General features: G+C 24.5%; 2 protein-coding genes across 4 annotated transcripts; both read left to right on the top strand.

Annotated features, from left to right (window-relative positions):
• The first annotated feature begins 45,230 nt into the window (after positions 1–45,230).
• On the top strand, positions 45,231–75,091 carry LOC129611661 (putative uncharacterized protein DDB_G0277255). Of its 3 annotated transcripts, XM_055524914.1 has the most exons (4): positions 52,112–52,248; positions 52,317–53,900; positions 72,156–72,930; positions 74,960–75,086. In XM_055524914.1, the coding sequence occupies exons 1-4, from the start codon at positions 52,232–52,234 to the stop codon at positions 74,960–74,962; spliced, it is 2,379 nt and encodes a 792-aa protein (XP_055380889.1). In that variant the 5' UTR covers positions 52,112–52,231; the 3' UTR covers positions 74,963–75,086. The 3 variants fall into 3 exon arrangements, 2 of the variants coding, with proteins under 2 accessions (XP_055380888.1, XP_055380889.1); XM_055524913.1 differs by having other exon boundaries at positions 51,614–53,900; XR_008697182.1 differs by lacking the exons at positions 52,112–52,248; positions 52,317–53,900; positions 72,156–72,930 and adding an exon at positions 45,231–45,419 and having other exon boundaries at positions 74,960–75,091.
• Positions 75,092–75,275: 184 nt separating this feature from the next.
• On the top strand, positions 75,276–143,664 carry LOC129611991 (extracellular serine/threonine protein CG31145). Its single transcript, XM_055525430.1, has 10 exons — positions 75,276–75,577; positions 85,664–85,909; positions 113,189–113,313; positions 113,398–113,476; positions 117,160–117,252; positions 127,764–128,007; positions 129,248–129,328; positions 129,410–129,522; positions 141,700–141,840; positions 142,759–143,664. Exons 1-10 carry the CDS (start codon positions 75,276–75,278, stop codon positions 142,949–142,951), a joined length of 1,617 nt encoding a protein of 538 aa, XP_055381405.1. The 3' UTR covers positions 142,952–143,664.
• Positions 143,665–144,179: the final 515 nt, after the last annotated feature.

The raw sequence follows: 144,179 nt of genomic DNA, 5'->3' as shown, positions 1-144,179 counted from the left end.
TCAAATCAATAAAATTAAAGTCTGTCCATAAATTCACCTTCCCATATTGGAAGGTAAACTGAAATTCCTTAATTGAAGCCGATATATGGCACATCGCTGCTGCTATCCCGCACATACTTGCTAAAAAGTATTAAAATTTTTTATAAAAATGAGGAATAAGAGCACATACAACAAAATTGTTTTTTTTTTTTGTATCCATTATATTTAATTATACGTTTTAAATACGATGCTTTTCATATTATGTAATAAAATATAATGAATGAAAATTAACCAGATCCCAATCAATTTTTGCTTTTAATTCGTGTCCATTAAAAATGATAATTATCACTTTGTTGTTTTTTTTTTCGCTGTTTTCTTTTCTCTTTTTTTTTTTTTAATTCAAAAGTATTAAGCTTTGTGTACCACAATTGTATGTTACCTCCTTATCAAGAATCAAATATATACACAGTTAAAGCAACAAAAAAAAAAAGTATGAAAAGGATTGCGAAAAAAAAATATAAAATAAAAATTAAATATAAAAAAAAAAAAAATCCCCTATTGAACGATCAAATTACCAAACCACCGTACATAACACATGATAATGCAATCAATGGATTTTAAGTGGCGCATCAAATTAAGATAGGATAGATGCCATAACCAATTGATGATGATTTTAGCCATATTAAAATCTACGTATAAAATGTTTATCAGGGAAAAATTTAAAAAAAAAATATTGAAAAACAATTTAAAAAATTTAAAATTATAAAAAACTAAAATTATTGTATATAAAAGGGATATTTTTGTTTAAAAATGAAAAAAAAAAACAAAATTATAATTTTAAGCACATTTCTAAAAAATTTTGTAAAATTATGCTTATTAGTTTCACTTTATCGGTCAATCAATTCGCCAACGTCCTCGTTTGTTTGACCGTTTACGATATTTCTAGACTTTTCAAAATTATGGCTAAAAATTTATAGGTAAATAAATTTAACAAATATTTTTCTGGAGTCCCAATTTTCTGGAAATTAAGGCTTTCTGTGAAAAGTTCAATAGCGAATTTTTTGATAACTTACGATTTGTGTTTAACTCAAAATCGATAGTTAATTTGACAAGCAGAAGAAGTTTACAATCCTTATAGAAATAGTTTCTGAAAAATGTAAAAATTTTAAGTAGATTTTTTGAACTAACTACTAAAATCAAAAGGCCAAAATCTTAGAAAAACAATAAGATTTTTGAATTCATTTGTTTTCTACATTTTCATTCGGAACATAAAATTTCTTTCTATATCCTGCAGATACGTGAGTTGTCATGCGCTAGATCTCAATTTTCGAATATTTGAATTCCTGCTAAAAGTATGCAACATTTTATGGAAATTGACGAATTAAAATAATAAAACAAAGTTTCCATTATTTAACCTTTTCTCCGTACATGAGTGTAAAATTTTTACCTCAGCACCATTTAAGTGTAGATAAAAATTGTTGATGAACAACTGATGATCTTCAAGGAAAGCTTGTTATTGTTGTACATGTTATATATGTTATACAAAATGAGCAAAATACAAAATGGAAATGTGTCAATTTTCGGACGGATTTGAGGATGGTCAGTTTAACTTTTTGCCTTTTTCCGTTCATACAAATTGTACGACAAATGAAATTTCTGATGAAGAAAAATAACCTAATTTTTTGCTGCTTTCTTATGGTTTTTAGTAACTTTGTTTCTCGGCTTGTATTTCCTATTAAATTTATCGTAAATTCTTGTAAGTTTGCATTAGAATTTTTTTAAAAAATCTAAGAATAATATTGTTCTCATAAAAGCTACATAGGTTGTGGTAACAGTGGACGGGACAAATGTTAAATTGTTAAACAGAAATGTGTTGTTCTATTAAGCTCCGGACTTAATTGACTGAATTTTTTGTTGTATTTTTTTTTCTGAGTGAATGACCTTTTTTTTTTTTTGATAGTTTTAAGTTTTTTGAATATCAAAAAAATATTCAAATTAAAATTTAATTGAAAAACCAAAAATATTTTAAATGACTTCAATGGAAAAAGATTTTATTTTTGTTCAAAATCTCAATCTCAATTAATTTCAATATTCAAATTCAAAAACACTGATCTCTTTATATAGTAAAACCAAAAAAAATCACTAAGAAAAAATTTATTTAAATGTAAAAAAAATGTAGAAAAAAAATCGAAAAATTTTCCATTTTTTCTATGTTAAAGCAATTACGTATTTTTATTCTCTTATCTCTTTACTTTGATTATAAAAATATTTTTGCAAGTCTAAGTAACTTTTACAATAAATATGCCTGTTTTTTTTCATATTCCTTGTTTTTTTTTTTATTAAAAATAATTTTAAAACAAATTTGGGTGGACAATTTTTTTTTTACCATTTTGCAAACGACACAAAATTTTTAAATTGAATTTAAATTCGATTATTTGTACTTTTAAATCTACGTACGTACTTACAAATATACTATTAACTGCACAAGTATAACAAATCTCTACTATAATAATATTATTGAATATCTACGTTGAATGTAATTTACGTATATACATACATTTATATAGATAATAACAACAAGTACAATTTACAAATACAAAAAAAATTTTTTACATTTGCATATATTTTTGATTTTTTCGTTTTTTTTTTTTTTAATGTAAAACAGATTTTATAAGCCTTAAAATAGTGTATGGAACTTTATATATAGAAAAAGTAAAATTATACATAAGGACCCTTCAACTCTATGTACGAGTATGGCTTATACCTTTTATTATAAAAATAAAGAAAGTAAAAAGCAGGCAAATAGCAAGGATAATAATAAATGTGTGTAGTCTGATAAAAACTATTAAAAATGCATTAAACGCTTTATGTAACACATACACATACAGACATCCCTACATGCATATATATATATATGTAAACAGGAATGAGATATTCAAAGATTTAAAAAAGAAAAACAAACCGAAATAAATAAAACAAGAAAATTTTCATCCCAAGAATATTATTTTTTCAACAGATTTATTTTTGATTGACAAAATGTTACACCACACAATCACTGTATAAGAGAAAAATGAAAAGCCCATTGAATATTCAGAGAGGAGAAAAAGAAAATTTTTAAAAGAGAAGAATGGAAAAAAAATTGTAATAAAACGTAAATACCAATTACACACAAATTTTTTATATATTTGCATATTTTTATAATGATTTTCAATACTTTAGGCTTTCCAGAGTTTTACACCACCAGTCTGATTTTTTTTCCTTGATTTTTTTTTTCAGTGTTTTGTTAATTTTTTTTTTTTACGCAACTCAACGTTTTTGAATGAAAAGCTTTTTTCGTTTCTCATTTTGCTGTTATTGTTTTTTTTTTTTTTCTTTGGGAAAGAGAGACGTCAAAATCAAAATCAAAATAAAAACAGAAAGAAAAGAAAAAACAACACACAGGCAACAACAACAAAAAAAAATGAATTATAAATGAAGCGAATTGTTTTGTTCTGCCTTATTTCCTTGGTGTTTCTTGTTTTTTTGTTTTTTTTAATATTTTTCATCGGATGAAAATGATTTAGATAGAAAGAAGGCATCATCATCACCATCAACAGCAACATCATCATCATTATCATCGTCATCACACTATCATCATCGTCATAGAGTAGATATTTTTTTTTTGGTTGTTGTTGTTATTATTAATAATAACAGTGAAACGAAGACAAAATACTTAAATCTCTTGACTGACTGATTAAACATTTTAGACATCATTTCGAAATTTTTTGTATATATATACATTATGTGCTGGAGTATGGTTTGTATGTATAATAATAAAAGTAGATTTTAAATACTTATTTTATGAAAAGGAAGAAATTTATTTTTTTTTTTGTTTTCTGTATTGAAAATTTATTTTGTTAAAATAAGAAAGGAAGAAAAACAAATTGAAATAAAATTATTGTACGCTTTTATGTATGTATGTATATGTATGTAGTGAAAATTTCATAAATTTTAAAAGGAAAATCTGTTCAAATATAATACGTCGTGTGTAATGGCATTAGAAATTTGAATAATTTTATGAAAATTTTATAGAACTATAAAATGAAATTTTAAAACGAATTTTACGCTAAGAGAGAAATTTTATTATTCCGTTTTTCATCTTGAGAGTTAGTTTTCAATACATGCATATGTATGTATGTATAGGCAAATTAATAATTTAGTTTTTGATTAAAATAATTATCTAATATTATTATAGGTAGAAAATTCCTACTATAAAATAGATGGCGCGGCGCGTTGTTTATGAAATTAGGTAATTTTTTGATTGACAAATAAACGCTAGCAAAAAAAAATTTGCAGTTGAATGTCACAAAATAGTGGCGTATTTTAATCATAATGATTTCTTTAAGAGATTTTGTTTCTTTATAAGTTTTATTAAAAAAAGACCAAATTGTCATCAATATTTTACGGAAGCAAAATTATTTGTAGATTTATTGTTAAAATGTGAGAATACAGCAGGGCAATATGGTTAAAAATATCATACTACCAAACTCAATACACGTTAAGTACTTTAATACAAAAAGAAAATCTTAAAATACTTAACACGTCCTGGATCAATTCTTCACTTCAACATTATTTCAATTACATAATTATTAGTTTTCGTGAACTTGAGCTTAGAATTTATATGGAATTGAACTTAGAGACTATTAGGAGAAAAATTATTTCAACAATTCAATGCCTTTCTCTCCCTCTCTGAACAAAAGAGATTTATTTGCATTTTGTATTCTGTGAGTAAATAATTGTTACTATGCTTATAAAAATTTGTTTAAATCAAAGCTACTACCTAAAGCTACTTAAACCCGAACTTGCAAACTCCAAATTTGCAAAACGTTGGTTTGACCGGTCGTTACCAATGACAGAAGAAATTTGTTAAGCATATTTGAAAGAAAAATTCTATGTTATATAAGGAATATAAGGAAAATTTATGGACCCAAACACGATGATACTGGAAAAAACTACAGAAGATCAAACGTAGAACTATTTAATCTAATTAGGGGTGAAGGTATTGTACGCTTTGTCAAAAATCAAAGAATCAAGTGAGGCGGGTAAGTGTATAGAATGCCTGATGAAAGACTGCCAAATTCCATGATGAGGGCTACAGCTTTTGAACACGCACAGCATAATTATAGGCATATTATTCGGAGTGGTATTTTGTTTCCGTACAAGTGTATCTACACAAGAAAATATATTCATACTTATAGCACTATGTCTCTAAGTGCATTTTCTTGTTTGTAAAGCAATTTTTAACCAAATTCCAAAGTTTATACCAAACCATTAAACTGGAAACGTAAGAAACATCTGAAAATTCAACAAATATTTCAGTCATACTAAAAATTTCTCTTATATCTAGATTCAACTGTAATTAATTTAACAACATGTTCTCCTAAAATCATAGCGTTTTTTAGTGAATTTTACAAATTTTTTTTCTTGTTGCTTTTTTCTAAGCTTTTCTCTTGTTTGTTGTCTTTTTCTTGTGTATTTATTATTAATGTGAAATCTAATCAAATCGTTTTTAATAAAATATTAAATGAAATTTAATACGTATTCGATTAAAGACCGGAATTTCGGAGAAATATAAAATATCTTTTCCATTAAATAAAAATTTTGAAATAAGAAAAAATTTGAATGAAAGAGAAATGCAAAAATAAAACAAAAACTAAATTGTTGCTTAGAAAAAATATTCCGGATATGAGCAATCACAGCAATTTTTTTCTCATAATTTTATACAATTAATTATTTTTTTTTTTTCAAAATTCACGATGAATTTAATATTTAAGTGGTCACTTTAAATGAAATTATGAAAATTATTTAGAAAAAAAACACTTAATTTTCCTGTGCTACACAGAAATACAAGAGCAAAAATGGCACAACCTAAAAATTTTCAAATTTTCGGTAATTAATGCTTTTGTTATCGTGATTATTCAATTGCCATTTGGATGAAAAAAGAAAAATAAATGATTTTCTCTCAATTAATTAATTACTTACTTTTATTTCTGAAAATTTATTGGTCGAAAATTAATTTGATTATTTTTTATCTCTTATGATTTTGTAAGATCTTTTTTAATCTTGAGGTTCTCATTTTAAGCTTAGCACGATATTTTGAGCCAAAAATTAATATCAACGACCAAGTGACGTATTGAATCAATTTTAAACCCTGAGTTTACATTACGCTTTTACACATTTTCGTATGCACTCTTGGAATAGCAGACACCTGATGTTGGGTTCAATCCGATAAATCTGAAATTTGTTATGTAATTCGCCTAATAACAACTTCTCTCTTGAATTTAACCATTTCCAATTCATGTGTTTATTAATTGTTAATACTAATTTTAAGACTCAACATATTATTATAGTATAGCATAGCATGTTAAATTTAATTGCCGCTTAAATAAAAGACAATCGAATTTATAAATTTAGAAAGCACAGTTTCTGAGAATGAAAAATTTTAATTTAAAAAAAAAAAAAACAAATTGTTTTTTTCTCTAAAAGTAAAAATTCATTGAGTAAAATTTGTACAATAAAATACAAAATATAATCACCGTAAGGAGAAAAAATAGAAATCGTCCAAGAATAATGGCACAAAAATATATATACTTCCTTTTTTCCATTTTTTAACTCTTTTTCCCATACGGAAGTAAAAAAAAACAAAAAAAAGCTGTATTGTCTGCAAAGACTTACTATTTGTACACTCGTATACATTTTGTATATGAATGTTTTTTTTTGGTTGTTGTTCTTTTAAAAATGAAACTAATAAAAAAAAAAAGTAATACCCACAATAGTTTGGAACGAAACAAAATACTGCTGCTGCATCTTTGTCGTATAACGTTTAAATGCATACTATGTCATATACACTGCCACATATACTCGTATATAATATAGAAAGTACCGTTATATTGCATTTATTTATTTTTTTGTTTTGTGCAAGACAATATTTTCCGTGAAAATAAAATGGTACAAAAGTATGTCACACCAGGTGTTCTTTCTCGAACAAAAAAAAATACCGCACATTAGCAATAATAAATTTAATTTAAAAGAATTTCATATAATAAAAGAGCAGTGCCTGAATGTTTATACACAATATAAGAATTGCTATGTGCAAAATTTTAAGTAATTCTCTGTTGTTTGTCTTGTATACTATTATGTATACGACAAAGCAACAAAAAGAAAGTAAAAAATATTAAAAGAGATTCGCAAAAACTATAAAAGTAATTTTTGTTTTTTAATAAAATAGGAAATGAAAATGCTTTTCTTCTATATGAAAAATAACTGAAATTATATAGAGATTATATTGTTAGTGTTTTTTTCTCACTCTTAAGTAATTTTTATGTCCTATATAAATTAAAAACGTTTACATGCAATCATATATGCAATTTTCTCTTATTTTTTTTTTCTTCTTTAATTTTAGCTATGATAAATGAGAAATTATTCAAGTAATTTATCAGACGTTTCAATATCATAAATTACTGTGAATTATTATATACGATCATTGCTATTTCATTGCATTAAAGATGACGTTCATTCATATATACTGTTAACATACATAATATTTAATTAAATTAATAAAATTTTTTTATGTTTTATCAGCTTTCTTTCAAGGTGATCATAGTATTTCTGAGAAATTTTAGCACTCAAATTAAAAAAAACAAAAAAATTTAATTTTACGAATGTTCGTATATACATTTGTTATATACGTATAACAAAAATGCAATTGTATAAATAATTGCGGTAATTATTAAAGTAAATATCAAAAAATATACGATGATCTCTTCATCTTGCAATTATTGTTTACCGATATATGTATACGTTTAATTTTGATTAACGCACAGATAAAGTAAAGTTTGAGTATAATTGTTTGACAATTAATTTTTATTAACACAACCTGTAAATAAGAAACAGATATATGAGTAGCTACTTAAATATTTTTTGACTGCGTTTATGCCACAACTTAAATAAATTAAGTTTATTCAAATATATATTTGGTCCGTAGTAAGCGTCTAGTTGCCAATGCCTGATTTCTTCCAAAATATAGGAATTTTCGCAGACGGTCGAGCTGAGCTTATATATAAAATTTTAAGTAAATCGGTTGAATATTTTCTTCAAAATGTTCAAAAATGTAAAACAGGCCCGCTAAAAAGTTCAGTTCCCGAGGCCATGATATATACCAAAAGTTGGTCAATCTGTGCCATGGTGGAAATAAACTTACATATAAAATTTCATCAAAATCGGTTCAGCCGAACTTGAGATACACGCGTGCACACACAGACCGACAGACCGACGGACCGACAGGTTTCTAAAAATAGTTTATTTACACTTCCCTACTATGGAGAAGTGCATTCCCACGAAAACTCGATATGCAAAATTTGTTGCCATCATATAACCTACCTATTGTTTACACAATACGGTTGGTAATAAGTGTCGTTTGAAAGATATTATTTGACACTTCTTGCATAGATGTCACTTAACACGTTGATAACGTCAATATGCATTTACTCTGCAAAATTTTTTAAAATTAATTCCTGTTCTCTTTCAATTCTTAAACTTTTTTATAATTTAAAATTCCAATAAATTAGTATTGTCAATTTTTTGTCATTCTTAATTACTTTGAGTTAATGAAGAACAATTCACAATTGATTTGCATGCAATTAATTTTCATTTATGCACCAATGATTATTTCACGTTCAGAATCAATTCTATATTCTCATGAATTTCATTAACAATAGTTGCGTCTATCAAACAAATAATGCCATCATACTAAAAGCAAATTCTTACACATATTAAACTTGAACTTTATATCGATAAAGATCAAAGTAAAATTATATGTATTATTGTGAATTTCAAAAAAACAAAAAAGGAAAATATTCAAATTATTTTTTAACTATTCTATTACAAATCACTTAACATCTTTTATTTTATAAGATCCTACGCACCATATACAATTTTCTTACAAAATATACACAAAAACAACAAAAAAAAAGGCAAAAAAACAAATAATATGAAAATATATTTTAATTTTGAAAACATTTTAATAATGGGGATATGTCACAATCCTAAAAGATCCTCCATTTATTTGAAATTATGAGTTATTCAAATATAAAGTCACAATAATCTAATATTATTGTTTATTGTATAACTATTATAACAATGTACACATACAAATATATATGTACATATTATAATAATGTACGTTTATTTTTCATACCTTTGATATCCATGAATTCCTCTCTCTTTCTCTCTCTCTATATATATATATATATATCAATTGTATACATATTAAAATATTAAGTGTCTACTTGTATATTTTACTTTAACAAAAATTATTTTCAAGATATTATTTTGTATATTTTATCTTTATAATATTTTATTTTCTTAAGGTTTTCATATTGATCTTATACATAATAAATAATATATATATATAATAAATATAATATATACATATATATATAAAAAGTAAGCAAATATATAATATTTATTCTTTAGGTTTACCTTCTAAATCTAAATTAATATTGAAAGAGACGCTATGAATATTAAATGTATTTTTTTAAATCAAAAGATGAAGTCAGTTTAAGCTATGAGCTGAAATGTTCTTGACTCTCTTAAATCTTTTCTGTTTTTTGTTTTTTTTTTGTGAAAAAAACATTTATTTACGCAAATCTTTTTTATGTACATTATATCTTGTACATACATACATACATTTTTATAATATATTTGCATACATAACAATAAGAAACACCAACAAGAAAACAAGAAAACAAATAAAAGGAGCAGAACAAAAAAAAAAAAACACATTCTAAAGAAGTCCTGAAAATTTATCGTGAATCTAAATTGAATTCCATTGCCTTATTTGCATAAACATATGTTGTGCGATATTTTCATAATACCATCTTATTGAATTAGGAGTTCTTCTATAGCCCCACATACATCTACAAATATACACCGTGTGTCTATATATTTATTATTATTTGTTATCTACCTATACATATATATTGTATTATTATTATTATTATTATTGTATTATGAGTGTATACTAAAATATAATGTTTAGATTTATGTGCATGTACACTACATACAATATAATGTTTGTATATTAGTTTATGTATATTGGAAAATTATTTGCTGATTGAGGAGTTTTCTAGGAATTGTTAAAAAACTTTTGAATATAAATTCGCTTTTTGGAACCATTTTTCAAACTATATACGATATTCAATACAAAAAAAGCAGAATATTGTAAGAATAAATAATAATAATAATAAGAAATGTGAGAGGAGTTTACGACAACAAGATGAGCAGGAATATAGAAGGCATATACATACATACATAGAGAAAATGAAAGAGCATTATTATGCATAGGTTTTTTAAATCGAATTATTATTATTATTTTTTTTTTCAGTATTTTGTAAAAAGAAATATTTTGGTCATATTTTTTCCATTAAAATTGGCATTAAGGACGAATCATAATAATAAAAAAAAAAACAAGGAAAAATTATAATAATTCTTTGGAGGAAACACAGAAAAAAAAATAAAAATATTCAGGTTCGTGTTTGTTCTTCAATTTTTTTTGAATATTTAGGTTTTAAGTTCTAATTGTTTGAATAAAACAGTAAAACAAACACGAAAAAAAAAAAATTCTAATTTATTCATAAAATGTTTGTATTTTAATAGATTTTATTTGAAAATCTACATAAATATACGCAATGGTTAAAATGGATGGCTTTTAAATTTGAGTTTCTTTACATAATATTTTTTTTTTTTTTTTTTGTATACGAAAGTAGCATAAATAATTGAATTTGAATTGAAAAATTTGCTTTATATGTAAGTATGAATATGTGTAAGATGTTGGATTAAATATTGTAATTGAGTGCGAGAATAATACAAGAGAAATGATAATTTGAAATCCATATACATGACATGGGTTATTATCAGTGACGAATCTACCATATATGCAAAATAAGCATATGCAATGAGCGCCGAAAAACAAGGCCGCAATTATTATGTGCAATGGGCACTGTTTATTGCCTATTGTTCCCTGCTTTGAAAAAGTAGGGGTGGAGTTTTGAAATATTCCTATTATGTTACACGTTATGTAAGGATTCAAGCAGCCATGCAATTTTTAGTTTGATTACTTAATTGTATTTCGTAGGTTTATATTCAAGCGCACACACATGCAGTAGTATGATCGCATGCAATTAAGCAATCAAACATGTTGTAGATATGTTTATAAACTGATTGAAATTTAGTAATTTCAAATAGTTTAGTTGCTTAAGTGTTTGTGCCATAATTTTACAATGAAGCTAAAATTACAAAACAAAAAGTTGCATGTCTGTCTGAGTCCTATGACAGAGTTATAGATATTAAATTCGTTTGACATGAATTATCAACTAAAATTGTATGATTTTTTGAAATTTTCATCAAATTTTTGTTAAAACAAAACAATGCGCGGTTTGAAAAATGTTTAATATGTAAATTCTTTCTATCATCAAAATCATTTTCATTTACGTTCCATTACGCTAATTAACTCACTTGTATACACTAATTCAAAGTATTGTGCTATATTAAAATATGAGCAAAAAAAATTAAATCGAATATAATTAAATTATTTGTGAAGAAGTTTATTCCTGTTAATATTAGTTTGCATAAGGTATAGATTTATAGAACATTTTCTTTTGAACAGTTATTGAAGACAATTTTCTGCTTAAATTATTTTTGCTTTAACAGCAGAATTTAGATATGCAATTATTATTTGTTATTTCAGGACAAAAACAAAAAAATAAAAAGTGTTATATTATTATATCTGATGATTGAATCCTACATTAAATTTGGAAAAGCTTACACGGTTTCCGAGAAATACAGAACCGAAAATTAAAATTTTGGTAATTTTGAGTTTTTTTCGATCAAGAGGAATAAGGCAACAAATTGTTGGAACAAAATAAATCATTAATTTCCGGACATTATTAAAATTTTAGAATTTTGCAGTATACTACCGTAAAGAAACACGAGATATCAAAAAATTGCGATTTAAGAGAACGTTTAAATTTGAGAGTCGTTTTTCCATTTTAGTGTTTGTTTTATTTCCAAGTTTAATAAGCAATTAATTCGGTATTTTATTCTATTTGTGGAATTTTAAAAATATTTTATAATGGGTTGCGAAACAGTAAATTGTTAAAAAATAGGATTTTTAGAGCTCTGTAGGGCTATTCATTTTAAAAAGAAACTAATAATTGATAACAATTTCTTTCAATAGTGAAATTCTCATAAATATTCATTTTTATATTAATTTTGTATTAATATGCATTGAAATTTCGTATACACAGTCGAACGAAGAGACGAACAGAGTGAAATTCCTAAGCAATATTATTATTTTTATTTTATTTTCAACATAATGCTCAAATAACATTGCAAATATAATATGATTAAGTTCTAGAAAATAAAAGAAAATAATTGCAATTAAATAATTTAATTAAATATAAAAAATTTTGTTAAAAAATTTAAAAATATTAATTTTGTTATAAAATTATTCTGCTACAAACTTTCAATTGTATAAAAAATTTGCTATATTTTTTAATAAGTTTTTAGTCAAAAAGAAAAAGCACATTTCCCAAAATTAAATTTTTATTGACATTCATAATTGTTATTATCATATGCATATGTGTGTATGTATGTGCGTAGTACATATAGCAAATAATAATTGTGATAATTTTTAATATTATTTCGCCATTTCTGTTCTTTTTTTTTTATTATTTGAAAAATATTCTGAGAAAATATCGATTACAAACCCATAATTTTTTTTTTTGTTAATTTTTAAAAATATTTTTTTATATTTTTAATATTATGAATGAATATATTGAATGGAGAGCATATTTAGTATAACACATAATAACAATAATAATAATATTTAGTACACCACATTAAGTGTACACACACACACATTTTATGTATATATAAATTCATTTTAATGTGTTAAGTATGTCGAAGTAAATTTTATATTTTAAAAAATCAAATACTTTTACGCAAGTCTTAAGTATTATTATGGTATTTTTAAGAAAAGAAAAAGAAAACAAAAAAAATCTCAGGTATTTGTCCTTGATTTCCATTTGGTTTTTTCATTTTTTTTTTTTTTAACAAATGTGTTTGAATTACTTTTCGTTTGATTGTTAAGTATAGAGTGCTCATACCCGGCACATACCATAATAATATTTTGAGAACAAAAAAAAAAACAAAACGAGAAAAATATATGAGAAAAGTGGAAAACCTAAGAAAGAGAAAAAAAATAGTAGAAATAAAATAAAAATGAAATTTGTTTTTTTTTTCTCTTGTTTTTCTCATTTTTCTTATTTTTATGCTAATTCCGATCCTCATCTGGAAAATTTTGTTTCGTTTTTGGTTTTTTGTTTTCTGTGTTAAAGCGCCTTCTGTGTAAGTTACATTTTAATGGCTTTACAATACTAATACTTAAAAAAGAAGAAAAAAAATAGTCTGTTCTCTGTTGTATTATCCGTGCATATTTTGTAAAATGCTTTGAAATAACAATAAAGTTATGCAATAACATAAAAGCTTTTTGTATAAAATTTATTTTTATTTTGTTGCTTTTTGGTTTTTTTTTTTTTAATATTTTTATAAATGCTTAACTACATTATGTCTGTATGTATGTTGTAATGTGTAAGTATGTATGTATTTATAATAATATTTCTGAGAAAGAGAAAAATATAAAAAGAAACAGTGATTGTGAAATTTTTTTATTTTTTGCTTTTGGTTTCCTTGTTTCTCTTTTGTTTTTGCTGTTCTGCCACTGCTATAATGCTATTGTGTAAAAGAGAAGAAGAAGAAGAACAATTTTCATTTTCTTAAATAATAATTTTCAAATAATATTTTTTACTATAATACTAAAAATAGAATTTCGGTACAGAAGTACTTAAATTACAAATCTTTTTAAGTTTTTTTTTGATGTAACAAGTAAAAATTTAAAACAAAAAATTTTGTGTTTTTAATTAAATAAATTTTATTGTTGCTCTCTTTTTACTGACCACATACAATAAGGGTGATTATGTGATGGCAACAAATTCTGGATGTCAAATTTTCGGTATGAACGCATTTCTCCATAGTAGGGAAGCGTAAATGAATTATTTTTAGAGAGTTGGTCTGTCTGTCTGCGTGTGCACGCGTGTACCTCAAGTTTGACCGAACTGATTTTCATGGAATTTTATATGTAAATTTTTTTTTTGACTATGTCACGGATTGACCAACTTTTAGGTTATATCAGGCCTTGGGAACTGGACTTTTTTACGGGTCATTATTAGATTTTTGCCCATATAAAGAAAAATAATCAATTAATTTCCTTGAAATTTAATATTTAAATTTAGAGTGTTAAAGTAATGAACAAATAAATATGTGGGAACGATTGGGGTTCGGAAACCAAGATGGGAGCCGATTTTAAATTTTTTACCACATCTACAGAAAGGATTGAAAGTTGATATTTGAGCTCTCGTTGTTACCGAAACTGACTGGCGAGTATTTCAGCGAATTCGAGTAGCACAAAGTGAAACTCTACTAAGAGCCAAATTTACATTTTTCTAGGTACGTTAAGAATAAGCTTACTAATGCCCTAAAAATTGGAAAGAAGTATTTAACAGACATTTTGATTATATTCTGTAACACTTTCAATTAACTAGACAATACACATTGCGGTTGGTTATGTGCTGATCCAATCAGATTTTTTTTAATATGTTTCACTTTTTTCTCTCTTCATATTTAGAAATGTACATATTTATATAAAAATTCCCTTCATGTGGCGATTTGGTTGCCCATCGGCCTACGGTACTTCTATGGTGTTCTAAACAATTACTATTGGAATTATTGATAACAAAAAATTATTTTAAAAACAGAAAATTTTCATTTTGAGCAGCACTGATTTCATTTTATTCAAAAAGTTATTTGTGTGTGTCGGTGTGTGTTCTCTATTTAATAGAAAATACCAATATTTTTTCTTATTCTGTGCTCTATTGTTTCAATAAAAATAACGTTTTGTATGCGCTATTATATCTTTTTTATATCCTTGCCAGCTCGGAAGTAATATTATCATCATAATAGTAAGAATCGTTCTATTGTATATTTTCTATTTTCTCTTTTTTTTGCTCTGTTTTCTTTTTTTTTTTTTTGCTTTTCAATGACTTTTAATGATTTCCTCGCTTGCTATTAAATTTTTTTTTCTTCTAAAAAAATTTTTTTTTTTATTTTATTTTTATATTTCATTTTTAGCAGGTTCTTTTGAGTATTTCTTTTTTTTATGTTTTTAAACCTTTTATAGAATTTTTTTTTAACAATGTTGATGGTTTCAGTTTTCTTAGACAAAAGCAAAAAGAAAAGCACAAAAAAAAATCAGGATTTTTTTTTTTTTATTTAAAAATCTAATAAAACGATTTGCAAACATGTAGAATTTTTTTTTTCTATACAACCAGCACTTTTATCCTTATATAAAATGAATACCGTAGGTGTGATGGAATATCGTTTTAAGTATGTATGTATGTGTACATATATGTATGTTTTAAAATTAAATTTAATATTTTGATTTTTATAAAATCAGAAAGGGAGAAATATTAAAAATCAATAAAAAAATTATTATTATTCAAAGTAATTACAAAATGCTTATATAATTTGCATGAAAATTGCTTTTTGTATCTATTTCCACATATCTCTCATTGTATATCATCACATATTCATATATACATACAAGTCCGGTTCGATGCACCACCCGAATTTCAAGAAATGTGTTCTTCAGCTTTCACACCAACAATACACATTTAACATAGCACATAACAGTTGCACGTCCCTATTTTCCGGCGTTAATTGCATATGCTTATATTGCATATACGGTAGATCTAGCGCTACATACATATACATTTTCGGTTGATGAAATGGTCTAAATTTTTGGAAATTATATTTTTATATATAAAAATACAAAACAAAAAAAAATTAGAAAAAATTTCTGCAATTTTTTGTTCTGTCGAAATTTATATTTTAGTATTAAATTTGTTGGCTGTCATCAGTTTATCAATTTCATTGTAACATTGTTCTTATTGCTTCAGGGTTTTGATAAAAATTTTATAAATAAATTCACTTAAATTTCAAGGATATAAAATTATTTTCATTATCATTTTTAGTATAAATCCAATTTTTTTTAAATTTAAATAAGTTTTTCGGTAAATTCCAAAAGCAAGGCTACAAAAAGAATAAAGTGATTGTGCTTGATAAAACCCAGTAAAATTTTCAGTTATTTATTAAAGATTGATCTAATTCAAATTAATTTCTAGTTGATTTGAAACCAAGTTACATTAATTATATTGAATATTCCAGAAAACTGAAATAATTCAGACCATGCCTTTAATTCTTCCATGTTTACCTAATGTTAGTAAAATGTGGCCGATCAGCACATACGATTAAGATGGTATTGTTAAAAAATTTAAAATAAAATTTCTTCAGAACTTAAAAGTCCAAAAATACTTGTTTATATACGAACAATAAAGTAGATCTGACAATAATTGACGTCAGTCACAGATGTTTTCCATGTTATAAGATTTTCAGCGACACCTGTTGCCAATACTGTGCACAAATAATTGAATTTTAATGAAAAATTAAATAACTGAGTTTTCTTCTTACCAATTAAGTAGGGCAAAAATTACTTATAATGAAATCTAAAAAACATCTTTTTTTCTCGAGCATAAAAATCATAGAAATTACGAAAAATATCCGGAACTGCTTTCATTTTAATTACATTTGTAATAATTATTTCCTTTTTTCTTATTTTTATTTAAATATAAAAAATATATATCACTTAGGTGTAATCTTTATGAAGCCGAGTGCACAATTAAAACAACTTCATATCAAAATTTATCCGAAATTCAATCAAAATTTTCTCTTTTTCAAATTATTTAATAAACGTACATAAACAATTTTTTTTTTTGAATAATAAAATTAAAATTGTATAGCTGATAAAGTTAATTATGTTATCCCGTACACATAAGTTCAAAAATCTAATCAAAAATCATATTAGCATACAAATTATAAAACAATAAATAAATTAAAGCACAAAAACAGAATCATGATGTTTAAAATTAGAGCAGCCAATTCACAATATGCACTAGAAACATATTAACTCATATGTTGTGCCTATATGCTTGCCTAGATGTCAAATACAATATTTTCTTTGCAATCTGCAATTAAAATCTCTTTGTTATCTTTATCTGTTTTTTTTTGAAAGATTTAAAAGCGAATTTAAGTATAAACAATTTACGTTATTTTAAGCACACTTTTTAGTTAATGACCGGAAGAAATAGTGAAGCAATTTATATTTGGAACACTATATTGTATGAGCACATTGTATATAAAAGGGATTGATGCCAAAACAATATGAGATTCATTGCAATTCTTTTAATTTATACACAAAATTATTGTGATGCTATTTCGCTTTATACGATAAAAAAAAAAGAAACAATTTAAGTTGCTACATGCGGTGGTTACCGTTATGGTTTTAAGCAATTTTTATTAAATTTCAACTTGAACTTATAGCTTGTATGTTACTCGAATGTATAACAAAATATATACGTATTATGGTGTATAGGAACACCATGTGTGCGCACTCTATGCGAATAAAATCGTTCTTTCATTATCATTTTATTTCTTATTTGTAATTTTCTACTTAGATAAACATCTATATATAGGTGTAGTTGAATTCATACTATAATAGTATTTTAACCAAGAGCATATAAAGGTAAATTATACCGCAAAAATTAAAGGAAAAAAAAAATAGCAAAAAAAGAAAGTACCATAAAATGTGTGATTTTATCTTCAAGTTACGCGTTTGTATCTTATAAATAATAGCATAGAAATAGGTGGTAATTACATGCATATATATATATCTGTATGTAGTTAATTAAATAATTACTGCAAAGTACTATATTTAACTGTTGAACTTAAATATTATTATTAGTGTAATTAATTTAATATTTTAAAGAAAAAGATGGAGAGAAAAAGAAAAAAAAAATTACTGAAATTAAAAAATTATACAAAAAACTAAAATTGTACCACAGCTGTTATTAAAATTGCTACATAAGATTATTAAATTGAATTTTGCGAAATTTGAGAACTGTTCAATGTACTGAAATGAGAGACATCACGATTCGGAGAGAAAAAAATATTTTACCTTTAGTCAATAACATTTGGTAACATAGATTTGCAAATACTAAAAATTTTATGTAAATGACATTCAAAATACATGAGAGTTCTGATATAGTCAAAAAATATAATTTTAATTTTAAATGCCATAAATCGAATCGATTAATGTTCTCAATTCAAAAACACCTATGTTTGCAACCAGTAATGTTCGATTAGTGAATCGTAGCAATGGTTTTCTCAAATTACCAATCTGGAGTGCTGTATTTCTCTCTTAATGAAATCACAATATCCTCCAGCAGTTCAACATAATGTTTAGAATTCATTTTTGTGTTTCAATTCGGCACAAATAATCAAACTATTGCCTACAAAATAGATAAGTTTAATATAATAGACTAAATTTTTATCTGAAAATTTTGTTTGGCGCCACTAACACTTTAATGCAAACTTTAATTTTTCTTTTTCGGGGCAGAAGACAGGTCTGGTTTACATTATCGTTTTGTCCATGAACGAAGTGAATCATAATATTTCTTCAAAATGGACGCATTTCTTACAGCTGACAGAACTCTGCCAGGTTTTGTAACAACTTTTCATCAATCAGCAATTATCATTATTTTTTTTATTTATTTTCATCACCAATGTTAAGATCTTACTTTTAAAAATCTGAAAGTATTTGGCAAATCATATTAAGCAGCTGTGATAACAAATAACTTATTTTAAATAAATATCACAGTTTGTCTAGAATCTGATTTAAACGAGCCTTTGACTCTTTCAATTCACTGCGTTCTTCATCTGTTCTGGATTTTTATGAGTGATTGTTAAATTCTATAAGAATAATACTCAAATAGTGTTAACGAAATATCTTTCTATATTTTAATGCATACATAAAAAACTTTCATACAAAATACTCGAATTTACCTGGGAGTAGATGTTTTCAAGGGAGTGTTTAAGACGAGATCTTGGTAATCACAATAAATCTTTTTCAGTTGCAGTGTCTGTTTTCGGTTAGAGTTTTTTTTTATTAAGTTGTAATATATAAGGCTTTTTTATTCATATAATTGTTGACTTAAAGTTGGTAGCTGAGTGTCCAATCTGTTATTGTATTATTGAGTTAAAAGACTAATTAATATTAGAATTTCTAATTAAAATTCTGAGAGTAAATTTACCTTTCTGTTTGAATGTATATCTGTTGTTTGGTACACCACTGGCAGAGCGTGAGACCATAATTTTTTAATATGCCATTTTATAAATTAATCGGAAGTAAAAAATAATTATGCATTTTTAACAAATTCGTCGTAACACAATATAACAATTAAATGTTGTTCCATTAAATTATACCCATAATTTTTTAAAGAATTTTAGGAATTTTTTTTTATTTAAGGTTTCTTCAACTTAAATTTCCCAGAAAGAAATAATCAATTCAAAATAGAATTGAAAAATTATTCTTTATTATAATTGCGTTTACACGCTTTGTACCCTACGTGTTTATTTATGCAACATGATGTATGTACAATGAAAAACATATAAAAATACCTGGGATCTAAGTAGATTATACTATTTATTTTAAATTTATACCTTCGTACACCCATTAATGCATTAAATGTAAAAGTCAACGCATTATTTAAATTTAATTTTCTCACATATTGCAGTTCATTTGACTTGACGCATTGCAATTATTATAAGAGAATTCTTTAATTTTTACTTTTTACCGTTATTTTACCTTTATAATATTGAAATCTTAAGGTTTAAATGGCATTTGTAAAGAAAAACAAGAAAAAAAAATACAAAATATATTGAAGGTATAAAATAAAAGAAAAAATTTGTAAAAGGTAGATGGAATAAATTGCAATTTCTTTACACGTCAAAACCTTTTCTGTTTGTTTTTGTTTTCTTTTGTATGCACACGCAAAACAAAGATGTCTCAATATAATTATTATACAGTATAATAGCCAGCGACACCTTTAGTTTTCTTTTTCAATTTTCTTGTTTACACTTTTAAGTTTATTGTTAAGAGTAGAAGAAAATTAAAAAATGCTGGACGTTTGCCCAGTATGTTTTCTGTATTTGTTTTTGGCACAATACATTCATTCATTCGTCATTGAATAAATAGTGTAAGGAAAAGAAAAAGCAAAAAATAATAAAAAACAAAATAGATAATAAATGAAAAATTAAATAATTACTTCGAGCTACACAATAGCATAAGTACTCTGTTGCTGCTCGCAGATAAAACAAAGAAAATTAAGAAAATTTTATTATACGTAGAATTCTAAAAAAAAAAAATACCGAATTCAGTTAATTATTTGTGTCTTCTGCGGTAGGTTTCGTGGTAAGAGAAAAGAAAAAGGAAAAAAAAAACTTTGAATTAAAAAACTTTCGTAGTTAGCAATTTTAAAAACAAAATAATTTTAATATTATTGTACATTCCATATAAACAAACATACATTTCTACATACATAGCGTTATTTGTATAACAATTTAAATTTTAATAGTTATTTTCATTTGAAAACAAGAAAAATTGCATTAAATAGAAAGCGATACGCTGTGAAACAAAAAAATATTTTTGATTGTGTTCTCTACTGCTTTTTTGAAAAAAATTTCAGTGTTGTCGATTATATTTTTCGATATTGTGTGTTATTATTAGATATTACTTTTATTATTGTTATGTGGAAATGTCAAAATATTGTTCTGTTCTATAAAAAAGAATTATAAAGAATTTGTGAAAAAAAAAATTTATAACAGAGGAGGAAAACTTAAACGATTCTGTTAAGAAGCAAAAAAATATTAAAGTTACATTGACATTATTTTGGTATGTACATATGTTGTGTATTTTTGTTATCAAATCTTAATTATTATTGTGCTTGATTACTTCTTTAAAGAGTACATTTGTTATAAAAATTTTTTAGATTTTAAAAGTGTTTTATAAAATATCAGTATCAGCTTGTAGAGTTTTATAAATGTAGTTGAAGAAATATTTGACATCTATGTATATACTATAGTAATTAAGTACGAGTGTATATAGATCTAGGGTATAGATGGTATAGATTGTAATCGACTGATTATAATTACACTAAATCTACTTATTCAATTGAATTTTTGAGATATATTGTGCTTTTTTTTCTTAATACATGGCGCAATAAGTACAAGAATGTACGCAGTACAATTTACTTTAGATGTATTTACTCGAGTATAAATTTTTTAATACCGGAATTTTGAAAATTATTAATGTTCTTGTATTCTTATTCATATACTGACATTTTTCAAAAATTTAATCATCTTTATACCCTGCACCTTCGTGAAGGGTATATTAACTTTGGTATAAAGTTTGTAACTACTTGAAGGAGTCACCTGCAGTATGAACATATTATATATATATTCTTGCTCAGCGTAAAATTCTGCGTTGATTTAGACATGTAAGTCCGTCCATCCGATCGCATGATAACTAAAAAACGAATAATGCAATCGACTCCAAACTTTCACAAGTTGTTTCTTCTCTGCCAAGGACGAACCCTATTGTAATTGGACCAATTCGGACAACGGGTTCGGATAGCTGCCATACAACTCAAAGAATTTATTATAAATATATAAAAAACTAATAAAGATATTAATATAATAAATTTTGTACACGTGTGTCCAATTACATTTTACAAATGCGCTAAAAATTTTAATGGGATCCCTGGACCGGTTTGGGTGGCTGCCATACAACTCCAAAAGCAAATTTTAAATAGCTAGAAAAATAATAAAGTCACATTCATAGAACTTGGCTGACGAATAATAATTTACATTGATTGAAAATGCATAGCATAATTTTATAACTATAATTGAGTGGGTTACATTAAATTAATATTTAAGATTTCAAGATTTTCGGAAAATAATTGGTTTTCTATATCTATAAAATATGGCTTCATCTTCCAATATGTAAAGATTAAAACTGTTAGTCTTAAGTTAAAGTTATTTTACTTTGGAAGTATAACGAGTTAGGGGGTGAACAAAACGAAAATAACATTGATTAGTTTTCGCAAATAATGAGTGGCCATTTCCAAAAATAAATGTAGCAATTTGAGTCTATTAAACCAATAGAGACCGGTTAGTTTCTTTATTCCTTTAGAATTTCAGACTGTTCTTATAAAATTTAAAATTTTTGCACATATTGTCAAAAAAATTAAAATTATATTGAAATACAAACATTATTTTAAAATCATATTAGACTCAAAATTTAGCAGCATTTTCAACAAAAAACCTGAAAAGTTTTTATTTTTCATTTTCAAATAAAAAATTCTGTTCAAATCTTCATTCGTTTTGTAAAAAAAAAAAATGAAAAAACGTACGAGTTGGCATTAAGAGGAAATTGTTTTTCAAATTGTATTTCTAAAAATATTTTGTAGCATTTGTTACAAAAAAAAAAAAAAAATTCTTATAATAATGTAGAAACAAAGTCATAAAAACCATTCATACCATTCTTATAAGACAATCAAAATCATACTCTCGTATATAGAGAGTGTGTCTACACTCACACATACATTTTCTAATAATATAATATAATATGAGTAATCAAGAGACTCAACCGACAAAATCACTATAATAAATTCCTAAAGTGATTATTAACTTTCCAATCTTTATCTCAAAAATTTTATACTTACAAACTTTTTATATTTCTTATTAGTGTATGTGTGTACAAATGTAAACGCATATGTGTACTATGTGAAGTTCTTAAAGTTAAATTATTTTATATATAGATAAAATAACTAAAATGAAAAAAGAAAATAAAATTCCGACCATATAAAAAGTAATAACGTGAAAAACTTTGCGTGAGTTCAAACGTTTTTTTTTTATTCTTTTTGCTCTTTACTTCTTGCACAAAATTGGATAATCATATCATATAAAATCAAGACAATAACAATACTTAATGTTTATTTACTAACTATTTTTAAGTTGACGGAAATAATTAGTGTTTTTTTTTTTTTATTTTTTTGTTCAAATGTGAAAGAAAGTTTTGAAAATAAACACTTTCCTTTTTATTTTCATCATTGATTATGATAAATGTACGTGATAAGAAGGTGAAAAAAATCTGGTATTACATGACCCGTTAAAATCTTTTAATCGTATATTTATTACAAGGATTTAATGTTATACTACTCTTCTAGGAATATTCGTACAGTTTGGATTGTAGGTACATTCAAGTCTAGATGATTTTTTGGATTGTGATTCTTGTAAAAGTTGAAATTTATTCAATAAAGATTATTTTACTATTTATTGCATAATCAAAATTTATTTCATTTATTGAATTTTATTAAAAAATCGTCTATTAAGTTTTGAAGTAGAGACACAAGTAAATGAAAATATCAGCAGGGTCTACAGTTTCTGAATTTCCGAGTTGGATGTAACATTTTTTGATTTGAGTTCTGTGAACCCATATTCTACCAAAATATTGCAAATAACATATTGTTCGTATTATACCTGACTTAATATAATTATCTACCTGACTTAATCTAGAATTTGTTTATTTATTTACTTTTTTTTTTTTTTTTGTTATTAATTACAAACTAAAGTTATATCTGTTTTAAACCTTAAAACTGGTCAAATAATTAATTTAAAGAGCCAAGTAGCCGCGTTACCTTCGTCCGTGTTCAGTAGGCAGTCCTTGTTTGATTTGAATATCTGCATGCTTTCATGAACTTCTCTTCTGTGTTTTCCTTTTACCTCTTTTAATACCTTTAAGTTATCTTCCGTGATTGTGTGATCCGTTTCATAAATGTGTTTTACAACCATAAAATCGAAAGTTCTGTTAAATCCTACTCTTCTTGCACGTTTTATTTCACTTAAATGTTCCTTAAGTCTTGTTGTAATGGGTCTCTTCATTTGTCCTATGTAAAATTTATCGCAATTATTACAATTGATTTTGTACACACTGCATCTTTCATGTATCTTAAATTTATCCCTAGCCGAATCAACCTAGGAACAAGTTAAAAATAAATATCAACCTAGGAACAAGTTCCTAAGTTGATATTTACTATTGGTTTCCGATGTCCGAATATTGTGTTTCCTTAGTTGTTTATTTATCAAGTTTATACAGTGATGATCATAACTTAAAGATGTCCATGTTGTTCCTTGTTCTTCCAATATCCTGTTCTGTTTAAACAATGTCCTCATATTCACCTGCTCTATTTTTCGTTTTTTCTTCCTAATGAGTTTGTTAATACGTTCAGTAGAATAATCGTTCTTCACAGTCGTGTCCAAAATGAGGTTTACTTCTAATCTAAAGTCATATTTATCCATTGGTGTGGTTAGCATTCTATGGATCATAGAGTTGAACGCCGCCATTTTATGTTTCGTTGAATGGTACGAATACTTTGGAATGCGTCTTTGTGTTGTTGTTTTCTTCCTATATAACTTGAATGCAATTTTTTCTGATTTCCTTTTCACCAGTATGTCCAAAAAAGGTAACTCTTCCTTTTCCTCAATTTTGAATGTAAATTCAATGTTTCTATGTAATTTGTTGATGCATCTGTTTATATTCTCCAGTTCTTCCTTGTACACTATCGCGGAGACGTCATCAACATACCGCATCCATACTCTAGGCATCAGACGATCCTCCTCCATCCTTGTTTCCAATTTGGAAACAAGAACAACGACGTTGTTCTGTACATCTCGTTTCTGAATTCGAAATAATTTTCCTCCATACAAAGTCTTGCTAAACACTTACAAAAAAAAATTCGAAGAAAATGTATAGTTGACACTCTGGAATCTTAAATTTAAATTGTATATATAAAAAATTTCCATATTGTAGAATTTTTTTTATATTTACAGTGTAAACACCTGCTGCACGCCAACATTCTTACTATTGTATTTCGGTGTATCATCTTTTAACACTTTTAGTATGTAAATGGTACTTGCACTGTACCATAAACTCCTATAATGTACTTGAACTGCACCATAAGCTCCTAATGAGAATTGGAAAAAATCTGTTAAAGTAAAACAAGTTATTAATTTATTTTTGGGATTTTTTGCTCAAATCAAAGGAAATTTTGAAAGAAACTTCAAAAATTTTTTAAGAAAAATTTTAAATACATAATAATTTTTTGAAAATTGAAATTTTAAAAATATTTTTTCAAAATTTTTAAATAAATAAAATATTAATCAAAATAAGTTTACTGACAGCAGCTTTAGTGTGAACCCAATTTTACATAACATGTTAATCGAACAGTATAACATGTTATTCTCCTGTAGTCTGAATAGGCTATTATTGTGTTAGTGCTATTTGAAAATGTTAAATGTGCTGCTTTACAAAAATAATGTAGAATTTAAATTTTTTCAATTAAATTTTTTATAGCCTATTTTTGATCAATTTAAAGCATTTTTTTTAAAAAATGTAAGAGGTTTAGAAAATAATTTTTGTTTAAGTTTTATACATTTAAAGAAAATTGTGTACAGTTTGTAAAAAATTTCAACAAAACCAAAAAAATTGTGTGATAGAATGGAAAATATTATTTGCTTTTTTAATATTCATATGTTAAATTTTTTTTTCTGTGTACTAAATTGTGTATACTAATAAAGAAAAATACACAATATTAATAATAAATTAAGTTACGTTTAAATTTACGTGGCTATCAAAGACTGCACTTAGGCCAGATAGGCCTGTTGTAATACCGCTAGATCTCTATACCCTCATTCTCAGTTGAATCAGCAAGTCTTTTGTTAACCAGTTTAAATTTCTGGCATTTACATGCGCCAGATCAGTAATTCGCAAATACAAATGCGACAAGTTGGGTCTGAGTACAGAAGATGAGCCACTATCTGAAGCGTACCACCATTATACAGAGATAATATTACAGAGATCATAAGACGTCATGTAGAATTGGAAAAAGTTTTTTAAATTAACTTTGTGTTTATGTGCATATGGACTGCAATTAATATTTCTATAATCATTAATTGATTAATCAAGAAATTATTGTTTTAACAATCTCTCGACTTCAACTTTTGCTATTAAATTGACCTTCATGTGATCTCGTTAAAACTGTACAAAATTCTTTCAGTCCTATAATTAATAGTGACTCCGATCATATGAAAGCTTTGATGTCCCAAAATATGAATTAAATTCTTTTATACTTACTTTTCCTATATGCAACATCCCAAACAATTTCTATTATATTGCGTATAATTCCTAAAAATAAATTTCTCCATTTACGATAAAAAAGTAATATAAATAAATAAATAAATTTTAATACAAGCAAATTGGAAACTATTAATGTGTCACCACTATTAAATTATGAACAAAGAAAAAAAAAGCGACTTCTTCACTTAAAGGTCCCGTCCATTACATATTTACATTTAACATAAACACACACATGTACATAAATAGTATCAGTTATGATTTAAAATACTTAGTTCATTTACATTAATAGTTTAACATTAAAAAAATTTTCTAATCGGTGATTTTCTTTTAGTTTTCCATTGATTATTGTATGGTCAAGTCTATAATTATGTATAAGTAAAAAAAAATACAACAGGCATGAATTATTAATAATTGCTAAACCAACAATATTTTACTAAAAATCAATAAAAATTTTTACATACACACTCAATTTCATATATACAAACTTGTATCACCTACTTACACACATGTTTACATTGTATTCGTAAATTGTATAAAAGAAAACTAAACTACACCAATATTTTTTCGATGATTCTCTTTTTTATTTAAATATTTAACTAAAATTTTATTACTGTTATACATATATGAGCTCTTATTGTTATACATCAATTGTATAAAAATAAGCTAACAAAAATGTGATTTACTAATTTAATAGTAAATATCACAATTCACAATATTAATGTTGAAGTTCATTATGTCTTCTAAATGTTAAAAAATATTTTCACATTGTGTATAGATTTTGGAAATAGATAAAATTACATAAAACTTATTGTAGGCACACATTAGATTTTGAATTAGTAAAAGAAAAATTTTGTATATTAAAGAGAATAACAAGAGTTTAGGGGATAAAAATTAATAATTTGCAGTGATGATGTTGATCTATTTATTCATTGTATAATCATAATGCAGGGAGGGGGTTATAGTTAGAGAATACAATAAATGTTAATTTTCAATCCAAGTGGCTATTCTCTAATAAAGTCTATACATTTCGATTCTTTTCTCTTTCATACGATTCTCTATTGTTCCTTTTTAGTTTGTTATCTGAAATGTTCGAATAAATATTGGATATTTTTATTGACTCTAATTTATTGATTTGAAAAAATGTTGATTTAGCTTAATATAATTTGAAGATCAAATTTTTATTTATTTGTAATCGGTATGGATGGTTGTTGAACAGAAACGTGTTTTCATTAAGTAGAATTATAAATGTTTTTTCATTTTTGATTTTGGTGTTCACAAATGAATAATAAATTAAAAATGTTTGTAAAATTTTTCTGGAAAATTATAATAAGGGTCTTCAAAAAACAAGGTAAATTAGTTTATCTCCTAGTGGGGAGGGGTGGTTTGGCAGGTATCGGTGCATTTATCAAAATTTGGAACTGATATTGTTGTTAGGGTTGATATTTCTTCTTAGACTAAAATAAAGATTCGCTCGAGCATAATTAATTTTTAATATTTTACCTTTTAGTTTGATAATTCAAAACAGTTATCATTGCAATTTTTTACTATGCATTTAAATTTTGAACTAGATCGTTTATGTAAGAGAGTATTTTTCGATTTTATTTTTAGAGCAACATTCACCAACTACATGTTGCTCTCATGGCAAAGTATGTTTCTAATATATGTAAGAAATTTTACCCTTTTAACTTATACAAGTACTACTCTTTTGTGGAGTACTTTTCGTTAACAAAAATATTATTTTCTGTAGCATAAAATTTGTTCAGCATTATTTTTAACTCTCCCGAACCTATTTCAAATGATTGCAATAATTAAACACAAAAAATGTTTAACAGTGTAAAGATGGGAAAAAATTAAAACTTTTTAGAAGCAAATATGAGCCAGTTATCACGTGGTGCCCGCTAAAAACATGGTGTTTTCTCATATTTTCACAATTATTTTAAAAACAGAAAAAATGTAGAATAAGCCGCATTAATGATTCAATATAGCTAAGAGTTGACGTAACACAAAATTTGATCATTTGCAAATATAAACTAAAATATATATAAATTGTCTTGAAGATTGATATAAACAAATCTCAAATTTACAGAACCATAACAAGTAAATAATGGAATTACGAAACTTATACATAACCTACAAATAAAATTAATTTAAAATATTACTAAATTTGAGTAAACTAAATTCATAAATTAGAAATCAAAATCTTTAACTATTTTAATAAATTATTCATACCTATACACATATATATATATATATATCGCATATATATAGCACATATATCACACATATATCATTATGCCTACCTTATTATTATTACACAAAATTTATATTTACATATATGATTTGTAGTTTCATTTAACATTACAAATAATCGAATTTAATATTACACATTTATTTTGTCCTTATTTTCCCTATACACTATACACACATGCATGTTTATTAATACAATGTATACAAATAAAATTAAAAAGAAATTACAGTTAACACTTTAACATTAATGTTAGAAAAAAAAAACATTCTGTTCTATGATTACTAAGTAAATATTTAGTTTTTAAATTCTTTATTTTTAAATTAATCAAGAGAGAAGGAGAGAAAATAATGAAAAAAAATAGAGAAAATTTTATTATTATAGTGTTATATGATATCCGGTCCCTTAATTTTCATTATATCTTATAAAGTTCCCAACATAATACAATTTATTTTTATTCTTTTGAACATTTTATATAATATACTATCTAAATGTAAGGACTTTAGTATGTGGGCTAATAGCTTAATGAAAAAAAAAAAAATAGAGGAAAATATCATAAAAATATCCCTTTAACTAAATTATTATAATAAACTCACCATTATTATTATAAAATTGAATAATTCATCATTAGTGTAAATTTATTTATATTTATAAATAATATATATATATATATACACACATGCACGCATACACATAATATTTTGTGTATGCATATCTGTTATACGTAAATGTATAGAGTTTTGTATATATCATATTTAATGTCCCCAATATATCCTTTTTTTTTATTTTTCTTTTAATAACATTCTTAACTATAATTTAATATTATATAGGGAAATTTTCTCATATAAATTTTACGTGCGTGCATATTATATATGAACAAATAAAAAAAAAAGCAAAAAAAAATATTAGAAAAAAAAAATGAAAATCCTTTTTTGTTTGAAAACGACATTTTTAGGATAAATCCAATAAATAATTTTTTTTTTTCCTATTTTCTTCTGTCTACACCATTTTCATCATCATCTTGATCTTCTATTTAAAGAGGTCTTAATATATTATTATATGTATAGGTATATACGTACAATATAGGGTCCCTGATATTCAATAAATTTATACACTCTATATATAGGCCATACATTAATAAAATTTGTAAATATAGGCTGTGCATATTAAGCTAGAAAAAAAAAATTTGGAAATGTGACTGATTTTCATTTGTATTATTAATATATGCGTGTATATATTTTACGTTTCTTTAACTGTATAACTCATATTCATATAGACCCCTCCACCCCCATCTACTTGCTTAATATATTATATGAAAATCGTTAAATGCTTAATACGAAAATGAAAAAATTCAACAAGTATCCCTTTTTTTTTCTTTTAACTTGATATATGGCCATTAAATAGAATTTTGATTAAATATTTTTAAGGTTAACAAAAATTTTCAAAAAAAAAAAAAAATTTTTTTTTTTCTGTTCTATAAATGCAAATAGTTATATAGGAAAAGCAAAAAATAATCCACGAATATTATGTGTATTGCTTATAAGGACATAATAAAATCATAAAACAAACATCATAAAAAAGTCTTAAAAAATGTAAATGACCGACAAAATTTAATAATAATTTTTTGTTTTTTTTTTCTTGCTTTTGAGATGAATGATTGATTTTTTTTGTGTCCCTTATGGCCTAATCATTTAAGAATTGAAAAATTTCTTTTAGAACGGAATCAAATTTACAGTACAAATTTGTAGCTTAATATCTTTTCCGTTTTTCTTATTATTATTCTTATTTTCTACTTTTTTCTTGTTTCTTGTTGTTATTGTTGTTGTGTATATCATTTGGTAGTGAAAGAAAAAAAAAAAAGTTTTTTTTTTTCTGTTTCTTCTTCTGTTCTGTGTTCACTAATGCATTCCAGTAAGGTTAGCTTACAGGATTACAAGACAAATCAAGAAAAATTAACGATAATTTTTTATGAAAAAGTAAAATATATAGAAAAAGAAAAATAGAAAAAAAAAAATGTAGAAAAGAAAAACAAATTGTTACTTTATATTTCATTTATAATTTCACGTGCGGCTTCTTGTGATTGGGTCTATATAATATTTTCGATAAAATGAAATATTAGAATTGAATTGAAAGAAAAAGAAAATTTATCATTTTGTGATTTGTGTGCGTTTTTGTGTGTGTGTATAAAATTTTTTACGTAAATTAATATTTATAGACACCATAAAACGTGAAATTTATGATGTGGGAGTTAAGTGAATTTTATTTCTTTTTCTCATAATCAAGAGGCACAAAAAAAATATGATTTCACTAAGAAAATTTAGAAAAGGGAGTAGGGATATTCAAGATTGAAAATTAAGTTATAATAATTATTCATGATTGTAATAAAAACGGAGAGTTGTGAAGCTTAATAATAATAAAGCAAAAAAATTACATCTTGATTGAAAGCGACATCTACAAACTCTTACGAAAAATTATTGAAATTCGAATCAAAACAAATGATTTGAAATGCGGAAGTGAAATTTCAATTTACAATATTTTTCAAAAATTTTTCAAAAATTGCATACATTTAGGACGAACTTAAAAAAAAATTAAAAGAATAATAAAAATGGTCGGATTCGACGATTAATTAAGTGAGTAAACATAAATAATTATATTTTCAAATGCCAATAAATTTGGAAACGGTTGCAGTTTCGGTAATATAAGACGCAAAAAATTAAAATTTTAAGAATTTCGAAGGATGAAAAAAATTTTCTGCTAACGAAATAAATTATATTATTTCAATGTTGAAAAACTTCATACATTTAATTGTAGTGTAAAGAAAAAATGTAAAATAAATGTTTGACCACGCTATTACACGGTACGGAAAATGTCAGTCAAATATTTACCGCGTTTGTCGAATACGAAAAATGTTTGTTGTTTCAGTATAATAAATATTTCAAAAATGGCGTTTTTAGAACTGGAAGCTATGGGAGATATATAGGAAAACAATTTCTATAAAAATCAATTTCTATAGTAAGGATTTATTTATGTATAAAGTTGCAACTTTTTTATTTTTAACTGTGTTGAGACGCTGTGAGAGTCCAGTGTTGCAGAGACGAAGGGTGAAGGAAGACCAGAATGAAAGTAATATTATAAGCAGTATTTTTTCCAAACTACTTATTTCTTAAAATTACTAAAAGATTAAAATTGAAATATAAGAAATTAAAATAAAATTTGAGGGGCTACCGAAATTAAAAATTCCTATTTTCTTAAGAAAATATTTATAGGCAGCACAAGCTGCATACATTACGATAAATTGCTTAGAATGTTAATTTTAAGTGAACTTTTTTGAAAAAATACGGGTGACTAGCGGCTAGTTCGAAACGTTTAAAATCTCCCAAGGTAAAAAAACATCACTTTTCTTTCATTAGGCTTATTCAATTCAAGTAACTTTTACTTAATACTCACTGAATTGTAAATCAATAACATATTTTCAGACAACCGAAAAAAATCATGTTAGAAATCATCAAATTCCACATTATTGTTTTAGAAGATCAATAAATATTTTTTCCTCTTTCAAAAACTAAGTACATACATCCTCAAAACTTAACCTTTTTGTATTTTGCTTATTTTGTAATTGTACTGTTCATTCTCACTTAATATACTTACATTTATTATAAATATTTTTTATTAAAGCGTGAAATTTATTCTCAAAATTTCTTACCCTACCCATAATTCATAAAATGTACGGGTTTGACCTTAAACAAGAAAAACAAAAAAACAAGAAATCACAAAACATAAACATAAACGTACACATGTATGTATGATTATTTATAAATGTTACATGAGAGATTTATTAGATTTAATGGGATTGGATTTTTCTTTCTTTCTCATTTTTTTTCCTCTTTTTTTTCTTATACTTAATGCCTCCGTCTGCTCATCAACAGGATTTCATGTTTAACTTAGGATACTGCAGACAAAAGTAATGACATGAATGAATAGACAAAAGTCCTAGAGAGATTTTCATTTTGTACTCATCTTTTATAAAAAAAAAAAAATAAAAAAACATAAACATAGAGAAAGATATGACGGGATAACGAACTGGAAAAAAGTTTCAAAATTTGTTTGTACATTTTTTATATAAAAAAAAAAAAAATCTTATATTTTTTTTTTAAGGACAAAACGATATTATCTTAAAAGTATATAAGAGTAAATGTAAAGCAAAATTATGTTTAATCATGCGAAATTTATGAAATGATTTAATTTAGAAAGAATGCTTTGATATTACAATTCCCTTTTTCTTATTATGTTTTTTTTTCTTCTGTTTGTTACTTTTCTCTCTTGTATATATAATATGAAAATGAAAATATTTTATTATTCCATCAAAGATTAAGATTTTTATTTATAAATGAGGAAAATACGAGAAAAGGAAAATGGAAATATTATAAGAGAAAACCGAAATAATTTTATTACAAATATACCATTTAGAAAGAGAAATACAGAAAGAGAGACAGAGAGAAACGCAGGGTTGAAGAAGAAAAATCAACCAACCAACCAACAGCTGGCCAAATGCGTCTAATATTTATATTATAGCAGTGGCTAATGTTTAAATATAATTTAATATTATTGTTCAACAAATTGGAACAAAATTTGGGTCGTAATGTGAATTATCAATAAAGAATCTTTAAATTGAATTTTATTTTTGTTTTTCCTTTCTTAGGTTTTGCTTTTTTTTGTTTCTGATAAATCTTAGAATTCATTGTAATGAAAATTTTCGTTTTTAATAAAAAAATTTCTTATATACGAAATATATGTTTGTGTGTATGTATTTAAAATGAATAAATTTTTATATATATGTATGTACTTAAAAGTGATTTATAATCATATTTTAAGTTAAATTTTTAAGAAATTTTATTATTATTAATATTTTTGAAAAATTTCACTTGAATTTTTGATTATTAAAATTTTGAAATATTATTTTTGATTATAATATCATTGTTATTATTATAATATGATTTGTGGATAAAATGTAATTAAGGTGGTTACAATTGACAAAATGACAAAATTCAATATTAATTTTTGATCTTCTTCAATTTGTAATTTAATATTTTCGTTGGGAATAAGGATGGCTAACTGTTAGAGAGCTCTCTAATCAAATTATAGATGACTATTGTGAATACATTTTTGATTTTTCTATTAAATTAGAAATTAAGTTTTTAAAAATAGCTTGTTGTAAATATTGTAAAATTATTTTGAGTGTTATTTAATTTTCTAGCATGTTATAATTCAGTCTCTATTCAAATATATTTATGCTACCTACTGTATAAAGCATTGAGTAAGCACTGCAGGTGATTTTATTTGGGTGTGTTATAGAAAAAATTATTAAAAAAAATAAAGTAATAAATATTATGTAAAAATGGAAAAGAAAAATTCAAAAATTTTCTTTATTGAAAGGGTGAAACAAATTTGAAGTAACAAAACCGTATATTATAGATGTCGAAACAGTGTTGCCTATATAAAAATTTTAGAGTAAATGAGGCATGTTTTTGCAAATTAAAATCTTATTGTCTATAAAATAAAAATAAAAATTGGTATCAAATTCATAAGACTCGATTATTGCACATCAGTAGTTTTTAAACTTAGTATCTATGCTAATTTTCTATAAAAAAGACCTTGGCTGCATACTGAGTTCCATTATACATAATATTAACTTCAACATATGTGTGTATGTAATTAAAATTAACTGGAGTTATTCTTACTAATAATTTTATGGAAAATAATTAATTAATTGTGAATCAAATTTTCTAAAAAATATAAAATTGTAAAATTCAAAAAATATTGATTAATTTTTTTTAAAATTCGAGTAATTTAGTAGAATTTTAAAAATTTCATACATTCGACAATGACTGTTTTATAGTAATTATTACAGATTTTATCACCGTAGTGACTCTATTTTTGTGGTGAAGGATGAGTAGCAATCCTATATAGTCTGTATAAAACAGTAATTGAGTAGTAGTGTAAATATATTTTCCCTAATAGATTGCTTGCAATTAATAATTAAATAAAAAATTAATATTAAATCCGTAATATTTGAATTCCTAAACTTTTTACTCTCTTACAATATAGTTTTCATATGCACAACCGTTCCCAATACTCCCAAATATTCTCTTTATACTAACCAATTACACAGTATTATTTTGTGCTACAACAAAAATTTAACAAAGACTGGTAAAAAACTCCACATTTAACAATAACATTAAAAACAAGAACAACGATAAAAATTTTCACATAACAAACCAAAAAAAAAATAAAAATAATAATATTAATAACCTTATGTAATGGCAGTCAGTCTCTTACCGAAATTGTAATAAATCTTAATAGTATGAGCCAAGAAAAACCAGAAAAAAAAACGTAATTTTATAGGTCACAATAATTTGATTTGTTTATTCCATTAATTGAAAAAAAAAAATTTTTTTAATTAAAAATTATCCAATAATTTTTATTTCTTACAAGAAATTGAAAAAAAACTTGAACATTAAATTTGAAAAAAAGAAGAAACAAAATTTCCAAAAAAAGAACAATAAAAACTTCTTTACAAAATTTACTTTGTTTCCTGTTCAACTCAATAATTTATACGTTCGTATGTTTGTGTGTTTGCTATGTATGAGTGTACTTATATAATTTTCAAAATTATTTACATACTGCTTCATGTAGGTTATTATTGTTTTTTTTGTTTTTTCAAATTTTAAGAAGTAGAATTTCGGCACGCATTTTTAGGATTAAATTTTAGCATAAACACACACACTGTTATATATGTAACATAAGTAAATATCTATTTATGTACAAACACAGTTTTAATAATTTTTAGTAAATTTCTAATAAAAATTGTAAAAATTTGTCTTGATAACTTTGTTCTGTCTCTCCGTTCGTAATTTTTTTTTATAAAACTTTTATATTCCTAAGAATGGAGAAGTTGCTGAGAAACCTAATTTTGTAGAACAAAATTTCTTACGCACTATTAGTCTTTTGAAAGATATAAGCCTTAAAATTACTAAAAATACTATTTTTGACAATTTATTGTATCGAAACAACAAACATTTTCTAAATTCAGAAATAACAGAAAAATACCAAAAAGCTTCTTCTACAGTAAAATAGGATAAGTAAACATTACCAAATTAATCATTACCTTAAAAACTATTTTCTTTTGGGCGTCGTGTTTCTCTTACACATCAGTAACATGAAAAGAATCAGAAATTTTAATAATTTTCAAATATTATTGAATATTTTATACCGTTACAATATAAATTTTTTTCCATCTTCCATTCATTTCAAATTGTCGCCTCTCAACATTAACGAAATTTAAATTTCATGCCTCCTGATTTTTCTCCGAAGCCGTAAGCTTTCTCAGATCCCCAAAAAATTAAAATTCTAACAAAACATTTAATTATTTTTACTTAACTTACCTAATAAGCTACCGAATCCAAGAATGACCTTAAAACTTCTTTAATTTAATATATATATTTTTTTCATCCTAAATGTATGCAATAGTTTGTATATTAATTATTCTTTAAAGGAAATGTGCTACTTTACAAACCATTCTTTCCTCTGAATTCAATATTCTTATTATTATTCTCATTGTTATCATAAAAATTAAATGTCAACATAACATGATTGCTCCTTATTTTTTTTTTTTTCGATTAATTCACTTAACATTCACAATAATCTAATAAATTAAAAAAAAGAAATATTTTGAGTGTACCTAATAAATTTCATATATCTGAGCATTTAATTGAATTGGCTGTGGGAATGTTTTTTTAATTCCAAAAAAAAAAAAATAACAAAAAAAAAACGAAGAAAAAAATATTCAAGTCACAGTAGGGAGCTTGGGTTATCAAAATTTATGTTTTCGGTTTTTTCTTTTATTTTTTTTTGTCGTATTTCCATTTAATAAACGCAAATATTTGGAAAAGAAAAATACAAACGCAGAGAAAGAAAAAAAAATATGAAAAAAACCATTCAAGACAAGTAAATATGCTCTAAAACTCTAAAATGAAAAAAAAAACAGTTCAAAAAAATTTATCCACAAAATACCACCTTACGAAAAAAAAAAGAACAAAAAAAAAGAAAGAGAAAAATTCACTTTTTATGCTCATATAAAAAAAAAAAACAACCCTTAAATTTTAAAATTGAAAAGAAAAATTCTCTGCGAACTTTGCTTTTCTGTTTTTGTTATTTCATTATTTTTTTTTTTTTTTACATATTTTTTCCTAAAATTATGGCTTTTCAAGGTTTGTATATCCTCCCACTTATATTCAACCTCCAGCAAATTCAAAAATATTCTGTAAACCTTGTGCCACATAAGAATGGAAAAAACCAATCGCTTAAAGCAAATTTTCATAACATATACGAGTAGGTATACGTACATACATATGTGTATCTCGCCCCCTCTTTCTCTCTCTCTCACTCTCTCTGTCATTGTTACACAACAAAACAGTTGTTATTGTTTATGTTTTTAAATGTTTATATATGTGTGTACATATTGTATTTTGATATGAATTTGGAAAATTATTAATACAAAACAAAACAAAAAAAAAGGAAAACAGAAATAGCAAAGAGTAAAAATAAAAAAATGGAGCACTCTTTACATAAAAAAACAAAAAAAAAAATATTCTCGTTAACCACGTGACATTCATGAAAGCTTTAAAAAATCTTTTTCAATGTTCATAAAAAAAAAAAACGAAAATAATATTTTTTAACGATATTTAGAACAACCATCGTGTTTTGCAAATTTCTTCTTATTTCTTATTGTTTTCTGCTTTTTTTTTTGTTTTGTAATATATTAGCTTATTATACTTGAACAGTCAGACCCATAATAGTACATAGTTGGTATAAAAACATAGAGAGAGAAAAAACAAATAAAATGAAAATTTTTCGTAGCGTTTTTTTTTTAATTTTTTTAAAACAATTTGCCCTCTTGCTCTCTCTCTCTCCGTCTCTCCTTCCACCAAACTGTAAAAACATTGATTTTCAAATTTAAATTTTTTATTTTTTTCTTTATTATAAAAATGGGTATTATAAATTTCGAAAAATTGTTGCTTATATGAAGAATGTGCTCTTTTCCAGAAAAAAATTGTATAATGTTCATTCATTAGAAGCCATAACATGGTTTTATTTAAAAAAACAAGAACAAAAACAAAAATAATAAATATTTTTAATTATTCCTTTAAAAAAAATAAGAACCACCCTGCGTACCCATATACAATATTCGAAAACAAAAGCAAATTCCCTAAAATTTTAAAATTTTGATTAAAAAAATATTAAAAGTGGAAAAAAAATTATCGATTGTGAAAAAAGTGCAGCATTACAAATTCCATTTAATATGGGAAATTGAAGGTTATTTTTGTTTTTTTTTTTAAAAAAATTAAATTTACAGAAATTTATCTTGAAATAAAAATAATTGATTGAAAAATGCGATGGTACACTTACATGTCATTACAAAATTTCAACAATTAAAATTAATTATTGGTTTTAAGTTTTAGATTACTAATTATTCCCATTTCTGCAACTGAAGCAAAACAAGAACCTAGGTCCTTACTATATGTAATTCGATTTTAATGAAACTATTTTCGAATTTGCAGAAATGGAAAGGTAAATACAAAAATCGTTTCACCAAAATTAAATTAGATAGTAAGGCCCCTGTCTTGTTCTGGTACCTTTTCTTGCAACACTTTTGTTATAGAAATAATAGCTTACTCTTATATTTTGTAGATGACATTAAAAAGACGATAATGCTCTATAACTTAAGACACAAGAAACATTTGCGCCTTACCACAAAGCATTAGTTATATTGCATATACGAAAGCATTCTTCTGAAGCTACTCCAAGACACCTAAAGTAAAAAATTAAATAAATAATTTTCTCAAATTTTTCTAAAGCGAAAATGGGTTGCCAAGAGACTCTTGAACGTATTTACTAGGTAACGTATTCCAATAGATATTTCATATTTAATTTCTAGCAATAAGCACAACTTTAATAAAACTTTTTTGTCCATCTTTGTTGGTATCAGGCGAGCTCTTGTCCATCTCGTGCAAAAAATCGCCATCTGCTTCTGATACCGCACAACAAGTACAACAGTAGAAATACTTGTAATTCTTTGTAGTGTTTAATGTTTAAAATTAGGAATTTAAAAATGAAAAAAATGGTCTTTGTAGTAAATATTAAATTAAAATTTTTTTTCTATATATATACATACATTTTACAATTTAATTTCGCTAAATTTCTGAAAAAACTTATTCTATTGAATTACACCACCTTAGAAATACATGTTTAATGTTATTTTTCATTTATAATTAAAGAAAAAGTTTTTTTTTTTTATTTTTTATTTCTCTCTTCTGTATACAAACCATGAGTATATAGTAAATCCTTTTTCTCATTAATAATACAACTTTTTCTATATACATATACTCTATGTATACTCGCATTTCTTCATATGTACAATTGCTATTACTGCCTACAGGTGTGTGCAAATACTACTTACATGCTAGTAAATTTCACTATTTATACCCGTACGAACGTATGTTCGAAGGGTATACTAAATTTGCCTTACCGTTTGTAACGCTAAGAAATAACGGTGTTAGATATAGACTCAAGTGTATGTTTTTGATCAGCGTCAAATTCTGAGTTGATTTAGCTTTGTCTGTCCGTCCGTCCGTCCGTCCGTCCGTCCGTCCGTCCGTCCGAACGATAACTCAAAAACTAATTGAGCTAAGTTCACCAAATTTTCACAAATGATTTATTGTAGTAAGTGCCAGAACCCTATTTAAATTGGACATGATCGGGGTACCGGTTCGGGTAGCTGCCATACAACTTCAAAATTTATTTGGCTATATTTCGGAAACTATAAAAGTTATGCTATTGAAATTTCACACAAACGAATATGTTAGTAGGGCCAATGTGTCACATAAAAATCGTTGAAATTACTTGGCTCCTTCTGGTACCTGCCATACAACTTCCAAAATTATTTGGCTATATTTCAGAAACTATTAAAGCTATGGTATTGAAATTTCACACAAACAAATATATTAGTAGGGCCAATGTGTCACATAAAAGTCGTTGAAATTACTTGGCTCCTTCTGGTACCTGCCATACAACTTCAAAAGTTATTTGACTATATCTCAGAAACTATAAAAGCTGTGATATTGAGATTTCACACAAGTGAATATATTGGTAGGGCCGATGTGTCTCGTAAAAGTCGTTAAAGTTACTTGGCTCCTTCTGGTACCTGCCATACAACTTCAAAAGTTATTTGACTATATCTCAGAAACTATAAAAGCTGTGATATTGAGATTTCACACAAATGAATATATTAGTAGGGCCGATGTGCTTGATAAAATTCGCTAAAATTTCTTGACTCTTTCTGGTAGCTGCCATACAACATCAATAGTAGTTTGGCACAACCAGTATTTTGAATAACACATAGTACTGAAATTTTGCATAAATTAATATGGTAATACGGCAACTTAAAGTCATAGTCTGCCCCATAGTTAGTTATGGCTCATTAGTTATTCGCACATAGGATAACAAATTCGTACGGGTATCACAGAGTTGACAAGGTCAACTCTATTTTTTTTTCTCGTTTTTTTTTGTTTTTGTTTTAACTAATTCTCTCATATAAATAATTAATACTGCTGTTTATTAAATAAAAGAACTTTTAGCCGTATATACTAGAAAATAAATTACGCTATGCAAAAAAAACAAAAGAGAAAAGAACAAAAAAAAAATAGAATAACAAAAAATTAGTAGAAAACTACTGTTTAATAAACTTTACACCGTACCTATGATAGACTGTGTGTATGTATGTATGAACATAAGTATATGTAAATTAGTTAGATAGCAAAAAAAAGAAAAAGGAAGTTACCTATATCCGCTCTTCAATTTGGTTTTATTTTTATTCTCATTATTTGGAATTATATTTTTGCCACTCCCTATATACGCTATGAATAAACGGATTTGAGCTAAAAACAAAAAATAAAACAAAAAAAAAACAACAGAAAATTTTCTCTTTTTTTTTTTTTGTGTATTAAATTTTGCACTAAATATAATTAACACACTTTATACATTGTGCGACTTAATTCACGTACAACAAAAAGATACCAAAAAAAATAAAAAAATAACATGAAAAAAAAAACCGAAAATTTTTCTTTTATGCACACAAAAATAAATCGTTAAAAATTCTCGAAAAACTCAACTCCTCATATCTTCTTATATTTGAATGTTTGTGTGTTTGAGTGTATGTATAGTTGTGTTTATTGTATAAGATTTTATACAATAATAATAAAAGTATGCTAATTTCGTTTATTTTCCGCTATAAATGATGTAAAAGCACCTATCATACTATGCGACGCTAGTATGCATAGTATTGGCAAGGAAGTAATTTAAAATGTCACACAATGTAGGCACATATGTAATGATTTTTTTGTTTTGTGTATTCTTATTTTTAGAGTTTGCTAGCAGAAAAAAAAACAGAACTAGTAAATATTTTGTAACCAAAAGGAGAACACATTTATATAAAGAAGGCAGGTGGCTCTTAACAAAATGGGGAGCCTTAATTACATTAAAATCCGATTTTAATAAAATATAATGGTACAAATACAAAGGTGCTAAATTCATTTTTAGTGTTACCTATACGAGTAGGCATGAATAATGTACTCAATTATATATATATACATATATATAACAGTGCAAGTACTGTACAATTATACATAGATAGACTTATAAACATTTTAAGAGCATTAATAGAAATTGTGAGAAAATTGAAAAATACAAGCAATTTTCTCTTTTGTCCCTGCTATCTATAAATATTCAAGGATGAAAAAAAAAATTTTTTATTTTTGTTTTTCTCATTTTTTGTTTTTTTAAAATATTCTTAATGCATTAACACTTTGATAATAGTTTTTATATGTGCGTATGTGTGTACGTAATTAAGTTAAGTATCACATTTGATAACACAAACGGAGACTTTTATGGTAAAAATTTAAAATTTTTTTTTTGTTAACTCTATAGCCTACAGGTAGGTTATATTAGCTTTGATTTAGATTTTTTTTTTTAAAAAACATTGTGTTAAAAGAGAAAATGAAATAGAAAATTTTTTATAAACACATACGGATGTATTTGCTCTCTAAATCACATTTGGTTATCGTGATTTAATAATAGTTTGGTTTCATTTTTTATAATTCACTTAGTTTCTAATGTAGTTACAAATTTGAATAAAAAAAATTCAAGGTAAATAGAATTAAAGGTTTTGTAGTTGTCGTCTGTACTCAATAAATGCATAAAATGGTGTATAGGTAAACTGACATAAATTCTCGGATAGTATCCTATAAAATGTTAAATAATACTATTGTGTATATAGTTCATAGTGTTATACAGAACATAATTTTTGTGATTACGCAACGAACTAATTTTTTAAGGAGCACTAGTCAGTATTAAATTTTTTAACTTAAAATAGAAAAAAAAAATAGTTTTTTATTGTGTAATTGTCTTCTGTATATCACTATAAATTCTATACACTGATTTTATTTGTTGACTTGTGTATAACACGTTTGCTTGATGTAAAAGTAATTTTAAAAATTCATTTTTCTTTTTAGAATCTGAAACATTTAATTGAGGATATTAAATTTCCCTTTAATAAGTTTATAATATCAAATGAAGAGACTTTTTTAATCCCGGCCCTTAATTTGCGCTCTGTTCGTACGTTTGTCTGCAAAACTTCTGCACCTTTGAAGCAATAATAATTTTCGACTTGAATGAATCTCTATGAAAAACCTATTTATCTGGAAGAAAATATTTAATTACCTTTTTTATTGCAAAAATTATGACAATATGTCCATTGTTAATACTTGGTTTGATGCTTTTTTCCCTACGAAATTTCATAGATCAACTAACTGATTTTGTCTTAAAGAAGTTTATCAATTTTTTGAATTAATTTTTCATTAAAACAGTAAAGAATTCATAAGAAACTATCCGAAATTGAAGAAAATAATGTTATCATCCTAAAAGTATGCAATCGTAGGAAATATATTTTTTAATATTAAGAAAGTTGTGTAAATAAAACAATGCTTTTTTTTTTAACCAAAAATTTCATTTGTTTTTTAACCAACATAAATTTTAGTGAATTAAATATTTTCGATAACTATTATAAATTGTAATGGCACTCGATCAATAGCTAATCTGTTATATTAGCTGAGAAATAAAACTTTTGTAAAAATATTGCAGAAATGTAACTTGGTTTTAACCTAATTTAATATTATAATAAAGAATCTGCAGCCTCGTTAATAATATTTAAATGAAATGTGGAAGTGTGATAAATATTTATATCAAAACTTGTGCTTGCCAGTTATCGCACAATGTGGTGGAGACTCTAATAAAGATCACAAATACATATTGGTGTACATACACATAGGCTCTTCGAATACTAAAAGCATGCTCTACAACCACCACAAAGAGAAAAAATTCAATAAATTTAGAGTTAAATGAAACAAGTGATTTTTGCAAAGAAACCAAAGTTTCTTTTTTTTTTTTTGTATTTTAGAGTTTCAATGTAAACAAGTGATTTTTAAATTAATGGTATGCAACAATTTTAACTTCATTTTATTTTCACTCTGTTTCTATAGTAAAACTGGTTGCTTCTTGTATACTAACTCCCACCAAAGTATAACTTAAAGCATAAAAAAAAAATTTCAAATTATGTTTACATTGCATATGTGTATATGGCGTATTTAATAAGATTGGTGTGAAATCTTGTATAAATATTTTTCTTATACCATAAAACTTTCAACAAAAGGATACGGATACGCACATACATATGTGTGTATGTAAGCAAATCATATTATATATATTGCATACTTTACATACGTTACATACATTTATTATGCATGTTTATGAATATAATAAATGTAAAATAAAATGAAAAAAAAAAAAATTTGTTTTCCAAGTTTTTCTTCACTTTGAATTTAACACAGTGTGACATAAAATTATTTATTTTTATGGGAAAATTATGTATAAAAAAAATCATAATATGGAAAAAAAAATACGATTATTATTCATTTTTTTTTTTTTTTCGAAATTTTCAATTTTATTGAAATTGGTATTGAACAGTTATTGTTAAACTATTTATTGTCGTACATTTTGCCGAATAACAACGAAAAAAAAAAACGAAAAGGTTAACAAAAATTTTATTAAAATCGTGAAGTATCAATTTTAATTTAAATATTTGGGTATGATAACAACAGTTATTTGGTGAAAAATGTACAAATATGTAAATAAAATGTAAAATGTTTTTTTTTTTTTTACAAAACTGTTATATGAACTCATAAATTTGTTTTTTATTAAAACTAAATTTTATGTATGTATAAGATTTTGATCCACGGATAGTGTGAATTATTGGTTGATTTAAGAACTTAGTGTACTTCATGCAATTGAAATATTTGAAGATTTATAAGTATATATAATATGAACCTGGGCTCGAATATTTTTTTTCCTTCTTCACTCCTAGGATATCTATCATGACCTAGTTTCTATAGTCATACAGAGTTAGCTGGGTAGGTGACCAGTCTACCGTAGTTTTTATTTATATTAAATATTTCAGTTCATTAAAATTTACTGTTTATTTTTCTTAGTCTTTAGTATCGAATATTATGAATATTTGAAAATTACTTGTATAACATTTATTAGTATTGCATATTAAGTTATATAATATTGAATATAATTCTTTATAGTGACCTGACCGGGGTTTGAACCCGAGACCCTTCGATTAAAGGGCCGAATATAGTCTCTTCTAAATCTCTTAATCTGTCATAAACACCTCGGTTAATTTGACATACAGTGAACGCATTAAACATCAGTAATCTCCAATTTTATACACGGTATGTTGTTTGGAATTAAAAAAGTAGAGCGTAACAATTGTTTTTTTTTTAATTCTCTTTCTCGCAAAAAATTTCTCTTTCTTTTATTGATTTGTACGTGAACCATCTGTGATCTTTTAAATTTTTTTATATTTTAATAGGTGAAAAATTGAGTTACCGAGACACTGTCTTTACAAATATTTCTTTATACTACTTATTAGCCCATAAAAAAATTCCGAAATTTGTAAAATAATATTATTGGCAAATGTCTGTTCACTCTTAAGTTTTATTAATTACCTTGGTTCTAAAAAACAAAATGATTTTTTCTCTCAATTTCTCTTCTCTCTTTTTTACTCTTCTCGAATTTAAGCTTTGTTGTATGTTGCGTTGCAATGTAGTTAAACATTAATATAGCAAATTAAAAATTACCTACGAATCCAAGCTAATCTACGAACCTTCCCAGATTTTTAACATAACATAATTTTAATAATAAACAAAATTCCGCCTTCTAAAAGGACCTGAACTAAAATATTAATCAAAATATTATTTAAATTAAATTGAGATAATTATTATGTTTATAATAGGTTTAAGTTGTTTACTATAAATTGAATTTTTTTTTTATTTATTTATTAAATATACTTTATGCTATATTGAGTGTTCAAAATAAAATCAACAGAAACTTCCCATTGACGTGTAGTTTTCATATTTATAATATAAAATTTTTTTCTTTTCAGATTCTTCTCATTTCTTTTTTATATACACTGTGATTCTCAAAAAGTTTTTCATAATCAACAAACAATACTTACATACATATGAGGGTATTGTATTGTGTACATACATATATGCAAATTATATTTCTGAAGGTATATCTGGCGACTCTAACGACACTCTATATAACAATATATTGAAGTATTTAAGCTGTGCAACTTGAAGCACCACCTATCATAAAAGCTGCTTAACTAGAAAACAGATTCAGGCGTCATCATAAGGAAATCATAAAAAAAAAAACGTATGAAAAAAAAAATTATTTTTTGTTTGTTTTTTTTCTTTTACAAAAAAAAAAATTATTTTTTGCATTTTGTTTTCTAGTTTTTTGTATAATTTTTTTCTGGTTTATGTTTTTTTTTTTTTTGTTTTTTTGTATCCATCGTAGATAAAGAACCGAACATTAAAAAAACATACTAAATAAACAAAATAAAAAAAAAAAAAAAAAGTTGATGAAACCCTTAGCTTAAGTTTAGTGTTGCTTTTACGTTTTATTCATTCAGCCATTCAGCCTTTTGAAAAGTTTTTAATTAAAGCGAAAAAAAAACAAAAACAAAATGATGCTCTTAATAGCGCGCTCTAAAGCTGTATAGAATACAAAAAGCAAAAAAATGGAAAAACAAAATAAAGAGAAAAAAAAAACAACACTGTATGCAAATTTTTTAAGCTGCATAAAAAAGTTAAACGAATAAATGAAGAAAATAAATAAATTTAACAAAAAAGTTGTATACAGTTAAGGCTTAGCAAATTTCAAGTGTACTCTATTGCAACAGTTTTTTTTTTCTTTTCTGTTTTGTTTGTCGTTTTTATTATGGTTTTTGTTTTCCTTGTCTTTTGTACGGAATTAATTTGTATAACAGGAGGTGAAAAGAGAGGAATTACGAGAAAATTGGCTTAACAACAAGAAAAAACCAAAAAAAAAAAAAGAGAAAGAGAGTAAGAGAAAAAAGAAGAAAAAAAAAATTAGATTTGTACTTTAGAGAAAATGCATTTTTTCTCTTTTTCTCATGTTGTTTTTTTTTTTTTGTTTGTTTGCTTGTTTTATTTTTGTAACCTTTCAAAGAAATTTCTACACAAACATGGTGTGTTAGACGAATTTTTGACGTTAATAATTTTTTGTTTTTTTCAATATTATAAAATTAAAATTGCATTAGCAATGTAGAGGTCTATCATAACATTAATTATTGCATGTATAGAGGAAAAAATATTCGTCTAAAATTAGAGAAATTCAATAATAAGTCTAAAGGTGTTCAAAAATTTGCAGGGAAGTGAAAAATTTTTAAGCCCTCAATAAATTAATTTCGGTTTATTAACACTTTAGTCTTTTTCATAAAAAATATAGTGCTTCATGTAACATAACATTTTCCCACAAACTTAAGGGAAAAGACAAAGATTTTGTACAAAAGAGGGTGAGAAATCATTGTATTAAGCCTTAACCATATTGAATAGTTAAAATTGGCAGATTAAAATTATTGTTCTTTCACACATAATTTCTAACCAATTCATTATCTTTGTGTTTTGTTCCATGTTTACTAAATTCTCATAATTTTTATTTAAATTTCTTTATGCCATGCCACTATAATTTGCATTTCTATTTTTTTTTATCATCTCATTCAAATATGAAATTTATCACAATATTCTAATTTCAATATAACTAGTGTATGGTAATTTGATCATGCGATAAGTTTTCAATAAAATTCTTCCTATACTTATATGGTAAATATTTAAAATATTTTTACTGGTCTTATATTATAAAACGAGGGCGAAGTATTATTTTCAAGAAAAAATTTCACATGTTCTGGATTTAATAGAAAATTTTTCTGTGATTGTATATAAGTAAAAGGTCATGTTAAAAAATAAAACAAAAGAAACAATGAAACAAGTCTTCATTAATATAAAAGAGTCTTGTTAAAGGTTGTCGTTCCAATTCCCGATAATATGAAATAATATGTTTTTTTTTCAAAAGAAGGGCAATGCAAACGGTTTTTCTAACATAGAGGTATTCTTCAAATAATTCATTTTAACAAATTAATACAAAATTAGAGAGAAAGGCGAAAATGCGCACAATACCGTTTTGATAGCATTCTAACACATGTCACATAATTCTTAATTTCGTCGTGTTTTGATAACTTAATTGTGTTACATTAGTTAAAAATGTTAATGTCTGCACACGTTCAAAATTTTAGTTCAAATCTTGGACACGTGAAATATTCTTATATTGCTAAAAGTGAATTCAATACAAAGATTTCTGACAATGAAATGGGTTTTTGTAAGATAGGAAAATATATTACGCAAGACTGCAAGAGATCTCTCAATAGCTGCAATTATAAAAATAATCACAATAATATTTAAAAAAATCACCGAAGAGTTAAAAGTATAAATTGCAATTTTCAAAAAAAAAAAAAAATTTTTTTCCCTGAAATAATAATGACCCTGTAATTATCATATTACTTGTTATATACATCGCGCACCACGTTAATAACATAAAAATATATTGAAATGATCTAATTTCCACTTCGTTTCATATTAAAATTGGAAAAAGAAAAAATCTGGTGTTAATCAACCAAAAGTTGATCGCAAATAATAAAAACGACTAGACGTCATCATCACCGGTATACCGGTATAAAAACTAAAATCCATTAACGTATTTATATTGATATTAAAGTTTATATTTTTTTTCCAGTGATGGTTGTCCAATGTCATAAAAAAAAATGAAGAAAAAGTAAAAAACAGCAAAATTACATGAACAACACAGTTAATGATTGTAGCCTATGTTAAAGAGTCTGTAATTTTTTTTTTTTGTTCGTCGTTCCATTTCGTTCATAAAATATTTTTTTTTATATTTATCTCATTAATTTGAAAACTGCATCATTAGATTTTTACACATTATTATATACATGGGGTATATGTACGATTTTATGCGCTTTGAATAAAATTGTATAAAAAGTTCAAGTGCAATATTGTAATTATAAATTACATGAGAGTATATTTTATTAAAAATTATTTTACATTAGGATTATAATTATGCATAACAGTAATTCAAAGATTACGAAAAAAAAAATGAGAAAAAGAAAGTTTGTTTTTTAATTTTTATGAGAAAAATTTTACTGTTATGCAAAAATTGATGTATGAGTTTTTAATGTTATTATTAAAATTATCATGATTGCATTTTACATTTTGTCTTTGACATTGACCTTTATGATAGTATTTAATGAAGAGAGAAACAAAAATTTAATTGAGAATAATATTATTTTAAAGAGATGTAAAAATTTAATGTCACTAACCGATGACTGTAAACTATAAATTAAAATTAAATACTTTAAAATATTTTTGCAATAATTTATTTATCGAATTCTTAAATAAAATAAATAAATTGCAGTTTTACATCTTAAATATGTGAATTTAACTTAATAAATAAAATCGTTTCGAATTCTGTTTTGGTCGCATAAATTTAAAAAATCTATCTATAAAATGCTTCTATCTATATATGCGAAACAAAATGCACTGTGTAAAGATTTTAAAATATAGAGGCATTGACCTATATGTAAATGTAAATGGACAGATAGGTTATATAAAAAGACAGGGGCTTATAGCTTTTTTTTTTTTGTTTATCTACTTTTATTCGTGAAAATTTAGAACTGGAATTTAAAAAAAGAAACAAAAAAGAAAGAAGAAATAAATAAAACAAACAATATTTAACACAAATAACTGTTATATATATGGAATAGAAAGTAAAGTAATAACCTACTAAAGCGAAATTTAAATATATTGCATGACATTTTGTAATTTATGAACGGGAATAGCGATTTGTATTGAGTATATTATATAGCGATATGCAAATGTTATTTGTTATACTCTATATATATATATAAGTATGTAGTTGTTTAAATTGAATTTGAATTTCGTGTTTTAAATTTTCGATTCTAATATGCTCAGAAAGTGTTTCTTTCAATAAATTCCATACATTTACTTTGTTAAATACTCTGTTACTTTTCAAAGTAAGTTCGAAAAATGAATTCCCATTCTATTAGTATAGGGAATCAACTAATAAATGAGTGTTATTGGAACTTGACCAGCTATGTTAAGCAATGGATGGTTTCCGAACCCTTTTATAATTTAAAAACAAATAAACTGTTAAAATGAAATACAGAATGAGAACTGCACTTCTTATTTTTGGTTACCGCGCAAGAAAGAGACGGATCTCATAATTTCTAAGTTTAATTATTTGTCATTTCTTTTATAATTTCATTTATCATTTTTACAACTTGATTTCTCATTTCTTCTCCTTGTTTTTCATTTCTTCTCCTTGAAAATTCTCATTATATTACATAAAATGGCTGAATTTTATACAATAATGATTACTTACTCAAAGTTTTTAAAAAGAAAGAGACTAACATTTTTCTTAGTTGAGAAGTGCATTACTCAAAACTAAATCTCATTTACGAATTACATTTTTTCAAGTGGTAAGTAACAAAATGAGTCACAGAATGAGTTTGTGGTCATTAAATTTTCAAAATTCTTTTGAAAAACAATTATATTATTTGTGCTCGGAAAACTACTAATTGAATATCCCAAATTTGTCAAAACAATTTAATCATATCGGCCAGACTGTGTGTAGTAAGTAATTTATTTGTTGAGCTAAAAATAATTCCGAAATGCTTTATTAAGAATATTGCATTCTCAATTGTTAAAGTAAATAAACAACTGTTCAAGGAACTCATATCCACCTATTAACAATTATTTTCACTTCCAACTCATTTATAAATCACTTTTATTCGAAAATTTTACTCCAAGTCCTTAAATAACTTTCGAAATTTTTTTACGTGTATCCCATTATTGTGTACAAATTTAATTTAATTCATTCTCATTTCTATACTATTGAACAGTGTGTTATATATACAAAACACGTATACAGTAATTTAAACTTTGATAAAGGAGAAAGGGAAAATATAAAAAACAAAAACAACGAAAAGAAAACAAAAAGAGAGATGTCATTTAATTATTATGGTTTTAGTTTAGAAAATAGAATCGAATCAGGCGAGATTAATTAATTTAACGACAGCATGTGAAATGAAAATTTTATTTTCTCTTGTATTTTTTTTTATTGTAATCTTGATTTAAATATAGGAAGTAATTGGAATTGTCTATTTATATTTGTATATTCGCATGGGATAATTTTATTTAAAAATACTTTAGTTTTTCAAATTGAATAATAAATAAAATTACCTCTGCAACGTCTATACCTTTTACTATAATAAAATTATAATAAAAATTGTCATCCTTTCGTTTCAACAAAATTTAAAACGTGAGCAATTTAAAATAATGCTTAACAACTTACAACATGTTTGAATAAATTTCAATCATACATACATATATAGTATGTATTAATGAAAATTATATATGAAAAATATTAAAATTTATTAATGAACCCTTTTTGTTTTACCCTCGATTTTCGTTTGGTCCAAAAATTTAAAATGAACCATGTTAATATACGGAACGTTCTATGGAGTAATATTAAATAAATATTATGCATATCCTCGTTTATACGTGTATGATATACTGCTTGTACTTACTTGTATGAAGCGTGAGATTAAATTCACTTATAGGTACAGAAGAATTATACGCATAATTCTCTTTGGAATTATTGTTTTTTGTTACTTTCTTTTTATATAGCAAGTTCCGTGTCTGAGATCCATCATTACTGATACAATATTGATATTATTATTATTTTATATGTATATTGTTTTAAGCAGAAAGGAAAAGAATTTTATTCATTTTGTTGATTCATTAATATTGATTGAATGTATAGCAATTATAAACAGATCAAGGCTGGGATATACATAAAATACGTATACAAAATTATGTTTTGACGGTGTGGATAATTAAATGGCAATTGTCTTATTCTATATACATTATTCAATATTTTTGATTTCTTAATAATTATGCTTTAGTTTAAGAACATATGCTTAACGAAAATTGTAATAATTTTGAGATGAAAGCAATTATGTTTACAAAATAGAATAGAGGGAGGAAGGGAGCGAGTTTCTGTTAAATGTATTGAGTAAATTGCTAAATTTACATTGTGGAACATAGCATAATCGACCACATGGGTCATGTGTTGTTTATTCAGAAATAACTCGATTGGAAATCTTTCCAAATTAAAAGAAGGCAAGAAGTGAAAACAAAGTGCATTAAGCTTAAAATATCACAAAATGAAGAAATATTCATATTATACGGAAAATTAGCTTTTCTCATCCAGTTTACACAGCTTGGAAATTATTAACCAGAGTTCCATCATTTTTTTTAGGAACTGATTTAAAAGTTAAAAAGTTGCTAAACAAGGAAAAATTTTGATGATTATTTTTAAAATGGAAGGAAATAAATTTAATTTTTTCCAAATTTTCAAAATTATTTCATGATATAAGAGTCGGCATTGATCACCACATTTAATTTCTGCTTGTTTTTCCCCCCTCTTCATTTTCTAATAAACTTGATAACCAATTCATTTTAGTTGTATTTTTTATTCCCATATATGCGAAAAACATAAAATAAAAATGCTTTGAAAATTCGTGTGAAACAATTGATTTGACGCCCTTTTGCTAAAATTACATTGCAATCCGCCATAGTTTTCTTTTATAAGTGTGTTAGTGTGTGTTCAATTTTAAATCTATTTTTTGTGATTTCCAACAACAAAAAAATCAAATAAAACAAAAAATAATGAAACGTATTTTTTTTAAGAAAAAAAAACAAAGAAACAAATATAAACTGTAAATTGCTACAGATTTTCTTGGATTCAAACATTTTGAAAAAAAAAAACAAGAATTGGCAAACAAAAAAAACCTCACGTGTGTGCATGTGAAAAAATTTTGGAATTTCCATACATAAAAATTTCAACAATGCAAAATGAAATTTTTTCAGATGTTGTGATTAATCCAACTGTAACTCCCCTAAAATCAAATAAAACGACTACAATCCCGAAAAATCAAGTACATTCCAAAATCGATATTAATACGAACCGAAATAATACTCGAGATACAACAATTCATTTAAAGAAAAATGAAAAAAATTGTGATGTATTGTTAACTAACAAGTTGTTTGGACAAAATTTTGAAAATTTAACAAAAGATTTTAATTATTCTAGGGCCGGTAACCAAAATCAATTAGTAACTAAGAATAAATTCAAAAGAACTGATGAATTTTCTGATAGAAAATCTGAAAACAACAACAACAACAGTGAATCATCATCAGAAAATTTAGAAAATGAAAAACAAATTGAATTGATGCAAGGTGAAAAAAACGATATTGAAAATAAAAATATTTCTCTTTCTTCTATCAGTAAACCTTATCCCTCTTTGAATAACAATATAAAAAATGACGATGAACTTAAAACAGATGAATTAAGTGAAATTGATATTGAGAGAAATCAATTGCAATCTTCAGTTAAAAATACTTCAAAAGATTTAAATTTGCACTCTGATTATATTGTAAAAGGAAATCAAAAAAACGATAATAATAATACTTTGGAACAAAAAGATTTAATATTATCAAAGGGAAATTTATCATTACAAAAGAATATCCGAGATGTATCATTACAATGGTGTATACGAAAAAAATGGCCTCATCCATTTGAATTGAATGAATGTGGCAACAATGACCTGATAAAAACAGAAATAAATGAAAATAATAATGATATTTCAATTGAAAATAGTTCAATAACTGGAGCAATAGCATTAAATGAAAATAAAATAAATAAAAATCAGAATGAAAATATTGAAAATTCTTTTGAAAAAATTATATTGAAATCACCATCAACATTTCTTTCAAAACAAAAAAATTCTACAATACAAAGAATCAAAGAATCGCCTCTTTTCAAAAGTAAAAATAATCATTATAATGAAAAAAATAATATAAATGATGAAAAAATACAAAATTATAACCCCTATGGTGATATAAAATTTCAAGAGGAAGGCCAACCACAGTGTAAAACAAATTCAATTATATGTTTTCCACCAATTACAACAACAACAACAACAAAATCTAAAAATTCATCAGCTATTTGTGATTCTGATTCAACGGCATTACAAAAATTCTCAAACTCTTCTAAAACAAATTCAACATTATTGTTTTTACCACAGTTATCGAAAAAAGCATCATCGTCGTCTGAAATTTTTTTAAGTAACAATAATATAGAAAACGATACTGATGACACCAATTGCTCTATTGTTAATGTCAGCAGGAATTTTTTTGAAAAACAAAAAATATTTTCACCGTCAGAAAATGAAATCATAAAAGAAACAACAACAACAGCACCAAGTAAAATAATAAATGAAAATATATTTACTACTAACAAATCAGAAATACCATCATCCCCACTACTACAACAATCATCTATACAAAAACCTTCAACATCCTTAATATCAGCACTATCTTTAAAAGCAAATTCTTTTGAGATAAATAAAAGAAATGAAGAAGAAGAAGAAGAGGAAGATAAATGTATATCTGGAAATATAAATGTTTTGGATTGGGATGATGTCAACGTAGTTGATAAAGATAAAAAAAATTCAGAATTTATAAAATACCCGTTAAATGAAAATGAGAACATTTTTAGAGATATAACGAACGTTACTACTACTACTTCTACTTTTACTACTTCTACTGTTAATGCCACAGCCCCCTATTGTGAAAGGAATAAAAAATTTTTATTTAAGAAAAAACATAATCAAAGGTAAGATGAATTTTTAATTTGCTCCGGGGTGCTTATCATTTATATTGCCTTTGTTAATATTTTGTTTTTCTCTTTTATTTTTTTGGTTTTTATAGTTTTTCTCTTTTTCTCTCTCATATAATTTTTCAACATTTTTTTGATTTTGTTTTCATATTTTGTTGTTTTTTATTATTGTTTTGCTTTTTAATTTTATTTACTTAATAAAATTAAATCCTTTTACTTATGTATATATTTATAGAGAGAGAGAGTGAGAGAGTGAGTAAAAAGAAAGAAAGAGAAAAAAAAATATTTGCTTTAAAAATAAAGTGTTGTGTATTTGACCTGTGGTTTTCAATTTTGCGAATTGCAAGCATCTCTTTTTTTTATTGTTATTTTTTTTTTTGGATGCTTTTGAGAATTTCTTTTTTTTTTTTGTATGCTTGGACTAAACATATTTATTTTTCATTATTTTAGTATCCACGACAATCGTCTAAACAACATAAAATCAATTTATTTGTGTACTTACCCATAAAAGAGAGAATAATATTTGAGAAACGATAAAATACACCGCCACAAAATTTTAAACAAAAAAAATTTCTTTTAGGTTTTTTTGAAAAAAAAAAAATTTTTTTTATTTTTTTTCAAATATTTGAAGGTTTTTAATTTTTTTTTTTAAATTAAAGGTACATATAAACAAGAGAAAGGAATTGTGGTCGAAATCCTTGAGTTTCATTTATTATAAAAAAACAGTCTTTCTTTATTTATAATCTATATATTGAAAAAGTCTTTTATTTTCTATAAAATACAGGAATAATAGGAAAAGACTTAAAACATTAAATCTCAAATGTATAAGGTTTGTGTTTTGTTTTTTTTTTTTTTGAACAAAAGGTTTAATTTATTTTAATTAATAAAAAGGAAAAGTTCGTCAAAATTTTTAAAAAATCCTTCAATAGAATGTAAAAATAATCGTATTGTAATAGATTTTGGTAGAAATTGTATAACAAGTTCTTGTTATATGACAGGATTAATTGAAAAATTTTTTATGATTGCATATTTTTAGGGGACATTAATTGATTGCATATTTTTAGGGGACAACGTTTATTACATATTGCTAATTGCTTTGTTTTACTGGCGTGGTGGGATGAGGGGAAGCATTTTTTCGAAACCTCGTAGGGCGGTAAACAAGTTAGAATCGGCGCTGTGTATATGATATTCGTATAAGTATTGGTGGTGCATATGTTACATTACGTATCCAAAGTAAGAGAATACAAATCAGAAGCAATTTTAAGAAAATTTTTTTTTTATACTACGACCTCTCTAACAGTTTTCTTATTTATCTATGTACATAATATGTATTTTAATTTTGACCTTTTTATTAAAGGTCAAAATTAAAGATCAAGTATTATAGTATAGATAGAGTTTATTGCTTTATGACCTACAAACTTTAATGGAACATGAGCTTAATAATGGTCTTATGCAGTATAAAACTTTTGAAATTGTTTTTTTTGTTTTTTCTTTTTGTTTTTTTTATTAAAGTAATATAAAAGTGATAAAATGTTTTGAACCCAAAATATTTTATATTTTTTTTTATATTCTTATATAACTATGACTAATTTTTTTTTTTATTTTCTTTATGACGTAATTATATAATTTACTACTTTTTATGTTATTGGACGTATATAAGAATTGCATATTATGTATAAAAAATATTCACCTAATATTATAAAAGTTAATATTAATGTCTAATTTTTAAAACTCAATTAATATAAAAGATTAATTCAATTTTATAGCGATCTCTCTTAATTTGTTTGAATATACTCGTACATACATATATTGGGAACAATATATAAAAGTGAAACAATATACATATGTGTATATATATATAAATCTAAATATATTTTAAATTCAAAACTCTAATGCATATAATTTAATTCTGAGATGTGAGAAGAACACTGTTAATGAGAACGTATACAGTTGTGGTATGGAAGTAAAAATTGAATTTAAAATATGAGAGAATTGTAAAAGTTTCTCGCTTTATTATAAATAGTTTATTAAGAATTGAGTATGAATTTATTAATATTAATATTTTTTTTTGAGAATTAGAGTTTATTTCCCGTAAATTTCCCATTCTTTTTACATTGGTAATTAAATTATTGTATAAAATGCAATTCCTTTTACATATTGTGAGTATAGAAAGAGAGAAATTATGATTAGGGAATAATGAATATTTTTTGGAAAATTTTTTAATTTAATTTATTAATATAGGTACAAATTAATTACTTCAGTTTCCAAATGAAGAATTTCTGTTTTTTGTACAAATTTGCCTAGATCTAGTGTTTACCATTTTCTGTTACTTGAATCTAATAGTGATTTAAAGTGATTTTGAATGAACAAAATTTTAAACGATTTCCAAGTACAAATACAAAAAGTAATCGAATTTAAAGCCACAACAAAAAAAACATTTTACATAACATGAAGAAATTTCACAGAAAAAAAAATTTTTTTTTTAAAGAAAATTTCTTAAGTTTGAATGTGGAAATTTTTTTTTTATTTTTAAGAAATGTGTGAAAAAATAACCTTGTGCATTCAAAGGAACCAAAAAAGAAAAAAACATAAAAATAAAACAAACCGAAAAATAGACAAATGTTTTGAGTTAAAAAAAAAAATACAATTTTTTTTTTTCTATTTTGAGAAAACGTCAATCATTTTGTATTTTGTAATGTAAAAAAATTGTTTCCTCAATAAATCGCTCTTCTGCTTTTTTTTTGCTTATTTTAGCCCGATATGTATACAGTAGATTTAGAAAAATGAAGGCAAGAAAATAAAAATAAATATATATATATATATATATACATATATAATTTAATACGAGTATTAAAAAAAAAATTTTTTTTTTTAGCTAGAAAAAGCTAAAAAGTAAATGAGGAATTAAAAGGACCAAAGTCATAAAGACAAAACAAATAAAATCCTCATTAAGTGAAAATAGACGTGACGGTTTAAATGAATGAAAAAAAAAAAAACAAAAATTGGAAAAAATCATTTCCACTCGCGTATATATATATATATATATATATTGTCCCTATACTTACATACATACATATGTATGTATACAGATAAAAAAAATAAATTAAAGAAGTCCATTTGTTATTATTGTTGCTGTTATTATTGTTGGGATGCAAACACATGATTTGTTCATAAAAATTATATCCACCCAACCATATCCTTTTTTAAGCTTTTCTACAAAATAATGTAGGGAAAAAGAAAAAAAATTTTTTTTTTTTTAGAATAAAAATGCTTTAAGCAACGCACTCACTATATACACACATTTTGTTCAAATATGATTCGCATATCTTTTTCTCATATATGAGACTTTATTACATAATATATACATATATGTATATATATATTTTTAGCCACTAGATATATATACATATATGATTTGTATGTTGATTTTTATGTTTATATTTTTATGTACTTTTGTACATTATTTTTATTATTATTTTTTTGTTTTCTCCATATATATGTTTATATATACACAAATAATATAACGGTATGGGTTAGCTTGACAAAATAAGTCTAAAGGGCTCAGAATCTCAATTTATTTTCATCCCTCTAGATCTAAAATACTTCTTATTCTACTATATACTTGTTTATACTAAATGTTTTATACAAAATACTAAAAAAAAATTTTCATAGCTTTATTCCGCAATAGCATTATTTTATGTTATACATAATATAGGTATAAATTGTATACCAACCAACTAACAACCTACATATATATAGATGTATATTATAATCTATTTTATATATTTTTATATATATAAATGTAAGAAGATAAAACGTAAATTCATGGGTTATATACGACGCAGATCAATTTAATTTTATTGTGACCATTTATCGTTAGAAGTTTTATGGTATAGGAATATCCATATATGCATTATATATATGCATATATATATATATATCACATTTATATTAATATTAAAGAATATTTTTTTATTTATGTACAAAATAATGTTGCATATATGTATGTTTGTATGTGAATAATACAAATAATATAATAAACATTAGTATTATACAATCGAAACCAGTAACGATTAAAGACCCATCAAAAAAAAAAAACAAATTATAGCAGAAAATAGATTTACGGAAAATTGAATAACATTAAAAATGTGTACATCAGCTATTATATACCGTTATATATGTGTATGCAATATAATATTACAATGCGGTGTATACAAATACAACAAATTATATTATCAAAATTTCTATTATTTGTATATATATGTATATATATATGCACATATGTATGTATGTTAATTTATTTAATTTATTTTATAGTATATTAATACATTTATATATATATATTATAGTTTATATTGGATATACACACATGATACTCTGGCAATATTCCTTATACATGAAATGTAATTAGAAATTAAATACACCTACACTTAAATATATGCCGTGTAATCTACAATATAATTAATGCTCATGTGTGTATGGTCATACATACATTGTACATGTATTTTGTATACACTATACTTAGTATTGAATAATTTAAGAAACCGAAAAGATTTTTTCCAAATCCTGTTTTTTTTTTAAATCCTTTAATAATATTCAATTGTCATTTTATTTTAAATAAATAAATTTTTTGTTATTGTTTGTTTTTTTTCTTATTGTATATATATATGTATAAATATTTAAAAATTTCGGTTTGTTTACGCGGTTTACTCACTCATTTATTCATTAATTCGTTAATTCACATTAAAGTAGGGGAAAAGCATATTGAAAATAAATTTTAATAATAAAATTTGTAAAATGTAAACTTGAAATTTTTTTTTAAATTAGCGCGAGGTATTATGAAATTCATTCTGTATAAGAATCCTTAGATTTTACATTTAATTTCAAAATTGGTGCTCATATTTTTTCCCTGTAATAGTTTTTAGTTTACATACATATATAGTTTTAGGTTTAGATAACAAAGTTAATATATTTTGCTCTTATTACCTCATTATATTGTTATTGCATATGTTTAGGAGGAATTTAGAAATAATAATTTATAAAAATATTCTCTGATGCTAGAGTTTAATGTTTAATTTTATTCTCAGTGATTTTATTTAACGAGAAGCCTTTATGCGTGTGGAATTATACGTGGAGACCTATTTTTGAATTAGAAGGCTATTAAATTCTATCATGATAACAAGACTATACCTTTAAGTATTTTGTTTTTGATTTTATTATAGAAGTTCATTAAAGCTTACGGTATCATAATGATAGGTTGCTGAAGAATTAATATTTTTCGATATTTGAGGTGAAAGAAGGATTTCCAGTCCTTAGCATCGAAAAAAATTTTGTGGAAATTTGAAAATTGTGAAATTTTTTCATATTTCGAGTATTGAAGAGAAATATATCGAAAATTCGAAATCAATAATTTTATTTGTTAATTAAAAAATTTGATATCCAGATGAAATTTTCTAAAATAAATAAGGAATACGTGGTCACATTTTTGCGATTGCCGATTTAAAATTTAAAGCTAATGGTTTGGGTGCAGTAAATATTGTTAAAAAATTTCATTTTTGTGATTTGCAACAGCTCCTCGTATATTATGTGTAAGCTATAAGTATAAGAACCGAATCCATAAACATTTTTGGGAACGTAACCCGAAAAACACAAATTTTACTTATATTCTTTCTGATTTTCAAATAACGCATTCAATTTCAATTTATTTATCTGTAGTCGAATAATGACTGAAGCTCTGTGTAAAGCTTTCTAATATCGCTACAGAAACGTTTTGAAAGAATGTCGTCACAATATAATTCATCTTAGTGCTGTAAGTATTTCAAATCTGATAAAATCCAGGTAAAATAAAGCGCAGAGTGAAATACAGAAGATCTAGAATTTCACATTGAGAAATTTTAATCAAAATTATAGATTTTTATTTTTATAAATTTTGAAACAGAAAATTTCGTATACTACAACTATAAAATTCCATTCCATTAAAAATCGAAATTCAGAACACCATTCCCCATATATTCAAAAATATTAATCAAAAAATAGAAACAAAAAATTAATAATTTTCTTGTTTATTATTGGTCCTCTTTAACCCATTCAAATTTTCATTCATTTTGAGTTTATAATATGCTAAAGTTTCCCTTACATTATTATTATTATTATAATGTAGACCTATGTAAAATGTTTACACTTAACGAAGATTTATGTGCATTTAATTTAAAACTTTTTAAGACCATAATATTCTAATAGATTATTTGTGTTTAGATTTATAACATTTGAATACATAGGTTCACATACCTCTATGAATATATACTAGATATACACACGACACACAAATGTTGTATACTGTTTGCTATTAGAGTAGTTTCATTACAACAAAGTTTTTTATAGTTTATTATGAATGTAAGAATAAAATAATATGTTATTTTTCTATTATAAGCATAATATTTTTACAATATAGAATTTTAATCCTGGCATACCTAAAAAAAAAAGAGACAAGAAATGAGACATACAACTATAGGCTTTTTGAAATATAAAAAAAAATAAATTCATATCTCAAATCTTTTATTTATTCTTTGAATAGACCTTTTTTTTCTGAAATAAATTTATATTTTCTGTATGTACGAGTATGTCTATGTATGTATATGCAATATTTTTAGATATCCTTTTTCGCTAGAAGCTTTCTTATTACAAAATATATTATTTTATCAGTTTTTTTTTTTAAATATTTTATACCTACACTCAGAATTCATCGGTAAAATCAACAAATTTTCATATTCCTAGGACCAAGATGCAAATATTTGAATATTTTTATGCTTGATTTTGAATCTATAATATGAAATTGTTAATTACTCAAATACTTGTCGCGTCTAATTTTTGACAACTTCAAACTTATGACTTATTTTCGAAATTTCATAACAAAAATATGTTTCTGTTTTGCATAATATTTTCCGAACATTTGCAACTTAGCACTAAAATCTCAATTACTAGAAAGCAAACCTTCCTTGTCTCATGTTAACATGTGAATTTCCATATATGTAAATGTAAATATGTGATTGGACAAATATGTGAGAGAGAAATGCTTGGAATTGAACCCTTTTGAATCAGAATATCCTAAGCTCGATTCGGAGATAATTTTTAGCAAAGAAAAATTTAAAAAATTTATTTTAAACCAAAAAAAATTGAAAAAAGATCCGTCCATCAATTTGTGTGTCCTTTTAGAAAACAAATACACTTTCTAAGACAGAAGACTGAAATTTAATATACAAATAAAACTTTACTATAAATCTTTATATTTCTCTTCCTCCCCTTAAAGTTGAAGCCCCTCAAGATCTTAAAAATTTTTTTTCTTGACTATTATATTGAATCGAAACCCTAAATATTTTTTGATTTCTGCAAATACAGAAAACTAGCGACTGGCATCTTCCACCACAAAACGGAATAGTTTAACACTGCAATGATAAAATGGCCGTTTTTTGTTAAAATTTTTGACATTATTTAAAAACAATTTTCATCAAAATCGGTTTAGTCGAACTTGATATGCAGACATGCACATAGAAACTAACAGACTGTTATCTTTCGAAAAAATTGTTTATTTATGCTTCTCTGCTACGGAGATCGGCCGCCAACACCTATATGGTAACGATTCTTTTAATTTTTTTTTCGCCTCATCCTAAATGTATGCAATAATTTGTTTGTTATTATTTTGGTTTATATCAGAAAGTAATTTAAATAAACTAGTGGCTCGATTATTTTTTAAAAAATTATATTTTCATCAGTTCAGGAGAAAATTGTCTCTATACAAATCGAATTCAATTGTTAAAATCTAGAACCTTGTCGTATTTAACAGAAGAAAATGGCGTGTCGGGAATACGAAATGACCAATAAAAGCATTTCAAGTTGAAAGATTTATAATTGAAATAACAATTTATTTTCCTGGGTGTACATATACATACACACATTCATGCATACGTATAGAAACATAGACAAATAACTCATAATACCGGAAATATTCTATGAGAGAGATTTTCTCAATTTGATAAGGACACTCTTATTTTGTGACAGGATTCTATTTCAATCTTTTCTTTTTCTCTTATAATTTTTCTTATTTGTTTTTTTTTGTTTTTTTTATAAATGCAACAAAATCCATTTATACTTAAAAATATAAATTTTTTTTTCTACATTTATCTTATATTTTTTTTTTTATATTTTGTGTACCTTATACACTTTGGTTTTTTGCTTTTTTATTTCTGTTTATTTTTCATGCATTTCAAATGATGTCCTTTATATAATTTTAAATTATTTTTTTTTTCTTATTATTTTACTTTTTTTAGATTTAGAACGATTTCTTTTCTGTTTTCAAAAAGTTTTGATATTTTTTTTTATTTACTAGTAAAGCAAAAAAAATAACAACAATAAAAATTTTTGTAACAAAATTTTTAATTCTCTAAAAAATTTAGAATTTTATTATGTGGTATGGGTATTTGTGTTTGTGTATGTATAACCAAATTTAAGAATCCTTTTTCTTTTCAAAAATAAATATTAACTATACTTGAATTTTCTTATAAAAAAATTAATGAAAATAAAGGAAAACATTAAGTGATTTTAATCAGGAGCAGCAAGTCTAGTGCATTATGAAAGAAAATTTTTATTCAATTTTAATAATTAAATCCAATAAAAGAAAAGAAGAATAAAAAAAAAATTAAAATTTACCTAAGGCAAGAAATTTATTTGAAGTTTATACTATGTAGAATAATAATTATTGGAATAAGTATAGTACTTGTTACTACTTTGTTGTAATTAAAATATTAGAGGAGATTTGAACTAAACTACTTTTTTGATTATGGGAATTCCATACAAGAAATTTAGTTTCGCCTACTGGCAAGGCTTAAATTATTTATTTTTTCATTATTTTATTGGTTATAAATTACATTTGAATTTCTCACATTTTTAAACTGGTTATTAGAAGTAAAATTCAAAAATAAAGCAATGCTGAGTTTCATATTTTCAGTCGCAGTTTTGGCAGTCAGCTTACAGAAAACAAAAACGTCGGAATATTAAAAATTTTTAATAATTACTTTTATGTTAGAGATTGAGCAAAATCAAATATAACTGTATTATATGCTATTTATCGATGCTGTCCTTATATTTGAAAATTTAAATTATGCATTTCAAATCACTTGTGAATTGTATAGTTTGATTTCTAAACTACATTTTGCATGTCAAAGATACCTTTGTCATATACTTTTGATTTTAATAATATGAAATTCAATTAAATCATTTGACAGCAAATAGACTAAAGTTAAATAAGCTCAAAATTGAAATTTGTAGAGCAGATTTAGTAAAAAAAATAAAAAAATTTTATTAAAAAACTCAATAGTTTTATTTGTGAATATTTGCAATTCCATTATTTTCACGGAATAGAATCATACTTAAAAATAATTGTTGTAAAAATTATGAATGATTGTGTGTAGCATAGTACTAATGTAAAAGTATATTATTCAATTAATTCAACCTTTTCGATTTATCACTTGAAACCACTTTATACAATCTTGAAAGCGATTCTTTATTTTATATTAAATCTTAAAATATTATGTCGAATTTCTCGGGTTTTCAATAAGAGAGAAAATCAAATTTTTTACTCAAACGAAATTTTCTCTTTCTTCTCATTATCTCTCTATTCTTCACCTATATTCGAAAACACTTAGGAAACTTTTGAAAAGTTGGTTTTTTGGTATACCTTATTTAGTGAAATTTTAAAAAAATAAATTGTCCACTATCTTTATAATTATAACAATATTTTCGATTAGCATTATTACATTTTTATTCTCCAATACAAGTTGAGTGTAGAAATTTCTTTATTTAGTACTTATAGTTTACATTCTTTTTAATCTTAAGTACACGAAAATTTCGGCAATTAAATTTTGATTTAAAATTTGAAATAGTACCAGAAATTAAAGTACCGGAATGTGGGGTATTATTTAAGAATAAGAAGAACATCTTCTTTTAAATTATTGGTCCTTCAATGAGCAAATTTTAACTAAAACAAAATTTTTTTTCTACCTCGTGGTTTAACTTTAATGTGTGTTAATGTATCAATATATTGTTTAGGGATTTATTTGGATTTTACTAAATTTTACTAAATATATTTGTGAGAATATTAATGTTCATCGAGAATATGCACCAATATTCTGTTAGTCGCCTCACTTCAAGTTATGAAAAATATTATTAAAAAATATTTTGATTTTCATCATAGAATTTCAACTTTCGTCAATTTGATTTTATTCTGAACATCTTAAAATTTTTGAACAACTACCCAACTAATACGACTAACAGAATATAAGGGAATATCATTCTTCAAAATTGACAATAAAAACCTTTATATTTAAACAACATTAGCTCTAATATCTGCTTCATTCCCAAAATTTTTTTATACCAAAATGAATTTTTTTAATAATCTACAAACAAATTAAAAAACAACACATACAAAAAAAAAATATTTTTTAAATAAGCGCGAATAATTAAAACAAGTGATGTAACTTTTACACCACACCAAAAAACTAAAAAAAAAGAAAACAAAAACAGTAAAATTGCGGAAAAAAATGAAAGAACTAGATATCAATTAATCAATGAACTACATAATAGATACCTTCTAATTCACATACCAACAAACAAACAAGAAAACAAAAACAAACACACACATGCACACACAAAACAAATATCATTTCAATTAATTATGCAGTTCAGTATGTAACGATGTAATATTTATCTCCAAAAATAAAAATGAAAAAAAACATCAAAACAAATTTCAACTGAAATCAAAAGCTAAAAAAAACAATGAAAATAAAAAAAATAGAAAAACACAAAAAAAAAAATAAAAAATACTTTACCCAACAATGGCGTTAATTTTACTTTACTTTGATTTATTTTGCTTTTTACAATTTATTCAACTGATTGCCTTATTTTCATTTTCATTTTCATTTTTTTTTTGCCGAACACCGAATAAAAACAAAACTTCTCGACTGCTGCCGTGTTTCATTTTTTCCAATTTTTTTTTCTTCATTTTTTTCATTTTCTCATTTTCTTTTTCTACTCTTTTAACCGTATAAACCATCTGCACTTAATTTAAGGTGTGGTGTGTATAATAAAACAAAACAATAATAAAAAATGAAATAGAGTCAAAAAAAAAAACAAACATAAAAAATAAACCCTTTTTACAATGTGTTTGTTTTGCGCCCTAGAATCAATGACTATAAAATTTTTTTTTTCAATAGTAAAGGCGAGCAAAAAAAAAATATAAAAAGAAAATTTCTTCAATCAAAGTACACAAACAACAATACTAAGAAAACAAATTTTATAACAAATAGAACAAATAATAATGGAAGACAAAACATAAACGGCAAAATAAAAACAAAAACAAGAACAGAAAGAAAAATATAGAAAAACAGACCTAAATAAAAATGAAATTCAAAATTTGTTTTACTAACTGCATTGAGTTTTCTGTTGTTCGTTTTGTTCAAAAGGGGTGAAGAAATTCACCTTTGAACATAAAGAAACAACAACAACAACAACAAAAACGAAGAAGAAGAAGTTATCACTTAACTTCACGTCGTTGGAACTAATTTAGCAAAATTTAAAAACTTCATATTTCCTTAGGTCGGAAAATTATTCCTTGATATTGCAAGTACAGAGACACAGAGACTAAAAGAGAGAGAGAGAGAGAGTTAGTAAAGGGACGTGCATGTTTATTTCCTTCCTTTTATTCAATCCCTTTTTAATATTTTTCATATTTCTTTATTTTTCATTTATTCGAATAGGAAAATTTATTTTATAAAGCTATCTAGGTACCTTATATACTTTAATTTCATCCAACATGAAAGTCATGTTTTTCGTGATTTTGAAATTACAAATGGGACAAAAACAACAACAACAAAACTGAATAAAATTTTGTTTGCCGGTTTGAAAAACTTTACTCTTCCTTTTTTGTTTTTGTATTTTAATTATTGACTTTTCATATTCTGTTTTTGCTTTTTTTTTTCCAAAAAACTTTTGCGTTATGTTTTACACGAATTAAACAAAAAAACAAAACCTAATTATCAAAATAAAAATTTTTAAATATTTTAAATGAAAATGATTATTCTTTATCGCCCAAATTACAAAAATAAGTAGTGAGAAGAAAAAACCAAAAACAAAAATAAAAAATATAAAATTTTCAATAAAATTGAAAAAAAACAAAATTTTTTTTTTAAAATAAAAGTTTATTCGATTTCCATTGCATACTAAATAAGTACATAGTTCTATTTGAACGACAGATAGTAGATCATGTCTCTACTATCAGGATAATTTCAGAACTTGAATTATACACAATAAGCACAATTTGATTTTTTACACTTCACTTTATAAAATATTTTACTAAGGAGAATGAACGAATGTAAGGAGAACGAGTACGTGTGTGCTAGTCTACTAGTTGTATGTGAAGAATATTTTCTATTTCTACAAAATTTAATTTAATTCAAAAAAAAAATGTTGCCTTTCTTTATGACAGTGGTTATATTATTAGCCTAAAAATCTTAATAAAAATTTTTTGTCGTCTTGTTAAATTGTAAATATATATATAGTTTTTTTAAAGCTTCTAACACTTTCCTTCTCATTCTTTCCCCCCTCTTCCCCCTGCTCCATCAGTTTTGCTAGCCCTGTTCTTTTAAATGTTTTTATTCTTTTGCACTGCACATTATACGATTTTAATTCTACATATGGACATTTAATAATATAATATTCATGTACACGTATAAACACATAATATTACATATACTTAATAATGTACAAAAAAAAAAAAAAAAAAAAATAAGAGAAAAAGAAAAAGCAGTAAAAAAAAAATAAGAGAAAATATCATTTTTTTGTTTCATTTTCTCTTCATTATTGTTTTTTTTTTGTTTTTTGTGTTTTTTATAGTTATTTGGGGGGAAATAATGCTGCACAGAGAGACCAGCTACAAATCGACATAATAATCAAGAAGCAAACCAACACATAATATAAAGAGTTACGCTTTCTTGTTTTCTTATTTCTTATTTTTCCCTTTTTTTTTTGTTGTTGTTTTTCACAATTTTTCTTTATTATTTTATTTTTATTATTCCTTTTTGTTTTGTTAGCGAATATAGCAAGCGATTTTTATATTTTCCATCTTTATTATTTTTTTTTTCACTAAATATTTGAAGACGGTATATTATGTGCAAAAAAAAAAAAAAAAAAAAACAACAAAAAAAGTAAATTTTTAAATGCCATAGAAAAAAATAGTTTTGAATTGCAAAGCACGTATTCTCTGGCGAAAAATAATATTACGTCAAGTACTTTTTGGTAGACCTTATACGACTTTTGAAGTTTTCTATTAATGTTCTCTTTGTGTGCTACTGACGTTATTTTTTCTTTTTTGTTTTGCTTTCATAAAGCAACAAAAATAAAAATAATAAAGAAATATAAGAGAAATATATTTACTGCTACTGCTACCATATGTTTATGTTGCTTTTCTTTATATATACATATATTTCTGTAAACATGTTGAGCAACACTAACTAACATAACAGTAGATGAAGAGAAATGTAAAGAGAAAAGTAAATGAATATATTTACAATTTAAATTTACCAAAAAAAAAAAAACAAAAATGAGAAAAAGAGTAATAACAAAAAAAAAAAAAACTACCTACTAAAAATAGAATAAAAAAAACAGAAAAAGAAAAAGCATGAGAAATTTTAGAATTTTTCGTTTCCTCTATCCTTTACATTTTCATTTTTATATTTTTACATGTGTACAACAAAAAGCAAAAAAAAAAAAAAAATATTTAGGAATGAGGTTTGGTTTGATTATAGACGGAAGAAAAAGAAAAATGCCTCTTTATGTTTAACAACTAAAGACCAGAAAAATAAAAAACCAAGTTATGGTATGTGTTTTTTTTTTCCTGTCTTTCTCTTCTGAATTTTTTTGCTTTTCTAATGTTATATTTTTTTTTGTTTTCTTTGAATTTTTGTCATAAAGTTGGGCAAGCAAGAAGGCATTTAAGACATTTTACGTGGCATAAAAAAACATAAAAGGATGATGATTTTCACATATCTCTTCTTCAGTATCTGTTTATGTATAAATTATTTTTTCGTTCTCTTTTCATATTTTATTTTCCTTGTTATTCTTCATCCACAAAATTTCAATTTCATGTAATAGGAAACTTTTGAGGATATGATTTAAAAAAAAAAAATTAAAAAAAATAAGAAAAGGAAATTTTTTTTTTTTATGTATTTTGTGGGATAAAAATTTTTTGTATCCATACACGTTTAAATATTATATTATGTGAGTACCTAAGCTCATATGCCTATATTGTGCTTACATGTAAGGACAATGATGTTACATAATAATATAAATATGGAATGAATGAATATACATATATATATATAAACACATACATACACATAGATTTATGTATATTTTGTTATTTATTGTATGTTTTTAAAAGTACCTCTAAGCTCGATAAAAATATACTTAATAAACATGGTATATACAACATAATAAAAATTCCTGTAACAATTATAATAAGGAAATTAAAAAAAAAAATAAAAAAAAAAAGGCAGGAGAAAAAAAATTGTTAAAAATTTTCTTGACTATGCCAACAATGTACATACATATATGGTTTATATGTACATACATATGCACTCTCAAATTCAAGAATTGTATGTTTAGAATATTCGGTCGGATGGTGTGTGCTAGTAAGTGTAAATTGCTGACATAAGTACACTTTATTTAACAATATTTTTATCTTAAAAATCTTAGTATGATCTGCCGATGTTTGAAAAAAAAAATATTGTATTTTTCGTCAGTTATTTGTTACTATTTTTATCTAGCATGTATATATGTATAGTCCACTAATATTTAGGTATGCTATTCGCGTTTACAACATAGACATTTAACAATAGTTTTGTTTTATCAATGTGATAGGCCTACTGTTTAATTTTTGATTATTGTTATTTATGGAATATGCTCTTCATTTATATCTTATATCAATTTATAGATTGTTTTGATTGCTGCCCTTGAACAGTACAGTGCCATGGTATTATCTATACAAGTTTTTAAGAGGTATTTAATATTAATACCAACCGTCATACACAATAACATATTATACTTATCTATATTTTAATTCGATTTCTTATGCATGTAAATTTTTTAGCAGATTTTTATTTTTAGCACTTTCAGAACATCTATTCGTACATCTGCATTGAAAACTCTTGCTATCTTTATTCTTACTCATCCTACTCCCACGATTAGAATCTAAAGCCCCTTAAAAATGCTAGAAATGCAATATTTTGAAAATTCACTATATCAAAACCTTGTACAAAAAAAAATTTTTAACCAAATGTTGGGCTTATTAAATACAGTCGATACACGCTTAAATATCCAACAGAAAAATGTTCAACAGTTTGTGATTTTAAAAGAGTTGTGAAATTAAGCGAGCTTATAAAATATTTTTACGTACTTACTTTGAAAATAGCTAAAAACGTTTTTTTAACAAAATCTTAAACAGATCGAAAAACTGTTAAATTTAACCGGAGTTAATTTTAAGTGTGTTTCGCTGTAGCTTATGTTATAAGAACAATTATTTTTTTATTTTCCGTCTCACAAGGAATTTATTGTCCCTCAAAATTAGAACAAATTAAAATTTTCGGCAATTTTGAAACTGTCATATTTTTGTAATTGAAGATAAAGAAGTAACGGTAAATTTTCGTTTATTAGAAAGTATACAAAATTCATTTGAGCTGATCATATCAACCCCTAAAAATATGCAATAATGAACATATGTGATGTTAGTAAAATAAAATAAGCCTGTTTTTTTTTTTGTTTTTCAATGTTGTCCTAATTGTTTGGGAGAAATGCTACTTAGCAAACCATTAGTTTGATCTAAAGTATTGTATATTGGATATTTGACTATTAAATGCAGTAAAAGTGCTCGAAAACTGCACAAAAATTTACACGAAATTTACGCGGTTTATTAATATTAAAAATTTACCTCTGACGATTGTTCTAATTGATAGAAAAGGTATAAATTACAAACCCCTACATTATTAAAAATTTTTTTAATTGGAAAAACTCTTAATACTTAAATTTTATTCAAAATTAGATTTTACTATAGAAATTTTTTTATATCCTTAATGATAATTATTAATTAACAATTAAATAACGTAAATCAATAAAAAGTTTTGAAAAATTAAAATTTATTTTAATAACAATAATTTTACTATATTACTTCGAAATTATTAATAAAAATCCTAACAAACCTGTGAAATGAATTTGATCACACTAGATTTTTCAAAATTGTTTTAAATGCCCTACCATAAAAATTCCATGTTTTGTTGTCTTAAATTATTTAAGAGTGTCATTTTTATAATCCAGTATCACATTATAAGTTTTTTAAGGAAAATATGCATGCAATTCAGAAAGAAAATTTCTATGAAAATGTTAAGAAATTTCCAACACTAAAAAGTCATAAATTTTAGTGTACATAAATACAATAAAACAATGAATTTTATTACTTAATTAAAATATTAAATTCGTTTATAACAGCAAAAAAATTTCATTTTAATCACTTAACTGCTACCATTAAACTTTGTTATAAAATGAAGGAAAGAAAAAAATTAACATGATTGCAAAATTAAATTTTTTATTCAACTATAATTTTGCGCCTTTTTTTTTTGCCATTATATAGTTTCAATAATAATTAACGCGCCATAATATGAAATTTTTTTTTATTTTCAAATTTATGCGAACGACTACAAAAAAAAATTTTTTTTTATTATCAAAGTAAATTTTTTGCCGTTCTAGTTAATTTTCGATTATAATCGTATGATTTGTAATAATTTTTGTATTATTTTTGGATTTAATTTTGTAATTAAAAGCAATAATTATGAATGAAAGAAGGTGTTCTTAACAATGTTCTTAAAATAGAATTTGTAAATTTTTGACTTAAAATCTTTTATCGTTCATTTCTGGCTCGTCTTATTTTCTCTTGTCACTCTAAAACAAGTCAAAATTCTTGTGATAGAATTCAGAAAACAAATACTAAAAATAAGTAATGAATGTATGTACTTTGCTTGTATAATTTTTGGCGAAAAAAATAAGAAACTACAATTAAAAACAAGAAAAACTTAATTTTGTTTTTTGATAAAAATTGTGACTTAACACCTTCGTTCACTTATGTACTTTGTTATTTTTTTTTTCAATTTTTGTTATTATTATTTTAAACTTTAACTTTTAGCAAAGATGATGAAATTTTATGGAGTGAACCATTTCAATTACTCTTCGAAATTTACAGAAAAAATATTCATATAGATAGGCCATATTGTCACATATGCATATTTGAATTTATTGAGCTATGAATATGGAAACTGTAATTTAGAGTAACATTAAATTGCAAAATAATGAGCATTTGAAATTGTCTATAAAAATTTAACTCGTTATTAATAATTATCTACATATATACTAGTATTTTATGCTTATTACTAACATTAATCAAGTGCGTGTATTAAGACACAGTCACTGCTACAATAATATACAAAAAAAATCTACGTAAAGAATAATTTATTGAAAAGTTGAAGATCATTGACAAAATCTTCGGGCTATTAATAGAAATAGAATTTAATAAAATAAAATTTTTAATACTTAATTCAAAAGAAAAATATTTAAAAAGCAAAATAATATTAAAAAATTTATTATAAAATTATGATGCCATTAAAATTAAAATTTAAGAAAAATTATTAATTTTATGGGTGTTAAATAAATCGAAAAAAAAAAAATCAAATTGACAAATTGCTGCAAATAAAAATAACTTGCCTTCAATAATCCGCTGAATGCTTATATTGACATTAATATATATATATTACAAACATATATATATATATATATATATATATATATATATATATATATTTATAAAATATTTATATTTATAAATTAAGAATGAATTGCATAAATTTTAAAGACTTAAAAATCTTTTAATACATTCTTAAATATTAAAATATATTTTCTTTTTTATTTTTAATCATAATATAAAATGTGATCAAATTTTTGCTGCTGTATATATCTGCTATAAGCGAACATACATATGTATATAGAAAATGATGTGCCTCAAAAATAATTCGATTTGCTAATAATTTTTTTAATCAATTTTTCAAAAAAAACAAAAAACAAAAAAAAAAAAATTCTTTCATTTTCTTTAATGAATTTTTTCAGATTTAAAAATTCTCAGCAAGACTCTAATAGTAAAAGTCTACCAAATTTAGAAAATATTAACAGATATAATAAATTTCACTCCTTTAATAATATCAACAACAGTTTATCCAGTTTATTAAAAACTCAAAATCAATATAATAATAATCATTACCCAGTAGATAATTGTCGACAATCAGGCGACAAAATTGAAATAATTACAAATTCTGAATCAATTGTTCAAATAAGAAATTCACCAATATCATCATCATCACCAATAACAACAACAGTAACAACAATATCATCAGAACCATTACCATATTATAATAACTCTTATACATTAAATAATTCTAATAAAACTTTATCGTCAATACAACTAAATGAAACACCTTCCCCATATTATTTATATAATCATCATCAATTTCATGACACATCATCAACAGTAAAATCACAAGCACAAATAAACACATCATCATCATCATCAGCAACATCAATATCAATATCATCGTTATCATTAGCACATCGACTAGAACGTTTTAATAAAATAAGAAAAAATTTAGTAGCATCGGCAACAACACAACAACACCAACAACAACAACAACAGAGTAATAATAATGAAAAAAATTTTTTCATATCAGATAAGAATAATATTAAAAAATTAACAAATAACAGTATAGAAAAAAACATTGAATGTGATGGTAATAAACTCGATGATAAGAGTAAAAAAATTGAACAAAATAATCAAAAAGAAAATAGTAGCAATGATTGTATAATAAATAAAAAAACTGAAATAAATAAGGTACAAAAATTTAAGAAAATTATTAATAAACCATTTAAATATTTAAATAAATTAACAACAACTACAACAACAGTATCAGGTGAAAATAAAAAAAATTTATTAATTAAAAGTACATCTACTGAAACAAATCATACAATATTGCAAAATAAATCAAATTTAATTGATAATCGATCTACAAAATCATTATTACAAACAAATTATTTAAATACTAAACAACAATCATTCGAAAATATAATTTTGCAACATCAAAATCAAAGTAACTATTATGAAAAATGTGACGACAATAAAGGTTATCAATTAAATAAAATTGATTCTTCGAGAAATTCAAATAATTCACGTGGAATTGAAAATAATTACAATATTCAAATACAAAATAGTAATTCAAATGACCGAATCAATTATAACAGTCAAAGACCTCATTTTTTTTTTAAATCATATAATCGAATAAGTAGTGAATCTGATTTAGACAAAGTAAAACATATTATTGATTTACATTCAATCAATAATAATAAAAATAAAAACTGCATAATAAACAACGATAATAATTATAATAGCAACAGCTACAAAATAAACGACTACAATAATACAACTAATAATAAGAGTTGTAGCAGTAGTTGTATATTTTTACATTGCCCAAGTTGGTCTTATAATACTACAAATAATAATAATAATAATAATGAAAAACATAATTATTCGAATAGTTCATGTTTAGTATGCAACGAATGGCAAAATAATCCGGATGTTATCGTTTCTTCTTCAATAGATTTTCCATGTCGTACTGTAAGTAATAATGTTCTATTATCATCATTGTCATCATTATCATCAAAATCATTATCAAGAAAATCATTATCATCATTACCAACAGTTAATAATAATAATAATAACGATTGTTTTAAATCAAAAAAAATTACAAAAATAAAAACAACAAATACAACACCAAGAACACCAACAACAACAACTGTTATATCTAATGAATATTTTATTAAAAATAATAAAAAAATATCAAAAAATAATAATAATTTAAATGAATCAAGTTATAATATAATAGAAATAAATAATAAGAATTCATTAAATTGCGAATCATGTAAAAATTCTATAAGATATGAAAAAAAATCAATATCCAATAATAATGATTTTCTTCAAGATTCATCAAAATGTGCTACTATAGATGAAAGACATACTAATAATAATAATAATAATGATAATAATTATAAATTGTCATCACCAATATTTAATAGCCGTGAATGTGATAAAAAATTCCAATATACCGGAAAAATCAATTCTAAATTTCATGAAAATAATAATGATTTTAATAATGGTAATAATGAAATAATTTTTTCTTCTAATAATAATAATGATGATTATAGAACAGAATTTTTAAAATTCAATGGTAAAGAATATGATAAAAAGAATAATTTTAAACAAAAATTAATAAAACAAATTAATTTTGATGAAGAAATCGATAATGAAATCAAAATTTGTAGTAATTGTTGTAGTAGTAGTAGTAGTAATATTAGTAGTATTCAACAACACAAAGAATCACCACCAATAAGGTGATTTGTTTTTTTTGTTTTTAAATTTGTTATAAAATTTTCACTTAAATTGCGCTTCACATTTCTTTTATAAAAATATATTAAAAGAGCCAAAAATTAATTATTCTAATTTCGAAATTAATTATGTATAAATATAAAAAAAAAATGTCAAAAATTTCCATATGCATAATAAAAATAAAGCCATTTTTTAACCCGATTAATAAAAGTCTTTAACAATTTTTTCAATTATTAAAACAGCAAATCGCCATTAATTAAATTTTTCAAATCTTGTCTAAAAAAATATTCACTTACTCTTTTTTAACTGTTCTAATATATAGAAATAAAGGTACAAATAAAATTATTAATTAAGAACAAAAAAAAAATTTTTTTATTTAATTTTACAATTAAAATTGTTATTTTAAAAAATATCAAAAAAAAAATTTTAATTAAAAAAAAAAAATTTTTTTCTTTTTTTCTTCCATAATTTTTCTTTACAGTGAAAATAAATTAATTCGTCGCCGGAGAGTAATAATTAGAAATCATAACGGAACAAATTCAAAAAATGATAAAATAAATTTAGAAACAACAACAATAACAAAAGAATTAACAAATAATAATAGCAACAATCAAATTAATAATAGAAATTTTTTAAAAAAATTAAAAAATAATAAATTTTATATTTGGTTTATTCAATTACTAACCTATATAATTGCATTAAATTATGTTCAAAGGATTATTATTCCAATATTATTAAATTTAATTAATTTATTAAATTATTTATTTAAACCAATTGATATATTCATAATAAATAAAATGGGTTATATTAGATCAATGAAATTAAAAGAACGTTTAGCAATTGGATTAGGTGCATCATTAATATTATTTACATTATTATTGGTCGTTGATCTACAAATGGATTTTGGTGTTGCTAATCGACATTTAGTACGTACAGCACATGGAAAATTTCAATATTATAGTAGTAGTGAGAAAAATTCAAATACTCTAGGGGGAAGTGGTGGTGGAGGAGGAGGAGGAGGAGGAGGTGGTGGTACTGGTACTGGTACTGGTGCTGCTGGAGTATTTAGAGATTTTAAAAGAAAGTTCCTTCAAAAAAGGTAAGTCAAATAAAATTTTTTGTATTTATTTTTACAATTTATTTTATAAATATTTTGTATTCTTAGAATTTGGGATAGTAGCCAATTTTTGATTTGTTTGTGTTTCTCTTTTGTATTTTCTTCTTGTTTGGTTTAAATTACCATATTTGATGTTTCTTTTCATGTTTTACTTTCTTATTAAGCAACAAAATAATAAAAAAAATTTCGATACTTTGTAAATCGTCATAAATTAATTAAAGCCTAAATATATAAAGTGTGTTTTTCTTACTTTTTCAAGTGATTTCTTCTACTTCTTTTTTTTTCTTGTTTTTTTTTTTCGTATAGAACACAAATATTTGTGTATTTTCTTCATAATTTCATTTACACACTTTTGAGTAGGAAAAAAGTTTTCCTCAAATATCAAAAACATTTTATTTTTTTGTTTCTCTTTTTCATTTCATTTTCATTTTTGGACTCTTTTTTTTTTTTTTTCTTATTTTTCTCAACTTCATTAATAACTCAACAAGTTGTTGTATTCCCAAGCACGAACTTGAGACTTTTCCTATTTTCTCAATATGTTTTCTTTTTATATTGGAATCGATTGAATTTCAATTAACTAAAATCAATAAACAAACACTAGATATACATATATATATATATATTTATTAAAAAAAAAAGGCACAAAATGGAAACAGACTGGGTGGGGAAAACCAAAAATAAAAAAAAAAGTTCCATTTTCAGTTTACCAAAAAATTTTCTTAATGTATTTATCAAATAACCGGAAAATATAAGACGAAAAGTTTTCCGTTCTTAGCAAACTGTTATACTAAAAAAAAAAACAGAAGCAGTAACAGAAAAAAAAAATAAAATCCTCATAGGGAAAATCCTTCCTTTTGAGAAAACTTTTGACTTGTTTCAACCGTGAACCAAATATAAAAGTATATAAAAAAAAAAAAAAATATGTAGAATAAAAGGAAAAATAAAATAGAGAGAAAGAAAAAGACGAAATGAATAAAGTTATCGACCTAATCGAAAAGATACACACTGAAAATCTATGATGAACAGCAAACAAAATTTTCTAAATACACAAACATAATTCACTAACAAATTTACTTCAAAGCCACCTCAGGATTGGTTTTTAAGGTTTCACTTAATTTTCTTCTCATTTTTTTTTTATTAGTTTTTCTTTGATTTTATTTTTTTTTTTTCTTGGTATAGTTTTCATAAATTTTTTACTGACAATTTTGATGAAAATGATGATTCTATTTTAAGGTACTCAAAAATATAATTGGTATAGAAGGTTAAATAGATTTTTTTTTCTTTTAATGTTCAAATTGAATAATAAAGTTGGAAAATTTTCATTTACCACACCTATAACTATAATAAATTTATTTAGTTCGTATATGTACGTATATAAGTTAAAGATCCCTCTCTCTCTCTCTCTCTCTCTCTCTAATATGTAATTAGAAATTTGAAAAACTAATCATGTGAGAAATTTCATATAGACATTCTTGAATAGTGTATAGAAAATCTTAAAATACCTAGTTACCTTTTTTTTGCAATTTTCAATTTTAAAATTCATGTAGAATAAATTTTTTCTATCTTCTTTTGTTTCTTTGAGTTGGTAAAAGAAAAATTCACATAAAATACCCTAAGATATGAGTAAAGAAAAAAAATTTTTTGTTTTTTTTTTGTACAAACAAAAAAAACCTATGTAATACTTAAAAACCAAGAAAATATTCATTTTTAATGACATATGCTATTTGGAAAACCTAACAATACCAGACATTTTTATGTGTTTTGTAAAAAAGAAATTTTCTTATTTAATTCTTACATTGTATTTATCTTTTACTTGAGAAAATTTCAATTAGATTTTTTTGAATATAATTTTCTAATTTTTATTTTCTAGTATGTTATACTTACTTTTAAGTGAAGTGTATTATGGTATACAGTGACGGATTTCCTATTTAACAAAATATAAGCAATTGCAAAGGGCGCTGAAAACCAGGGCGCCATACATATTTTTCTTAACTTTGCCCCAGCCTGAGTTACTCAAACATTTCTTTCTGTTTATAACGTAATTAACTTGATACAATGTACCTATATACAAACATTGCAAAACAAAAAGCTAAAATTTTAATTCCAGCTTTTAGTTCTATAACTTATTTTGCACTAGGCAAGAAAAAGGAACAAAATAGGTTTATTATGCGTAATAATTGCATTAAAAGCGAACAAAATTGCACAAAAGCGAAAGTGTGGCGAGGCCGTCACACTTTCGGGAAATCGAATAAGACAGAACCGTCCCGATGGTACATATATATAATAATGTGTATAGAGGAAAATGTACAATAATCTCATAAAAATCATATAATAGTAATACAGAAACATTATATCCTTTCTAAATTGAAAACATTTAGATTTTTTATATATAGTTCTTGTCTAGTGTCTTTATCTTCTATTTTACTCTATATAATATTACGTCTTCTAAAAAGGAGATGTAATAGTAGTAGCTGCAGTAGCAATAGTACCAAATAGCAAGTCCAAGAAATCCAATTTAAGTAAAAAAAATCAATCGAAAGTAATTAAAAACAATGTAGAAAGATTTTTTAACTTAATTTTTTCTTCTTCTCTCTTTAAAAACTTCTATAGTAGAATAATGGGAATTAAAAATATTGTATAGGGACTAACTATATAGAGTTTTAAAGAAAAGAAAAGAAATTTATCGGAATTTTAGTAAACCAAGCAATTATCTTTTTAGTTATGTTTTGAATGGAATTGGTGTAATGTCGAATGATTAAGAGAAAAAAAGACGTATGTAGTGTAAAATAAATAAATTGATGCTAAGAATTTTTATGTTAAATTTTAAAAAGAAAAGGAGGTAAAAATTTTTGATTCCAAGTAAAAGAAACTAAAATAGAAAAAGAAAAGAAATTTTATGATATCAAAGAAATGAGTTTTCAAATAAAGGCGATTAAAAATTTTTTACATGTACAGCATTTAAATGCAATCGATAAAAATCGAATCAATTTGGGAAATAAACTTGGATTAGACTAATTGTTTGTAACAAAGAACATTTCTGTTGAATAATTTAAATTTTTAAATAAATTTACTAGTAATTTTAATGGAAATCTTGTTCTATTGAAAATTTGAAATTATTATTTCTTTCCCTTTGTTACATCTTATGCAGCTTACTACCGCTTCATATCATTATTATTGTTGAATTTAAAAAATTAATAAGTAACTAAAATGAATGATTTTCTTTAGTAAGTGTTATCTTCTTATTTTGATAGAAGCTTTACGATTCGAAATAAGAAGGCAACACTGCGAAAAGAAATAAACTGACAAATTTTGAAAGATAACTATACAAAGTATTTGAAATATTAATAAGAAAAGCTTTACTTTTGAGTTTACGAGTTTGCCGTTTATAAAAATATTATTTCTAAAAGATTTAAAAAAATGATGGATAACGATTAATTTGGACAGTTTTTTTCATATAACCTTCTTCTTTATGCTTATGTAAACTCGTTTTGGAAGAAAAAAAGTTACTTTTTTCCCCCGTTTAGAGAATATTTTAAATAATATGATTTTGGCATAATAAGTGATTTGAAATTAAAACTCTTAAAATTCCAATAGGATTTGTCCTACAAAAAGAGTACAAAAATTTGTCCTTTGTAGTACAAAAAGAGTTCCAAAAGTGCAAAAAGAGAAAAATTATTCTTTTCTCACTAAAATGTCCACCATAATAATATTAAAAATTCGAATATCAAGTAAAGACGGACAAACAGGCCAATAAAACTTATTTTCATTTTCCTTTTGTGTTAAATACAAAATGAAGCAATTTTTAAGGAAAATCAACTCTGAAATTCTATTCAATCTTTCTGTTAGCGCCATGTTACACTCATATAAGGCTTTTGTTGTATACTTTTAATTCACACATTTTGCTGCCACATATATCTACTGCACTTAGTAGCATTTATTTTCAACAGATGGCTTTTATGTTTACCTATTTTAGACACAATATATGTGATGTAATTAGAAATTTACACAACAGTAATAGCTACAGTAAAATCTTAGAACATTTCATTTATAAATTTATTTATTAACATTTTAAATACGAGTTCTAGGAATACGAATCGTTTTTAATTGAAAGAATTGCATTTATTTCAAGTGCATAAAGGTTAATTATCTTCTTTGTTTTTTTCTTTCAATAATTCCATAATTATAGTGTAGTCTATACAGACACCATATTTATTAGAGTTAAAAAGAAATTCTGCGTAACATTTTATTAATAAATTTTTCAATTCTAACATTGTATGTATAATGTATACGATACTATAAAATTTACTCAACTATTTTTTTTTTTCATTGTAAAGTCAAAACATCTTCCCTTATTATTATTCATTTTATAAATATGTAATTATCACGTAAAATCACTTAATATAAGGAAGTTTGAGCTTCAATAATGAAAATTTATATTTCAAATTTCCTATTTTAACTTTTGCTATGCGAGCATACACACACACATATTATTATTTTCCACAGTACCTTATGGTTTTCAAAGTGTTAATAATTGAGTTTTAGCATAAAAAAAATTAAAATGATAAACTATAACTTTTCCACATGTTGTGTAAATGCACGTATGGTATATGTGGTAACAAATTTACAATAATATTCCATATATAAATATAAAACAATTTTTAATGGTAACTTACCTTGCATTCTTCTATATTAAAATTTGTATATATTTGCACGTTATGTAAAATTTTATTTCAGTATAATGCGAAAATTATGAAGTTACATTGTATATTATTCTCTTGTTATACTTCTGAGGAAATATTTCATGTTTTTTTTTGTGTTTTCAATTTAATATAGTAATAAACTTTAAAATTAATCTATATAAAGATGTCCAAATGTATGTAGGTAAGCATGTTCACATATGTATGTATATAACGTATTAATATAATAAATCGCCATTTAGAATTTTCTTAATAGCTCTTCCAATTATTTGCAAAATGTTTCTTTTAAATTAATGTGTAAAGCTGATTTATGTTATCTATCTGATCCTTTAACTAGATAAAAATATATTACTCCATTTGGAAATTTATCATATATACATAATATGGTATAATATGAATATTATATTGTGCGAGTGATGTTTGCAATTTAATTAAGGTCTTACAGTATATTGCACATCAAAGAAACAAAAAAAAAAAAAACAAGCTCTTATCGTATTAATGATGTATGCTTTCCTTATATTCACTTATATTATATCTAGATATGTATAAATATATACATTATACATATATATAGATTATGTATTTCTATCATTGTTTAAAAGTATCATATTTCCATGTTCAATATAATATGTACAATTGCAATCATTCTATACATGCATATATATGTATGCATGTATGTAAGAATGTATAAATGAAATTTGCAATAAAAGAAATTCCGGAAATGTTGCAAATGTTCTACTATACACTTTTCGCAAAATTCTAATATAAATTTTCTTTTTCACTTTATTTTTCAATTTCTTTCTTTTTTCATTTTTTTTCAACCCAACTAGCATTTAAAATGTAGATGTATAATAATATTAAATTGTAAATTTCAATTTTACCAATCAATTTCACAATAAAGAAGGTGTTTTTTATAAAATGAAATTTAAAAGAAAAAAACCTGATGTGGTCAACATATAACCGTTCGCAATGCCGGTCTAGCTTAGTGAACTTGTTACAGAAGATTATGAAAATTCCTTCACAAACAATTTAATTTCAATTTTAAGGAAGTTAGTAAGCTTTTATTTAAAAAAACTAGAAAAGTGTAAACTTTGCTCTTAATAGGATTTCGCCTTGTGCTATCCGAATTCCCTGGAAAACCTTTTATCAGTTAGTTCCGGTAACAATCACATCTCAAATATAAAATTTCAAGCAATCCCAACAATCCGTTCTGTAGATATGGTAAAAAATGTAAAATCGAACACAGTTCAATTTTCCAGCTCTGATTTTTAATATTAAATATTAAAGAAATTTTTTGATTTTTACCGACCGTATTGTGTAAACAATAGGTAGGTTATGTGATGGCAACAAATTTTGCATATCGAGTTTTCGGTGGGAACGTACTTCTCCATAGTAGGGAAGTGTAAATAAACTATTTTTAGCAACCTGTCGGTCTGTCGGTCTGTCCGTCTGTCGGTCTGTGTGTGCACGCGTGTATCTCAAGTTCGGCTGAACCGATTTTGATGAAATTTAATATGTAAGTTTGTTTTACACCATGGCACGGATCGATCAACTTTTGGTATATATCAGGCCTGGGGAACTGCACTTTTTAGCGGGCCTGTTTTACATTTTTGATCATTTTGAAGAAAATATTCAACCGATTTACTTTAAATTTTATATATAAGCTCAGCTCGACCGTCCGCAAAAATTCGTATGTTTTGGAAGAAATCAGGCATCGGCAACTAGACGTTTACTACGGGCCAAATATACATTTTTGTGTATATAAAGGGAGATAATCAACCGATTTCATTGAAATTTAATATATGAACTCCTCGTAATAAAACAATGAACATATAAATTTTTTGGAAAGATCAGGGCTCGGCAACTAGACGTTTACTACGGGCCAAATATACATTTTTGTGTATATAAAGGGAGATAATCAACCGATTTCATTGAAATTTAATATATGAATTCCTCATATTAAAGCAATGAACATATAACTTTTTTGGAAATATCAGGGCTCGAGAACTAATTTGCGGGCCGATTTTACATTTTTTACCATATCCACAGAACAAATTGATGGAATTTCTTGAAATTTGGTATTTGAGTTCTGGTTGTTACCGAAACTAACTGGCGAGCATTTCAGGGAATTCGGGTAGCACAAAGCGAAACTCTACTAAGAGCCAAATTTACATTTTTCTAAGTATGTTAATTATAAGCTTGCTAATGTCCTAAAAATTGGAAAGAAGTATTTAACAGACATTTTTATAATATTCTGTAACACTTTCATTTAACTAGACAATACACAATGCGGTCGGTTATGTGCTGACCACATCAGATTTTTTCTTTTTATATACCCAAAAATGTAAAATCGCAAACATTTTCAGTTCTCCAAGCCTGATACATCCCGAAAGTTGATCATCCCGTGCTATAGCCAAAATGAATTCACAAATAAAATTTCATGAAAATCGAACTTGAAATTCACACGTACACACACAAACCGATAGGCCGGCAGATCGATATCTCTCTGAAAATAGTTTATTTACGTTTCCCTACCACGGGGAAATGCGTTCCCACCGAAAACTTGACATCCAAAATTTGGTGTCATCACATAATCTCCCTTATTGTATACAATGCGGTAGGTAACAAGTATATAGACTAACATAAATTTAAAACTTAATATGCTACATGGGATTGTAATTTTTAAAACAAAACTATGTGTATGTATAGGTACTCTTATATAATATTAAATTGAAAATGCAATCTATAGATGCATTCATGCTTAAATTTTCAAACTACCTAAAATACATCACACCCGATCAAATATAGAAAGAATGAAACGGTTTTAATATTATATGTCTTTTTCTTACATATGTATGTACACACATACATATATGTATATAATATAATAATATAATTCTCGATTAAATGAATACCCATTATGAACAATACGGGCCTTTTGCAAAGAGATATTAAATTTTATCGCCCTTAACATCAGAATGCAAATTATTTTAGTTATTTGGAATATCTTTTTCGGAAATTCTATTTTCTAGTTTTTTTTTTCTTTATATTTTTTTTTAATATAGGAATTTCTATGTTTGTATTCTTCTATATAACACGTATCATAATAATGCATTAGTTTGTCGGAATATTCCGACAAACACCTTTCATTTTTTTTTGTTTTCTTTTTGCATTTTAAAGACCAACTAGAATTGGTAATAGAGTAAAAAAAGTACGTATGTAACGTACGTACAGACATATAGAAATATTAAAAGGAAAACGTCTTTTACTCTGCAAAAAATATTTTTATTTTTTTTTTTTTAATTTTTTATTTCGTATATAGAAGAGAAAAAACGTTACATCACTTACATAATATAAAAATGAATTTTTATTATTTTCTTTTTTTTTTTTACCTTTTTCTTCATAAATACCTTTATAATGTATACATACACACATGTATGCACAAATTATTATATGAGAATATGAAAACATTTTTGAAATTTCAATTTTCAGGCAGGAAATTTCCCAGACCTTTTATAGTTTGATTTATTTTATTAAACTATAAGGAATATTTTCAATTAAGCGATCATTAGCTTTTGATTTATTACTACGGATGTAAAATTTTTGTTTCATTGCATTTTGGCTATTCAATTTTAATGTTTCATATACAAAGGCTGAAAAACATAAAGGTATAGAGAGAGAGAGATAGAGTGGAAAGAGAATTGCCTTGAATGAAAATATTTTCATTTCTTTATATATTTTAAAATATAGAACAGGTATATGACGCAAAATAATTTCATAATATAGCATTCATTCTGTTTCCTTCTATAATAATAGTTGATTGTTGGCATAGAGAAAATGTTGGCTACCTACAATACATACATTTATGTACTTGTAATGTAATGTAATATGTAATTTCTCTATCATCTCTTAAAAATTCTCAATGAATATAATGCATTTAAATACAACAAAATGAAAGAGAAAAGAAGAAATAAAAAGAAGAAGAAAATAGAGAACTTCACAATTTATAAATTATATTAAAATTTCTTAGAAATGTCTGTTAAATAAAATTATTCTATTTTATGTTACATTTAATTACATTCCACATTTAATTAATTGTTTTTCTAAATAAAGGTTTTTTTTTGCTCTCTTTCTTTCTCACATACTTACATAAAATTATATATGATTTTATTATTTTGTTTTGAAGTAAAATAAGAAAAGTGAGGGGGGGGGGCGCCTTTAATGTACAATAATATTTTTAGCACTTTTCCAAAAAATTTTTTGAAAAAAGTGCTTATTAGTTTCACTCTGTCCGTCCGTCCGTCCGTCCGTCCGTCCGTCCGTCCGTCCGTCCGTCCGTCCGTCCGTCCGTCCGTCCGTCCGTCCGTCAGTCCGTCCGTCCGTCCGTCCGTCCGTCCGTCCGTCCGTGGACACTTTTTTTGTTTACAAAACTTCTACACCTTTGAAGATAGAAAGCTGAAATTTAATACATACATAGATCTTCACTAGAAACTTATTTCCGTAGAACAAAATTTTTACCTATCTCCCCCCCTCTAGAAGTTACACCCCCCCAAAACCCTAAAAATGGCCTTTTTTAAATATTTGTTGCAATGAAACCATAAGCATTTTTGAAATTTTGTAAACGCAGGAAGGCAGCGGCTTGCTTTCCCTAGCGCGGTATACTATAGTTAAACTTTAAAAAAACAAAATGGCCGTTCAAATTTACCGTTATCTAAAGTCCTTTTTTTCCAAATTTTTCATGTCGTTTTTCTTCTAGACCCCAGACTGTAGAAGCTTGAAATTTCAGGAGCTTTTAGACTTTAACAAATAGTTCATTTTGTTAGAAGAAAATTTTTTTCCATCTCCACCCCCTCTCAAGTTATCACCTCTTGAAATTCGTAAAATTTGAATTTTTGAGACCTTATATTTCCGAAACCGCAAGCTTTTCCAAATTTTTATAAACGCGAAAAGCTAACGGTAAATTCCATGAAATTAAAAAATATAATTTTTTTTCTTAACTCACACAATTAACCCTTAAAATCGAGCATTATGTTAACCCCTTTTTATATTAATTTTTGCTTTATTTCAAAGACTGCATATATTCGTCATCCTAAATATATGCAATCCTAGAAATAGTTTTGTATATGAATGAAAATAATTTTAATAGTGTGATAGGTATACATAGACTGTATTTAAAAGCAGAATTTTCACTTGTTGAAGGGAAAAGTGCTACAATACAAACCATTGGTTTGACCCAACTTTATTTTTGTATAACACTTTAAATATTGAATAAAAATTCATTTCATACAATAAGATTGGAAATTTTTGTAATAATTTAAAAATTAATTTAATTAATTAATTATACTTACATATCAATTTTTTTTTTTTCAAGTAATTCATCTGGATCGAAAGAAGCATCAACAACTATAACAACGAATAATAATGGACCTGGTGCAAGACCAAGTCAAAATAGTCAAAGTATAGAGACTGATAATTTCCCACATGATAGTTTTGAGGATTTGAATAGAATAATAGCTGATAAAAATAATCAAAAATATTCACATGTTATTGTTACAAAAGAGGATTATGATAAAACAATAAATCCAACACTTGGCGATATTATGGATATGGTAGCAGGGTAAGTACCTATATACACATATATTATATACATATTACGTACAATATGCCAGTAATAGAAGTAGTAATAATAATAATTTGTTTATAGTCATTATTATACACAATATTCGGTCATTAGTCAGAAATTTAATTCTCTAATTACGGTTAATATGAGAGTGTCTATATTTAATTTTCTATATAGACATGTATATATACATACATAATGTATGTGTGTGCATAATTTGTTGTATCCCAAAAAAAAAACAGAAAAAAATAAACGAAATTATTCATTTTTCAATTATCTTTATACTTTAATTAGCTAAAACGAAAAATAATGTTTCAGCTTGAATTCATTGTATTTATACGACCGTCTAAAAAGGTATTTTTTTTTCTTACTTTTGCTTTTCCTTTTTATGTTTTCGTTTTTTTTTTTTTTTCATTTGTAAAAATGCCTTTTTTGGCTCCGATGATTTTCTATTATGTTTTCATTATTATATAATTTTTTGTTTTCGAGAATAATGAATTGAAAAGGAACAATAAAATAAAGAAAGAATGAAGAAGAAAAAACAAAAGAGAAACCAGGTATCCTTGAAAATTCTCCTTTTTTTTGACCTTTTTTTTTTCTTTTTTTTCTTTTATTGTACGAGTATACGGCTCGCATCCTCATAATTTCATTCACATATAATAAATGTTAATGTCTACATTCATCCAAACTTGTAGATTTTCCTTTTGTTCTTTTTTTGTTTTTGTTTTACTTAAATTAGTTTGATAACATTAAAAAATTGAAATCGTATAATTGTTTTCTTGTTTTCTTCTAATTATTTTTTTTTTGTACATTTTGTATAACAATGGAGAGGAATAAGTATATTAGGTTTTATACATGTGTATAACAATATTAAATTTTTGTTGAGCATATGTGTGTATAATGGATAGGGTATTTATAGTTACTAATTAAGAGGTGACTAACCGATTCCATCCTTAAATTATATATAAAAAAAAGATATTTAAGAAGAACTTTAAAAAATAATTAGTTAACAAGAATTTGTTTTTGTTTGATGCTCAAATCTTTAAATTGTTTTTAGTCTTGTTTTTGTTTTATGTTATAAGATCTTATGTTATAAGATTATTTCTTTAAATTATATTATAATTAAATTTATTTTTATTATATTAAATTGATTCGAATTAGATTTTAGGAAAAATTGAACTTAGTATATAGAATTGTAGTTCTGAATTACAGCGGTGCATATTCCATTTTTTTAATACGATAATTCGTTGGATTAATCTATACGACATATTTTGTGAATCGAGAATATCACGTCTGCAATTTAACAATATTTTATTTTAAAAATTGCATGATATTCGAGTTAAATAGATCCAGTTATATAATTCAGTGAGATTTTAACCCACTGGGAGAGTCAAAAAATAAATTTTTAATATTTCACTCGAATCTAATTTAGAAATGCAAATATACGTCATAAATTTATTAATTTCAGTATTCGAAATTTGAAAAACAGATAACTTCTGATTGAGTACAGTAAAGCCTAAATATAAATGCTTTCAGTTTAAGGTCAGGACTTTAGAGTTTCTAATTTATTCCCATATACATATTTAGTTTACCAAAAACCCTTTCCTAATAAAATATTTTGGGAACTTTAAAAAGAGGTCCAATATTTCGGTACCGTTTACAGTATTTTTATGGGAAAAATTTTCTGTACACAAAAAGTCAAAATCATCTATTTAACATTTTATATACTAATTTTGTTCAATTACATTTGAAGTCTTACCACTTTCTTATGTCTTTAAAATATAATATAAAATTAGAAAATTATCCATACTTATTTAAATCTTAAGCTTGTCATAATTTTTCAAAATATTTTTCCAATTCACTGTCAGTTTTTGTTTTTAACTGAAAGGCAACAGATTGTAACCTTACATAATTAGCAGATAAACAATTTATGCTTTGTCTCAAATACTTGCAAAAATTTTTGAATATTTTTAAGAAGATACATGACCTAACTTTACTGTAATACGAAAAATTTTGCAAATTTAATAAAATATCTATAAATTACCAAAAAAAATGTAAATTCTTTGTCAATTTTTATTCAAAAAATAATAAAGAACAAATATTTATTAAAAAAAACATACCCTTTCCTAATATAATTTTCATAAAGCAGTTAAATTTTTTATATTAACATGACGACATTCGAAATTTTATTCAATTTAACACTTTATTAAAATAATTCAAAAAACATCTGCCACTTTCACATACATATAAGTGTTACGTTTTGTTAAGCTTTCAAGTTATTGCCACACAGTCAATGAATTTTGATTTTTTGATCTTTAAAAATTATTTTGTATAAACAGGTGAAATCAAGAAGAAATTAATAATTTTTCCTTTTCAAAAATTCTAAAAATATGAATTTTTTAAAAGCGCGTGTACAAATATTTGCGTAAACTGTTAAAATTTCTAAATTTACTTAAGATCTTTTAATAACAATAAAAAAACATGGTTAATATTTAATTTTTTAATTGAGAACGGTAATATTAAAAATATAAAATTATAGTTAAAAAAAAAAATATTTCAATTGAATAAATAAAAGAAAGAAGTGCCATTTATTTTAGGTTCCATTGTTATGGTGTCGACAAAAAAAAAAACTGCAGAAAATCTGAAATTTTAAATTTCCGATCAAATATAATGTGTCTTCAGTAGTTTATACCATACACAAAGATAACGGAATAAAATTTTAGGAAATTGTGACTTCATTAAAAGGAAGAATTAACCCTCAAACATTGTTTATACACTTTGTTTCATAAAACGAGCTCATACGCATCAAACTTTTATCAAATATGCAATCAAATCAAACAAAATTCATGAACAATGTTTGATAGTATAAACCCTGCCCAACAATTAATCAAAATAATTAATTTTCTGTATCATTCAACTCACTCTACATTCATAGCAGTGATTTCATTAAAATTTCTCAAAAAAAAAAAATTCCGCTCTTTATATGTAAGATGCTCTTATTTTCTAATTTATATTTTATGGAAAATGTCAGTTGAACTCATTGAACAAAAAAGACATTAATTTAGATAATTGCATTTCTCATTAAATGCTCTCCATTTATACCTACATATGTATATATTGAGTATATTGTGAGAATAGGTAGGTAAATCTTATTTAAAGGTTAATTAATTACTCAAATTATATTATAAAAGTATTATGCTGCCATTTTGTTATGAGTTCAATGAAAAACATTCACACGCATACAACTTATTAGTAATTTATTTAAATAAAGTAGATATACAAGATTATACAATTATTATTGCTATTATTTTATGAGTATATGTTGTATGTAATAAACAATTCGAAATTAATATATTATTGTGACAATATAACGGTTATATTACTATTTTATATACACATACATTTATTTTTTATGTTTTTCACACCCTCTTGAATACTTTTTAAAGTATACCATATATAAGACATTTATATGTTATTAAATTGCTTTTTATTCAGCCCGATCTTTCATAATTTTGACGTTCTCGAAAAATATAAAATATCATTTCCATATATAACATACATGAATGTCCTTGACAGAGAAAAATTGTACAAAAATAATTCATGTTAAGATGTTCTTACTTATATGCCATATACCTATCTATATACATAAATATAACAATATAAATTTATAAGAATGAAAAATAAGAGAAAACGAGAAGAAGAAAAAAAAAAGGGCAAATCATAACTATTGTATAAACAATTCTATGAATCGGTTCATGTAATAGTAATAAAACTAACACATTTAAGATGATTCATAATAATATCACACTTGTTCTCCGTATATATGGAAAAGATAGGGGTTTTATGAAAGAAAAAAACCAAAAACCAAAAACATATTTATTTGCTTGTGTTGTTGTTGTTTTTAAGGTCAAATAATAATAAGACACTTTATATACCAAAAAAAAAGGGAAAGGAATGAAACAAATGAACAACACAACATTTGAGAGGTTTTCCTTTTTTTTTTGTCTTTGTTTTTACCTGGGATAAAATATTATAAGCATAAGGATAACATAATGCCAGTAATTTTTAATATATAAGAGTCTTTATAGTGTCAAAAATGTTCATGTCAAAAACATAAAAAATTTCAGTTATGGAACTAAAATAAGAGATTCTCACATTAGAATCACTAATTTGTGTAAAAAAAAGCAAAGGAAATATGAAAAAGGTGTAGTGGATCTTAACCCATGTAAATCCAGTGTAAATGGTTGTCTAGCACTCTATTATGAAGTAGAAAAAAATATAATGAAAATAATGATCAAATTAGAATTATTTTCATATCATCATATAATTTTGCATAAATTTAGGGGTCATATAATTTTTCATTATTTTCAATGAGTTTATACTAGTTATAGGAAGGTTTAATTGCTAATTAATTTAGATAAGACATAACGGTATTACAGATATTTATGTAATAACAAGAATATAACAGTTATATTTTTACTTTTAGAAAACATTAATAAAGCGCAAAGTGTAAAACATGATTTTGCAAATTTTATAGGGTAATATAGTTCGGATGGTGGTAAAGGTGTTGCATCCAACCGAAATCAATGTCTATGCAAATCGCTTAAACTTGAATATTTGTATGAGTTGTTGTGAATGAGAAAAATTACTTTGAAAATTATCAAAAAACTTGTTTAAGACAACAGTGGCCTTCAAGGGTCCTTTAAAGGCAATACATTTTGTTCGTAGTTTTTTATGACAAAGAAATAATTTTCATCCCAGTCGAGCTTTAGTCTGGAAAATGTAGTTTTTCAAAATTGGTTAAAAGCACATGTAATTGCATTTGTACGATTTTGAAAACTTATAACGAAGAGCAAATCAAATATGCAAGTATTTTGTTCTAGAAGGACAATATTTTTGCTAAAATCTTTTCGTACACAAACATTTTTCGATTTTGAACGGAGTAGAAAAAATCGCACAGACGGAGCAAGTACAAGTATTTGTTCCAAATTTCTTTTCGAAACTTATCAAAAATATGAAAGTTTGCAATGAATTCCGATACGAAGAATAATTTTGCTCAATGATGATTTTCTTACATCATGTATATATACACATCATGTAGATTTCACACACGTATGTCACAATAAAGTCTAATATGGCTGTAATGAATTGGTCTGAATTCTTATCTATAGTCTAAATTTAAAGCATCGAACTCTACAATTCTAAAATTTAATCTATTCACATGTAAGTTGTTTATACGTAACACGTTTGTATAATCTTCTATTATTTTAAATTTTAATTAGAAAAACGCAAAATGTGTTATACATTTATGCTTCGATAATATTCAATACTCAAAAATTAGAACCCAAATACAAAAATATGGGGTAAAAATTCTAATTGTTTCTAACATAACCTTGTATTCCATGACTTTTTTCTCTCTATGTTTTTTATAATTATTGTTATTATCTCTTGTTAAGTTTTTGAGTATAAGAGTATAAGAGTATGAGTATAAGAGTATAATACCTTCAATATAATATGTCAAAATCTTGTTATACACTTCATGTTTCTTTTATTCATTTTATAAGCATACTGTTATGAAACTAAACGGAAAATCTTAAAGAAAAAAAAACCCAAACCAAACCAAAATTAGAAAAACCAGATAAAAAAAAAAACAACCACCAAAATGTTCTTTTGTGTATGACAACTCAACAAGAGCACCACATTAAAGAGGAAAATCATTTGTCAACAAATGTAAGAAATTATTATCTTCATCTTCATGAAGAACTCATAAAAAAGAAAAAAGAAATAAAAAAAAAAATTAAAATATGAAAATACACCGCGCTAAACATTCAACTATTTCTCATTTTCTCTTGTACTGTTTCTAAAATGTCAAATATAACTGAAAGCTTCTGCCATTTGCCACCAGGCATTTTTTTTGCTGTTTATTTTTTACTGTTTTTTTTCCTTTGTATTTTTTTTTTCTTGTACCAGCTTCATATTCTATGCCCTTTATACCCCCAAATGAACGAAACTTGGTCAAGAACGATAAACAAAATATCGAACAAAAAATAAAAAAATAATCAAGAGAAATAAAAATAGAAAAAGAGAAAAAAAAAATTTTCCAAAGATAAAAACTATATGGCATAAAAAGAGCGTTACAACAGCAGCAGCTAAGGCCAAAAAGAACACAAAAAAAAAAGAAACAAAAACGAGAAAAACCAATTCAAAAATATAAGAGCGGAAGTAAAAAAAAAAAACAAGAAAAACAAAAACAACAAGCGTAACAACAAGAGAAGAGAAAAATAAAATCAAGTGAAGAAAAACAGATATAAATCTTTTGGCTCTACAAGATATCACAACTCACCTTTTTCTTAAATTTTATGGAAAATTGCTTACTCTTGAATTATAAGGAACCGTATTTTATGAGGTCGTTTTGTTTTTATTTCAAGTAGTTTAGGATTTTTGTTATTTTTTTGTTGCTGTTCTCTTTCTCTTTCTGTTTATTTTTTCTGTTTCTTTTTCTTTACTATTTGATGGAATACCTTCCTCTATATTTCTTTTTACATATGCAAATCATTTGTAAATTTTTAACTCTGATATTTTATAACTTTACAGCCAGCAATGTTATATGAGAGAGTATAGAAAACTTTTTGTTTTTTTTATTATTTTTCTGTTTTTGAATTTAGATATTTATTATACGGTTAGATGTACATTATGTATGTGTTGACATAAAAAGGAGTTTCGAGTGCCAAAATCAAAATAAAATTGAAAAAATAGAAAGAAAATAGAAGAAAAAAAAAGATGTCAACTGTTACAAATTGCTTGAAAAAAACTCTAAAATTGAATCATGAAAATTGGAATGAAGATTTTTTTCTATTTTTTTTTTCTGTTCTAGAAAATCTTGAATGTTTTCAATGTTTTCAACTTTATGTAATTTATAAAATCGCTTCTTCTTCTGCTTCTTCAAGAAAATGCCTTTTATAAATCAATTACGTATATACACTTGTGTAGGGAAAAAAGAAAAACACTTTTAGATTACAAACTATTATTTTTTATTTGAATGAGTGTGTGTATGTGTGTACACAAAATCTACATAATTTAACATGAATTATTAGGCAATTTGAGTATTGTCATTGCTTGTATTATAAGGATAACGACTCAATAATGATTATTTTTTTCTTTTTCTTTGAGTGTGATATTTTTTAAGTGTATACATTTATATAAAAGGTTTTCAATAGGGGTTTTTTTTAGCCAATAATTTAACAATTCGAAATCAAAAATTGTTTTTCATTTATCAAAATTATTTTTCGAATAAACCTAAGAGTACACTGTAAAAAAATTAAAATTAAATAAAACTGATTTATAAAAATATGGGGAAAAATAAATGCTACTCAAGGAATCGTCACCTTCTCCGTGCCAAAACTGGGCAAGTCCACAGAAAATGAGCCACCGTATCGTCCTTCACCTCGTCACGGTAACTCCTGAAGAGATCGTTAGCGAGGAGCACCATCCTCCTGCGTGTTTGCCAATGAGTCAATGTTCAGTTATAACTACTACGACAATTCGCTGTGCGACGTAGATCTAGCTTAGATCAAAGTTGTTTGGTCGCCCGGAAAATTATAAATAAATATAATGGTCTTAAATTAAAATCAATTTATACAGAGAAGCTTAAAGTTTAAATTTTTAAGTTTAAAATTTGAATTGTCTTGTTTAAATTTCAATTTTAAATCGTAAAATGTTAAGAGTAAACCTGAATGACTTAAACCAGGAATTTTTCAACGAGTAAGGTTAAAATTTTAATCCTAAAGCTTAAATTTCCAATAAGTAAAGAATTTCTTAACCTTTGAAAGTTTGAATAATTAGAATTAATCAGACTTATTCATTAATTTAACTTAATTCTGGTGTATTTATTAAACAAAAATGGTTCTGAGTTAAACCAAAGGTTTAGAAATTAAAATTTGCATTAAACTTTACACTTTAACAGTATACTTGCATATAAGCATTTATGTACATATACATACATACATATTATATAACTTTTACCGTTAACATTTTAATCAAATTAAAATGAAAACTAACAATCAACTGTACACAATCATATAGATCTATTCTATTTTGGTTTTGTGGTATAAAAACAAAATTTCTTCACTTTTAAAATTGTTAATTATTTTTTAAACAATCTTTAATTTTTACACATATTGCATTTACATAAATATATATTTACATATATTAAATGAACAAATCTGTTAATTTAGAAATTTACGAAATATTTTACTGTGATTTTTCATTTACAGATAAATTTAGTTTTATTCATTTTATTTATTAATAATAAGACAGGAGCGGGTCTGTTTTTAACAACGAATCGCTTTAAATTAAAAGTATTAAAGGGGCCGTTTTCTATATGACTATGTAGTTTTCACTTTTATTACTGCAGTTTAACAGGATAATATACATACTCGTAATATAAGACTCTTAATTCGTTTTCCTTACTCTTTCAGACACATCATAAATATGCGACCCTGCACTATAAAGCTACAACTGTGAAATCTACTCCATTGTCACTACATCTTTTAACGACACTGTTGCCTTTTTTATATAAAGAAAAAGTCGAGAAAATCACGAAAGGCCCGAATCAATGACAATTTTCGGTTAACTATTCTAGGGCTTGGAATAGTTTGCACAATTTTTCTTTCCATAAAAAATTATTATACAATATCGATTTGAAAAATAGTCAAATACGGGCACTTAAAACCATATCAAATGCTATGTTATTAAAAAAATGTTCAGAAATCCGATGCAAATATCCGATTTTTTACAAAAATTTTGATTAAATTCAATAATTCCATCGACTACTCCCAAAAAACCCGCCACATTTTAAAACAATATTAACAAAGTAGCCTTAATATTTTGAAGTCATTTCCACCTTCGGATAATCGGATAATCGAATATCAAAACCATTAAAAATTTAATCAGGATATTTTAAAAAAAAATCTATAATTTTAAAATTTAGAAATTTTGCCTGTCGAAAATTTAGACATTAAATATGAAGACATTAAAATTAATTGAAATTTTTTTTTTCAGCATTATCACACCTCGTTTTTATTTAAAAAATCTGTGGCTTCAAGCACAAACGACTTAAGTCTGTTTTAGTGATTTCGAGATAAATGCATTTTAAACTTTAAATTAAATTTTGAAAAAAGTTATGAAGTTTTTTGAACCAATTTTTTTTTTAATTGAAAGATAATTAAAAAAAGAAGCGATTAACTCATAATCTGAAGTAAAACAACTAATAGTATTCTCATAATTATGAAAAAAGTGAGATAGGCGGTTATACAAAATTTATAAAAAGCACTTTGCAAAGCATAACTCGACTTAGGCGATTTGTGAAAAATTACTTTTGTATTTTCGTCAAACTTAAGTCGACTTAAGCTGTTATTGCAAAACTGAAGATATGGTTTTAGGTGACTTAAGTTGTATTGAAAAGGGAAGAAATATATGTATTATTTTTACGTTATGTGATTTTTCACTCTTTTTTCAAATCATTGTCATAAAAAACATAAATTGAGGTAAAAAATGAATAAACTTCAAGTAAAAATTATTTCTAAAAGTTTAAAAATAATTTTTTTATTAAATTTAAGAAAGGTGACAGTATCTCTTATTCTCTCTTGGGTTCTTCAACTAAATATGGATGAGTATCTGCTAAATCTCCAGTCTTAATCGTTTTGTAAAATTTGTAAACCAACAGATTAAAAAATTGCATCAAGTACTCTAAGTTTTTCTTTTTTGGGACTAATTTTCTCTTCTTCTTCAATTTGGAGCATAGCTTGAAAATCTAACTAGTTAACACCTCGTCTTAAAATATAAAAAATCTTTGTATAAACTGTTCTTGTAAAATATTTTTGGAAGTCAATTTTTTGAAATCTGTGGTGCGACTCTTTCCACTTAAGAGAATTTCAAAAAGTAATTCAATTACAAAAAGGCTTCATTGTGCAACGGATCTGACAAAGTTGTTACATTATTGTAAAAATGAGCACATAAAGTAATCTCTAAAATGAGTTTATGAGTTTTGTGTTTGTTATTTTATTTATGTACTATAGTCCATGACTTGCTTACTTGTTCATAATGATACTAAATGCGAATTAATTAAAATTTTTAAATCAAAAACAAAATGAAATTGAGTGTAAGTCATTACAACTACTGTAATGAAAAGTCAAATTCGATAGTGAACTCGAACTCGTATAGAAAATAATAATTCGATACTTGTGAAAATTAAATCTTGGAGACGTATTATTAATTACTTATAGAAAACGCTTTGTTCGTCAGTTTTTCTCTAAGTTCTGCCATAAAAAGTATATAGATCTCCGTAAAAAGTTGTGGCAAAGTAAATTGGTTCGGAATTTGCTCTGCTATCATAGAGCATATAAGTATTTGATTTTCAAATAAACAAAGAATATTGTAAGTTTGCTCGACATTTTTATTTTAGCTGTCAGCATTTACTTTTCAATTAAGACTCCATACAAATTGACCACGAGTAAGTTTTGAGCGTTCATGTACTTGAGGGCATTCAGGAAGCCCGGTCGCGAAGTATTAAGCGAATTTTTCTAACCGTTTGGCAAATTGTAAAAGGATTTTTCTTAAAAGAATAAAAGTAGAAAGCCTTTCATATTTTTTTATCTCTACAGATATGTTCACATGCCCAATAGGACTCGAAAACTTGCTTTTGATTGTTGTCAATTTTAAAATCAGGATCATTAATACAGTCACCACGACCAGAGTCAATTGCGGTTTTCAAAACTGTATTAACTTCGGTTTTCAAAGTAAAATCTCTTGTGTAAATACTTGTTTATTTACTATAGAACCAGTTTCGCTAATTTCTACGCTTTAAAACACTTTGAATCCGTTATGTCAGTTTCAAATATATTGCAATACCTCTAACATCCGCCACAATCATCTCAGCTCTCCTAGCAAGTTCCAAGATTTTTAACGCACATTTGTTAAGCGTGAATAAAGTTTATATTGGATAATTTTTGCATTATTTAACAATTTCCAACATCAGCACATTTAAAAACAATAATAAATAACTGTCTTTGTAAAAAATACTTCCTTCGAAATAACAAAAATATAATAAATATTTGAAAATCGAAGAAATTTGATCTCACGGAAATAAGTAACAAAAAGTATAACAAAATATTGTTATTCCCAGATGTACCAATTTTATTTATTGAAAACCCTTGCAAATTATATTTGAATTTTCTAACAAAATGTGTTTTACTAGTGTATAATAAAAATATTGCTTTTTAGTACAATAATTAGAATAAAAACTCTTGTTAAACACAAAAATTTGATCTTCCTAATAACATGTGTTTTACAAGGGCGTAATAAAACAACACTTTGATAATACATTTAGACCACAAAGGCAAAACAATCTACCATCAGGTAGCTAACCACGTGTCATTTTAACATGGGAACTCCGTCAATTGAAAAAAACATTTGTCGCAGGTAAATCACGAAATAGCCTACAATATTATTTGTTAAAAAAAAAAATTCAAATCTTAAACATGGGATATTTGGGTAATTAGAGCACTAATAATGCAGGTAACTTCTGCAGATGTTTTATATTTTGTGTTAAAAAATACAATTATTTTCTTGTCGCTGAATGTAAGATTTAATTTTAACTATAGTGAACAAGTTTTAAATCATGGACATAAAGTACCTACACTATATATCACATAAAATAATATGTTAAGCGTTATAAAATATTTTTTATTATAATAAACTAAAAAATATTCTATACTGATCATGTATTATTTCGAACACTAAACGCTTAACTTTGGTTTTTGATTCTTATTTGCACGCGTTATAAAAACCTAACTCAACATAAGAAGCCTTTTGGAATATAATTGCATTTGCAATAATCGCCTAACTCGAGATGAGTTTAAACAACCAACAATTATTATTTTACACAAATCGCTTATCTCGAGTTAATATTTAAAAACACTCAAAATTAATTTTGCAACAAAAGCTTAACTCGAGATAAGCGGTTGTAAAAATTCATACAAATAAAAAAAAATGTCACTAATTTCGATTTGCAACAATAGCCTATCTCGAGATAAGTGGTTTGTCAAAAACATAAAAAAGATGTTTTCTGCTCTTAACTCGATTTAGGCGATTAGTGCAAGTGCACATAGTTACCATTTCGAGTTAGGTCATGTGTGAATTCGACAATAACTCCGGCCACAACAGTCGTAGAACCACCAAATTTCGTGAGCATATGAAACTCAAAATGGAGAATTCGCTGGTAAACATATCTCATTTTTGTCTTAACTCGAGTTAGGCGGTTTGTGTTTGAGGCCACTGAAATATTGTGAAACTGTGAAGTGAACAAGTGTGAAATTGTAGAAAATAAAAATAATTTAGAAAATTTTTTACAATATTTCGCATAAGTATGTATATATGCATGTGGTATTGTGGTAATTCTTATATACTTACATACATACATATTTGTATTTATATTATTTTGTATTGAATTGTGCAATATCTCTTGTGCAACTTTATTAAAATCGGGTAAAAATATTTGTGGTTGAAATTTAAATTTAAAATGCACACTTTTTATTTTATATGCGTTTGTATACTATGTTGTATATTATGTGTGCGTATATTGGTAACAACTTGTTCATTTCACTTTTATTTTTTTATTATTTTTTAATTTTCTTTCTTTATTTTTAATTGAAAATATTTGTTAAAGTATACATTATTGTGTGTATATACCTGTTGTTCAACAGTTTGTAAAAGAATTATGTGTCATATCATCGCAAATACAATAATTTTCTGGGCTCTACATGTATTCCATGATATTAATAGGAAAATAAATAAAAAATGTGAAAGGGAGTACATAAAAAAAAAGAAAAATTGAAAAAAAATAAGAAATTAACTTTCAAAATAATTGCGCGTTAACCGATATCTGTTGTTGCTCCCGTGTATATTGTTCGTTATCCTCTGAAGTTCTTATATTCAATTTTTTATTCATAACGTTATACAAATATTCCTTCCATTATTATTATGTATTTTATTTTATTTTTTATTATTTTATTTAATGACGTGCCTATGTTCATTTTCATGTCCTGATGATTTCGCATACATCATGACTATAAAATGGTTTTCATTAATAATGCTGTTCATTTGATTTATATTTTGTGACACCGACAGCAGTCGCTATGCCGTATGTATAATAACCATTGTGAGCAAATATATATTAAATTTTTGTAATGTGACGCGGACAATGATATACAATTCATATGCATATATACGAGTATAACGTATAATAGATTTATATAATGTGAAAATTTTTTAATGGAAGACAATATAATGCTTTTTTCTCCTTTTAATTTTTTTTTTTTTAAATGACAAAAAACAATCTTTACTGGTAATAAATATGAGGAATGGCTTTCAGAATTTAAAATGAAGGATTTACCTGTCACACTGCTTGATAGTTTAAGATTATTAGATGAAAATATTTTTTTTTTGTTGCTGTGCAAGTGATAAAAAAAAATAAGGAAAAAAGCAATATTGCATAAAAAAAAATATTGTCTTTTTTTTTTTCATTTTAATATTTTTAATATTTTTTTTTTTTTATGAAGTGACAAACCAGATATAAACAAGTACATTTTTTATTTAGTGCAAAAAACCAAATGAATTGTGTTCATATATTTTTATTAATTGTGGTGTAGAAATTAATTTACCAATGTTGAATATGGTGGAAAAAAAAATTTTAATTGAGAAAGATTAATTCTGTTTCATTTATTAAAAGTTTTTAAAGCTCTGATGTCAATATAGTTTCCAATTTATACATGTACATATGTACCTTTTATTTAAAAAATTAGAACTCTAAATAAATTAGAATGAGTTGAAAAAAATTGAAGTTGACACTTTCTTTACAATTAAAAATTAAAATTATGTTACTAAATATTAAACATTTAGACGCAACAAACAGATGTCAGACAAAAACGAACAACAATGTTATTATCGAATAGTGACAGATAAAGTAGTCAAAACTAAGCCGAAAATGATACAAAAAATATAAATATTTAGTATCAGCAGTAGTATACTAAAAATTTATAACCAATTCACATAATATTCAAGTTATAATTTCTATATTATAAGCTCATTCTTTACATAATCTGTCCGCATAAAATGACGTGAGCAATAATTATGAGCAAAAAAGGAAAGAAAGTTAAGAATTAAGTTTAAGTACAACAATATTTAAACTAATAAAAGTTTCGTATATTTCCGTTAGAACATAAACATCGAATTCTGAGTTGATTTATCCATGTATGTCCGTCTGGTCCATCTATTCGTCCGTCCCAACAAAAACTTAAAATTTAATTGAGCTAAATTCAAAAAAATTTTCACATGATTTATAATATTAGATTCCGGAATTCTATTTAAATTCGATGTGATCGAGGTAGTAGTTCGAACTTCAAAACAACTTCAAAAAATATTTGGCTATACCTCAGAAACTATTGAAACTGGGCGAAGAGGGAGGTATTAAAATAAAATTTTCGGGATATATTTTTTAAAATTTTATTTTGCAATTATATCTATTACATATTTTGTTAACCACATTAAAGTCGTCACCAATGATACGTCACAAAAATAGAGAAATACCATGAAATCTAAGTTTAATATAACTTTTTTAATACTCCAGCTGACCTATTTTATGAGTTCTACAGAAAAATGTAAAAATTTGGTGTATTTTGCAAAGATAAACTTTGGAGCCCAATAACTCTAAGAGGAGTGTGAGAAATATAAAATGACCCCTAATCTAATATTATATTTTATTCATTTGAACGCATTTTATCGCCTGAAGAATATCATCATGTCTCAGTCTCGTATAATAGAATAATAAATAAAATTGGAAAACATAAAATTTAAATATATCCGAACTGAAATTCGAAAACAAGCTCCTATATACCCAATACCAATGCACAAAATATTCAAAATATTTGAAATTCATATCCAGTATACAAAATTTTACAATTGAAAATAGAAAGTCAATATTAATTTATTAATAATTACAAAAACTGAACATCAATTTGCACTTTCTTCTTATAATTGAAATTCTCCCGAAATTTCCGAATCTCATATTCATTTACTTTACATTTCATTTGAATTTTTTTTTGTTTGACAGACTCAAAAATTAGAATTGAATATTCTTTTTCTTCTTAAAAATTTATTTATTTCTGCATTTAAAGGTATTAGCGAATTTTCTAGAGAAAAAGAGAAACAAAGCATTAAAAGACTGTTTACATTATTTTAAAAATTAATTTTTTTTTTCTCTTCTCCTAATTCAATGACTGCAAAAATATTTTTCTCTCAAAATTTTTGTTATTTGTTTTCTTTTTTTTTTTTTTTTTAATTCATTACATAACCTTACGCAAAGCATTGAAATTGAAAAAACAAATTAAAATACATGTGTTTGTTGGTGTGTGTATATGTAAGTGTGTTTATACAATTTTTATTTTCTATTTTTTATTATGTTTTGTAATATAAATTCAATATACAAAAAAAGAAATCAAAATGAAACCGTGTCAAGCTTGAAAATCAATTCAATCCATTAACGTTTTGGCCATTTCCCAAATTAAAGTTCAAAAAGCAACAACCCCACACTGTTATACTTAAAATTTATTATAAAATGAAAAGTTTTTGTATCAAAAAATCAGATCCTTTTCAATTCTTTCAATTTTTGTTTGGTAAAATAGAAAAAAAATAACATTTTTTTTTTATTGATATTTCAAATAGGAAATCGATTAAGAGGAATTGTCATCGTCCTTGTACCTAAAAAAAAAAAGAAAAAAAAACAAGAAGCATTTTTAATTTTTCATAAAAAAAATTTTTTTTTTTTTTAATACTAAGAATATTTAATTTAAAAAAGAAAACACAAAAAAAAAACATTAAGAGAATGGCAAAAAAAAATTGTACAGTATAGAGTATGGTCGGTATAGGAGTGAAGAAGACGGGGATGAGGAAGTAGAAGGTTAAACAAATCAATAAGTTTTGTGAAAGAAGTCATCCCCTTTTTACCTATTTAAACATTTTGATCTGTTTTTTTTTAAATAAAATACTTCCTTTATTGTAATGTCACAGCCATTATTCTTTTACAGAAATAATTCGTTAGCTTTGAGGATTCGAAAAGTTACTTTTTATTTTTTCAATATTATTTTCTGAAATTTAAACTTTTTCTCTCTTTTATTTTTTGATTTTCCATTTTTTTCCATTTTTTCATTGTTTTTGTTCTTGCTTTTTTATTATAACATGAGATAACACCTGTAGTATCTATAAGCTTTAAACAATTTATGCATATATATACATATATATACATCCTATCTCAAATACAACTAAAAGTTAAACTATATTAAATGAAGTTAAACTTACTGTATGTATGTAAACACTATGTATAGAGAAAAAAAAAAAACCTAGCCAATTCTCAGCGCAATAATCTGAAAAATAAACATTGGTAAATGTTGGGAGGATTCATTGAAACAACTACCATTCATATATGTATACATATATATGCACATAATAATATATATTAGAGCTATAAAAAGTGTGTGTATATATATACGAGTACATACAATGTATCTAGAGTATGTACCTACATTATATAGAATATAATATTATTTCAGAATATTCTGTTTATTTTCAGTAGTGAAAATTTTTATTTCTGAGAGATGAAAATCAAATTACCAGCCACAACTTAGAAAATTTTCATCAGTAGCAAAAGCAGTTAGCAAAACAAAAACAAAAAAAAAAAAAAGAAAATATTTTCAATGTAAAAATTTAGTGTGGGGCAAAACAAAAAAAAAAATTTTTTTTTTTTTTGTTTTCTCTTTTAGACAATAGTGTAAAGGTGTTACAACACTGTCAATTAATTTCATTGTCAGAATAAAGATGTCAGATTAAAAAGTCTTTTTTACCCTTCTACTTTTCATTGTCTTTATTTTTTTTTTAAACAAGTACAAATTAGTCATTAAATTACGTAGTTTTCTAAATGCACCAACATTTTTAAAAAAATAGGAAACTTTTATTTTAAAATTATTTTAATTTTCTTTAATTTATTTCATGTTTTCCACATTTATAAATAAGATTGTATTTTCAGGGTTAGAAATAGAATTCCTTCCAAAAATAGAATTACCAAAATTGAAGTTACCCGCAAAATTTTTATTTAAATTTCTGACCGTAAATTCAAAATTTTGTGATGAGTTGTGTTTGCCTTAAAAATTTTACATATCGAAAAGGATAATTTTTTTTTTCGAATCGAATTTTTATGGAAATTTGTAATTGTATTTACGTAGGTGTCAATGTTTTTATATGAAGGATGTTATTTAAAAGGAAAAATAATGAAATTAATTTCTTAAGAAAAAATTCTGTCTGAAGAACTTGACTTTTCGCCTATAGGGACTTTTTTTCAACATTTTTCATATTGAATTTTTCTATAGAATTCCATTTTTAATTGAAGATTGAAAAATTTAGTATTTTATATTATTTGTTGATTTTTTACATAACCAGATACCACTTTAAACTTAGAAAACTAAAGACATGCGAGAGTATATTGTCAATTCATATGATGTAGTTTTAGATATCGTAGCAGAAAGCATTTGCTTATTGATATTGCTTATATCTTAAAAGCTATAAATTGTGTTTTTATTAACCCAAAGTCAAATACGTTATTTATATAGCCTTCCGAAAATTAAAAAATTTAAAATTTATTTTCATATTTATAGAAAATCACTTCAAAGTAAATATCTTAAACTTTTAACTTCTTAACCACATATTTCCAGTTATTGTTATACCACAACAATTCAATTCACCCACATTCTCAATTACAATATTAAAATTTCATTTTCATCCACACAAATTATTATCAAATTCTCAAAACTATAAATACAAAATACCAAGTAGGTGTAAATATGTAAAAATTTAAAAATAGCAAAATAATCAATGATTATTTTCAGACCACCCTAAAAAATTTCATTTTTTGGTTTCCAATATATAAAAACAATAGAACCAAAATCTACGCGACACTAAAACAAAAGTCAATTTAGGGTAAAAAAAAAAACAAAAAACAGAAAAAAATGCAAAAAAAAAAATCATAAAAATACTTTCAATTTTGTAGATTTCTTTTTTATTTATTTAAACTTTTCCCCCATTGGGCATCAAAAAGCAAAAAGAAAAAAAAAAATAAGAAAATAGAAAATAGCAAAGAACAAAAAAGAAACAAAATTCAAAATAATACTTTTGAATTAAATAAGGTGGATAATTTTTACTACGAATCAAGGTGACAAAAACCTATACATACAACTTAACATTCACTACAATATTTACATACATACATGCATAGAAATCGACTTATGTCAATTTGATCTAAGTATACATATATAGTATAACATTATTTGTATATGAAATCATCAAACTTTAATATAATCAAAAAAAGAAATAAAGAAAAAGAGTCCTGGTATTATAAAATGCTCAATATACTCGAGGCAATCGATTCATTTTGTACAAGTTAAATGGAGCTTTAAAATTAAATTTGTTAAAGAAAAAAAAAGTTGTTCTTCCTTTCTTATTTAACTGGGTTTTTTTTTATTTGTTTTATAAAATAACCAACATTTTGTATACGCAATAAACTAATAGTCACTTTTTTTTTAAATGTTTCTGTTTCTTCTTATTTACTTACTCTTTTATATGTTATGCAAGTTAAAAAATAAATTTTATATAAACCTTATTGAAAACCTAATTATTTTGTAACTAAAACTTGTTCGAATTTTTAAAGTAAACACAAAAAAAAATGAAAACTTTTAGTACAATTTTCTAATTTCTATTCTATATTTTCTACTATAAATTGTTGTTGTCGTCATCCTCATTGTTATTGTTACTGTTACTGTTGCTGTTACTGTTGTTATTTTATTATTGTTCTTGTATTCTATATGAAAAATTGTTATCGTATAAATTTGAATTTAAAATGTAAATTAGTTTAACTTTTACTTTTCTCCATTTTTGTTTTCTTCTTCTTTTTTTTTATATAAGTTATTAAAAAGTCAAAAGTGTATAACATTTACTCTTTATATAATATTATTTTCGTTTTAGAATAAAAAAAAAACCTGAAAATAATTATTATAACCGAAAAAAACAAAAAAATTTTCACAAATTTACATTTTTTATCTGCATACAAAAAAAAAAGCATGTTTATCAAACCGTTTTACAATATTAATCGCACATAAAGACTGTTAATTATTCTAGCCTTACAATACTTTTTCTATCTCATTCTCTAGTGAACACGAGAGAAAACTTTATGTCCACAAATTAAATTTTCTCAAAAATAATCTTAGAAAAAGTTTTTCTTTTTTTTTTTGGATCGTTGTACCCATTTTTATTTTAATATTTTTTTTTTTCTAACTAAAAAATATTTTAGCAAAGTTCTAAATACAAAAAAACAAAAAAAAAATGAATATTGTAACATTGTATAGGGTATTATAATCATACAAAAACCATACCAGAAAAAAAAAAGAGAAGAGAAAAACCGAAATAAAATTCCCTGATGGCCTGTAGCTATATTTAAAAGGCACTTTGTACATAATTTTATAAGACAAAAGATGAAATTTCACCTGGCATATTATTTTCCACTTCTCATGTTCAAAAAATAAAAAAAAAAAACTTAATATTCTCCTCTCATATACAAGAGTATGTACGGTGTATGATACAACAAGAGTATACGATACGAGAGAGTGTAATTCTTACGGGCGAATGAAATAAAAAGTTTTCATTTAGTTTTAATTTACTTTTTTTTTTTTGTTATATTTTTTTTTTTTTGTTGCAGAGAACAAATGTCGGGGCTAGAGCAAATACAAGTCAGAAAAGATTATTTTTGTTATCTCAATTAAATTTTGTTTACATGAACCAAAAAAAAAAAAAAAAATAAAAATGAAAAGGGAGTGATAGAGAGAGAAATAGAATGAGTATGAGATGGAGACCTATTATAAAAACGAAAATCTAATGGGAAAAAAAACTAAAGATATAAATCCTGATGGAAAAATTTAATTTCACCTTTTGGCATTTTATGCTTTTCCTCATAATTAGATTTAATTCTGAGAAAATATGTAAACAGGATCTTTCGCTATAACAATAATTTAGGCTTTTTTTTTTTGTTTCTTTTTCTTTTCGTTTTCTTTTTAATTTTTATTATTTTTGCTTCTTGTCTTTTTTTTGTTTGTTGTGTTTTTTTTTAAGAATAAAATTTACATAACTAAATTCGTAATGGCATGTTCATTACCCTTTGTTGAAATTTCTCTCCCTCTCTCTCTCTTTCTCTCTTTTGTTGTTTTTTACTTTTTTTTTTAATATAATTGTGCAATTTGATTACTACATTTGTAATTATTATTGTTGTTATATAAGTTTGTTTTGTATATATTATGATATATATATAGATAATAATATGATTAAGAAGATATGGGTGGATGGTTGGTGTGTTATACATCGTAATCGTAACACAATTTAAATATTGGTCCTCTTTTCGTTTATTCGGTATAATAATATAACAAAATTAAAAATAATCTTTGTTTTTCATTTTGTTTTTTTATTTTTTTATACTTTACATTTTAATAAATTTTGGTAAATTTACCCTAAACTATATACAATAATATTATACATGCAAAGTATAGTGTACAGAGAAATGTAGAGAGAGTGAGAGAGAGAAGTATATGTATAAAAAAACCTTAAGTATTATTTTACAGTAATTTATATTTATAATATATTCGTATGTATGTTCCTATCAGAGATGAAGATATCCCAATGTGAAATGAAACGTGTAATAATATGAAATTCCTCAAATATTTAGCTTGATTTAAGTAAATTAAATGTGCGAGTAAATCTTTTAAGGACAGCTAGGGTTAATTTTTTTTTTTGTTAGAATATTACACATATCTTATGCTATATGTATAATAGTATCATTATTGTTTTTATATTCATATATAAAAATAATATAACAGTTTACAAAGGTTAATATATCTAATCTATATATGGTATATATATATATGTATAGATATATAAGTACCATATTATGGGTATTAAATAATGTAGGCATTTTTGTACCGTATTATAGAAATTTTTTATTGCCTGTGAATTTTTGTGTTAGAAAATATTTTTAATAAAAAATTATTATAGTTTTTATTTACGTAAACATATTACATTTTATTATATATAAGTAAGGTATGAAAGGTTTCATTCTTTTTACGAATAGTTTTGGTGTAATCAAAAAACAAAAAAATTATTTCTTTTTTTCTTAAATAATTATTAAAATAAAAACTGAAAATTATTTTAATGGCATGTAATCTTTTTAAATTCCAATTTACTTACCATATATATACATACATATGCACATATTTATTTTAAATATTTTAGTATTTGGAATTAAATTAATTATCTGTTAATTTTTCTAAATCAACTGATTTTAGCATGTCAAAATAATATTTAAAAAATCAAAGAATTTTTAAATCAATTCATACTTGATTTTCTGGTTCTAAGTGATTTATATTAATCATAAGAAATGTGACGCCAAAATTTGCCAAAAATGCTCTCCATCAGGTTTTCTAACTATTTTCTTATACATCGGGCAATTATCTTGATCAAGCATTTACCTGTCCAATTGTTTAAATTTGATGTAAAATTGGCAACTATTAGGTGGTAAAGATCACTGCTATCATAAAAAAAAGTATTGCCTATTTTACGGGGCAATATTTTTCTAACTGTATTATTCCGCACTTATTGACTCAGATTTGCCATAGTCAGTAACTTTATAACGAATATCAAAATGCACAATTCATCTCAAATTTCAGAAAAATTTAGATTAAAGCACAATTACCTTTATTTTTTTCCGGCGAGCATAAGTACTAATGAACAAATTCTCTTAAGTTACAGTTTGTTTTTGTAGTTTCTGTATATTATTGTGGAACTAAAAATCAAGTTTATGGCTCAAAACAAAAACGCAAACTCTTCGACGAGACTAGCATCAAAATTGTCTCGACACTCTCTACAATTAAACTTAACTAAAAACACAAATTTACTGTTATTATTTTATCGATTTTACAATATTCCTTGTTATACCTCTACTGATTACTAGATACGATATTGTTTTCGAAGTTAATTAAGTAACAAAAATTAAAACTTTATTTAATTTTATTTTCACAATTTTTATTTATTGTTTTTTGTAACTTCATAAAAATTTTAATTACCAATATAATGACCACAGCGCCATCTGCAATCACCTACAATTTACTCTTTTTTTATTATTTTTTATTATGACTTTGTAATTGTAATTGAAAGTGAAAAATTAAATTAAAAATTTTTTATAATTTTTTTGTGACTTCAAAGCTCAAATGTAAATGAATAAAATTTGTGAAAAAAAAATTTTTTTATAAGAATTTAATTTGATAGACAATAAAATCTACTTTATGATTTTTATATGAAATTTTTCAACTCACATGTATTTATGTATGTAATTTATATGAAGTAAATAAAATCTTTCAAATATAGAAACTAATTTACTCAAATATTGTAGGATAAAATCTTTTTTAAGAATTTTTCTATTATCGTTTTATATTCAGGTATTATAGGTAAGCCTTAAGCTAATATTATATAAAGAATATTTATTTATGACAATATAACTATTATACATAAAATCAAAATGAATACTAATTTGAATTCTCATGTACCAATAATATTTGAATACTTTAAATTTCAATACTATTTTCTCATACTTTACATACATAATTGCAAAAGAAATCTTAATTGTATTTATATACATTTGATCTAGGTAAATACAAAGGGTTTGCATACAGTGACAACATAAAATCATCGTACTCCATAACATTCTTATATTATTATTCTATAAATTTCTTCGTCATATGCAATTGTGGTAAATCAACACTCAAAATATTGCCTAATATTCTCCAAATATGAAATCTTGTAGATAAGTAGTGTTAATTTCTTGACCCGAGAAAAATTTCTGAAGCAATGTTTGTCAAATATTCAAACAGTTACAACAAAATTACTGGGAAAGTTCATTTCTTGGGGAAATAAATTAAACTTCATATTAAACTTTATTGTTTACATTCCGTCAAAGGATATCATTCCATACATTAAATGTATCTAAAACAATCACATAATAATGCTTTGAAATTTAAAAATCATTCCAATATTTAATAGTTACGCACGTTTATTCTAATTTCTCGTTTAAAATTTCAAGTATATATTAGAATAACAACCATGTATAACAGAGTCCTCACTCAAAAATGTGTACTAATTTCATATTGTTTCGAATTAAATCCTAGAGTACTAGCTGAATTATTATCAAGGTCTACACCTCTTAAAATCAATTTAGTTGTTAGTATTAGTTTGAAAATGGAACGCTTATCTGTATGCAATAACTGTTATATTGGAATATTAATACGTATAAATAAATAATCACACTTAATGAAAAAAGACGTAAAATTAAGCAAAAATATTCATTATGTGGAAATTAATACAATATTTTCGTCAACTAATGAAAAAAATAAATTTTGATAAATTTAAAAAAAAAAATGTTCTAACATTTTATATGTACACATATTCTGGTATGTATGCAATTATAGAGAAGCAATATCTTCTCTATAATACAGTTTTGAGTTATAGGGTTTGATGTTGTTACAACTTTTTACTTAACTAAATCTAGAAAATTTTAGATACGTTGATTTTTGCCGATTTTCCTTTCTTAAATTTGTTATACTAGCGTTGACTTTTGCCAATATTTCTTTCTTAAATTTGTTATACTTACTGCACGACTGCTATTCAGGATTCTTAAGACTCAAGAGGCACTTACATAGATAGTGCAACTTTGTTTTCAATTAACAATAAAAATTAGTTTAATCGGTTTTAATTCTTACCTAAAATTGAAAAATAATTTTAATCGTACCAGAAATTTATTCTCTCACTGTTTATTTACCTACATATAAAATTATATATTGACAATCTATATACTATATAAAAAAAATTTAGGTAATGTAAAATTAACTATATATAAATATATTTATGTATTCTTATTTTTTTTTTCTGATAATTTGAAAATAAATTTTATAAAATCACAAAAATTTTTTACAACAAATTGATATTCATACCTATACTTTATTTGAAGAGATTATGTATGATTGCTATATATATGTGTTTGTGTGTGTTTTGTATGAATATAAATTAGAAGAGAGCAAAAAAGAAATCATTTTTTTTGTATATAATATAATATGTATTTGGTACCTATGTGCTTTTATGTAAATGCATAGTTATAACAAAAATATAATATCCTTTGTGTTGTCAAATTTATGATAAATGATAGAGAATTTTCTTAATTTATATAGAGTCAAAATGATCGAAATGTCAATCATAAAATATAAAACTTATTAATGGGTAACAAAAGCATAAAATATTTTTCAGTCTGAGTCTTAAAAAAAACCTATGTCTTTTTTACATTTTTTCTTGTTTTCTTATTTCCTTTTTTCTTTTTTCTTTTTATTTTTTTAATATAAAAGCTATTATAAGATTTCTTGTTCATATATACAGACATTTTTATTATATTGCGTATATATGTACGTTTGTATGTATGTATGGATATTGTATAAAAGATTTTTAACAAAATATACGCTCCACTAATTTTTGTATATTTTCTAACTTTTTTTTTTTAACAATAACTTTTATATTATTGCATATATAAGTATTATATTGTGTATATAAGATTGTGTAACTGTATGAAAAGAAAATAAGAAATATATCAAGATTTGATGTATTGACTTTTCTTTTTCTATATCCATATGATTATATTATGTGTGTATGTGTTTCATGCTTACTTACCTTCTATAAGTGTAGGTATGCTTTTAAATAACATCATTCTTAAAAAAAAAAAAAAAAAAAAACAAAAATAAAAAAAAAGAAATTGTTTTGCAGATTTTTTTTTTCAGTCGTTTCTCTGTTCAGGTGTTCAAGCTGCAATTGTAATAATATCTTGTTATATGCCTAAGATTTAAATTCATGTTTCACCATGATACTCTATATTTGATTATTTTTATTATTTTTCAACTTCCTCATAATTTCTACCATACATTTTTTTGCGTTTTCTGTATTTTTTTTCCCATCTGTGTTGCAATAAAATAACGGGGGTATTGTAATCATACCAAAATTTGCGCGTCAAATTTTCAAATGAAAAGTATTTTTTCACACTAGTAGAGAACTAATAGAGATATTAGAATGAGAACCCTAAATACACTGGGTCGTGCCCTCTACTGAGTCGTATGTAAACAATTGTTTCACTTATTCAGTGATAGTCAGTGACAACAATCTTATTTTAGTATTCGCAAGTAGCGCCATGAGTCGAATACGGAGATAGTTGTAAACACGTTTGTTTTTCCGTGTTCAATCCGTTAATTTCAGTTGAATCTGAGAATTTTCATAAAAATTTATTTTTAAATAAACTTTTCGAGCATGTTAGAAAAATTTTGGAGCATCATTCTACTTACGGGACCGATTTTACTGACTCATATTCTAAAAGAAAAATTTTGAAAGTATCAAAAAAAATTTAATTGATCAATTTGTTGGAATATCAGAACTAGAAAACTGAGCTCCCACTATAAGGGCCAATTTAAAATTTGTAACCAAATGTAAGAAATTTTAATGGAATTTCCTGAATATTCGAAAAATAGCACAAATCTACTATAAATCCAATTTTAAATTGCTGGCAGACTTTCCAAAAATTTTAAATTTAAAGTTGCATAAATGAACTTTTCAAAATTTTACGCGATCTTTCGTCTAAGAAATAATTGGGATTGTTCCGAAAACATACAAAATAAGGTCGGTTACGTGCTGACCATATAAAATTTTTTTTTTAAGTAAAATTGTGGCAGATATCTTTCCATATCATACATACACACAAAGTATTCACAATATAGTAGAATTCTCATCTCATTCTATGTAGAATACGTTTATTTTTTTTTTTTTATAATACTTTGCTCATATCCTTATCGCATTTATTCGTGATTTGAGAGGAATCAACTTGAACAGGCATCTTTTTTTTTTTTTATTTTTCCATTTTTCTTTTTTTATAAATTGTAATTTTTCTTTCTCTGCAAATTCAGATTTATATTGATCAATAAAAAAAGGCTGGTTACATATTAAATTCAATCCATACACACATCTACACAAATATTATATTGTATAGTCATATTTTATCTACTTAAATGTACCACTTACCTACAATAATGTATGGATAAATTTAGCCAAGCGTATATATGTATATATAGCCGAGTTCAGGAATTGAAATTGAAATCAAATATTCAGTCGAGAGTGACAATTTGGTATGCTTATGCTATTCAAATGTGTTTTTTTTTTCCGGTTTTCTTCTTTTTTTTTTCAAATTTATGTTGTTTTTGCCTTTGACGTATAGTTATTTGCTCCATATTAAACCTGAGAAAATGTGTATATAGTGTATGTGATGTGCAATTTATACATATAGTACGTACTCAATAAATATTATGTATCCTCACTTTCAATTTATTCATCATAGTCAATTGTTGTAGAAACTTTGAAATTTCTGTTGAATTGCATAAAAAATTTTTGAAAGAAGAGAAAAGAAAATTTTTCCTTTTGCTTTATGGTACAAAAGGACAATCTGATCTATAGAAGTATAAAGTAACAGTTCAAGTTGATTTCACAAAGTATATAAATTATACTCCCATAACATAAGTAAAGAGATTTTCCAACATAATGTTGAACTCCCATAAAAAAGAGAAATAATTAAGAAAAAAAAAAAGGAATAAAAAATGTAATTCGAAAGTGGTGTATTAGGGATTTTTTTTCTCTTTCTTTTTTTTTTTTTTGTATAATAAAAATTGACACCAATATAAAAACAATGAAAAGAGAGAAATTGAATTGAGCTGTTTTTTTTTATATAAGAAAATTTAATAGAACACAAAAATTTATATTTTATTTTATACAATGTTGAATTAAAATTCAACATAATGGTTTTGAATTACCGTTAATTCTTTTCAATATTAATAAGGAATGTTTAACATATGTACAAATTTGACAATTTGTTACGATTAATGCACGAAAATTAACGAAGTTGTACGTATTAGAATTAATGTGATAAATATATTGAATTTTTTTTAAAAATAAATTTTTTGAATTCTGTAATTATCTAAATTTTATTTTTTTTTATTGTCGTTACAGTGATAATGCATCCAATTTGGAGAAATTTCAATTGTCAATTTCTAAACAAGAATTATATAAAGAATCGGATTTAACAATAAGCGCTGTATTAAGTGACATGATTAATTTGCCAATTCAACATGTTTGTAAGTATAAATACAATAATTTTTTTTATAAAAAATTAAATGTTTTAATATTAATTAAAAAAATAATTTTTTGAAAAATTTTAGATCAAAAAGATGGTGGAACACAAATCAAATTAGTTATAGAATATCCTAATAATGTCAAAGCTCTTATGAAGCCGATGAGGTAAGTTTAATATTCGCAAAGAATAAGTATTAAGTACAGTAGAAATTTTTATTAAATAATGTGGGCTGCAAACGAAAATTATTTTAAGCAAACGTTATAAAAAATTTCATTAGTTTCTTTAGGCGGAAAATTTTAGTTTCTTTGACCGGAAAAATATATATTTCAGTATAAGAACATTATCGGCTTAAAATGGCATTAATTTGCAAGAAATTGTTCTCAGTTTTTAAGTTTGTGTACAAATTTTAATTAATAAACTACATTGAAAGCTCACTATTACGCTTGAAATTTAAAATCTCTAAGATATATATGCGAAGAATTTATACTCGTATTTGCGAGCTATAAAATAATTTCATTAAAAAGCGAATTCATTCACTACAGTTTAATTTTAATCCCTAATATAAGAATATCCTGTTAAGTTTAAATATGTTTTAAATTCTAAAATAATTTTGGTCCATTAAATTTTCCTTGTTTATTATATTTCAGTTTATTAAAGAGTTTTTCTAAATTAAATAATATTTTCTAAATAAAGTTTTTTATATACCAACATTAAACGTTTTCCTCAGTTTTATATTATTTTCTTGCTTTCTGCATCATCAAAAGAAATTTTTTAATACCATTGTCCGCAACAGGAAACATATTGACATCGTCGTTATAAAGTAAATCTCTTGAAATTTGCTCAATAAATTACGTGCGGGTTAATTATATATTGTTTTTTTTTTTTGTTTTTCTTATATTTTTTTTTTGTTATTAAGATTTTCCTCTGTTCTTAAAAGATAAACTTTTCCTTTAAAAAATTTTCATTGCAAAATGGTTAAGAATTTCTTATGCATAAATCACTACCACACTATACTGCTACCACTACTACTACTTTTATGCTACTGCTATGTTAAAATTTATACTATTGCCATTAATGCGCAATATGCTAGCTAGATATACGAAAAAATAATGAGAAAAGTGGAAAAAAAGAGGAAAAACTAGCTATGAAATTCCGCAAGTTTTCACGTAAAATTAAAGTTTTAATTTTTCAAGTTTTTTTTTTTTTGATTTTCTATTTTGTTGCTTTTTTTTTGTGTTTCTGGTATAGATGATTTATTTATGTTTCGGTTATATCTTTTTCTTTGTGGAACACTTCAAAGGGAAAAAAAGCACAAAATAATAAAAAGAGAAACTGAAAAACAGAAAGAAGAGAATAAAAATGGAAATTAAAAGGAAAATATTTGAGAAGAACGAAAAAGTTTTAAGTATGCTCATAGATTAGTTGCATCTGTGGCGTTGAATTTACTTTTATGTATGCAGAAAATTTTAACCATTATGGTTTCGGGTTTTTTAAAAAATTTATCAGCATGTTTTTTTTTTTTGGATTTAAGCAAGGAACTAAGTATTTAAAAGGAAACCAGAATCCTTTTGTTTCATCAAAATGAAAATGAAATTTTTTAATACTTTTTGCATTTTTTTTTTCATATAAAACAGACAATTTTTGTATCGATATCTCAGCAAAAAAAAAAAATTCCTTATATTTTCTTTAATCAACGGTAAAGTGTTATACGTAGAGTAAAAATCTAGAATAAAAAATAATTTACAAGAACAAAAAAAAAAATTTTTTTTTTTATATGAAAAACATGTTTCGCATTCGTAAAAGCAGAGAGCAATATTATTTGACTTTGCGCTTGCAATGCAGTGTAGTTGTAAAAAAGAAAAAACAAAGTGAGAGAAAAAGATGAGAAAAATTATGGTTTTTGATAGACGGCAGCAATGTTAAAATTCAAACTTTGTTCCTTTTCGTTCAAATTCAAAATAGGCTTAAAGTCGAAAAATATGAAAACGTATAACAGTGCTTTCAAATATTTTAACTCTCTATGTATTTGAATAATTTGGATACACGCTATGAATGTGAGATAACAAATTAGTATGAAAAGCTTAGACACAGTTTTGGATGAGATTAAAACTGACTGTTTATAATTAAAATTTTTTATTACAGAAAAACGTTGTAGAATGCAATATTTTTTTAAATTGTTCTTATTCTAGTGTCTAAAAGAAGACACTAGAACTCTTCCAGAAAGAAGAGTTTATAAAAAAAAAATAAAAAAAATTCGTTTCCAGTTTTTTGAATTTAGAGAAAAATATTCATAAAATTTCCGAAAATTTATTTTAGAAATTAGGCTTTATTTCAGCACTTTTCCAAAAACAAAAAATTTAAAAAAATTGGTTGGTAGTCCGTCCGAGCTTCTGAGTGCTAGAGACAACTGAAATGTTCATATGCACATTGATATTTACTAGAAACCTATCTTTGTAGAAAAAAATTGTTACTTATCCCCTCCGCCTCCTCTAAACGTTATGATTCCTCAAAGACTTAAAAATACTATATTCCGACTATTTATTTCAAAGAAACCATAAACATTTTTTAAATTTTTCGAACGCAATAAAGTTATGGCTGGCTTCAGCTATCAGGGCACGAAACCCGTTCTTTCAAACAATAAATTGTGAGAGTATGAAATTTTGCCTGCTTTTAGATACTTTTTAATAATTTAGTTCGTTTGTAGAAATGTATTCACCTCAAGTTATTGTTCTTTGATATTTGTAAAATTTTGAATTTTTGACATTTTATATTTCCGAAACTGCTAGCTTTTCCAAATTTCTATAAATGCAAAAAGAAAACGGTAAATGCTACACTAGCAAAAATTATAAATATTTTTCTTAGCCCGGACAAAAAATCTATTATATTAAATCCGAGTATTATATTAAAACCTCTCTCAATTTTTGATATTCCAATCTACTTCAAGATGTTTTATTGTCTAACTCATACGAAGTAAATACTTTAGTATTTACTTATTAAAATTAATATAAAAAAACTATACACTAAAATAAGTCCCCATCATCTACAATTTTTCCAATTTTAAAAATGTGATAAAACAGACCAAATTTTGTAAAAAAAAAATAACATTTTTCCAACTCAATTGAACTTTGAAACAATTTGTTTAATTTTCTATTACACAGTGTATCGCACTTCTAAATAACCAAAATGCGTGAGTTACGTTCACTGATACCATCATGCCTGCTAAGCTTAATTCGTGCAAATTTTTATGAATTCCAAATTTTCATATTGTGGCACATAACTTACTTATGTTCTAAGTTTTCTTTTGGTATGGAAGGTGTTTTGTAATTGTTTAATATAATGATTTTAATATTCTTAAATTGCTTACTATTATGGTTCTAAATTACATACTTTATATAAAATTTTATCGGACATTACAAGTTAGTATTGTGTATTCAGTTATAAATGTAAAAATTCAATGAACAACAAAATTTGCACGAGCTCATTAAATTTTTTAAATAATATTGTAACTTTTTGTATCGCCAGATGTCTCAATGTATAAAAATTAAGGAATTAAAACAACTTTGTTGTTTATTTGCATTTTCTCTCTCTCTCTCTCTCTCACATTTCAAATTTTAAAAAAATTTTAATGAGAGTTATAGTTCTTTTTTCATATAAAGGCAGCAAAAATTATCTTTACTACTCAAATCTTTAAAGTAGAAAAAAAAAATGTTGTTGAATGGTTGAATAAATTTTTAAAATTTAACACATACATACAAACTTATAATAATTATAAATATGTATATTTTTTTTAAAAAAAAACAAATATTAAAGTTTTTAATTTTTATTTTTTTTTATTTTTTTTTTGTAGATTTCCTAGAGAACAAGAAACTTTACCAAATCATTTTTACTTTACTGATTTCGAAAGACATAACGCTGAGATAGCAGCCTTTCATTTAGACAGGTAAGTTTTTCATTTTAAATAATATAAAGGATTAAGAAGAAAAAAAACAAAACAGAAAAGAAAAGCAAAAATAAAAAGTGAAAAAAAAAATTTATTTACATATTTACATTTCAAATTTTAACTAAATTAATAAACAAAAAAAAACATGAAAGAAAAAAATATTTTTTTTTTTAATTTTATTCTCTTTGTGTGAAAAAGGAAATCTCAATCCTTGTACTTTAAATTTGATACTTTTTTAAAAATTTTTTATTTGTTTTTAATATTTTTTTTTGTTTTTTTAATAACTTACGTCATTCATAGTGTGAGTGTTTGTTTTTCTGTTTTTGCAACAATAGAGCACCTTCTTCTGTCAATTTTAAATTATTATTATTTCACTCTCTCTTTGACAATTTCTGATGTCATACTTAACATTTGCAATAAATTCGATGAAGAAAATTCTTTACGATTGATTCGAAATTATTTGTAATCTATAATAAAATTTTTATTGTATAAAAATATTAAAATATAAAGAGAATAAAAATAAAAGAGAATAAGAGAAACAAAAAAATTGAATTCCAGCACATTAACAATAGAGAGAAAACTTAAAATTAATTTTACCGCATATTTTTTTTTTGTTTATTATTAAAAACTGAAAAAAAAAAATTAAAATGCATGAAAAGAGAAAATTGAAACTTATTTTTTTGTTTTTTTTTTTTGCATTTGTTTTTTTTTTATACTTTTAATTTTTTACTACTTTGTTTACTGAAAATTATTATTTTGGAGAGCCTAGCCTAGCTCGATGGCTTTAGCAATTGTATTTGCTGTTTGCTCCTCTTTCTTTTATTACCTCTCTCGCACTCTGTCTCTCTCTTGCTCTGTCTCTCTCTCGCTCTGCGTCTCCAAATAAACTTTTTATATTTATTTATTTTTTAATTTGTTATACGAGCATCACATAGTTTTTGTTTTTTTTTTTTTGTTCTCCTATATTTTAAATAATGGTCTGACATTTCCTTTTCTACAGAGAATTTTAATTTTCCTCATTTATTTTTTTTTGTTTTTTTGCTTGTTTTAATGCTTCATAGAATAATAAATAGGATATTATAAAAATGTGTACCTTGTTTAATCCTCAGCTCTCTACTTCTTAAAATACAAAAATTAAAAAAAAAAAAATTTATATGTATATTAGAGTTAAAAAATAAAGAGATAACCTCTTAGACCATACAAAAATCCATTCATGTCTTTCGTCCTGCGGCATTTGATATTTCTTTTCTCTTTCTCTTTTTGTTTTTTGTTTTATTTTCTATTTTCTGTTTCTCGTTTTTTTTTTCTTTTATGTATTATATTTTATTTTTTCATTTTTTTTTTAATTTTTTTCTGATTTAATTTTTTTTTTTTTGTATTTAAAAAGTCTTTAGTGCAGCAATTGCAAAAAAAAAATGTGAAAGCTTTTAAAACAAATGATATCTACAATTCTTATCTCTAGAAAGAAATTAAATTCTTCTGTTAGACAGGACATGAAAGCCTCTATTTAAAAAAAAAATAAGAAAATGAAAAAACAATTTTTTTTTTTTCATTTTCTTGTTTTTTATTTTTTCATTTCACCTTCCACCACTTTGAAACGTATTTTCTTTTTTCTGTTTCTGTTTTTGTTCATAAGAAAATTCTTTTAAAATCCGCCATGTAAAAACCTTTGTACCAAAAAATAGAAGAAAAAAAATAATAATAATAATAATATAAAGTAACCTCGCCGTTAAATAGTATTCAAGCTTTACCTATAATATTTTTTTTTTTTTTTAAAGAAATAAAGCGAAAAAGGTCACATCTGGAAGAAGTTTTTTGGCAAAGTATTTAATGTTTCTTTAAAAAGGATGTCATTATATGCAGCGCTACACAAAAAGAGTTTTTTTTTTTTTCTATAAAGAGATATAGGTATTTTTTTTTCTTGCTATTTTATGCCCCGTGAATAATATTATATGCGAGCTCTATATGTATTGTATTATACTAGATAGATAGGCAATATATACAATTTATAATATGAATGTATGTATGTATATTCCCAGAAAATCAGTAGATAAAAATGAAAGAAAAGAAAAAAATATAGAATTACAATTTTATCTCTTCTATCATCCTACACATTTACATTAGTACATATGTATGTATATACATATATAAGATTTGCTTTCATTAAATATTTCAATTTGAGGGTTCCATTAAACTTTGCTTAAGATTCATTAAAAGGAATTTTCATTTTTTATATTTTACATTAGATTTTTTTTCCTCCATATTATATAGATTGAGCAGATTATATGTAATCTATGTTTGTATGTATGTATAATGTGCTTTAGTTATGTTAAATAGAAAATAAATAAAAGTCTAGTGTATAGTTTTTAATTTTTTTTGCATTTTTGCATTTTTAGATTAGAAATTTCTATATGAAATTTTTGTTGTTGTTGTTGTAGATTAAAAGATATTTTAAACTAAAAAGAGTTTTCTATATAAAATATTTTTAATCTTTTTATTATTTTTTTTTTTTTTTTGAATTTTGTATTCTATGTAATAATGTAATCTTATTTATTCATTAATAAATCTTTGTGCATTCAAAGCAAAAATATTTTAAGTGAAAAATTTTGAATTATTTGGAAAAATTGTTATTTTTCATTAACGTGATATGGGAGTGAGAATAGGTTTATTTAGTTAGATAAAATATTTAGTAATTTAATGGGGAAAGGATTTTGTAGGTTGACCTTTAGAAAATTATCTTCATTTCAGATTTTGTGGAGTTCGTATAGCTTCTTTTAGAAATGATCAAAATGATTATCAAATTTATTTGATTTATATTTGAAAATTGATTTCTAAAGTTCATTTAAATCCATCTAAAAATCAAAAGTAATGTAAAAATCTTAGGAATTTTACAAAATTATTAAGTAGGAATTTGTTACATTTAAAACTTTGCAATTCCACGATTATAAAATTTTCATATATTTCCCCTAAATTTATGCAATTCGTAATACAAAAACGGACACAGCTAGTGAAGAAAATTTTGTTCAATGTTTTTAAGTCATTAAAAAATTCTATTTTATTTTAAATATATTAGTATTTGTTATTTTCGGCAAACTTCGGGTTTTCTTTCGGCTTATAGTTTAAACCAACTTTATAATTGAATAAGTAGAATAAGTAGAATTCACAAAATAGATGGCATATGTATTTAGTTTTCAAAATATTTTCAATTTTTGCTGCAAAATTATGTACAAGAGAATGTTTTTGCGAGCACACCATTTTACAGGTAAAGCTTTACAAACATATTGGCACGCATTTTTAAAAACGACCATGCTTCCTTTTATTTTTTTTATATGATTTCAAACTGCTTCATTATAATAAATTTTTTTGTAACCAGTTTGTTAGGAAGAGCATATTTCGCTTATTGCATACTTCTGGGTTCGATACAAAAACTTGAAAACAAATAAAGTTCAAATCTAAATTTTTTTTAGAGTGAAATGAACTATTTAATTAATTTTTTATTAATTTGAGAAATTTAGGGTTTTTAAAGTTTAATGGAGGCTTGAAAAAATGTTATCAAATATTTTTTCCAATTTCTTAGATAGCGGATAAACTTCAATCATTTAACTTTCAAATACTAAAACAATTGCTTACATTTTGATACAAAATTTTGTCAAAAAATTGCATATTTAAGATTTTGAAGAGCAATAAACGAATTTCGGCTAACATAGAATGTTTTTTATAAAATATTAACTTTTAACCAAAAATTTATTTGCAAATTTCAATGTATGACAGAGAGACAAGTAATCAGCAAAAATAAACTTAATTGGCTTAATTATTCCAATGTTTTCAGAATGAAAATTAAAACGATTAAGTAACAATGTTAAAAAAGAATTCGATATTTTGGAGTAATTTATTTTTTTTTTCAAAATCACCTAAATTTTTACCATGGAAAAAGGAGGTTTACGTGATAATTTTTTAATAATCTTTACAAAATAATTTGAGACGATTTTAATATTTTAAACGTTTCAATATGCCCGATCGGATAACAATATAGAACACAAAATGTTTGTTTTATAAAGCACCAACATTTTAAATTTATATTTAATATTAACCCTTTTCGAACCAAATACAACATTAGTACGTTTAACCTGTTGCTACATCAGTAGTTAACTATAATCAAATTAAATTCTTTGTTTTCATTAAAATCTTATATGTTTTTAAATTCAAAAATTATGAAGAATAGATTCAAGTATATTACATATATACATACATATTTCAAATACATCTAACTGCTTCTCTATATTATATTTCATACATTAAAATAGAATTACATTACTGTATTTGTAATTCACTTGATATGCAATTATTTTGAACGGTAAAAAGTAATTATGTTATAGTTTCTTTAACATGCAGACTTAACTTTAATTTGCTCACATATTACATATAAGTGCTATTATAGACAGGGAGGTATTTACAATTTAACGAATTTTCTCTTAAAGTGATTAAAAATTGATTACCTTTTATTTGATTCCATGTATAGTCAGTTTTTATTTTTTTGTTTTTCTTTCTTTTTCTTATTTATAACATACGGAAACTAAATGTTATGGTGTAACCTTACATTGTTTCTTGTCTTGTTCTTAAATCCTTGCACATTATTAAATTCATGTATATATACAAAATATATGTAATAGAAAGAAAATTCATCAAAAAGGAAAATGAAAAACCAAAAAAGAACACGAAAATACTTACTTTATTATTAAAAGTAAAACAAATAGCGTGAACGAAAATGCTTTAACATTTTCACAAAAAATTGTTTTTTGGTGAATTTACGTGATTTGAAGAAGGAATAGTGTACACAAAACTAAAAATAAAAAATTAGGAATATTTTTCTTTATTTTATATTTTATTTTTATTTTTTCATATATAAAGAATGTGTATTGGTATATTTTTCACATAAACATGTAAATATATATAAAATATTGTATATATGTGTGTGTACGTGTGTACATTTCACATTTTAACAATTTATTCACTTCATGATTTCTTGTGCTTTTCATTTTTATTCTCAGTTAATTTTAAGTCATATAAAATTCTTTTTTACTGCCTAACAACAAAAATATTTTTTGAAGCCAAGAAAAAGACTCTTTTTTTTTTATTTTGTTATTTAGCAAAAGTCTTAAATTATATTTAAAGAATAATGATGTTCAACATTTTTATATAATGCACGTGTAGTATTTTAGCGATCAATATAAGAAAGAGAGCATATAACAATTTTTATAAATGATTTTTTTCATATACAACTCTCCTTTTGAATATCACCGAAGAAAAAAAAAATACAAAAAAAAAATGCAAAAATGAAGGACTTTTGTCGGATAGAATTTTAGATTTTATTGTTATTGTAAAAATGTTAAATTAGAAATTGAAAACAAGTTGCATGCACAAAATTTCTTTTTTTATTTTTCTTTTAACAACATTGGTAAAGTCCATTTATAAGAAATAATTTGTTATATTATGAGGGTGTGTATATTGATAAACATAAATTTAAGTGGTACACAAGAAATTTTATATGGACTTTAAAAATATAAGAATTTTTCTGGCTATTATGTAAGGTAAAAGCTTTAATACATTTATGTTAATAATTTTGAAAAGTGTAATTCAAAAATTTTAAAGATTGGTTAACATTCAGAGATATACGCGGTTGAATTTATAAAGTCTTACTAAAATTTAACAATCTGAGCAAGGATAATTAGTTAAATTTTATTAGAACTCAAATCGCATTAGCTTATTTTCTCTTAAACAATAAGATGAAAACGAAAATCAGTGAAATCCAAGAACTCGTTTATTTTTTAATTTGTTGCATATGCAACAATTTCAGTTTTACGAATTTCATTTTAAAATCTAGAGTATAAAATTGATTATTATTCACCGATTTTTTAAAATGTCAGTGTTTTAAATTACTTGAGAATATCAGATAGAAGTTTTTAGTAAAAACTATATTAAAACCTTAATTATAATGTAAAAGGGGGAATCAATTTGAACCTATTTACTATTCTACCTAACCCATTTAATTCAGTTTGATAGTTCTTTAATGAAAAATATAGATGTGAGAACTCATCACATTTTCTGTAGAATCCAAGATTAATCATTTGCCTTATTTTTCTTTATTTTACTTTGCTCCTGGGAGAAACATAGAGCTGATAACAATGAAGCAATTTCTTGCGTCATTAAGTTTATTATACGCCAAGTTCATCGTCGGAATTTTTTTCTTTATATTGCTAAGATTATTGGTACTTATTATTTTATTTTGCGGGTATTTTTAATATTAGATATTACGAGGATTTTAATATGGCAATTATTAATACATAATAATTTTTTATTTTATACATAATGTATATAAAGCTACATATAATATTTGCCTGACCTAGTTTTAAAACCGAAACATTACAATTAAAGGACCAGTGCAATAACCACTGTACCATTAGTCAGATCATTTGCCTCATTAAAGGTTAATTTAACAAGCCCAAATTTTATACATGATGTTCTAAAAAACCACGATTTCAATGCAAGCAATACACATACACCATAATTTTAATTAATAATTTTCAAAATTTTTATATAAATAATTTTGAATTTAATAGAACCGTCATAGCTCTGCAACAAGCGAAATATATAGAAATTTTAATATAAACAAAACCCTAGTTTCAAACACAATAAATAATCCCCTGTTTACTGTTTATTTAGAATTGATTTGTTTACATAGAAAAATTTCAACGTAAACTATTTTTTTTTTAAATTACACCATAAAAATAAAAATAATTTCACAAAATTTTCTTTACATTTTTTGATAACCCAAAAAATATTTTTGTAAATTCCAAATTCTAAATTCAAAAATTACTGTAACCTCATTTATATCAATTTCAACTGCACATACCCTTACATTTATAATTTTTAAATTATTCATTATTATATGATAATATTATACATGTAACGTATGTATATATATGTATATATTATATATTCATAATTATTATGAAAATCTCCTCATTATTCTGACTTTATTTAATTTTTTTCAATTATAAAAGCGTTTATCCTTTTTCCGTTTTGATTTTTATTTTTGACTCTCTCTCTCTCTATCTCTTTTTTCTAAGTACACCTCAAATATTTGATCAAAACTTTTTTATATTACATATTATTATATTTTCAACATAATTTTAAATTCAACTCTTTATACATACAAAATGTAATATATTAGTGTAATTTACATGACGTGTAAAATAAAGTAAAATTTTTAATATTCAATGTTGTATTTACATTATTTTATATAGTGAAAAGAAAAATATTAGTAGTGTTTGAATGAAATAATCATCATTAGTGCATTTTGCATATTTATGGATAATTTTATGAGGAGTTGCATTACAAACATTGTGGAGACCGTATCTGCATACGTCATATTATATCTGCGTTGAATGACCTATACAATGTGTTTATTTAGGAAAAGAAGTGATTGTGATTCATAATACATTAGAAAAAATAATTATGTTTGAAATTATTTTATTTTTTTTTTGTTTTCTTATTATTTGCTAAAATATAATGAAATCTTAGATATTATTTTCTATTTCGCTTATATACAGAATTTTCTCTTTTACATAAATAAAAAAATTTCTATTTTACAATTTTTTCTTCTCTTGTTTAATTTTCTTAAAAAAAAAAAAAAAGAAAACTAAACAAGTATATTTCCCTTTTTTCTTCACAATAGCACTACAAACAAACAAACAAATGAAACAAAACGAAATATTTTTACTTAAAAAAGCCTTATTCCTTGTACAAGAACAAAACAAAAAAAAAATGAAAACAAAACACAAAATCTTTTATCTTACCTTACATAAAATCTTTAAATCCTTAGCTACAAAAATAAGCGTTAATGAAAGCGTGATTGACTTATATTTACTTAATGTACATAAAAACATATTTTCTTAGTCAGAAAATACAAGCAGAAAACAAGCAAGAAATGTTAAGGAGGAGAAATCGTAAAAATTTAATATTTTTATTATACTCATAATCATAGTACCTACATGTGTTTTATATACAAAAAAAAAAAAAAACAGAAAAAAACATAAAACATTAAGATTTTTTTTTAAATTTTTTTTTTGTCTTTTTTCTCCATATTATGTGAAATAAACATATGAACTGGAGTCCTCTCGAAAAAATTTCATTTTTAATTTTCTGTGTATGTTTAAGGGATACCTATCTCACTTTTATACTTTTTTTTTTTTGTTTTTATGTGTGTACCTTTGTGTCGTCCTTTTTTGTTTTTTTTTTTTTTAATACTTGAAAAATAAAAGGCAAAGATTAAGTACAAAACATATTTATAAACTCAAAAAAAAAAAAAGAATTTTTGATGTGAACAACACATAACCGATCTGAAAATGTATTTGTCTGGTTTAGCAAAACTGTTGCAAAAGATTATGAAATTTTAAGAAGAATTATTGTTCCAAATTTTGAAGACCCTATTAAACTTTTAGTTGTCATACTTAGGAAAATGAAAATTTAATTATTAATAGAGCTTCGCTGTGTGCCATCCGGATTCGCTGAAAAATTTGCCATTTAGTTTCGGTAACAAGAAAATTGATTGATAATTTCTCTTTATATGCGTAAAAATATAAAATCGGCCGTAGTAAAGATCCAATGCTAGAGACATTATATATCCCAAAAGTTGATCAAAGTGTTTTATCCCCCATGTAAATTCAGATATAAATTTTGATGAAAATCGGTTCAGGTGAATTTTGAGATAATGGTGTGCACTGTGCAGAGACAAACTGACAAACAAACCGGCAAACATCTTTCTAAAAATAGTTTATTTACGGTTCCCTAGGATAAAGAAACGCATTTCCGCCGAAAATTTAACATCGAAAATTTGGGGCAACCACCTTCATTACAGTATACATTGCTGTCGGCAAAAAATTTGATGCGCATAATCGAACAGCACATAATCGAACGCAGTGTACATTTTCTGAATAATTTTGTTCACAAACAAAACTCGAATACTAAATTTAAAGAAATTCCGTTACTTAGTTCCTTAAATACTGATATTGGTCAAAAATGCAATATCGACCCTTCGTCAAAGTACAGATTTCTGTCATCTGATTTCTTTGAAAAGAAGCTTATTTATAAAACTTCAGGAAAATTTTTTTAATTATTCTTTTAAGAAAAATCTAAAGCATAAAAATCTTTTTGCCTAAATGCTAATCAAACTGTTACATGGTCAAGGTAAAACCATAGATATAAATTTTCCTTAAAATTGATTCAACCAAAATCAAGATACACGAGAGTATAAACAGACTGGCAAACACTTTTCTAAAAATAATTTATTCACGCTACTTAGTATAGAGAAATTTATTTTTGTCGAAATTTCGACATGCGAAATTTGTTGACATCGGGTAACTTCCCTTATTGTATGTAATGCGGTCGCTAAAAATACTAAAACATGTTTGTATTGAATGGTGTGACTTGGAATTTTATAATAATAATAATAAGTGTATTATGTATGAATGAAATATTTCATACAAATATATACGTATGATTGAATATACAAAAGTACACTCAGCAAAATAAATTGTTATTTCAAAATTCCTTAAATTTAAATACTTTTCCCAGTCTTTCGAATCCAGCAACTTTATTTTTAGTTTTAAATAGTAATTTAGAACCAATTATTACTATATTCATAAATATTTGATTTTGCAATTATTTGAAGTTTTTATTAATTAATTTGCAACACGATTTTTCTACAACCATTATAGATTAGGTCCTAATGTATGAGGCTTCTTATTTCATGAGGTCTTTGATTCGAATTTTTATTATTAAGTTATTCGAAGTATAAAAACAATAATATTATATTCAAATATTAAAGAAGAAAGGTATTCAGTATAATTTTTAAAAATTTCAATATATGTAATTCTTGTAACATTAATAGTGCCTTGATTGAAATAATATTCCGAAGAATGCAACATAGAATGCAATATTTTCTGATTGAAACCTTGCTAACTATTCTACCGGTCTGTGAAATTAAATGTAATTTTTGTCACTTCTATGTTTGAAATCAAACATGAGAATGTTTTAAACCCAAGTATTTTGTATGAGTGTTATTTGAATGTTAGCAATTTAAAATTTTAATTCGGAATATTCGTTTTTTAAAATTTTTGTATTTTAATCAAACATAAAAATTGTTTAAAATAAAAAAATATCACAAGTTTGATTATAATTGTATGAAATATTACTTTATGTTCTGAGTGTATGATTATAAAATTTAATAGAGAGAGAGAGAGTATGTTTAAAAGCAAAGAATAAAAAAATTATTTAAACAAAAACAAAAAAACACAAATATTAAAGACTAGAAATACACACTCCATACTTCAATTCAAATATAAATATATTTATAAACACACACACATTACAAATATATATATGATTCTTTCTTTAATAAAAACAGAAAAACAAAAAAAAACATTTTCTCATAATGCATAAATCATTTTCAGACTCTTGGGATTTCGTCGTGCTATGCCGGTAACAGGGCGTTTATTAAATATAACCACAGATATTTACCAAGTTGCAGACGAAGATTTATTGAAGACGTTCTTTGTATCTCCGTCCAGCAATTTATGTTTTCACGGTAAATGTTCATATTATTGCGATACATCGCATGCCATCTGTGGTAATCCAGATACACTAGAAGGATCATTTGCAGCATTTTTACCAGCATATGATCAAGCTCAAAGGAAGGTAAGATTAATGGTTAAATATTAGAAAATATTTCTTTATTTTTTTTTTTATATTATATGTATATAGACGAGTATATTTTATATTTATAATAAAACAATATTAATGTTTCAGTTTTCAAGTTATATTATTAATATAGAAAGAACAAGAAAAACAATAAAAATAACAATAATAATTTTCATTTTTACTTTCTGCTTTTCCATATTTAGCAGTCAAAAAATAGGTTGTTTATATGATGAAAATTTAAAATATTTACATGACGTTACGAATGTTATATTAAATGTAATATTTTATATAATATACTCTTATGTTATTATTGTTGTTTTTTCAAAAAAAAAAAAGTAAGAGTATATACACACACATATTTTGGCATAATTTTATTTTTTTATGTTGATAAAGTCTAGATGATGAAGACTTCCTTTTTTATTTTTATTCTCTTAAATAATATGTAAAAATTTTTTTAATACAATAAGGATACCTGATAAAAGTATGCGCAGTTCTTCAAACAAAATACTTTTATTATAATATACGATATAATTATAATGCCTAAATATTATTAAAATTTAATATTGAATTTATTAAACTGCTAAAGTTGAATTTAAATGAAATTTTGTAAATAAAATTTTATATATGGAAGCTTTAAAGAACATTTCGGCTGTCATTGAAAAATAACATTTACTTAGAAAATTTTGAAAAGCAGTTTTATGGAATTCGATTCTAGGTATTCATTACATATAACAAATGTATTTCTTATAGAAATGGAAGTCTAATTTCATTTTACATAAAAATGCCATTATAGGAACACTTAATGGAAAAATTATTTGAAAACAAGATCCTAAAAATTGCACAGATTCCTTCACAAATCTCTATTTTCTGTAAAAGTTACAATGGCAATATTTTCAATCGCTGTATTAGAGTACACAATTTGGAATTTATTCAAAAAATTAACAAAAAATTTGCAATTTCTGCAACAATAAATTGAAATTATATATTTATTGACTCAATGCTCAATAATGACTCAATGCTCAATAAATCTCAAAGAATTTCTCCTTGTAATCACAACAACAATAATAACTTGGGCTTCCAAATATAATCACGTATACAAAATATCAGAACAAATACGAAACTTTTCAATCAAAACATCAAAAAATATTTTTTTTACAATTATTTTATTATTATTATAAATTATTACATAAAGGATTCTTTTATATACACACATATATATATATAAATTTATATATAGGCATGGAGACATCCCTGGAGACGATCCTACCATAAAAGAAGGAAAGCTCAATGGGAAACAGATAATGATTATTGCAACATGGTAAAATATTTTTATTAAAAAAAAAAAAAAAATTTTTTTATAAATTTTATTTTTTAAATTTTTAAATATTTTTAATAAAAGATACGAGATATACCACCTTATGACGAAGGAAGACGACTTCTTGATTTAATGGACATGTCCGTATTTGATTTTCTTACTGGAAATATGGACAGACATCATTATGAAACATTTAAGTAAGTATTTTGTTTATTCTATTTTTAAATTATTTTTTCAAAATTATTATATTAAATTATGTAATGCTATATATATATATCTATCAGGTCCAGTGTTACCATATTGATTTCATTGAAAATTTAAAAAATTTTACCAAAAAATCTTGAAAATCTGCCAAAATAGAAAAAAACACTGGCGTTATGCTATTATCTGATCTTTTATATTTAACTTAAGTACATTTTTATTGTCGTATAGCTTAATTTTATCAAAAACTATTCTTATTAAAAGTATAATTTTTTCTGTTTTTCATCTTCTCTCTGTTGGTGCTTCATATAAAATGGTTAATTATTTTTAAAATAAAGCCTACTTGCTTTTTTTAATCAATTCTCCATTGCAATGGTTATCAGCAAAAAATTGCATTAAAAATGAAACTTAACTTGTATGTCTATAATAAAATCAACCTTTCTTTACAGACAATTTCAAAATGTCAAAATCAGGTTAGTCAAGAACACAGTTGTTGTCTGTCGTAATTCACAATAATACAATTATTACCCAGCATCAGCGTCATCTAGTTGTCAATTCCTTTAAAATACACTTTTTTACATATTAATTTTTGAAATACTGGATTACTGTTTAAGCAATAATAATTGACAAGACAAGAAATTTAAAATGATTTTTAAATTTAAGCAAAGCTAAAAAATATCTGGCATTTTGAGTAAGAAATCAGATCATCTGGCAGATCTTTGAAAAAAACTGAAAAATCAGATAAATCTGACAATATGGAAACGCTGATCAGGTCAACAAGTTGAAGTTATTTTCCGAAATTCGGAACTTTGGTAGTTACAAAAAAAAATTCTTAATGTTTTATGTTTTCGATGTATTCCGATTGAAATATCTTTTATTTTTTTTAAATCCAAGTTCTTACCCAAAAATTTTACTCTTTAATTCAGTACCATTCCTGCGTTAAAAATTGCAATTTTTCAGACAAAATTTAACAACCAATTTTTTTTTTATTTTAAAATATGTAGAATCAGTAGAGCTAAAAATATTGATCAATTTCCGACACTCCATTAAATGGGAGGGCATTCCAATTCCACATAAATTTGAAAATTTTTTTTAATTTACCCTCTTAGTTTGGTGGCATGACACAGATATGTGACATTATATAGAAGACTTAATTTCAAAGCATTGTCTACATTATTATTAAAATATAAAGTTAATCGATAATTATTTTACATTAATTAGTTCTCTATTTAGATAAGTTTTCCATAATAATAACCAATGCTGACCAAAAAAATTATGAATAAATTAATTGTGAAAATTTTTTTAATATCATCATTTTAAATTAGTTCCATCATTTGATTATCTAACCAATTTACGTACTAGCTATATACAAAACGTTTTTATTAATATTATGGTAAACGCACACTTATGTCTAACTACTTGAACGAAATAAAATTATTATTGAATAATAATTAAATTTTATGCAAATGTAAACCATTTTAATTACTTTACATCTCAACTAATTTTATTTTATTTTTGTTTTTTCTACATTTTATGCTTTTCATTCAATTATTGTAAAATTGAGAATATAGTGAATACAAAAAAAAATAGATAAAACATTTATTTTAAGTGCCTTTTATCTTTTATGGTATACATAAGTTATATAACGTCATTTAATACATGTAGACGAACGTATATATTAAATGTTCGCATTATATTTTAGTGGTTTATAATCTAGAATTCTATAAAATGATTCTTTTATACACAAGAATGGCAAAATTCAGCCTTATAACTAAAAAAAAAAATATTCTTACGTAATTAAACAAGGACACGAATGGAAATGAATGGAAAATTTATATTTTATTTTATTTTGTCTTTACTCAATATTTTAAAAAAATAATGTGGAAAAACCTGTTTCCAAGAACGGAACCAAAAAAAAAAAAAAAAGCAAATATAAAAAAATATTTTAAATAATACTTTCGACTATCAGTCTGCTTCAATTTGACCTTCTATATACTTGTCGCTTTTCTATGTACATAAATAATAACATAAAAAATAAAAATAAAAATATTAGGTTGGTTTTAAAATAATTTCCTTTTTTTTCCCACAATACAATAATCATAATAAATATGTATGTATGTATGTATGTGTAAATAAAAATTATCAGTGACGGCGGTTGTACAAATAAATTATCAAATCTCCACTATTTATCATATAGGACATTTTAAAATTTTGTTTAAATAGTCACAATAAGGAATTTATTTTATAATAACTTAGGCAACTGACTGGTAGTGCAGCACTTGAAGACGCGAATCGGGCAACGAGTTAAAATTCTGGCCGAGATTATTAAAGTAAATTGAGTAATTAATAATATTATTAAGTTTAAAATTCAATACGAAATTGGCCAACAGAATTACTAATTTCAAATGGCCTTTGAAAAATTTATGCCAAGACTAATCAGTGTGACAAAAATATCAATGAAAATAAGAACAAAAAATAAAAGAATTCGGCAAACTACAGCTCGCGGGCTGCATGCGGCCTTTTAAAACTTTTTCTACAGTTCGCTAATTGATCAAAATATTTCTTGGAAAAATTAACAAAGTGATGAAATGAGGTCACAACACGCGACACAAATTTATTCTAACAGAAGCGCAGTGAGAAATCTACTTTACTATGTGGAAACTAAATCTGAAATTTACAAGCGTATTTTATCGTATGAAAAATTAATGATGAAAAGCCAAGAATTTAATGAAAAGTGAACTTTACATTATTTCTCTATTAGTGATTACAAAAAAGCTCTATTATGCCTTATTTCAAAGAATCTATAAGGGTATTCAAATATTTAATGCGCGTCTCCACAAAACGCAAAAACAATTATAGCTAGTATGAATCTCAATTCTGTTTAAGCTTCATATGCAGCTTCAACATATTATATGCGGCGAATGTGCCGTCGTCTGTAAAATGTTGCCAACCCCTGTTCTAACTCATCAGCTTTGAGGAAAATTTTAGTTTATCGAAAACGAACTTTTATAGTTGCTCTTATTCCGTTCAATACACATAGTAGTAACCTTAATTTGGCAATTATTAAGGATCATACTTTTCTATTCTAAATATAATGGCTGAACTTCAGTTTTATTTAGCTGTTGATTATATTTACAAAAAAACCAAATTTCTACCCAAAATTTTATTCAAAAATAAAAAAAAAATAATTGGTAGGAATTAAAAAAAAAAGCTTATACTGCAAAATAATCAACAAAAAACAAGTATGCAAAATCATGTTTCCTTTAAATTTAAGGAAGCTTCGTCCCTGATCACAATACCACATTATAAGCATCTGTAACTAAATATATACATAAAAAATATTTTACAATAATTCTTCAAAATTTCTTTTCAGTTGAAATGTTGATTATTATTATGGTTTTCCTATATACACTTACAAATCCACATAAACATACATATAGGTATGTTGTAACATCAATTTTAAGAGCCTGAAAGCCTTTAGGCGATAAAGTATTATAGATACATTATGTTAAAGACGTTGTAAAGATATAGTTTTTTTTTTTCTTTTTTTTTTTTGAGTCTTCGAGTTGTAAATATAGAACAAAGTTCTTATAAAGCAATTATGCAGATTCCTTGTATTCTTAAACAATTTTATGATTGTATAGACTACCCTAAATATACAAATATCTATATTCTACAATATACATAAATAATTCTCATATATTTAACATATATACATATATGCATTATACAATGAAATTTATTTAAACAAAATTATCTGCAAGCCATATAATAAAGGATAATAAATATATGAAGAGGTATTTTGCCTTATAGGTAAACCATTTTATATTATTATATAAAGAAACAAATATATACTTAAGTTACTTTGCGATTTTAAGAAAACTTTGAATGAAAATTGTATGTATATACTATCATATTGTATACAGTAGCACAGTTATGCATTATTTTCCATGAATTTTCTTATTTAAAGTTTAAAATTAAAAGGAAATTCAAATTTATAATACAGAAAAATTTACAGTAAGTTTTAATTGCTCAATAACTTTCCAACTAAAATCTAATTAATTTTTAAGGGCAAAAATTTTTAATTGTAAGTTTCCAATTTTTAGTTGTATAACATTAAAGAAAAGAACGTAGACGGTTTATATTATAATTGTTCTATGAGTTCTATAATTTGTATTTCTCTTGAACTTTGTTAAAATTAAAATATAATTTTAATTACAAAATTACTATAAAATCTTTTTACTACATATACTTTAAAATTAAACCGAAAATTTTGTTGTTTTGGGTTACCAAAATCAAATAAGGAACTTATAAAATTTCTGTAAAACCGCATTAGTTTTGGAATTAAACAAAATGATATTGTATATTTGGCAGAATGTAAGGCTTATTATGGTTAACAATATGATGGAAATTGAAAATGTTTTCAGTAAATTTTCGTGTTACATAACATACGGTAGTATGAGTATTATGGTGGTGAAGTGTACATAATAGAAACATTTTTATTAAAACACATCTTTTCTCTTTAAAAGCTCATCTAAATTTTATTTATTACAATTTATTCACTTATTTGTGTGCCATGTACTTATTAGCAAGTTTACTTATATAAACCGACGTATTTGAGGATGAATTATAGGTTATTACAAAATTTTGGGAATTAAATTTTGTTCTCCATTTAAAATTTCATTTGCTTAGAAATCGAAAATTTTATTACAATTTACCAAAATTATTGATAAAATTTAAATTCTACTTTCAATATTGAACGTACGTTTTCGAATTTTTCTTAAATAATTAAAAATAATCCTACAGAATTGAATATGAATGCTCTTATATCAAAAGCAACGCATTCTAACTCAAAAACATGTTTGCAAATATTTTTCATCTTAAATCATCGTATATAATTAACTTTTATAACACACGAAAATTTCCACTTATTTAACAGTAACCTTATTGAATAAATTCATAATTTGGTTCTCCAATCCAAAATTCAGCACATGAAATTTTCAATTAATCCCTAATGTGTCAAACAATTTTCCTATAGGGTAAACTTTTTTATAAACTTCTTGGAAAAAATTCCCTTTGAAATTTTATAAAATAACTTGTTGAGTTGTAACAAAAATTTCGACCTTCATATAAAGAAATTCTCATCTTCTAATATGAAAACTTTTGAAAGATTTTTCCATGGTGCATAATCGATCATTTTCGCCAAAATCCTATTAGAAATCCTATAAAATTTTTATCAATTATAAAATAAGATTGATTTTATAAGAAATATACTCTTCTGAATATAAAAATCGAAGTAATTTTAACAATCGTAAACCAATATTAGTTTTTAGCGTTTTTAACCCGTTTATACTATTGCCACATAAAATTGTATCTTAAACTACATGACCATCTTATGATGCCCTTTTATCTGTTGTCTCTGTGTATTTTGTTTTAGTAAATAATCTTTTGTCGGCAAATACAAAGAAACCGAAAATTCTTATAATTTTCTAAGCATTTCTTAGAACTACAAATATTCATTTCAATTAATTCCCTTGAATTCTGAAAACTTTTAAAAATTATCCAATCTTACCCGATTATTACCCACAGGAATAAATACAATGTAAAATTATTATCATTGACCACACCATTCATTACAATTTTATAATTTAATATTGTATAACAGTTAAATACCATAACTTACATTTAAAATAAAAACAAAAAACTAATTTAATTATTGCATCCAGCTAATTTAATTCAATTTAACTTTAACGTATAAATTATTAAATATAATTTACAAAAAAAAAAAAAAAAAAAATCAGCAAAATAAAAAAAAAAAAATTTATTACCTTTTTTGCAAAACGCTGTTTAACCGCACCACGTATTTTCATAAAATAATTGAACTTTTTTTTTTTAATATTCTTCTTATTTATTTTTGTCATTTTTAAATTAAAAAACTTCTAAGCAATTAAGGTGACTGTGATTGGTTACAAAGTACAATGCAATTAAATTAAAAATGAAAATTTAATTCAATTTGATTTCAGTTTTTTCTTTTTCCCCCTTCTTTCTTGTATCGCACTCCTTAGACAATCTCAATAATTTTAATAATAGCAAAAAAAAATAGAAGAAAAAAGTCTTATCAAATTCATCTCAAAAAAAAAATTTTTTTTTAATTTCCATTTTGCGTTTTCCTTTAACAAAAAAAAAACAAGAAATAAAACGAAAAATAGAAAAAAAATGAAGAAGGAAAATGAAAACGAAAAAAAAAATCGCGAAAATTGAAATATGATTATTTTCTTGTCATAACGGTAATAGCTCTAATAGCAGAAATGTTATTATAGCGGTTGAGGCAAACATTTAAATTTATTTTACGAATGTCCTTCCCTATATACCTACCTCTTCTATACAATATAGAAGAGAGAAAGAAAAATGGTGAAAATCGATGAATATTAATATTTTATCCTGTTTCCTTATCAAGTCCAAATTATTTTTCCATTTTCTTCTCATTTGTGTATAACTCTCCCACTTATTAATTCTTCTTTCCCGCCTTTCCTCTTTTTTTTTGCTTTTTTGTTTTTTTTTTTTTACGTAATATTTTTACGAAAGTTATTGTCTTTCTAATGCTCACTACACTCAGTAATCATCATTTCAATTTTTTTATTATTTTTTTTTTATTTTCGGTTTATTTTTTTTTTTGTTCTTTTGTTTTGATTTCCTCCTTTGGTTTGAAAAAAAAAAAAAAAACTGTATAAGAAACATAAAAAATAGAAAAAATAATGAAAAAATAATAAGAAATAAATTTCCCGTCAATTTTCGCCGTTATTTCTAGTCATTATTTTTCCAGTCACAACTGATATTATCATTGAATTTAAGTTTGATGGGTGGAGATTTTAACAGTTTTTTATTTTTTATATTTATTTTTTTATTATATTTTTTTTTTTATTATTCATTTGACAAAATCATTTGAGACATTTAAGAAAACCAATTTCGAAAAACACAAGAAAAAAAAAAAGTGATTAACTTGTTTATGTTAAGAAAACCCACGAGGTTATACAAATAAGCTTTCTTACTCTCTCTCTCTCTCTCTCTCTCTCTCTCTCTCTGTATTATATGCTCTCAATGGGGCAATAATATTTTTGTGTTAAAATCCTTGTTTTTTTTTGTAATTTAATTTTTTTTTCTCATTTTATTTTCTTCTTAAATTTTTTGACCTCAAACCTTATAATTTAATAAATTTACATTAAGTAGTCTACAAATTTGTGCTCTCTTGTTTTTTTTTTTGGTTTTTTTTTGATTAATTCCAATATTTTTAATGTCGAAATCTAGTTAATAATTTTATTGGAGTTAATAAAGAAAACACAAAACTGACAAGAAATAATTTTAATTTATTTTGTTTTGGTAAGCAACAGTGTTATAAAGAATTTTATCTAAAAAAAAAATATTAAAATTGAAATGCTCTTATCTTTTTTAATTAAAAAATAGTAAAAATTTATATGTGCTAAGATGATTGCTGTACGTTGTCAGTACAATCAATTAATTTAATGTAAGTTTTGTGTGCATAAATTTAGTACAAAAACGAGAAAATATAGAATTGACCGATTAAAGTCTGTGATACTCGTACGAAACTTTACAAGAGTTATATGACATAAAAGAGTTCATACGAGCTTCTCCTAACATTTTGTTCATAATGGTGTTAATATAGTTTCTAAGAAATGAACAACTTATTTTTAGAGTTGGATGGTAGCTATATTATAAAATTTTTTATTGGCGCTATTAAATTTAACTAAAGTGGTTGGCCTATCACTTGTCCTATCTGCTATATTTGGAAACGGTGGTCTTAGCAGTTTTAGAAATATTGTCAAATTACTTTTGGAATTGCTTTGCTAGCTGTTGGCAATAATTTTCACTTTTCACAAAATTTGGCACGATTTATGATTTTCAAGATATGAGTAAATTATTTGTCAATTTCTATAGCTGCTACTCGAATGAGTTTTTTGTCGAAACTAATTAGTATTCGTCCGGTAATATTTTGAAAAAAATGAGACAAAGATAAATTGGCTCAGAATTTCATACCAAACAAGAATAATATGTATAAGCAATATGTCTATCAGCATTAAGCAATATAACGCAGACGTCACTCTTGATAAAAATGAAATTTGAAAATAAATTTTGCAAACTTATCTCACTGTGTTTCCGTGCTGTCGCACATTCGTTCGCACAGGCATAAAATATATACACCTAAAAGTATGCAATTGTTTTTTTTTTAAATTTTAATTTTACTCTTTTGTTTTACATAAAAAAAATTATGACATTATTTTTGAAATTAACTATGTTTTGAGTTCAAATCAAATTCTAAAATATTTTTTAATTTATTTTCTTTAAATCACAGTTTTTATTATGGTTTATATTTTTGATAATTGATGATTTATTTTGATGACTTATTGTTGGCATAATTAGATTTGTTTTTTTTTTATAAATAAATTATATTAAAAACCTTGTTATTGTTTTTATATCTTAACGTCGTTCAAATGTAATTTACGCGAGCAAAGAATAAAATTTTTAAAAAATAATTCCCCTAAAAATATGCAATTTTTTTTTTTAAATCTTTGTTTCAAATTTAATTCAATTAAAATATTAAGACATTGATGGTTATCAATAAATTAATAGAAAATTTCCCGGTTATCATTTTATATGAGTTAACAGAATTATATAAAATTATTGCAATTAGTCTAAGCTACTCTTGTAATAGGCAGACGGAAAGGCACAACCAAATCGTCTCAGAACTCGATTCTGACTAAGAGTGTATTTAAATTTCTCTTTTATTTGGCTTAGCAGTAATTATTTAGTATTTCAAATGGAATGATAAATTAATATGAATACTCCTCTGATAACTACGAGTCTGTTAAAGCAGCAAATCTAATAATGAAAATTAATAACAAAAACTTTGTTAAAAAATTAAATTTTCACTTAAAATATTACAATTTATTTACACAATTAAAATCTTCTAATCGAAATTTATTGAATTAGGTATGTGTGATAAATTTCAAAAAAAAAAAATGTTACAGTTTACTTGTATTCGGAAACAATTGAGAAAAATTTTTACTCTACAGATACAAAAAATAAATTGATGTTAAAAAAGTTTATTTTTAGTGCTCCATATATTGGGGGGGGTATGAGAATTGAAAATAATTTTTAAATAAAATTTTCTATCAATGTTTTATATTTCATTTGATTTTTAGTTTTACACACTCTCCCATAACACTGCGATATCTTACATAATATTTTATTTTGTATAATACCAATGTGATTTTAAAATATTATACAATTTATATTGTTATATAAAATTATATATAAAAAAAAAAGTATAAGAAACATGTAATATTTTTGTTATTATAACTTTTTAATTTTAAATCAAAAGTTTTTCAAGTGCCCTTTAGCTTGATAAAAGATTTCTATCATTCGCAATGTAGAATACTTTTTTTTTTTTCTCTTATGATTCTATTTTCAAGTTTTACAACTAAAATATTATATTATTGTATGTATATAGGAGTAAAGAGAGAGCACATCACAAATGAAATTGTTTAACGCCCTTACATTTTCATTGAAATAAAATTTATTATATTGTATATATACATATACATACATACATATATAAAAACATTATATTTTAAGATATAAATTGAAAAACTCCACTAAAAAGTTCTCTTTATTATTTTGTTACTGTTTATATATTTTCTTACTTTTCTTATATTTATATATAAGTATATACATATATAGAAAATTTTAAGAAATCAGCAAACTGTCAGCCATGTCATCTACTATACACAAAACTTATCCAATCTTTAATGACATTTTCTTTGAAAAATCTATTATAACAAATCTTAAGATTTTAAATACAGACATAATAATATATATTGTATGTATGTATGTATGTCTATATAAATTTTATAGGTACAATATGTATGTATGTTTGTATAAAAGTTTTGTTGTGTTGAAAATTTAACAAAGCCTTTGAGTTGAAAAGTATATTACAAAAGAAAAACTTTTTTTTTTTTGACTTTTTTACTTTTTGTTTTTTTTTTGTTTAGATTTATTTTTCTTCATCTTCTAAGCTTTAATTAAATTTGAGAGTTTACAAAGAAATAGAATAAATGTTTTGTCAGATGTATCGTCCAATTTTTTTTTTGTTTTTATTTTTTCTCTTTGTATTTGGTAGTTGTTTTTGAGTTTTATACCCATTTTATTTTTCGAATAATGTTTACATTTGTCTACACAAATTTTATATTTATTTATATGTATGTATGTATGTGCTTATTAAATAAGCTAATTTAATAAATTTCCGATCATTGTTTTGAAATTTGTCGGCTAAGTCTAGCAAAACAACAATCTATACATACACATATTTTGGTGCCAATATTTTTTTTTATTTTTTTTTTTTTGTATTTCAATGTTTGTGAGTTATAAAAGGTGTTTGTCAGTATAATATTATATAAGTATATTAAAGGTGTTACTTCTATATAACACTTATACTATATAACACTTTTCAATGAAATTAAGTCATTAGTATCATGCTGGTTACATTATGACCTGAAAAGAATACATGTATATAAACATATAGGTACTCTTTGTATATTTGAACTTATGAAAGAGAGTTGAGTAAAAGAGAGGAATAAAAAAACAAATTAGGCCAAAAAAAAAAAAATAGAAAAGAAGTTGATGATAGTAGCAATTAAACAATTGGTGTGGCCAACACATAATCGAACGCATATGTAGTTTTTAGTGAGAAATGGTTTTTTAAGGTAGGAAATTGTTGTTAAATGCAATTTTGGAAGTCCAGTTTTCAAATTCCAACAAAATTCTTTAGTTTAGAGATTTTAGACTTGTTAAAAAGTGCTTAAATATTTACAGTCTGATTATGCATCCCATATTATTTTCAAAAATTAAATGCAGGGAAATTTTTATCATTTTTCCTCAAAATATTGACTGAGAATGACCTTTAAAAACAAGATCAATGAATGGTGACTAAATTTTATAAAGATTTAGCACAAAGCAACTAACGGAATACGAAAAAATTGTTCTTAATCGAAAATTCCACTATACGAATATTCGAAATATATATTATGTATTATTAAGCTCTTAATTGAAAGATAGCCCTTAAATATTTTCTATTTTTATTGTCAAAATGTAAAATTAATTTTTAGAAAAAATCAATCTAGATTCAGACATTCTCGAAAATTTTGTTAATTTATTCTTTTGGCAATTAGATCTAAAATATTGAAGCTTGAACAGAGAAACCAAATGATTTCGTTAAATAAGGTCACAAATGTGAAACTAACAACTATTGGTAATTCGATTATTAAGTTTTGATTTCAGTGAAAACTTCCTCCGTTAATTTAATTCGGAGAAAACTTATGTTATATAATTGTAATTTCAAGAAAATTTGACAACTTTTTTGAAAATACGAAAAATATAGCATTGGCACGCAGTGTTCTTAATAAAAACAAAAATTTACCAACATGATTCTGCTGGAACCCTATGTTTCTTAACAGTTAATAAATTATACTTCGAACATGTAAATTCAATTGGGTCATTTGAGCCTCTATTGGGTCAATTAAAACTGAAATATAAAAGTATGCACCGACAATTTTACTACAAATTGTTTCAAAGAGAATTACTTTTCTGTCAAAATTTCCATATGTCAAAATTTTATGATATCACAATATTTCGTTTAGCGTATGCGTAACCAAACGATTAAAACTCAAACACGCAAACAATTCTACCGCCTTTGCATCTATTTACGGAATGTGTTTTTGTTTTCATGCAGACAACTTTCCTCTTCCTGTTTACTATTTAATAATATATATACTTTAAAAATAACCCAAACTCGTTATTCTTAAATAAGGTAATCAACAAACAAAATAAATAGAAAAACAAATGAGAGAATAGTAGAAAAAAATGTGTAAATAGAAAAAGGATGAAATCAAAAATATTTGCAAAGTAGTCGTCTAATCGTTTTCTTATATATTTTATACAGTCATTTATAAACATGTGTATATATGTGTGTCATATAAAGTATAAGTATATGAAAATAATCTGCTATTAACGATTAACACACTTAAAGACTTAACAAAATAAAAATTACGATAACATTAAAGTTATAAAATTTTTTCTGTTTTTTTTTTCTTTTTTTCAAGGATTTTTGGAAATGATACATTTACACTTCATTTAGATCATGGAAGAGGTTTTGGAAAACCATTTCACGATGAGATGACAATTTTAGCACCTGTTATACAATGTTGTTTAATAAGACAGTCAACTTTAGAAACTCTTTTACAGTGAGTAGACAAAAAATTTCTATTTGTATTGGTTTTTGTATTTAAAATGAAGTTAATGAATTCATTTGCAATTTTGTTAATTACAAAATGTTCTTTACATAATTTGAGACTGTTAGATCAGAACTATTCGAAGTTTCATTTCAACAAAACAAATTCCGGTTATGTGTTATTGAATATTGTATTAGGTGTTGCTACAAAAACACAACCCAAAAAATGTTAATTCAGCTACTTGCCGTGTTCTTGTTTTTTAATCATCATTAAATGTTATAATACGATTAACAATATGACAGAATAGTTCGTATGCCAATATGATTATAGACTGAGCATGTGACAAAAAATAAAAGTAGAACTCTTAAAAATTAATTTGAAGCAAGTTCGATTTTAAAATTCTAGATTGATGTGTAATGAAAAATATTTTTGCTACCCTAATTAACGATTATCCGATAACCAAATTGCTGAAAATATCTGACAAACCTTCTTTATATGGCGCAGAAATACAAAATTATTGTCACTTTCAAAGTGCCACATTCACATACTAATAAGCTTATTTTCTTGATCTATAAATTTGAAGACAATTACATTAAAAATGAAAAACATTTGAACTACAATTAAGTATGAACTATTGCCTGACTTAATGATAGTACCATAGTTCAGTTTCTGCCCATTAGAGTAATAAGGCGGGAAACAACGCTGGTAATTAATATACATATAATTAATAACGTAGTATTTGGTAACACTGTTCATATTTTTTATATTTGAAAATTACTTACCGAATAAATATTACAATCAATAACTCTATAAAATTTTCATAATGAAATTTCTCGAATAATTCTGATATAATACTATGATAAGTAAATACACACACACACACACATAAAAAAATATCATTCATTTCATTTATATGTACATATATAACAGGTTTCATAATGGACCTAAACGTTTATCACAATTGATGAGAGAATCAATGTCAACTGATCCAATTAATCCTATATTATGGGATCCTCATTTAACAGCATTAGATCGACGTGTTAAAATAATATTGGAAATCCTTCGTGATTGCATTAAGAAAACACCACCAGAAGATGCTCAATCTGAAGACAATGAATCGTAGCGAAAATAAGACAATAAAGCCCAAAAAAATTGATTTTACATTTAATACTTATCAAAATATTAATGAGTTGAATCAACTATTAAAAAATAAAAAACATAAAAAAAAAAACAAAAAAAAAAACAAACAAAAGAAATTATATAATATAAAAAAAAAATAAAAATCTCTTCCTATATTAAGTAGCAAATAAGTTAATTTAAAAGAGAAAAAAGAAAAATTTAAAAAAAAAGTCTGTTTAAAAATTGAAATAACAAAAATAATAACAAATTCTTTTTTTTTTTTTTTTGGTCGTATGAATAGTGCAGTTAAGAGCTTCTAACATTTTTCCATATACATATATATTTACATAATAAATATATTTACATACATACATACATATAATGTATATAAAGGAATCGGTAACATATCCTCCAAACTTTCTCATTCATTATTTTTATACAATATACTTTAATATTCTAAACATATTATACATACAAACATACACTCATACATACAATACAAAAAGAAAATTAAAAAAAAAAATATAACAAAGAATTTTTTATTATACACAAGTAAATTTAAAAAATATATTAAAAACTTATTCACACAAATACTTACAAAAACTATAATACAGGGTGTTATGAAATAACACATTTTAATTTGAAATATTATTACGTCAGATCAATATTAGTTTACGTTTCAAATACCCTGCTGTCACTAATTATGCATCTCATTCACAATAAATACTTAATATTTCTGCCATTCTAGATATTCATTTTCAAAATAAGTAAAATTTTCAAAATAATTGGTGATGAAAATTTAAATACCAACAAATTGACACTATTTAATAAATTGTCAAAATTTTTTGATACTCCACCATGTTTAAGAATTCGTTTTGCAATTAATGTCCGTTTGTTTACATAAAAAATATTTAATAAAATTTCACATAACTCAATAGGTTCATTTCAGCTTAATAGAATTTTGACAGAATTTTTGACCCTATTCATAATGTGTTTTTGAATTTTAAGAGAAGAGAAATGATTCAAAAATGAGTAAATATTCTTTCAAATTTTTTCAAATTTTTAAAAATAAAATTTTTATTTACGTAAGCTTACTAACATTTATTGACATTTTATTTTACAACTTTAATTTGTTGGCTTTAACTGTCAAAATTTAGTTGCAAACAATTGATAATTTTTAAAATTTTGGCAAAAACTGTGTCAAGGCACTCTTTTTTTTTTGTGTAAACAAG

Source organism: Condylostylus longicornis, unplaced genomic scaffold, assembly GCF_029603195.1.
Source record: "Condylostylus longicornis isolate FDR11 unplaced genomic scaffold, ASM2960319v2 ptg000055l, whole genome shotgun sequence".
In the NCBI taxonomy this organism is placed as follows: Eukaryota; Metazoa; Arthropoda; class Insecta; order Diptera; family Dolichopodidae; genus Condylostylus; species Condylostylus longicornis.
This window is presented reverse-complemented; position numbering and strand designations above follow the sequence as displayed.

Excerpts from the sequence above, each read along its gene's own strand:
- LOC129611661 (XM_055524913.1), top strand. The coding sequence starts at position 52,072 with ATGCAAAATGAAATTTTTTCAGATGTTGTGATTAATCCAACTGTAACT. Across the intron at positions 53,901-72,155 it reads AAGAAAAAACATAATCAAAG|ATTTAAAAATTCTCAGCAAG; the intron begins GTAAGATGAATT and ends GAATTTTTTCAG.
- LOC129611991 (XM_055525430.1), top strand. The coding sequence starts at position 75,276 with ATGGGTTATATTAGATCAATGAAATTAAAAGAACGTTTAGCAATTGGA. Across the intron at positions 85,910-113,188 it reads ATTATGGATATGGTAGCAGG|TGATAATGCATCCAATTTGG; the intron begins GTAAGTACCTAT and ends TTGTCGTTACAG. Across the intron at positions 117,253-127,763 it reads GCAGCCTTTCATTTAGACAG|ACTCTTGGGATTTCGTCGTG; the intron begins GTAAGTTTTTCA and ends AATCATTTTCAG.